Source organism: Pteropus medius, unplaced genomic scaffold (genome assembly GCF_902729225.1).
Source record: "Pteropus medius unplaced genomic scaffold, Ma_sr-lr_union100, whole genome shotgun sequence".
NCBI lineage: Eukaryota > Metazoa > Chordata > Mammalia > Chiroptera > Pteropodidae > Pteropus > Pteropus medius.
Window position 1 is genome coordinate 1,394,269 of NW_024341894.1, and position 144,179 is coordinate 1,538,447.

General features: G+C 38.1%; 3 protein-coding genes and 3 pseudogenes across 4 annotated transcripts in view; 2 read left to right on the top strand and 4 right to left on the bottom strand.

The window, feature by feature from the left end:
* Positions 1 to 19,895: 19,895 nt before the first annotated feature.
* Positions 19,896 to 29,351, bottom strand: CAVIN4 (caveolae associated protein 4). Its single transcript, XM_039855709.1, has 2 exons — positions 28,586 to 29,351; positions 19,896 to 22,341 (listed from the first exon to the last, which is right to left on the bottom strand). Exons 1-2 carry the CDS (start codon positions 28,991 to 28,993, stop codon positions 21,568 to 21,570), a joined length of 1,182 nt encoding a protein of 393 aa, XP_039711643.1. The 5' UTR covers positions 28,994 to 29,351; the 3' UTR covers positions 19,896 to 21,567.
* A 148-nt stretch (positions 29,352 to 29,499) lies between these two features.
* TMEFF1 (transmembrane protein with EGF like and two follistatin like domains 1) lies at positions 29,500 to 107,963 on the bottom strand. 2 transcript variants are annotated; one of them, XM_039855720.1, is made up of 10 exons: positions 107,374 to 107,963; positions 85,106 to 85,215; positions 76,895 to 77,024; positions 73,914 to 73,940; positions 71,504 to 71,600; positions 56,596 to 56,744; positions 54,742 to 54,807; positions 43,972 to 44,095; positions 34,078 to 34,236; positions 29,500 to 30,611 (listed from the first exon to the last, which is right to left on the bottom strand). In XM_039855720.1, the coding sequence occupies exons 1-10, from the start codon at positions 107,567 to 107,569 to the stop codon at positions 30,527 to 30,529; spliced, it is 1,143 nt and encodes a 380-aa protein (XP_039711654.1). In that variant the 5' UTR covers positions 107,570 to 107,963; the 3' UTR covers positions 29,500 to 30,526. The 2 variants fall into 2 exon arrangements, with proteins under 2 accessions (XP_039711654.1, XP_039711662.1); XM_039855728.1 differs by lacking the exon at positions 34,078 to 34,236 and having other exon boundaries at positions 107,374 to 107,734.
* Positions 34,258 to 37,808, bottom strand: LOC120597038 (RNA-binding protein EWS-like; annotated as a pseudogene).
* On the top strand, positions 57,358 to 57,476 carry LOC120598416 (uncharacterized; annotated as a pseudogene).
* On the top strand, positions 85,858 to 85,966 carry LOC120598331 (uncharacterized; annotated as a pseudogene).
* A 17,804-nt stretch (positions 107,964 to 125,767) lies between the features above and the next one.
* The window catches only part of MSANTD3 (Myb/SANT DNA binding domain containing 3), a 22,113-nt gene continuing 3,701 nt past the window's right edge, over positions 125,768 to 144,179 (bottom strand). Inside the window, 3 exon segments of the mRNA XM_039855742.1 lie at positions 125,768 to 126,930; positions 133,968 to 133,985; positions 133,988 to 134,417. Coding sequence (XP_039711676.1) covers positions 126,521 to 126,930; positions 133,968 to 133,985; positions 133,988 to 134,384 — 825 coding nt within the window. The 5' untranslated portion in view covers positions 134,385 to 134,417 and the 3' untranslated portion in view covers positions 125,768 to 126,520.

Sequence of the window (144,179 nt, forward strand, 5' to 3'; positions counted from 1 at the left end):
TATATATGCCCTGCAAACACTAACCCAAAGAAAGCTAGTGTATCGTCACCATTATAAGACAAAGTAGACTTTAAGACAAGAAGCATTACTAGACAGATGTAAAGAAGGACATTTTGTGATGATAGAAGAGTAGATCTAAAAATAAAATACAATAAGTCTAAATTTGTATGAATCTAAGAACATTATCTCAAAACATAGACAGCAAAAAGCTGACAGAAATAAAAAAAGAAATGGAAAAATCCACACCATACTTAGAGACTTTAAACCATCCTTCTCAGTAACTGAGAGAAACAGCTAATACACTATCAGTAAAGATATAGATTTCAACAAGATTAACAAATGACCTACGGACAGACATAGAACAGTACGCCCAACTAGTGCCAAATACAAATTCTTTTCAAATATCACAGAATATTACCAAATTATCCATAATCTGAGACAGAAATCAAGTTTCAACAAATTTTAGATTTAAATAATATAGATTATGTCCTGACTAACCACAGTAGAATTAAGCTAATGATTAATACCAAAAAGATAACAAGAAAAAAGCCTCATGTATTTGTAAATTAACCAGTACCCTAAGAAGATAATGAAAGGGAGAAATATTTTAAATGAATGACAATATATTTTTAAAACTACATAATTATTTTTAATGATGAAGAATTAAAGCCATGCTTATAAGAGCATTTATGGCTTAAATGTGCACATTAGAAAAATGAGAGACTAAAAATCAATTATCTCAGCACTCATCCTAAGAAGTTAAAAAGAGAAAAGGGCATCAAATTAAACCCAAAGAAAGCTGAAGAGAGCAAAAAATAAAGATAAGATCAGAAATTAATTTTTTAAAAACCATATGAGTTAACAAAGCAAAAAGTTGCTTCCTTGAAAGAAAGCAATAAAATTAACAACATCCTCCAAGACCAAGAAAAAAGGCCAAAACACAAATAAAAAAGAACATCAACTACAGTATCTACAGATATTAAAATATAAGTGGATATTATTAACAACTTCATGCCAATAAATTTGAAATGATAAATCAACTGGACTAATTCCTAGAAAAACATAACAGCAAAAGTATCACAAAATCTGAATAGTCCTATATTCTTGGAGAAATTGAACATAGCCTGAAATTTTTTCACATAGCAATTTTTTACAAACATTTCCTTATATCATTAAATATACTTGTTTGGTGATGGAGGACATTTATTACAGTAGTTAAGATTTGGGTTTCATTTAAGCTTTACTAATTCTTAACCATGTGACCTTTGATATATTATATAACGTCTTTATGTCTCAATTCTTTTTTTAAATACCAACCTCATTGGTGGGATATCACATTTACTAAGTACAATGCCTTGGCTCTAGTAAACATTTGGTAAGGAAACAATGAGTATGTTTCATGACTGCTTAATAGCCCATTTTCCCCTCGTATAAACACTACAAGATAATTCTTATTTATCTACCTTTACACATATTCCTCAAGATAAAATCCTGGAAGTAGAATTGATGGATCAAAAGAGAGTCATGCACAGGGCCCAACTGTCCTTCAGAAAAGTTGAATCAACTTAGGCTTCTACAAACAGTATAAAAATGTTCATTTTCTACACTCTCATCCACCTGGATATTCACCTTTTACATTTTTGCCAGCTTGGTAGGACAAAGTGGCAGATCGGTATTACATTTATTTTGCATTTTACTTATTTAGCAAGTGTAAACATTTATTAGATTTCTTGATATCTTTAGTTGTCCTTTCATAAATCACTTTTCACATCTTTATCAGAGTAGAAGGGTAGGAGGAAAACAAATCACAAAGTCCTGGTGGTTAAGGGATCCCAAGGCAAATACCTGTTGATTCTCAAATTGGCCTATTTACGTGGAGGTCAAGGAAAGAAGAAGAAAAAGGCAGACCATTCCAGATTGGCATGGGACAGGTTTAAAAAGCAAGGGACTATATTCCCCTTCCTCTTATAGTCAATAATATTGTAATAAGTTTGCACAGTGACAGATGATTTACTAAAATTAGTGGAGTGATCACACTGTAAGGTATAAAAATACCAAATCACTATATTGTACTCCTGAAACTAATATAATCAATATAAGATTATATACCAACTATACTTACATACTTAAATTTTTAAAAAAGGAAAAAGCAAGGGAATTTATATACAAGGCTTGTCTTCTGCAGCCCCTCCTGCCAACCAGAATCTTAAAAGATTGTAGAAAGGTCTTAACGGGGTTCAGTCACTATTCAGTCCAGATGGTTTCAACACACATGGTTCTCTCAAGGCTGCGTCCTTGAAAATGGCTCCCACTGTGGGAACTGTGGGCCGAAGTTACATTCCAGAGACAGGAGAGGAAGTGAGGAAGCTCCAGTTTTAGCTCTGGGGTCAATGGGAGGTCACATCCTCTCAATTACCTTCTCCACGATACCATCTGAAAATATTTTAGCTAGCCTTTCCCTTTCTGGAGACCCAAAAATTGTTTGCACATGGACAGCCCTTCTTTCATCCATTTTTCTTCTGAGATACTTTTTTTTCATATTGATTTATAAGAGCTCTTTATAGAGTTACCTTTTAATTCTGCTTAGGTTTATTTATTTTCATCCTCATTTAATAATGAAAAGTATTAAGGCGATGCATTTGTCTCTGATCACAGTTTTGGTCATAGCCCCATGGGTCCTTCTAAGGAGTTTTCTCATTATCGTTATCTTCTCAAGTTTTCATCCGCAATCTGTTTTTCATAGTATCTGGATTTAGTACATAAAAAAGAAAAGAAAAAAAAAGAAAATCAGGACAGCACAAATACCAACTCACATTATTTGTTAGGTTTAGCTTCTTTAATGGATATGAAACAAAGTACATAAAAACCATACCATGAGGATATTCACATCTAGAGTAGTTGGGTTTTTTCCAAACTCAAAGGTTAAAGAAAAAACATGAGAGAAAGGAGAGAATATAAATTCTGAAGGGCAAAAATTACACATATTCACTGTCAGAAGTCGTATGTAGTTGAAATGACATTGTATCTATTATGAAATAATGTTTTAACATACCAGATGTGATCTATATTGCTTAGGTCTCACAAAACGAGAGAACTCGAATGCCAGGCTGTGGACAGGCACCAGTTGTAGTTGAGTCTAGTGATCTAGAGCAAAAAAAAACATGTTACCACAACAAACTGCCCTGAGGTCTGTTTTACTGGGAATAGAAATTACTTCCACGACTAACAATGTATGTAGCATTGTTTATACTGTTGTGTTGACAGTTTAGAAATTGTTGACATTTCCGAAAGAGCCATCTGATAAGAGATTTTGAAATTGGAGACAGCCCATGGCTCCTTGTCAAATTAAGCTCCTGTTAAGTGCCTAGAGAAAGAGGGCATGAGGAAGCCTAGAACAAGGCCTGAAGGAATGCAAAATTTAGTGAACTGATTCTGAGGCACCGACTGAAAAGAGGTATTTCCTAAACATTTATGTTTCACCTTTTCAGATGAAAACTACATATAAAATCTGCAATATTTGAAAAAAAAATGGGCAACCCTAATTTTGCTTAATCATGTTTACATAAAATTAATAGTTAATACCCTCCCTGATGAACAGATATATAATCATATCAAAAAGTTCAAATTGTGCCCCATCCAATGAGATACAATAATATGAGCCATGAGAGCTTGGAAAAGCAAAGTAAAACAAGATGGGCAAAATATATAATTGCAAAAGGGACATTGAGTCTAGCCTCTATTTTGGTATAAATGATCCCGTTCCCGTTAAAGCATAACTATAGGAATCTGGCTTTTTTCAGAGGCCACAGAGAGGATTTCTTTACATCAGCATTTTCCACATTGACTTCCCATTGAATCCTTATAACCCAGCACAGATTTAACACTGGTCTGGGAAACACCATTTGGAACATATTTTGTAAAAGATGTTTATTGACATGCATATAATATATTGCCAAGTAGCGTAATACTATATATGCACAATTAGTAACAATTATGTTATTACACATTTTTATATGTATATGTAAAATATAAATATGGGTAAAATGTACTTACATAGTATATATTTTGTTATTATAGAGACATATCCAGTTGATCTTCACTAATCTTGGATTCCGTATTTGCATATTTGCCTGTTTGCTGAAATTTATTTGTAATCTCAAAATCAATACTCATGGCACTTTCACGGTCATTTGCTGACATGAGAAAAGTGGGGGAAATTTTGAGTTGCCCAATGCTCATGTTCTCAGTTGAGGTTGAACAAGGTGAATTCTGCCTTCTTGTTGTAGCTCTCGCACTGTAAACAAATAGGGGTTTATTTTTTGTGGTTTATTTAGTAGTTTGGCTCTATCTCTTTAAGATTCATTCTGTCAGAAAAAAATATACTTGGCATAAATCAACATTTAAAACTCTAGAATAGCAAAGACCTGAAGTTAAACACTGAAACTCCTTAAATATAAATCATATGAATAATTATGGCTAGAGGTCACATATAGGGGACTAGAATGTTTTGAAAAAAAAACATAATATTTTTAAAAGAAATTTATTTTCAATACCCTGGAGAGGATTCTGAGACGTGATGCATGTATATGACTCTAAGAGACTCCCATGCCCAATTCCCTTCTTAGGTAGATTGGAAAATCCTATTCTACAATTACCTTGGAATATAAAAAAAGATTTCCTCTATATGCAAAAAACTTTCTGCAAAAGGAACATTGAAGAAAAGGGTGGACAGTCTAGCTGCTTTTTTCTCCACCAATAGTCACAAGCTGAGAATTTTCCTTCCTGGCATCTCCTTTCTGCACTCCTTGCCAAAAGCAGACCTTCCCATTCCATGCCACAGCAATCGACTGCCTAAACTAAAGGGATCTAACAGGGGCCAGCTAATCTCTTATTTGGGTATGCAAAAAAAATAATTAGCTTAGTTCTGATTTGCCTGGTTTTTTTAAGAACATGAGGAAACTGTAAGGAATATCCACTATCTTTACCCGAAATGTTTCGTCAGAAAGAGGATCTGTAGAAAATGTACAGACTCATAAATAAGCCAAACCACCCATGTCAAGACTCTTTCTTGAATCGAAAGGTAAATAGCTACAGGGCCTTTGGTTGGTATCATGACGAATGAAGTAATTAGTATAACAGTGACTTAATAGTCTAACAGTGACTTAATAGTCGTGCTGTGGGAAAACATGCTAAGAAACTACAAGTAATTTACATCCTGTATGCCTATATTTTCCACTTAAAAAAGAATAGATATGACATTCTTAAATGTGTTATTCCTGAAATGAGTTAATGAGTTATGTGGGTACAATCTCCAAAACACTTCATGTCATTTTGCCCAGCATGTTTGGTTCTTGGAAAGACAGGCCTTTCCAAAGGTCAAATCACAACTTTTTATGAGAAGTCAGCTGAATGCTAACCAGATATTAAGCCTTCTAAAGAGTTTATATCCCACTAGACCAGATAGCCCCCAATTTTGTCTTAAAGGGCCAGATAGTAAATTTGGGGGGCTTTGCAGAACCTAAGGTCTATGTCACAACTAAAGGTTGATAATGTGTCAACAAATGGATGTAACTGTTTCAATTAAATTCATTTACAAAAACAGGCAGAGTGCCAGATTTGGCACTAGGTCCATAGCTTGGTAACCCCTCCTCTAAACCTGTCCTCTAGAACTCACAGTTAATGCAAAACAAAGTGTGAAGAGAAGGACAATAAACATTGCCCTCCACCCCACAAAGTCCCTGAATCAGAGCTCAGAGTTCCTGTGGTTTTCTAAAGAGTATAAAAGCCAGCCCCTTAGGCAAGCTGATAAGAATCTCTCCTTTGTTCTTGCCAGTTGGTATCCCAGGTTGTTCCTCAGAGTCAGTGAAGAAGCTAAAATGCAGAGGACATTTTCAAAAAATCTTTTGTAGTGTGTGACTCAATCTCACTTCTAAGGAATCCTCTTCTGCCTCAGAGGGCATTTTAATCTGAATGAAGTACAACTTCTCAAAGAAAATGAAAAACCAGAGTGTCTTAGCCTGCCATCTTGTGGCAAATTGGAGTATGGAAAGGGAAATCGCTGGACCAAAACAACTGGAACAAGCTAGAATGTCTCTGCTTTGTAACAGGCGCTCTCTGTAAGAAGTGCTTAACACTGTGCTATGCAAGGAGCCAAAAGAGCAACAGTCTCTTTCTCTCAAGGAGTTTACAATCTGTAGGGGAGGAGACAGATGTTAATCCAAAACAATTACAAAAACATTATGTAAAATTACAGCCATGAAACAATGCTCTGTGGTGCTCTGAAAGTGAATAAAAGTGATTCAACCTAAGCAGGGAAGGTGAAGCAAGCATCCATGAGAATGAGATTAAACTGAGGCCTGAAGGTGAGTAGGGGTTTACCAGGTGAATGTGAGAAGATGATTTCAGAAAGAGATCGGTGTCTGTAAAGACTCTGCAGGTGGAGGAAAACATGGAGGAGTCTGGTATGGGACAAAGGTGGGGAGATCAACAGGAGCCGGATTGTGCAGGACCTCAGAAACCATGTGTTTTTTTTCCTTTATCTTATAAGCAGAGTGAAGCCATAAAAAGGTTTTAAGGAGGAGAGGCAAAATCAGATTTACATGTCAAAAAGATCACACTGTGTAACGGTCAGGGTCCAATCAGGAGACAGAAACTACACAGCAATTTGGGATGTTTAATATCAGGAATTATTAACTACTTAAAAGAAGATTGGAGTAACAGGAGACAGCCCTGTAAAAAAATAGAGAACTCTAAAAATATAAGCATAGCGAATATAAAGAGCAACCACTCCCCAAGGAAAAGCCTCCCATTCCCAGAGCTGAGACCCAGAGGGAATCACGTGGCTCCCTGATGGCAGAGATGTCTCAGTGGTGGACCTTCCTGAATATCCCCTCTCTAGGGTACTGGGGAAAGCCATTCATTCAAAGGGAGGTGACTCTCTGGGGTCATTCTGCTGTGAAACCACACAAGAGAGGCATTATGAGAAGCTGCTGACCACACTGCATGCACTGCAGGAGCTGTGCTGAGGAGAAGCCAGGCCCTGGAAAAGCCATGCACACAGAGGAGCCTGGGCAGAGGAGTACATCTCAACTAGAAAACTCTCCTCCAGTGTCTCTCCAGTGCCCTCTACTGACAAAGTTATCATCATGCAGCTGGCAAAGGAAGCATATTTAAAGGACCCAGCAATGCACAGTGGACTTGAAGCTGAGCGGTCATAAATTGATAACTAGTACACATTGGCCTCTATGTGGAGAGCCTTCTAAGAAGATGAAGAGTGGATGCAAATAGACCAGATAGGAGGTACTTAAGTAATTCAGGAGAGAGAGGGGAAAGTAATAATCTATAAGATGCTACACAAAATACACTAGCAAGTTCCCTGTGGGCTATGGGAAGAACACCAAATAGCATGGTTTATGCCCCTGTGCTCACTGGACTTGCACAAGAGCTGCCTCAGAAGCCATGGCTAAGAGAGCAAGGAGTGTCAGCGGTCACGGATCGTAAGACCAGAGATTGGTAACACCAGCTGTACTGAGTCAATTCTTTGTATACAAAAGGCACAGGAATGGTATTGCTCCCAAGAGACAGACTTAACAAGCATATCCTATGCAGTCAAGGCTACACTCGATCCATGCAAACACTATCACAGCCAGACTTGCAGGAGCAGGCCTTTGGGTCTAAAAAGTTACTAGAGAAAAGTTAGCATAACTTGAGACAAACCATCACCCCTATTTTCAAAAAGATTTGAATGAATGTCCTTTAATTAAAATCCAGCAAACTTGAACTTATGATGCTTCATACAGGCCTTCAACTTGAGACCTGCTGTCTCAAGATCGTCAGAGGGGCAAGGTCCAGGTGAAGGGGGTAAAGTGTTCCAGCTTGACCATAAAAAAAAGAGTCACCCTTCTAGCTCCAAAACATTAACATCATGAGGTGGTAGAACCTGAGTACCACCTGAGAAGGCAAGGTTAAAGTAAAGTTGTCAACAGCTAAAAGTGGATGAGAAAAACTGCTATATTATTATGCCCCGGGCTGAAATTTTAATTCCTCAAAGATCACTCGAGTCTGAAAGTGATACGAGAATTTTTTATTACCCGAGAATGACTAAAGACGTTTTAGGATCCGCCTCAGATAGTCAGTAGGGAAAGAACGTAGTTCCCCTCTGCGGACACCCCTTTAAATCCGGCTTTCTCAATATAATGTCATGCATAAGAAGTGAGCTGAGAAAGAACTACTTAGAGTTGAGCTCAGCGTGTTTGGTGGAACCAGGAGTTGGATACGTCTGAATCTAGAGGTTACTTTGGTTTCTGACGTAGAATTGAGCAAGCTCTTCTATTCTACGAAAGTTTTGCTTGTTTCTTGCAGATTGATTTCGATAATGCCGCAGCATCAAACCAAAACTCTTCCTGTTTGAGGCATGAATCAATATATCAAAATGAGTAGCGAAACAGACAATCCTGGTGGATTTGCAAAGAAGGACTTGGCCGAAAATACCTTGAATCCATCATCCTGACTATAAAGAAGATATGAAAGGGTAACAATAGAGATGGGAAGGGGTGGGGTGGAGGATTTCTTTGGAAAGCCTGCTAATCCTCCAACCAGAAGATAGTGGGTATAAGAGGCCTGCCTCTGGCTTCAAGCTTAGTGAAGGGGACTTCTACAGGACCACTCGGCTTACAGTTCAGGAGTCACAGTGGATTGCTATCTGGCTCCCACCTAGGAAATCTGAACAACAGTGGTAACTTCCAAGTGTGGCATATTTTGGGGGCTGATTCTTCTTCTTGTGGAGCATTTTCAGAGGTTCTTCCTGCAACGCCTCTCCTCCAGCAAGCCCCTGACAACAACCCCCCTCAACTTCTGTATCTAACAGCGCAGCTCTTCTGTTTGAGTCTCCTCGCCTCTGGGAGAGGGCCTTTTTAAGGGGAGTTATTTTCCAAGTTCTTGTCCAGCTCCCTACCACAGGACCCACTTGACCCAGAGAAAACTCACTCATCTTTGCCCTTCTCTCATTATAACAACTTGTTCCTAAATTTAATTTGACCCAAGAGAAAAAAATCAAACCTCACTTGTCCCATCTGCAAATCTTTGATTAACACTTTCACTGCCAGCCACAAATAACAGTTCAAGGAAAGAATATTGGTATTTTGACTGTAAAAAGACAAAAATTTTTTAAAAATGATTTTCAGTTTGTGTGGGTGGGGCTGCAAAATATTCCATCATATGTACATAAACATACTTTAACAAATTCCTTATTGATAGTTAGACTTCAAGTTCTTTTTATTAGCACAAAGTCCTAGAAATTAAATAGCAGAGTGTCAACGGACGTCTTTGGTGCCACTTCAACACCAATGGGAATCCCCAATTTGGGGTGCGGCTAAAAAGGAAACTTTATTCAGTGCAAACAGCTCAATTGTGAAACAGCATGGCTGTGGAAAACTTCAAGTGTTACAGCTTCATTATGAGACAGCACAGCTGTGAAACAGCATGGCTGCCATGGCCCTAAAGTGAGGCCCTTCTCCAACTAGGCAGCTCTGCTCTGGTCTAGCTAGATGTCTTTGGTGTTTCAACTTCAACCAAGGAAATGCAATCTTCAGTTGAATGGGAAAGTGTGATCTCTGAACTAGAGGGGAGCTGATTTAAATATAAAGAAGTCCCTGCCCTTGATCCCTGATTGGCCAATCCCCATGCAAATGAGAACTCCAAGTCCTTACATTTTGATTGATCCAAAAAGCACTGTCCCGATTGGTCAGAGCGCAGCTGCTCTTGGTTGAAGATGTTAATGGTGATATAGCTGCACAGCTCTGATTGGATGGGGGAAGTCTCAGTCCTATTGATTGAAATACTATTCCAGGAACACCTTTATAAGGGTTGACTCAGCTGGCAAGAACACAGTGCAGGCAGGCAATTCAGTGCAGGCCTCTCCCTGAAGTGTAGCTTACATGAGAAGCACTTGTTTGACATCAGCTGCTAGGCTCTGTTTGTAAATTTGAGTCCAGTTAGCTTCAGGAGCCCTTCTTGATGGTATCTTCTTGGGGTCAACAGGAGTTACATGGAACTCCAGTCAAGCACACAACTGGGACTGTAAGGGAACGGGGGACCATGCCAGGTAGGCCTTGGAGCCCACACACTGGAGCCAGCTCTGCCACAATCATGTCTGCAACGAGCATGCATCACTCAGTCAGCTTTTCATGACCATCTTACCTGTTCTCATACACCTCCTCTGGGAAATACAGTCTTCACTGTTCCTCCTTCCTTTCAGAACCTGTTTCTAGGTGGTTGAGGGTTCTTCTGGAAACTTCTCGCACTGGAGAGCACGCCCCACCACAGCCACCCACCTACCCTGATGCTTGCCTGCATTCACTCCCCACCTGGGTACTGGGAGGGACTCCAAGGAGGGAGGGAGCCTATCAGAGCCTAGGCTCTGCCCGCTTCGCACCACTAGCTCTGGGCAGGTAGGGTGGTATTCTACTTGAAGATTTGTTGTTATAAAAAGTACTTAAAGTTCTTGATGATTAAAGAGCATAAAGAAATTGCAGCTATTGTTACCCGCCTCCATGTCCGTTCATCTTTCTTCTGGTGTCAGTAGCGGTTGGGCTCCGCCTCTCCAAGGCTCACTCTGTGCGCTCAATCATCTTTCACCTCAAGATCTAACCAGTTGCCACTACTGTGGCCTTCACTTCGTCCCGCTCTAACTGGACATTCTCTTTCACCCCGTCTCCCCCATTGTTTACACACTAACATCCTCCTGGCTCCTCACAGCTCTATCTACCTCTCCTTGTCTCTCCTCCTACCCCATGAAAAGTATAAAAGGTTATCACATCTGTCTCTTCTCCTTCCCTCCAAGCCCATCCTCTTCACTGGACTCTGGCTTCTTCCATCCGCTCCACTAGAACTGCTCCCAGCAAAGCCTTTGGTGCCCGTGACATTAAATCTACTGAACACTTCCCATGCTGTTCTCTACAGCACCTGATATGTCTGCCTATACCGGCTGTAAACCCCTCTGCTGCTCCTTCGGGTAGCCACAATGCTCGCACTCCTGGCACCCCTGCCTCTCAGGTCACACTTCACCTGCTGTGAGTGTCTTCCTTGCCCTGCCTCCCTCCCTCTACAGGTTCCCAGGTCACACTAGTCCTGTTTCTTTCATTCTCCACATTTTCATGGGTGAGCTCTTTCATGTCACTGTCTTGGTGTACCAAGGACTCCACACCTCTACCTCTAGCCCAGACCTTTCTTCTGAGCTTCGACTCCTGGCTATCACACAGGAACTTCAGACTTAGCACCTCCAAAACTTATCTTTTCCAGCCTGCTTTGACTGTACACTGTCTTTCTCCTGTGTTCATCTCAATGGATGACATCATGTGCTGTCTCAAACCAGAAATCAAGGAGCTACCTCAGCCTCCTCCTTCTCCATTATGCCCAGTTGTGGGCAGGGTTCCCTAAGAAACAGACTCAGACTTGTTTGCAGGTGGTTTATGGGGTGGGGGTGCTCTCAGGAACAGCACCCGTGAGGGGTGGAGGAGAGAGGATAGGGTGGAGGAAGAAGTTGAACAGTTAGTGGATGCATTTCTAACAGTGGCCTCAGCCATTCCTATGGTGAGCTCTGGACTTGGGATGGCCCTTTAGAATTGTCTCACATTGAGGCAAGGGGTGAGACACATAACCTCCAATCAATCTGGCACTGGATGTGGACTTCTCTTAGGAGGCGGCATATCCTTGGATGACGTAGTTCTCTTTGCTGATGGCAATTCCTGTAGAGGAACCAGACTGAGAAGCATCAGCCATCAAAACTCCCAACAACTCAAGGGATGACTACCTGGTCTGAAAGAGTGAACCTGGGCGTCCCATTGTGGTACCCACTACATCCTTCAAACTCAGAGTTAGTCACTAAGTGTTTTACCTATTTCTACATTTCAATTTTCAAGTAAGATCCCTCTCTCTTCAGACTACTCTATTTACTATTCGAGAAATACCTGAAAGTCTAAATGCATCAGACACTGTGACAGGGACAGAGCACTGGGTCAGACAGCCAGTTCCAGCTTTCAAAATGCTTGCAACCTAATTGGGGAGTGAATCAGCATCCAAATATACACTCTGAAACTATAAATGTTTCAAAGTATATGTTTGGATGCAGAAAAATTATAAGTGCAGAACGCTCTGAGATCATGTTACGAGGGAGGCTTGCCCCGTGGGGAGTGGGGTAGAGACAGAGAAAGCTTCCCTGAAGATGTGGGGAGCCGCAGCCAGAACTGCTGCAGGATGTCAGGGGTTAAAAACCAAGTGTACTTAAGGAGGTTGTCCGGGAGGCAACTGTTCACATAGCAATCCCTGCAAATTCTTTGCTACAGTTTAGCAGAGAGTTCTGAGTTGTGAGAACTTCATTGTTTTGCAGGATAAGTAATTTGGCTGACCTTGGGTCTTGACTGCTGTTTTCTCATTGTGATGCTATAAGTAGTGTGTTCTAAATAAACTCGAGGCCACAGTCCATAATCTGTGTGCCCTCCTGCAACTTTGTCTTCTTTCTTTTCTTAGTCCCCGCTCCCCCATTCAGGGAACTGGTTCACCTTGCACGGCTGGCTCCGGCATGAAGAAATGCCATTTGAGCCTGAATCTGAAAGATACACGGGCATTAACTACGTGTGAGCTTGGTTGTTGGGATGGGGTGGGGTGAGAATGGGAGAGGTGTGGACAGACTAAGGGAACTACCTATCCCAAGGTCCTGAGGCAGGTGCAACAAGATATTGGAGAACCGGAAAGAAGGCCAACAAGTCTGGGATGCAGAAACTGAGGGGAAAGAGTAATAAGTGATGAGGATCAAGAGGCAGGCAGGAGCCAGATCCTGCAGAACTAAATATTTGGGTCTTTTTTCCTAAAAGTAATGCAAGCCACTAAATAGTTTTAATATTTATGCAATATGAATGATATATCTTAGTTAAGCAGAATATTTAACTACCCCTAACCAATGCAGATAAAATGGATTATAGAGATATACAAAATAGTTAAAAGATAAATTCTGTTAAGTGCTGGGGGCAAAAAAAAAAGTGTGTGTGTGTGTGTTATTGTGTGTGTGTGTGTGTGAAGTAGGTTTTAAATGCAGATATTATTATTACTACATAGCCTGTTTCTCTACCTCCAATGGCTACTTGCAGTCCAAACAATAATATCTAGCTATTACAGACTGCTTCTAAATGCTCCTGTGCTAAGTGCTTTGCATAAATTATCTGACTTAGTAACACATCTATTTAAAAACAACTTGCCCAAGTCCTCACAGTCAGTAAATGGCAGAATAAGACACAGAGCCAGATGTCCAATTACAAAGCTGAAGCTCTTGACTCCACATTGAAATACCCCCACCTAGGTTTTGGGAAACACCCAACCTCACCTGAGTTTGAACATTTCCACACTGCCTTGCACTTCCTCCCACCATGCCCTTATTTACCAGATCACACTCCTTTTATAAATCAGTGCTAATCTGACTTAAGCCAGGTTTAGAACACACACACCCTTAGACACCACACAACCAACCACTGGCTACCTTTGGAGGGCCACTCCTAGAGTAACATCACTTCCTCCTGGTTGATCCCACCTGGTCCTGACTTATTATCCCCTTACCAACCCATCACTTTGTCGCCCCAATCTTCTGGCAGCTAAACTCACCAGTTTTAATGGATATACACCAAAGAAATGCAAACTTACCTGAATTTGAGCCAAAGCAAAACAAGGAGGCAAATCTACTTTAATATTCTAATAACATTGTTATTGTTCTGTCATCCTGTTTGTGATGTTAAAGTTCGCCCTCTATTCTTAAGAGCTGGTATGTTCCAAACTTTATGTTCATAAACAATTATGAAAGTGTCCACTAGATATCAGCCTTGAGCCGCAGTAGGTTTTCCTGGGGCAAGGAGTAAGCATTAAGCAGCAAACATTTGAAGTCTGGGTGACTTCCTTTGCAATATGAGCTAAGACAGGAACTGTAGTTAGCTTTTTGTATGAACACTTTGATATTTTTCCAATGAACATAACTAATTAGGTCAATAAATTAGATCATGTCCCTGCTTGACAAGCTCCGTGTCCTCATTCAGAGTATAAAAACTTAATATAATTTACTAAATACCTAATATAAATAAGATGTCGAATTATGAGAGGTACGAGACACTACACTATCTTATCAATGAGAAACACAGTAAGACACTCATCTTAACTTACAGAATCTCAGAGAGAATGCATGCACATTATAGAACGGTTTACAAAAAGAATGATGTGAATATGACACTCATGACTGCCCACTGTAAACAGACTTTATCAAAAGAGCTATATGAATATGATGTTCATGGCTGCCCATTATGAAAAACTACAAACAAAACTGATTCAGGCATTTAACTCTAGGTACTTAATTTACTACGCTGCTTCCAAAATAGAAAATTGTTCCATTTTTAAGCCCTCTCTGGAAGGAAGTGCTTCTGCAGAGTAGAAAGAAGCTTTTCTTTGTGGAGAACCCAATTCCCTTCCCCTACATTTGAAACTCATTTTCTTTTGCTTTCTCTTCAGTGACAACGATACCACCAGTTACCCTTCTCCTGATGCCTCAATAGCACTATTTAAAGATTTTCCTGGCTTTGAGCTTTAATTCTTTTGCCTCAGAAGACTGTGATTAAGTTTCATGATTTCCATGTTCCTTCTCCCTATTTGTACACCTCATGCCCCTGGGGGAGAAAAATGTAATTATCATATCTGTTCTGCATAAAATGTTGAGAGAAAGTTAAGAAAAATAATCTACTTTATGCATATGGCCTGGTTTTCATCAAACCTAAGAGGACATTACAGGCTCCTTTGGATCCTAACCACTTATTTAGCCTCTTTCCAGCCTTGCTCCCTTCATAGATGCTGTCATTCTGGAGAGAGGGGGAAAAAAGAGAGATGTTTAAAGATTATCATTGGAGGGTGATAACGTTTTAAGAATTTGGGAGGATAAATAGTAAATCTTAGGTGATTTTACTCTCCAACATAGGTCTTCCTATAATGCCAATGTTCTCTTTATATTTAAGAAAGATGCATGAATTTCAAGTAGAGAATATTTTGTGCACCTTCCTCATGAATCTATAACCTGTGATTTGAAAATTTTCTCTCCTGTTTCTTTATAGTTAACGAGCATATGCATGTTTCCCGGTAAAATATTCTGCATTGCTTTGAACTAGAGCCAAGCACATCCCATGCATAATCCTGTTCATTTATTTCTTCTCCTTATGGAAACATTGCAAATAAACGTGGCCACTTGAAAGGTGCTAATACAATTAAAGTGACAAACTCATTTCAATGGATGTTATTTTACCCTAAAGCAACATATCTAGTAGCCAGTTTGAGGATTTAAAGCTTATTCAGATAAAAGGCCTAATGAGACTCTGATATCAAAGTTATGAATATCAGCCCATGAGATTATCAGGGTAACTTGGCTGCTTTACAAGATTACGCTATGGGCAAACTTCAGCCAGGAGTAAATACCTCAGTGAACTCACAGCAAGAAACTGAACCCGACCTTCCAGATTATAATGTAGTTCTAAATTTAAGCTTAGAACAATCTATAATGTTTCTCTATCTTAAAGTGAAGTGTATCAGGGAAGTCTGGAAAAGTGTCTGAGGATAGAGAATTCTTACCCTTTCAAAGATAATGATAGTCGCAGAGTTATCAGGAGAAAATTCTTGAAATGTGAGCCCAAGAAAAACCGTTCAGAATTACGGCTTAATTTAGAAGTTAGCCAACTTCTTTATCGATTCCTACCTTCAAAGTCAAACTGCCTGAACTGTCTCATAAAAACCCACGATTTCACTTATCTGAACTTCATCTAACAAGTGTTTCTCCAGCCCTCTCAGGTGGGATGTGAGCTGTAATATCCAACTTGCCCACCCCCCACCTGGTGTTCACTGAAGATTAGCACAAGTCAAGGTGTTCAAACCAGGCCACAGAGGAGCAGCAGCTACCTTCGCTGGGCTACATTTAACTGTCCCTTAGGCCATAACAGCGTGAAGCAGGCTGTGGCTTCAAATTAGACCCTCCATTCTGGTGTGGTGGGTTTTCTGGCTCATGGCCTCTCTGCCTCCCTTCTCTTGCTACCTGCCCATCTATCTGGGTTACTCAGAGGAGAGGCCTCCATTCCCACTGTTCCTCCTGGATGAGTATGTGGGATGGGCCAGTGGGCTTCACTGTTAGCTGAGAAAATGGACTCTGCTTCTGCTCCACAAACCTTGCTCTCCCTACTGCCACATCAGAACATGCAGGTCCCCAGGGGTGACAAGAGGATCTATCTCCTATCTTAAGTCTAAGCCACATCCTCCAAGAGAATTCACCAGAGGGATTTATTGGATATTTGCCTACCCAGTAATAAAGATGACACTTCGGTTTTCATTTTGCTGGCGATCCTTATGTGAACTCTTCCATCAAGAACCCTGGAGCAGAAGAATGGGTTTCATCAAACCCTAACTCGTTTGTGATGCCATGCCTCAGATCTAACACAACAGACACCAAGAGATGAGATTTGAAACCAAAGTACCCTGAGGAGATCGAGGCTCCTGCTGTAACCATGGCAGCTGATATGAGTCACTACATGAACATGGGAAATTGGCCTCAGACAATGTACCACGTTACATCAGCTTTTACTGTAGTGTCAGCTGCAAAATCAAGCACAGCTTTGGCTGGAATCCTCAGGTGCCAAACAAAAGCTGAGCTTAGAGTGGGTAAAATCCATTCTAAGAATCGGGAATAGCTCCTTTGGAGCATGTGATGAGCAAGCAGACATCTGGCCTTGAGCAACACCAGAGATGGGAAAGAAGCTGTCACAAAGGCCTTAGACCTAAAAGCCAATTCTGCTTCTAAAGGACTTTGGAATCCTGGCGGAGAAGGCAAGGCGCTTGCTAGAGCCAAGAAAGAATCACTCCAAGTCAGGCTTTTCTTCAGGCACAGGTGAGAGTCACGATGGCTAGACTAGCAGGCCCCTAATGTGGGAGCTTCTGAAATATAGTCATGGCTCCTCTTTTGTCTCTCAGATATAGTGAGGGACTGAGCAACCAAGGCCGTTGAGAGCAGAAAGTAAAAGGAGCATTGGGAGAGTGGTATTCTAGAATCCCCAGACAGAATATTGTTATTTTCTGTCTCAGTGAATGACATAGCCATTTGCCCAAGTCAGAAATTGGCTATCATTTGCTTCCCATCACAATCCACATCCAAGTTTACCCTATCAATAGCTCCGTTAACACTTTAGGTCAGGTACTGATCTCTTACCTGGAAATGCAAGAGCCTGAAGAACTGGTCTCTCTGCCACTGTTGTGTTAAATGGAGCGACCTTTCAAAAAAAAAAGTAAACCATGGCACTCCTTGGCTTAAAATTCCTCAATGACTATTGTCTTTGATTTAAAACCCAAAATACCTTCACAGAACCTTTCTAGCTACATCTTGCCTTGAATTCTACATTACTTAGCTGACTCTTGATTGGTCTTCAAATGCCAACTTTAGCATCATTTTCTCTAGTTATCGCTGACAACCCTTCCCTAGTTTATTAGATGCTCTTCCTCTATGCGTCCACCATCCTTTCTTAAATCTGAAGCTCATCACATTGCACAATGATGCTGAGTTACATATCTATCTCCTCCGCTAGTGGAAAAGCTCCTTAAGTGTTAAGGACTATGTCCTCCTCTGGATTCATAGTACCTAATGATGGCTCTCCAAGTGCTGGTGACCCAAAGATGAATAAAATACAGTTCCTGCCCTTGAGAAGCAAAGTCTAGTATAGAAGACAGTTACACAAACTAGAATATGAGGCAAATGCTATGACAGATGAAATGATCAAAATTCTACATAACCATCTTCTATCTCTACAGTTCCATCATCTTATACACAGCACTAGTCACGTTGAGTTTTTGCTTGACTGTCTGCCAGAACACTGAGAGCCCGAGACTGGGGTTGGGAGCGGGTAAAGGGTCAGGGAGAGGGGTGAAAAAGACAGTGTTCTATTCATCTTTGAATCTTCAGTGCCTCACATAGAATCTGGCATATAAAGGTGCAATATACATTGAATATATGGAGTAATTAATCATGCCCCTTCATAGAAGGTGGGAGGTGACCAAAGAAAGTGAAATATGACATTATCACTGAACTTGCAAGTCAACTTCCAGAATAAAAGAAACAAATGGCATGAGCAAAGGCATCAAGTAGCAGGACAGTCTGGCAAGGGCCCTGGACAAGCACACCTGATTTTAGGAAGACGCACAAAGTACATTCAAAACCTGAGGATATCTGCTACTCCATTCTATGCTCTCGGGGATCCGTGGAAGTCCTAAGAGACTCACAGTGAAGGGGTAGTTATCCTAGATCGCCTATCCACTTACAAAACACACTGAGGGATTCTGACCTGGTAAGGACAGCTATAAATCCTCAGAAGTAGTCACAAGAACAACACACCTAACTCGGGAATGGTCACAAGAACACCACAAAATTCAGTACTGAGGTTCCTTCATTTTTCATTCACTACAAACCAAGTACTAGCATGCCCCAAATTCAAACAGAATTGAGGATGAGACCAATAGTGATCCTCCTCCTAATCTTGGCTCAAATATGCCAGAGTAATTTATTTTGGAATCATAATCTAATTTTTTAGCAGGTTTCAATAAAAGCAGCTATAGAAAACATGTCTCATAAGGAAAAAAAGGCCCAATTATTTCATGTAATGGAATTAAATGTACAGTTAACAAAGATTCTGTGGAATATTTTATATGAGATGACCCATGCTTTCTAGCCAAGAGAATCACAGTGACCCTCAGGCCTTGTTCTAAAGCAAACCCTTAAATGTGCCTGAAGGCAAAGAATGAAGTCAAAATGAAAATACTTTATTTTGGTTTGTGTTTTTAATTTACGAAAACTTGTTCAAAGGAGTTCACACACCACAGCCTCAGCAAGCTGAATTTCCATGCACCTCTTATCACTGCTTCACATTTGGCCTTGTTTCTCTAAACTATGAGCCAGAACCAGGCCACCATAAACTCCCAGAGGAAAGCTCTGCGTCATCATGTGCAGGACACAGAGCTGCACTTCCCCACTCCACTCTGTCCACTCAGTGGAAGAGCTCAGCTTGGGAGTGGGCTCCATGCCCTCACTGTCTGTGGATGTCACATTGTTCTGCCTCATACAAAGAAAAGAGAATAAATCCTGCCAATGGTTTTATTTGAATAAATTGTTTAAAATCTAACGTACAATTTCAAAAGCAGAGAAGAGTAAAATAAGCAGAGAATCTGTTCTATGTCTGAAACTTTAAAAATAAGCAATATTTAGAATATTTCTTGCATTAAGTGGAGATGGGTTGATTTTGCAGCCCACTATATTTACATCGAGAAAATGGGGGAAAAGAGAAAAAGTATGAATCCAGAACTAAGAAATGGCCTAAATATGAGGAGAAATGTCAAGAGATAGAAATGACATGGAGGGAAAAATCCTAGTCCAAGAGAGCAGTACAAGGTCACAATGAATCTTTGGGGGCATGACATTATTTTAGAGTTTCTGGGTTTGCACAAAGTCTGCCATGAAGGGATGACCAGGTTATAACTCTTTCCTTATCAAAACTCAAATATTTCTATATCAGAAACGTTCCATAACATGTCAAGTCCAATTATATATGAACCAGGAAGCAAACAGATATTACAAAAATTCCTTGACAGGAATATTTGCAGAAAAATATTTCAGCCCAATTGACATTTACTCTTCATAGGGCTAGAATAAAGAAAAAGCTTATAACTTCTTCACATTCTTCTTAACCTAAAAACATATCTATTATTAAAAGGGTTACTATATCAAATTCACACCATGCTATTTGTATTCTTTATTAGTAACAACATTTACAAACAGGACACTGACATCAAACTTTGTAATAATGTTTTTAAATTTAAATTTATTATGGCTTTAAGGAACTATGGAATTAGGCATCCAAGCTCTTTTTAAATGACATTTTTTAAATTATCCATTTCAAAGTACTGTTCAATGTTGTATACACTTTCATTTTCAATATAAAAACATGAGAACAATTTGTGATTTTATGTATTCTCACAGAGTGAAAAAGAAATGGCAAATCAAACTCCCAACCCCAATATCTGGGTAATCGAATCAAATATTTTAAAGTTGATTTGTTGTGTGTCTGTCTCTGTGTCTGTGTGTGCATACCTTTATTATAATTAACTACTATGTGAGCATCTAAAACTGATCTGAGCTCTTATTGTTGCCCGAACCCTTCAAATTTCACAATTTTATCATTTCTTCTCTATTACCAAACCTTCTGATTTAAACGTTACCAGAAGTGCTGAACCAGTATGACTGTTTCTTTCTTCAGTAATATCTACTTCGGATTAGCTAGATCTAAAGCTAAGAGTGGAATCTGGCTTCCTCCCAAAGAAGCTACGATGAACTCCTATGAACACTATTTTGGATAGATGCACCCTGAGGAGTTCATTCTGTAAAACAGAAATATCTGAGGTTATCCCCAAACCCACTCCACTAGGGCTGACTTTAGAAAGGCCTCTTGAACATATAATTACAGTTTTATGCTTCACAGCAGTACATTTTGAATTTAGATAGGTCTAAATCCAAAGAAAATTAAAAAAGGATTTTCCAGGAAGCCTTTAATATTAAACCCAACTTAAATCTAAGGTGTGGTTTTAGTCTTTGACAAAAAAAAGATGTCTCCCAAACATGTATTTTTTATTCCTGATTCTGTGAAAAGGCTTCTGAAGACCAACTTTCGCTTCCATCCAACCGAGGCCCTCACCACTTGGTGCTCGGGGCTGTGTAATTATTTTGATTTTAGTGTTAAAGAACGAGTGGGGCGTGTTTTCTCTGGATGCGTTTTATGTTCCCCCAGAATATACAGCGCTTCCTTCAACCCTCACAAGAGTCCCGAGATGGGCGGCACAGGCAAACCTCTCCATGCTGCTGATGAGCTTCTTAGCCGACCACTTGCCAAGTTGGCTGGTTGTAAGTAAAGCTATTGATACCAGAACCAAATGCTCAAGTCCAGAACTTCCATATTTTTATGCAAAAGCATCAAAAAGGTGTGTGGGTCCTCACTGATTAACAAACCTGTTGATTTTGAACATATGAATGGAATAATCCACACATGAGTTTTTACCGCTGGAGGTCGGCCACATTAATCTCTACCGAAATTGAGAGATCACTTGCAAATGATGACCATAAATTGGCCCTCCACTTGTTTTAGACGACTAAGCACCTAACTGGCCCTCACTGGGCAACTATTTTTCTGGTGGGCAAGAGAAAGGAACTTAAAAACCCACAGTTGCCATGAGAGTGACGTGAGAGAAAGCTGGTAGATTCCCGTAAGTCTGGGGGAGAAAAAAAGAATTCCCAAGGAAATTACTAGGAGATGTAGGTAATATTTGTATTACTGTTTAGATTTTAAACTAAGAAATGAAAAGGTCATACCATTTATTATTCCTATATGGCATATAAATGTAAATGTACTATACTATTTAAACTAGAATCGTGTAATTAAAGAAGTTTACACTTAAAACATACTTCATTTCTCTTTAGGATGACTGCTTTAAATCTAGCAAAAGAGATTCGTCATCATCTACTTTCACGTGGGGTTTAAAAGTAACTTTTAAAGGCTCAGGGGTTGGGATCTCCCCTCCTTCTTGGGGAGGATACACTGCCCTGGCCTCCTTGGGGTCTGTCTCACTGAGCTCCTCAGTGTAGAGCTCACCGACAGGGCCCAGAGACTCGCTCCTGGAAATGATGTCCACACCCATCTCCCTGACCTCTTCAGGACCTTCAGCCACAGTTCCGTCCTTAGCTTTCCGAAGGCCAGGCATCTTAAAAGCTTCCCTCGAGGGAGCGGCATTAGAGATAGATTTCTTAAATCTCTCCCCTGACTGTTTGAGCCTCTCCCCTGACTGTTTGAGCCTCTCCCCAGACTGTTTGAGCCTCTCTCCCCCCGTCTGCCTCAACCTCTCTCCTGACTGCCTCAACCTCTCTCCTGACTGCCTCAACCTCTCTCCTGACTGCCTTAGCCTCTCTCTCCTCTCCGGGGTCACTATTCTAGTTCTAATTCTGTTGACTTTCTTGTCAAAATTCTGCCGAGTCTTCTGCATGTTTTCTTTGGAAAATGCCTTTTTGATATTATCAATGCGCTCCTTGCCTGACTTTCTAAGCCTGGAAGATTTGCTTTCTTCAACGTAATATTCTTCATCCGAAGACAGATCTATTGGGGGATCAAAGATCTCCTCCTCTTCCTCCTCTTGATTCTCAGTTAAGTTTTTGTCTTTAACAATAGACAGGGATGTCGGACACCGAATCTCCTCCTGAAGGAGAAAAAAAGAAAGCATGGTAGAGATCAGTTCTTTTACTTTCTGCAACACCTTTTAAATCTCCTCTGCAGGCTGTGTATCCTCTGTCCTCTCCTTAAAAGTCAGTATTTCATTGTGTTTCTCTCTCCTTGGCCCGTTTTTCTTCTTCATCTCCCAAGCTCACCTCCCGAGCAACCGTATCCGCTCCTCTGCCTTCAGATCCAACTGTTAGCAAACTTACAAATATTTTCTCTTCACCTCTGCCCTTCTCCTAAGATAAAGACACATTTTTAAATAATGGACAGACTTCTCCATGTAGATGTAACACAGGCATTTCAAACTTACCATGTCCAAACCTCAAGGCCCATCATCATTCTCTCCACAGCGACTTCTTTACTTCTTCAATACCCATCCAGGTGCCACTCAGCTAGAAACCTCAGAATCATCATCCCAGATATTTCCTCTCCTCCTCAGGCCATATCCAACTGCTCACTGAGTACTGTCTATAATACCGCTTAATATTCCTGTTCCCTCCTTCTTTCTCTTGGCCTCTACCAATGTCTTAATTCAGGCCCTTGTCACCTGGGCCCTGAAATTGTGCAGTCTCTCTACCTCCAAAACATCACTTAAGCATTTCCTGAGGAACACTTCTAAAACACAGTTCTAATCACATCCTTTCTCTACTTTAAAACTTTGGGGGAGCTCATCAATACTCAAAAGGATAGCGTTCGAATTCTTTAGTATGATTAGAAGGCTCTTCAGTTTGAGCTAAACCACTTTCCCGCACCTCCAGTCCAGCAACACATGGCTGCTCTCAAGTCCTCAGACATACAACAAAAACACTATATACACGGTTCTTGCTACTGTAAATGCCCCTTCGTCTCTTTTCAGCTTTGCAAAAAATATATATATATATATCTTTCTTCAAGAATGGATTCAATGTCCCCAACTTCCCCCAAGAGGACAATTGTCTCCAATTTACACCAAAATGTCATGTACATACCTCTATTTATAGCATTTATCACAGTTTGAATTGAACTGGAACTCTGCTTATTTATAAATGTCTCCCTGAGGCTTTCGCTCAATGGTAAGTTCCATAAAAGCAGAGATGTGTCTTATTTATGTTTTACACCCAGAATGACTGTTGGATCAAGTAAAGAGGCTTAAGCCTTCATCCAGCAAATAGTTACTAAGCACCTACCATGGCACCAGTTAATGTTCTAGGAACTGAGACTCTCCTATGAAAAACAGAGGAAAAAGAGCTTATAGTCTTGGAGAGAGAAACATTAACGAGTTAAATATATAGTATGTTGGATGATGCTAAGTGCTAAGGTGAAAAAAAAAAGCAGGGGAGAGGGATATACAGTGACTGGGAAGGATGCTCAGAAAGGCCTCACTAAAAAGGTGACATCCCAGCCTAGACCTGAAGGTAATGCATATATCTGGGAAGGAAGGAGAAACAGCAAGGAAGGCAGTGTGGCTGGAGCAGTGATCAAGGGGCAAGAAGAGGAGGAGAGAGGACAAGAGAGGTGGCAGGAGGGCCAGACCATGTAAAGGCTCTGTAACCGATATCAAAGACTATGGCTCTTATTTTGAGTGGGAGAAGAAGCCTTTAAAAGAGTTTTGAGGAGAGTAGTGACATGACTTGACCTCTGTTGTAAAAGGCTCACTCTGTTGAAAATAGGCAAGATAAGAAGCAAGGAGAACAGCTGGAGACCACTGGGATTAATCAGATGAGAGATGGATCAGGGTGTTGGCAGAAGTGGTGCTGAGAAGTGGTCTGATTCTCCATCCACTCTGAAGTTAGGAGTCAGCAGGATTTGCTGTTAGATTTGGATGTGGAGTGTTAGAGGGTGTCAGGGATAATTCTCAAGCACGTGGCCTAAGCAAGTGAAGGGCAGATTTGCCATTAAATGACAAAGAAAGCAAGAGGAAGAGACTGGAGGGGGAGCATGTGATGTGAACATGATGATTGTGAGATGCCCAATGACATCCAAGCAGAGATGTCAAGTAGGCAGCTGAGTATATAAGTCTGGAATTCAGAAGGGAGGTCTGTACCAGAGAGAAAAATTTAGGAGTCATTAGCATAAAGATGAAATTAAAAATCATGAGAATAGATGAAAGACGTCTCCAAAATATTGAGTGAATAGGTCTATACGTTGCTATTCAAAACTTGTATATTTTCAAGCAATGCCTCCGATAAGAGCCTAATATCCAAAATATACAAAGAACTTATATAACTCAATAACAACAAAAAACCAAACGATCCAATCAAAAAATGGACAGAGGACCTGAACAAAATTCTTGAGACTAAGGTGTGTTTCAGAATTCAGAATATTTCAGATTTGGAGAAAATGTCATATATAACATTCTCAGTGAGATCTTGGGAACAAACATTTTTGTGGCAGGAAATATGAATATTAACTCTAAGGGGGAATTAAAGACTGTAAATGTCTTTATGCTAATTCGGGGCAGATTTTGCCACCAAATGAGTTCAGGTCAAGCTAGGTCTTGCTGCCAAGTAAGTTACGAATTATTTTTTACTTTTAGAAATGTTTGGATTTTGGTGTTATAAATATATTTTGGACTGGTAAATAAGAAGAAAGATGAGAAAGAACCAAAAGGAGAAATATCAGCCAGTGAGGTTGGAGAAATCTGAGAGAGAAGGACCTCCCAGAAGCCAAAAGAAAACAAGTTTCAAGAAGAGAGAAAGGACCAACTGTCAAGTGTGTCAAAAGGATAAGGATGAGAACTGAACTTGGGAACATGGCAGACACTTGTCACTTTGAGAACCAGCACAGAAACATAGCTGCTAAAGGAACTCAAATCACTATTTAGTGATTATTTCTAAAACTAAACGTTTAAAGATCATGAGACTTTTAACTAAGCCCATGAGTTGAAATTTCTAAAAGAAACTGTGCTCTTAAGATCCAGATTAAATTTGTTCAAAAAACAAAAAATGAGTAACTATGTAAGAAATACACTTACATGTATTTTGAAACCTATCAGCCTGATAGTCAAGAAGGTACCCCTGGAACCTTATTTCTTTGGATACTTATTTAAAATTAAATTATTTGGCTATAGGATTGGAAAGTTTAGGACCTTAAAAAAAAAAAAAAAAAAAGAGGAAGGTGGGTGTCTCATAGCTCTCTGATGAATCAGAAACAGCAAAATTATTCCTCTCCTTTCCTGACACCTGCTGCAGGGCATAGCTTTAACAATGCTAAGTGGGCTGGTATGGCCCAAGAAGGTATAATTAGAAAAAGAAAGAGCCATAGAATAATTACTGCTTGGTAGTGGGGAAAACCCTCAAGATCCTGCTGTGAGATCAGATATAGGTTAACTCAGGAATCACATACACTGTTTCAATTGCACGACAAATTATATAAAAGCAGTCTTTAAAACAAAACAAAAGAGGCAGAGTCAGAGAAAGTACTTGTTATGTGGATGTTTTTGTTGCAACCCTTGTGAGTCAGAGATGCCATGAGTCAATGATGAATATACTGTAATAATAATTGAAGAGTACAAGGTTGAATCCCAGTTGATTTCCGAATATAATTATTACATGTAAAATGATGATTTTTCATAACAAAATGAGTACTTTCGGTCAGAGTAAAGTGGCTGTGATTGAACATCATAGTAATATAGTTAGGGGAACTTGGAATATATAGATGTTTGGAACTTATTATTAGGGAATGGCCAAATATCTCATTTGGCAACCACGGTCATGTGGTTAGTAAGCTAAATCATTAGAAGATATGGCGAGACTCTGGGCTTACATGATGAGAAGGTCATCAAGGTGAAAGTGTTCAAAGAGAAATGATAACTGTATGAGAAATAATAAATAGTTTTTTAATGCTGATGTCCAGGAGTAAGTGAGAGCTCAGCGATACACAACAGTGGGAGATAAAATGCCAAGAAAGATTGCCACCAAAAGATATATCCAGGGAAATCTTTTTGAGGAAAGACCCAAATGTAAATGAACATACACTATAGCTGAATTGCTCAGCTTCAAGTTAATTTTAGTTAAAAGGGGCATTCTCAATATAACTACTTATACATATTAACTATGAGAATGAATTATAAGAATTAACTTTAACTCTAAGAATAACCATGTGAATACTGTATGGTGTTCTAACATCTCGTGAATCATCAAATCCGAGTTCTATATCCATTGTAATTTCCTTTATTTTTTCTCTACAAGCTCTCCCAGTTATCACAGACAGCAAGTGCTTACTGATGAACTGGGCTTTCTCTGAGCAACTTAATGTTACAGAATGCTCAAAGCATTCTATCTTACAAGAAAAGAGATCTGACCTAAACTAGAGCCTTTCAGTTGCTTTTTTATACTATCTTCTACTGGATCAAGTAATTATGGGAGTTCAAAGAAAGGAGAGAAATAGCAAGTTTCAGAGAATTAATAGGTGAATATAGAACTTTACAAACAAGAATTATGTCAATAGACAAACAAGAGTTAATTAGAACTTTTCAGAAACTTCTTTGCTCTAGCCTCTCTAAATCTTGATGGGAACCTAGTCCGCTCCTGGCACAAAGATTCTCAGGAAAAATGCTGGATACCAAGAATGTTTGCTAGTATGTCCCATGCAAGTGCAGGGTGACATATACCCATTACTGTTAAGGCCCCTGGATACTGCATTCTCCAATACCAAATCTAGATCCCCAGGACACACACTAACACTGAGACTGGCCTCTAGAGTAAGGTGACTGATTTCTTTCAAATTTTTAAGTCTGAAGTAGGGCTTCCAGGGACCTGGAAGGAAAGGGAAATGGTAAAGGACTTCAAATAGCATAGTCCAACCCATCTACTTTTGAAATAAGCAATACTTCTCTCTCTTCCCTATTCTTCCTCCTAAATAACCCATAGCCTCTTTAAAAGAAAAAAGTCCAAAATACCACTCACTATCAGTCAACAGAGGGCTATGGAGAATTGACTAATGTGTAAAGAATTGCTGTGGGGAGTTATCGCCCACATCCCTAGTGTCTTACAAATATCTGCCTACATAATCCAGCTGTGTTCCTATTGCATTTCGTATTTATTCTTCTAGGTTTATTTCCTATGCATATGGATAGCAATCCATTTTAAAAATACAGTGTGATAACACTGTATATGTACACCAGCAAACATCCCTGAATACATTACCGATTTTATATTTAGAACAAATTCTTTGACATGAAATTTTGGGGCCAAAAGGTTTGTGAAGTTTTAAGGTTTTTAATACACACTCACAAAACCACCCTCCAGAAATGTTGTACCAATTAATACTCCTATCAGCAGAACACTGAAGTGCTATGTTTTCTCACCCTTAACCTTCAAGTGTATATTTTAGTAATTACAAATATTTAAAGAAGTGAAAGTGAAATTCTGCTCATTTATTTTGTCTTTTGTGAGCTGTCTGATCATGACTTTCTCATTTTTCTACCATGACAGGAGAGTTTAACTTTTTCCTTTTGATTTGTAAGTGTTTTAAAATATATTATAGATATTATGCATTTCCCATGAATATGCTATTTCAAAAAATATGAGTGTCAATGGTACAGTAATATAGCAACTTAGCTCAATATACAATGCCACACAAAAACCGTTAAATCAGCTAAGTAAAATGACTTTGTAATCAAAATAAGGAATCACTTATGTGACTCTGTATAACTATAATAAGAAAAATAACAATTGCCTGATTCACTATGAAATAGTTTATTATTGTGACGCATATCTAAAAATTCCAATACACAGATTATATTGTGAAAAGCTTATATATTACTGTTTAGGGCTTTCCTGGCTCTCCATAATAATAATAAAAAACACAAACTGTGAAGCTACTAGTCCTCAGTTTCCTTCTTTATACAGTTCAAAGGTGTTTTAAACTAGAGGCTTCTCAGGTCTCTTCTAGTTCTAACATTCCAAAGTCTCTGAGAGGGCATCACACTAATATGGCTGATATGCTGAAAAAAACCTTACCAATATTAAGTTTCGAAAGCAAGAAATAGCCTCAGCCATGACCCACAGAGTTCATATTACACAAAATGGTTCAGAGGTTCAAAATGCTGATGATAGTATGTTAACATAGAAATGGTTTTACACTGAGGTCTCTGCTGATACAGAATTCCACTACACGAATACATACCTATACATATACATAGTTTAAGATGCAACGCTGGAAACCTCGGATAGGACTCGTTGGCAATTAAAAGAGCTGAAGGATTGCAGGAGCAATTAGGGTAAACTCAAATGCAGGCTTACCTGGAAGATCACCACACGAAATTTGTTCTTCTTCATTATCTCCTCTTGCTTCGTTTCAACTTTTTGAACGTGAACTTGCTGCTTCTCCACCCGGGCCTTCACGTCTTTGATGTGAGCGCTGACTTTTCGGGTTTTTTCAAACAACTTGTTAATGACATAGCTTGTATTGCTGTGTGACTGGGAAAACTTCAACAGGTCGATCTGGACAGATTTGATGGCATTTTCCATTCCCCTGTGTCTCTCCTCTATTCTCTTCTGGCTCGCCTGCACGCTGTCCACAATGGCGGCAACTTTGTCCAACACAGTCACAATGGTAAGGGCAGCGTCTTGGTCTTCATCATCTGTTACACTTGACAGGCGATTCTGGTGGATCTTATCAGCACTTGAAGCAGACCCGTTATGTTCCATTTTATTTATTTCTCAGTGAAAGGTGGCCTACCACGATCAATGCTGGCACTTGGAGCAAAAAGTTAGCTTAAACAGGTGACAGGGTTGTTTAAAGAGCTGGAAGCCCCACCCCTGGAGACTGGTCAAGTATTTATAACTACAAATACCCATACGTGACTGTTCTGCAACATGAACCCTTGCAAAGCACTGGGGACTGTTCCAAACATGCTTATCGACTGACTAAGGGACTCAAATAAGACTGCGTGTATGGAAGAGGAAAGCTTTTTTCAAAAAAGTTCACTAAAGCCACCATGTTACTAACATTAAGCATAGAAGCCAAATGACCAAAACTGCAAACTCCAAATGTTGGGTGAAGTTTCTGTCTTTAGATAATTTCCAGCAGTATTTGTAAAAGCAAAGGGGAATTCTGAACTAAAATCTGCTTTTTCTATTAATTTCATATATTAAATGCACTGACATATCAATATCAAAGAATGTAGTAAATAAACACACCAAAAGAGACCATGTAGTGAAAACATTATATTATAACATGCTTTTCCAAATCAAATATTAAAATTAATATTTAATTTTGAACATATTAAATTCTACATGCATACTTCTGAATATCTAAACTACATGTTAAACAGCTGAATACACTCTACTCACACTGCAGATCTTTAAACATCACTATCTATTAGTATAGCTATTACTACAGGATGAATTTAGATAGAGGTCTTAGGTAATTTTTAAGCTCACTTCAAGAGCACCAATCATTAACAATCATTTTTGCATTTTATTCACAAACACTGATACAATTTATTTATGTTAAAGCAAGTATTTTCTTTAAAAATTACTGTGTATTAAAGTGGTTTAACTGAAAGAATAGGCTTTATTCCCATCTGTTTGTTATACTATTTCCACAATATCTAAATCTACTTTTCAGTGATCTCTGTTCCATCATTACTACCAGATACTTTTTTGAATTATCAGAATTACTTTTCAAAGAGAGGAATAATCAAATTCCAGTCCATACATCTTATAAATATTTTACATCTAACACACACAGCTTTACAGTTCATGCGATAGGCAGTGTCTAAAAAATCAGTTACTAAATCTCGAAAACATTTAAATGTTTATTTAAACACAGTGCCTTCTAAATTTTGTTTTGTAAGAAAAGTAATCTGTAAACATCTTTACCTTTAGTTCATGCTTGGTCATTTGCTGTGGTCATTGTGGAAGAAGTGGGTATGACTTTGTAACCATTTGTGAAGTGGTCCATCTTTGCAAAAATATTACATTCCATGGGTAAAGAACAAGTCTTAGAATTACCATGTGGTACAAATTTGTGAAATCAATTTTTGTATTTAAAAACAGAAAACAAACTCTACTAAACAGTCCAAAACTGTCGTAGCTGAATATTCTAAATACGAGCCAACAGTACTACACTAAAAAAATGTCCAAAAATAAGGCCTCTGAAATAAATATTTCCATTCTTTAAAAAAAGACATAATAAATGTACATCACATGGTCAGTGTAAATATAAAAGTCATCATTTTAAACCATTCTGGATGACGTATCTGAAGTAAAATGACCTAGGTTTTGCTTCTGTCGTCGTCCTCTATTATTTTTAGGGCATTTTCTGTTGAGTTAAAAAAGAAGATAAGAAAATGTCATTTTGTTGAGGATATTTCAAATGTTTCCAAAGTAGTGTACATTTCACACATAAAGCCATATAGCATATCATCACATGAAAAGGAAACAGGATGCTATTTGATGCAAGACAAGACGAGGCCCGACACATCAGACGGCCATCCTCCGGACAAAGCTGGGAGATGAGAGGGTTAGATACATGATGCAGGTATGGACACAAACGAAATTCATTCCTGGGGTCTCTACTACTGACTTGCATCCCAAGAGGAATCCTCATCCTGCCTCTGGCCCAGCAAACTCCCTGCCACAGTGACTGATAACATATAAACCCGTGACAGTAGAAAAGATCATGGCCTACATACTTTCCTCCCGAGATGACAAGAACAGTTTAGATGAAAGGAGAAATCAGGAAGAAATATGCTTATTTAACTTCCGATGTGAATACATAGGAAATACCTAAAGATTGTAGACAATGACTCAAAAGAAGTCCTTCTATACCCTGCTTGGGCAAACCACAAAACCCAATAAAGAACAGCCGTGCTGGGGATAAGGGGTATTCCTGGACTCTGTTCTCACTTTACCATACATGCTTCTCTACCGTGGTATAAATCTCATTGTGTTGTGGCTACACTTGTGCCTGCCCACTAGAATGGAAACATATGAGCTCTTACTATGCACAAAGCGCTGTGCTACACTATGTGGAGAGATGACGCCTGACAATTCTGAGCTTGAGCTCTGCTAAAAACTAGCTGTGCAACCTCCTTTTCCTACATATAAAATATTAAGAGTTGGACCAACCTCGCCAGCAAGGAATTTATAAACTAATGCAATAAAATCTTGAGATGGTGAGTACTCCTAAAGTTCCATGGTTTTATTCAAAGAACACTGCTTTGCCTTGATTTAAAAGCGTCGATGGTAATAGCTCCGTTTTATACACTGTTTCTCACAAATTTTACCTAATTCTCATAAAAATACTCTGAGGGAAAAGTGCTGGAATCATGTCTATTTCATAAATGGAGAAACTGGTTGAGAGGTCAAGCGACCTCTTTAACTGTCACTAATTCGCCATGACCTTGGAAAAGTCCCAACTTCCTGGGGCTATGGTTTTTTCATCCATAAATTAAGGGCTAGGATGGTATTCAAGGTCCCTGCCAATCTGTTATTCTGAGTCTAAAAACATGAAAGAAGATTCCAAACCTAAAAGATGAAAAGTTTACTCATGCGGCCTTGGTAAGTGGGTCAGGGGAACATCCTTTTAAAGGAAGATTCCTCACATGTAACAGCTACCATGGGATAAGTGAACAGCTGTTCCGTAATGGACTGCGTGGGAGAGGCACTCCTTAAAAATTCATAATTATCATATTCTAAATTCAAGACAGCAAGATAGTCTAGGGGAGAAAATACCACAATAAAAAGGCAGGCCTCAAGGAAAGATCTATGATAAACTCAATGAAATGACCCTTCAGTCACGGAGATGGTGGGCAGTGAAAATACCATAACACAGTTAATAATACCCTGTGATGTCTAAGTGTCTGTGAAGACAGCAAATGGGTTTGGGGTACAAACTGCAGAGTACTAACTTGAAGACTTCCCATCAGGTCATTTTAATTTAATACTTGAAGATTATAGCACACTGAGAACAGAAGCTCAGAGCTGGATAAAAGGCTGGGTTGGGATTCGTAAAAGGGCTTAACCATCTCTACGGTCTTGGGTAAGGTACCTCCCATCCCAGGGCTTGTCTCCTCACTCCTCTAGAATGAAGCTGAACTCATAAGTTGCATCTCACTGACTCTAACATCCTTGGACCTTCTTAAAGACGACACTACCATGTGGCCTCAAAATCTTCCCTTACCTTTACCTTATTTCTTTCACCTTCCAAATCATTTATTACCCAACTTCTGCTTTACTCTAAGTATGTCCTAAATGGTCTCCCCGACCTCACATTTCCTTTCCTCCAATGATTTTTGCAAATGACCCTCAGATTAATGCTGAAAAAAATGTTTCGTATGAAATTCCTCCCCTGTTCAAAATCCTGAACTGCTACAAAACCAAGTGTGAACCTTGCTCTCCATGCAGTGGTCACACTTGGCAAATCTATTTCCCAAAGTGACACAACATGGACCTTCCACTAGATGGTTCAGTGAAAAGAAAAATGGTTTGGGAATCAGGCAGCACTGCATTCAAGTCCAGGCATTTCCACTTACTGGTTTGGATGAGCACACACAAACGACCATACACAAATTCCTTAACCTCTGAGCCTATATTAAACAGCCATGGACAGGCCTGCTGTTGCATGTTTTTTCCATCTCCTCTTTCTGCTGTCATTACTTTTTATATCATTACGTCCCTACTTTTAATCAACTGCCCAATTTTATACTCAATAGTCTTGCCTAAGGGCACATCTTCTGTTCTATAAAGTCCACTGACTTTAGTGCCTAAATTTTATAACAAATATCTGTTACTCAGATAACAATTTTTTTTATCATTTCTAGATTTATCATTTCAGCTCCAGATGGCTGAGACTACTGGAGGTCTGGCCTCTATCCAGCCTTGGAGAGAAGAGCCATAAATCCATTATGGCCTGCCAATATCTGCGCTTGATGTACTCCAATCCCCTGCCCAGAATAATGCAGAAGAGTATACAGATGTTGTTTATGGGATTTCTAAACCATACCTCAAAGGAGGTAAGGAAGAGGTAAGCAAGAAGAGACATGAGGCTGGAAAGAATAAAGACAATATGAACTCAATTTGCTTTGACTTTTCTCAGGTCCAGTTCAGTTCTGACTTAGATATTTCTACTCAGTATGGAAAATACCTGTTTTCTGCCAACTGCACTCTAAGTAACCTAATTTGGTGTTTTAGTTATGAGAAACTCCAATAGTTTTAGTTTAGACAGATAATTTTAAAGCTTAATAGTTATGACTGTATTCCAGAAAATGAAATAACATTAAGACAATGACATAATAAGAAAAGTAGTTTTCTTTAACCTCTGGTTTCTTCCTTTCTTATTGTATTTACTATGAATAAAGTATATTCTTAGGGCATAAAACATCTTGCAGGGCTTAAAAACTTTCAATGTGGCTCTTTGGTGCATGTGTAGACCATTCTAAAAATTCTGCTACTAGCATTATTGTCCCTGAATGCAGTTCTCAGAACTGCCACACAGTTCTAAGATCCCTAAATTCTTTTATGCCACTGAATATTCTCATGCTCTCTCTGCCTGCAGCCTAGATAGACCTGTAACCCTGGGAATGAGTTCTTGTCCATCTTCTAAAGAAGCAAGATATGGAGAGGGCAGATCCACATGGAATGTCAATGAACTGATACTAGGATTTTTAAATAGACTGGTGGACTTAAAGCCCCTACCATTTTGAGTGTGCTTCAAGGTTCTTCTTTAATTTAAGAGCTACCCACACCTCTGATTTAAAGATATTATTTCTTAGGTCATCACCTACCTTGTTATGCACATGACAATTGCTACTATAATGGCAATCTGTACAGCTCCAATAATTGCTGCAATAAGAACATGAGTGAGCTTTTGCCTACTTGGCACTACATAGAGAATACTAAAGTCTGTCTTTTCACAGTGCTGTCCAGTGTAACCAGATTCACATCTGAAAAGGAGAAAAAAAAAGATTCCTGTGAGAATTACAACTTTCAATAATTCTAGATTTTAAAATTAAAAGATACAAAAGAATAATAATTTTAAACAGGAATAAAAAATCAGGCACTCTCTCACCATCTGAAAAAAATTGCCATTTCTGTTATTGCCTTTTATTCTTTTTGATATGTCTATTTTACACAGTGCTTCTTTCCTCTATCATTATATCACATTAAAGTTGCTCAATAGTCTTTATTACCTTCATTCAAAAATAGATGCATAATCTATTATTCAGTGGCTAAAATAGAGCTAACTTATTTATTCCTTGTTCTAAATCTAGGAATAAATTATTTTTCATTTTTCACAATTATAAATTAGGTGTGGTGAATGTGTAGTTTTTTCTTTCTTTTTTTTTTTTTTAACCATTTAACTTGCTTTAATGTTTCTTCACAAATGGTGAAAAATACTGAAGTACAGACAAGGAATAATCATAATGTTGTGGCCAACATTATAAATACAGAATTATAAATTTAAAATATTTTCTGGTTTAAGAAACAAATCTGGTAGTCAGTGCAGCTCTGCGGGGTCTCTGCATCTAGTAGGGCCGGCCTCTGTGTTCCTGACGGTGCTCGCCTTTATCCATTTTTCCAGGTCCTCCATGCCCGCCTCTTCCTCCTGTCTGTTCCATTAAAGGTCCAGGGGTACCCCTAGGGCCACTTCATCTTCCTCCACCAAAGCCATATCGGTCCATGCCCTGGCCACCACAGAAGCCACCTCTGTCTCCACCATGGTCACTTCTGAACATTCCACCAGGACCACCTTGGTCCATGAGGCCACCTCTGCCTCGGTCACCACCTGGGGGTAGAAAGGGTGGCGGGAGGAAGCCTTCAGGCTTTGGGGCCTTACACTGGTTGCATTTTGTTCTCCAGGCGAAGATCTGGTTTCCACACCCAGATTGGGGCACTGCCAGGCTCCAGGTCGGTGCTGGAGTTTTCTCCTGCAGAAGGGTTGCCCTAGGAGCCTCGAAGCCCTCTTGTGGGGAAGCCATCTCTCTCCTCCATGGCCTCCCATGCGACCCATGGGTCCCCCAGGACATCTTGGGGCCCTGGACTCCACAGAGCAGGGGTGGCATCTCCCTGCCCTCACAGGGCAGCATATCCCCCCACATGCTGTTCATTGGCGGCTTCTTCTGAGCAAGAGAAACTTTAAGTTTGCTCCCTTGAAAATCTTTCCCAGCAAACCACTCCACAGCAGCCTTGGCAGTCGGTGGGTCTTCAAAGGACACCGTAGCATCACCTTTGGGCTTTCCTGTTTCCTTGTCCAAGTAGATATGGATCGTGGAGTGTCTAGTTCTCTTGTTCATCTTAACAACTCCGCACTGCTTAAAGAAGTCTGCCAGATCATCTAGAGTCACAATGTCATTTAATCCTTGTACATAAATTGCACTGTTGTCAGAGTCTTCATCTGGATCGACAGATGGGCTAGATCAAGATCTGGTCCTTCGTCCATGGGTCCTCCAGGCTTCTTGAAGCCACCTCACTCTCCAGTGCTGCCCATTGCACCGTGTCCTCCTTCCCGCCCACCTCGGCTCACACTTCCACCATCAAATCCTCCTCTGCCCCTGCCCCAGTTATCAGGGTCACTCACACTCCAGGTTCTCTCCTAGTCCGGAAAATCCTCCAGACTCCTGCCCATAAACACCCATGCTACTGGGGGTGGTCCTGTCCATATGAATTCTGCTGCCTGTAGCTGCTGCTCTGTTGGCTATATTGACTTGGAGCCTGGCTGTAGGATTACTAACTAGTGGGCAGCTGCTGCCCATAGCCACTTTGCTGTCCATAGCTGCTAGGCTTCCCATAGGTGTTCTGCTGCGAGAAACTGCACTGGTCATACCTAGTCAGCTGTGCAGAGGAACAGCTGGTAGGAGGATAGGATGGTGGTGCCGTGACTGGCTGCATGCAATAACTCCCAGGTACCTGCGTATAACCGTAGTTACTCTGTCCATACCCCAGGCTGGGCTGGTTATAATCCTCTGTGCTAGATTGAGGCTGACTAGTCTCAGCAGATTTGTTACCATCCTATGGTCTTGCAGGAGCAGAGGCTGCTGGCTGTTGCCCATAAGCCAGGCAAGCAGGCTGAGTGCCATATGCAGACTGAGCTGCATAGGAAACCTGAGTGGTAGTTACCACAGTGGTAGTGGTATCATAAGCACCAGTGCCAGACCCCTGAACAGGCTGACTGTATGCTTGGGGGGCAGTTGAAGTAGTATAATCTGTAGGAGGCTGTCCATAAGACATTGCACAGGCTGTGTGCTCTTACATCACAGTGGTCTGAGCCTGGGTACAGCTGACATCAGTGGGCTGTCCAGAGGTTCCATAACTTTGTTGCCCATATGCCTGGCTGGTCTGTGCATATCCTTGAGTGGGTTGGGCAGTAAGAGCACTGTAGCCCCACTGGGCTGCAGCCTGACTGTAGGTACTGCAATCCATGGACGCCACTTTCTCTCCTTATGCTTTTCAATATTTAGTGTTATTCCTTAGGCTAGATACTTGGAAATGAGATTACTGAATAAATAGGTATAAACATTTACAGTTCTTTGAACATAGCACCAAATTATATTCAAGACACCTTTCACTGTACATAATGTAATCATTTAAGATGCAGGAGGGAGATGAAAATAAGTTATTAATAACAGAAATGGAGACAAGCAGTCAAGTAGGTGTTAATCTTAGAAATTATCTAATTCCAATTAAAAGTAAATTAAAAGGCAACAACATAAGCTGATAATAATAATATGATAGGGGAAAACATTTAAGATGTTTAATAGAAAATTTACAATTTCAACTGACAGAAGTGCAATGTATAAATTAGCTAGCTTTCAAATGGAACTGATCAACAGAAGTGTAAGGATAGTGTATTTACTGATGTCCCACACTTCATTACCCACCCCCCTCAAAAAAAGCTTTTTAATAAAGTACATGTAACAACAAAAAAACTTGCAGGCAGGGATGAAAGAGGGGAAGCCAGGGATAATGAGTACACCAATCTCATCTCTGAGGTTCCTACACACCTGCCAGAAGGTTTCACATTGAGCTCTAAGTTTCCCAGCAGACCAAAAAAAAAAAAAAAGTAGTAAAGTAGATATATACACCATAGACTAGAATTGAGAACCCAGAAATACACTCGTCCATCTACAGTCAACTGATTTTTGACAACGGTGCTAAGATAAAACGATGGGAAAAAAAGAGTCTCTTCAACAAATAGTACTGGGACAACTAGACATCCACATGCAAATAAATGAAGTTGGACCTCTTCTTCACAACATAGGCAAAAATTAACTCAAGTGGATCATAGATCTAAATGTAAGAGCTAAAACCATAAAACTGAGAAAACGAAAGAAGTTTTCATAACTCTAGGCAATGATTTCTTAGATGTGAAAACCATAAGCAGCAAAAACAAAAACCTTAAATTGAACTAAATTAAAATCTTTTGTACGTAAGGGCACTATCAAGAAGGTGAAAAGATAACACACAGAATGGGAGAAAAATCTTGCAAATTATATATCTGATAAGAGACATATCTAGAATACATAAAAAACTAACAACTCATTAACAAAAGACCAAAAAAATTATAAAATGGGCAAAAGATCTGAACAGACATTTCTCCAAATTAAGATATACAAATGGCAAATAAGCACACAAAAAGATAGCAGCGTGATTAGTCATCATGGAAATACAAATCAAAACCACAGTAAGATACCACTTCATACTCACTAGAATGGCCAGAATCAATAAGTCGGAGAATAACAAACGTTGGCAAGGATACTGTAAGAAATGTAAAATGGTGTAGCCGCTTTTGAAAATAACCTGGAATTTCCTCAAAAAGTTAAATATACAGGTACCATTTGGCCCAGCAATTCCATTCTTAGGAATTTACCCAAGTGAAATTAAAAGATATATCCATACAAAACCTGCAACCAATTATTCAGGGCAGCATTAATATTATTAGCCAAAAAGTAGAAACAATCCAAATATTCATTAACTGGTAAGTGAATTAAAAAATGTGGTATAAATACTTGAAACTAATTGAAATAAATTTTTTCTAAAAAAATGTGGTATACAATCCATTCAATGGAATGTTATTCAGCCATAAAAAAGAACAAAGTACTGATACATGCCACAACATGGATAAACCTTGAAAACATGCTAAGTGAAAGAAGCCAAACACAGAAGACTACATATTATATGAATCCACTTCAATGAAATGTCTAGAATAGGTAAATCTAGAGGAAAAAAAAAAACAGATCAGTGGCTGTCTAAAACTGAGGAGAATGGGGAAATTTGAGAGGAACAGCTAAAGGGAATGGAGCTTGTTCTTGGGGTGATGAAATGTTCTAAAATTGAGTGTGGTGATTGCAGCACTTTGCGAATATACTAAAAACCATTGGATTGTTAAAAAAAAAAAAAAGAATGAAAGAAAAGAAAGTGGTAAGATCACTGACACAAAATACAATCTCCACGAAATAAAAATCAAACCAGTTGTTCAAAGGAACCACAGTTACTATTGTTATTAAATTAAAGGGAACTTTATCTCACTGGTCCTCATTAAAAGGGCACTTTCTGATATAGAGAACATCATCCTCAACAACACAGTTACATTAAAGTCCCATAGAAGTTTTAAAATAATGTCTTTCATGGTAGGCTAATGGCCAAAAGTCAAAGCTCAGTAAAATAAAAACAGTTCCACAGGGAGTTATAACAATGTCCTAGATTTGCAGCTCTCTGAGTTAAGCTTAATCCAAAGATTAAAATCAGAATATTGAAAAGAATGGATAAGCCTTATATCATTCAGGCAATCCTCCCTGGATATTATTTTCTGCAACTGAATTTGGGTTATACTCTCTAAATATCTGGAGTATTAACTTACAAGTTATTACTTCTTCATCTGCTATTTATTAAAGGCAGATTCAAGCATTTGGTACCCTACCCTCTATCCTTCATCCCACATATCCTCCACAGTAATCTCATTCACTCCCATGGCCTCAAGTGCCAATTCATTCACTTATCCATTTAACACATTTATTGAGTACCTGGCATGTGCCTGGTACTGTAGGGAGCATTTGGAATACATCAGTGAGCAAAATAGATACTGATCCCTGCCTGTTTACCCTCTAGCTGGAAGAAAGAAGATCAATAAACATGACAAGTCGATACGTATTATTCACAGAGAGAGAATGAAAGGAAATTACGAGTGTCAGGTATGAGCCAGGAAAGGAGAATTGCAATTTTAAATAAGACAGTCAGGGTCGCCTCACTAAGAAGGTAACATGTGAGTAAAGATGTGAAGGCGGTGAGGGAGTCTGCCATGTAGAAAACTGGGAGGAATGCATATCAGGCAAAGGAAGTTAGTGCAAAGGCCCTGAGGTAGAAGCATGAGTACGTGGTGTCTCCAAGGAACAGCAAGTGTGTCTGAGTGGGCTAGACAATGGGGAGGGAAGCAGGGGACCAAGACAGAGGTGAAGGGGCCAAACTGTGTTGGAGTTCTGCACTCAGTGAGATGGAGGAGCCACTGAAAGGGTTTTAGCAGAGGAATGACATGAATTGACCTTTATTTTTAAATAAAGGCCAGCTGCTGTGCTGAATATTGACCGTGGGATACAATCAGGGAGGTTACTGCAATAATTCCAGAGAGAAAAAATGGTGGCCTGGACTAAGAAGAGGAGTGGCATTGGTGAGAAGTAATCAAGTTCTGGATATATTCTGGAACAGAGCCAGTAGGATTTCCCAACTGACTGGATATGGGGCATGAGAGAAGTCAAAGATGTATCAGAGGTATTTTGTCTGAGCAAATGAAAAGATGGATTTGGCATGAACTGAGATGGAAAAGGCTGAAGGTGGAGCAGGTTTAGGGGAGGGGATTCAGATCAGGAGATCAGCTTAGGACCTGCTGAACCTGAGGTGTTAGACATCCATGTGAAAATGTTAAGGAGGGAGAGGGATCAATAAGTCACATTGAAGAGAGGTCTGGGACTTAATTTAAATTAGAAATCAGCAGCATTTGTCATGTAAAACCCTGAGACTGGATGGAATCACTACAGAAGAGGAGCAGGACTGCAGCCTGGCGCACGCCAACAATAAATGGTCAGGGAGCAAAAGAGGAACCAGCCCAGAAGACCAAAAGGAATGGCCAGAAGCCAAGTGAAGAATGTGTATTGCACAGGAGGGATCCATCATGTCAAATGCTACTGGATCATTCAAAAGTAATTTAAGACTAGGAACTGACCACTGAATTTAGCAACAAAAACACTCTCAGTGAAGTGCTGAGGACAAAAGCTTACTTACTGGGTAGCTTCAAGAGAGCTAAGAAATGAGGAACTAAAGAAGAGTAGACAACTCACTTGAGTTCTTCTACGAAGGAAAGAAATGGACAGTAACTGGTGGGAATAAGAATGTGGGGTTTTTTTGCAAGATAGAAGAAATAAAAATATATTTATAAATATATGTAAAAATATATTTATACATTTATATATATATATATATATATATATATATATATATGAAGAAAAGGGGAAGAATTGACAGTAGATGATAGTGAAAAGTATGTGGAAGTTCTCTTCATATTGCTTCAGTTTTCTCAGGGAACTCAGAAACGAGATCGTCGCCAAGACTGAGGATGAGAGAGGAGGTATTGACAATCAGAAGAGAAGCGGGTGAAGGTATAAAGCAGACATCTAGGCAAGGAGGAGAACGAATGGACCACAGTTACAGAATGACTGCCGGGCAGCATGTAGGTTCCACTTTGAATATAAACATCAGTGACACGAGTTAAGCTGGTGGTTTGCTTTTCAACAATAGCCATGTTCAGCTGTACGGGTAGAGGAACACAGTAGGTGGGAGGCTGGCATAGACCAAGATTATAGTTTTGTCAAGTAAGTATGATGAAGCAAGGGAGTATAATGATTGACCATGGAATTTAAGCTGAACAAGGCAGGGATGAGGCCATGCAGGGGGTGAGGGATGCTAAAAGGTGATAGGATCAATAAATTGGAGGCCTAGAGGGGTGGAAGGATCGCAGGGTAGGAACTAGAATAAATATGCTAGAGATGAAGTGATTCCTGAATGTATGTCTTCAACCTACATCCGTCTCATGAGTCCTAAAACCAATATATAACCAGTAGTCTACTAGACAGCCATAAGTGGATACCCTACAGGCACCTGAAATCAAGCATATTAAACTGAATACATCATCTTCCACCAAAATCTCTTCTTTCTTCCCATTGTATTTGCTCACTCGATTTTTCCTTAGTCCAGGAAACTCACTTGATTCTTCCTCCCCACTACCCTCCACCAACCCCCACATCCTCATCCTCATAGGTCACCAAAACCTATGGATTCCACCGCCTTATTGTCTCTCTGTAATGTATCTACTTATCTTGGTCCCACTACGACTCCTTCACTGAGTTCAGGCTCTCACTTCTTACTAATACATAGTTTCATAACTTTCAGTCTCCTAATCCATTTTCCACAAAGCCACCAGAGTGGCTTTCGGATCTGATCACATCTTTCTTACTAAAATCCTTAAATGGCTCCTCACTGCCTTTAAAATAAAGGACAAGCTCCTGGGTTCGCACAAATGTTCCTGTAAGACCTGCCCCTCCTCCCAAAATGTCCCCCATCCCCTTCAGCAGCCCCAAATCATCTCCTGTATATCTATATAATAGCATGTTTCATATTAAATTTAATTGCTTATTACTCGCCAATCTCTTCTACCAGCCTGCATGTTTTTTTCAAAGCAGTTTCCCTGGATCCCTGACATATTCAAATTTGAAACCCCAGTGCCAGACAAAATTTGTTACGAAGCAAGCAATAACAAACCAACAAATGAGATAATGCTAGAAGATTTTAACCAAATAATAGGGCTGCGGCTAAGTTTGTCCATCCCTGCCCGTTTACTGTTGCCCAGATACACCCACCTACTAGTAAAAATGCATGTAATGTTATTTATTCTTGGAGACACTGTAAATACTTAAATGAAAGAAAAAGGTCAAGTGCTTTTTAGGGGTTGTAAGTGTGCAGAAAGAGATTTTTTAAGAAACACCTCTGGTCTGGAAAAAAGGGAGAAGTTGATTATTATCATATGTCACTCAAAAAAAATGTTACTGAGTAGCTGCTGGGCTAGGTTCTATGCTAGGCATGGGGCAGAGTCCCTAACCTAATGTACAGTCTAATATCATCACTATTTATTAAATACATACTGTGTTTCAGGCATCATGCTAAGCACCTGACATATTATCTCATTTAATTTTAACAATAGTAGGAGGTGCTATTATTATTATAATTTTAGAAATGAGGAAAACGAGGCTTAGCAATTTTAAGTAACTTCCAAAGAGTATAGCCAATAATTGGCCCATCTGATTCTAATGCTTTTAACCACTATACTATTCAATCTTCTTTCTGTCAATTACTAAAATACTACAAAGTGACCTGGTTATCACTTCATTATCAGGACATCAAGCTCTCTTATTCCTCACTTAGGTATCTTGAAAGCTGTCCCATCCTAACAGGACAATACAATCTGAACTATCAAGATATGTATGCCACAGTGAGACACACAAGGAATCCATTGTAAGATTTTGTTTTAAAATTGGTCTAATGTTATATATCAATTATATCTCAATATTAAGTAATTAATTTTTAAAACTGGCCTGTTCTTGTCTGCGTAGCTGTATTTTTTAAATTTCAGGGACGTGGTGGGGGTAGCTAGTCTCCTTCAAAGACCAGGAGAACTTTCAATCAGAAAAAATCCCAAAAGCTTACATTTAATAAACAACTATTTAATAGTTTTTTGGTGTTTTGTTTTGTTTTTTCATCAAGAGGAAAATGAAAGAGTCAGAAAGGAGCTAGAGAAGTAGAGGGAAGGCAACCTGATTGCAAACAGCCTCTTCTACTTCTCAGAGAGAAAGATTCACTGGCTTCTAAGTTGATAGAACAAAATAAAGGGTATAATATTTCTCCATGTTTTGATGTTTTAACTAAGAAAGGAAAAAAGGATTCTGGCCAAACTGCAAGAGGCAGGAGTGGGCAGAATAACAGCAATCTCCCCTTGTCTATGGAAACTGTACCTCCCTAACTAGACCAATCTGAGAGAGAGGAGTTGTACTATCAGTAAGAAGTATAATTGGTAGACAGAACAGCAAAAAGCACTAAGGTCATTAGGTTGAGTATCAGGAAATCTGAGCTCTAGTTTTGTCCCTGCTCTATTTCCAACTCGTTCCTGACCCTAAACAAGTCACATAAACTCTCTGGAATCAGACAGGTTTACACCTTTTCCATTTCTATCTCGCACATCACACCTGGTTCTACATCCTTATCCTCTTATTTTTAGAAATCTATTCTAGTATATAATTTGAGTTACATGTTCTCTGTTCTTAACACATTCTTTAGTCCCTCAACCACTCTGTAACAGATTGCCCAAAAACCAAAATAGTGTTGGAATATGGCATATTTATTTTTATATTTAAAAATATGTTCTATTAAAAATGTAAATTCCATATTCTCAAATCCCCAATACATGGTTTTTACAGATTATTTGCCAATTTTTTCCAAATGATGCTAATTAATTTTTTTACCTCTCTACTGCAAATAAACACTACTTTTCGTAACATTTCGTCCACATTTCATTGCCTTCTAAAGAGCAGTGACCACTGATGGAAAAATGTATCACCTCTGTTCTGGAGGTACTGACTTACCTGCAAGAAGCCTTCTGAGTAGCATAGATAAATTCGCATTTTCCATGGATGCAGTAACCATTGAGGTTTTCAGGGCAAGGCATGTGGTTTCCAATATAAACATCTTCTCTTTGATCACTAGCATCTTAAAAGAATATAAACCAGGTCAGTAAGTAGTGAAATGCAAATTAAGAAAGAAATATGGACTTTTTCAAAGGTTCTGAGACAACAAATAAATTTACTACTCTGCTGGGTAATTTGGAAAGGAAATTTATCAGATAGGGGCCTGAATAAGAAAGAATCAAGGTCCCATTATGCTACAAACAAAGCAGGTAGATTGTTTAGACTCTAAGCATCTGAAAATAATTGCAGGATGTGACCACTATGAGCTACTGCTGTTTAAAAACAATCTGCCAAAAATTAAAAAAAAAAAAAAACTGAACATTTTTGTTAAAGAAATAAATGCTAGTTTCTAAAAGAAAGCTCACCTCTGTGACAGAGAGATGATATATACAACATTGGCGTTTGGAGGATTGACTTACTCTCATCGTTTACCTGGAGGCTATGAAATTGAGGCCAAAAAACGCTGGAATGGTAGAGAGCAAGTTATGGTATTCTGAAATTTTAGGATGAAAGGATTATTTTTGGAATGAAAACTAACAAACATACTGATTTTTTTCCAAATAGAATAGCTTTGCTATTCTTTTTACATAGTTTTTCTTAGTATACACTAATGTAAAAAAATTCAAATAATATAGAGGACAGAAAAAAAATTTAAATCACCTGAGATCCCTTTATCCAAAGAAAACCACTGTAAACATACTGATGAACATCTGTTCAGACTTAGGTACACTGATTTGAACTGAACTGAGTTGAAGTGAAGAAAATGCAAGTGTAGTGAATAATTCCACTGTCAGAAATGGGAAGAGGGTCAGGAAGGAAAGACAGAAAGGGACAGGAAAGATGAAGAAGACATAGGGACCCAGTCTTCAAAATAGGTCAAAATCATTCATTCATTCTCTCTCTATCCTTCTCTGGCTCTCTCTCTCACATACTCACACATACTCGTTCACACACTTTGGAATGGATTTTTGGCCTGTTCTTTCTGGCAATGTACACGAATACATTAATCCTCAACTGTACGGACCCAGAGCTCCCCAATGTTTACACGCCTGTCCATGTGTAGGAAAAATTCCCAGGCTTCCTGCTGTTTCTATCTACAGTTCCACTTACAGATTCTGTGCATTATTAGCTGTGTGACCTTGAGCATACCACTCTCTCAGCCTGAGATTTCATAACTGTAAAATTAGGTGGTTTTGAGAGGATTATGTGAGATAATGAATGCACAATAACACTAAAACAACCAGCTAACACATCATGTAACAGCAAAGGTTTATCTCCCCAAAATACAAATAAATTGTGCTAATATAATCTGAAGAATGTTAATGGAAACAAAGGAATGAAACAGAAGGCTCTGTTTGTGTGTGTGTATGTGATGTACGTACATATGTAAGTGTGTATGTAAACACATACATGTATGTAAAAGGAGAAGAGCAAAGGAGAAGTGGGTACAAAGGTGTCAAGTGGGGGGTGGGGACTGAGAAGTAAAAATGCAGATTTTCCGGAGATTAAAATTTACATATAAAAAGGAAAAATTTTAATAATTATTAACCTCATTGATAGGATAACTAAAGCAGAGATTATGTCATCCCTAACAAGACCAAACTGATGCCATTTTACTTTATAATTTATGTATTTATTGTACTAACTTATGCCTAGGAAAAAAAAACTGTACTAGAATTTAAGAACTCCAACATGTAAATTCTCAATTTTAAGGATATCTCTATTTTGTGACCTTGCTCAAATCACTTCTAACAGAGTTAAATGAGATCAGCATTATCCAACAGAAGTATAATATGAGACACATATGTAATTTTTACCTTTTCTAGTAACCATATTTTATAAGTAAAAATAGGTAAATTAATTTTAATCATATATTTTATTTAACCCAATATATCAAATAAAGATCATTTCAACATATAATCAATATTAATTTAAAAATTGGTATTTTATACTTTTTTCCTAAATAAGTCTTCAAAATCCAGTGAGCACTTTATACTCACAACAGATCTCAATTCAGACTCACCACATTTCAAGTATTCAATATCCACGGGTAGCTAGTCACTACCACACTGGGCAACACAGAATAGCTGACTTATTCATTTATCATTTATTGATCATCTTCCATATAATATATAAGGTGCTCTGCTAGGTGCTGGGGATAGAAAAATAATTAAGACGTATCCTGTCATCGAAGGGCTTAGAAGGCCTCCTCCAGCTCCCAAACTGTAATTCTGCCATGACAAAAGAAATCCAGCCCTCCTTTGGGCTGCTATGCTCCTGAACACCTACTAGTCTATTACAATATTCATAATATTGTCTTACAACTATTTAGGTTTTTTAAACAGTATCTACCATGAGACTATGAGCTCCTTTGAGAATCTAGACATTTGTATTATTCATTTCTGTATGACTCCTAACACTTAGAACACAGTACTTTTCTTGCTATGGTTTCAAGCTCAAAGTGCTATTCAATGTTTGCAATTAAGCCATAGTGACTTAAGGAACGCAACTGTCTCCCACAGCACTCATCATCCTGCAACTTCTCAGAACATAGTACTTTCATGGTGTGATACACGATGAAGTATATAATTATGGGACTACAGAGACTGAGGTTATGTACCAACCTATAAAAATAAAGTCCTATAATGTGCTTAACAATAGGATTGTATAGGTCTCTAGAGGCTGTGATAAAGTACTAATCTAACATAAAAAAGTTGTATAAACAGCAGGAAATTTCAAGAATAATGCAAAGCTAAAAGCTATCAGAGAATTCAGCTATATGACAGCAATGAAGAAAAGGTAACTAATTGAAGAACAGGATTTTGAGAAATTAAGAGACAAAGTACGGCACCAACAGCTCTTACTGAATGAATCAATAAAAGAATGTGGCATCAAGCTCTAAACAAAGCAAAGCCATATAAAACATGGACATGTCAAAAAAGACTATGAAGTCTGTGGCTGTCACAGAATCCAAATGCAGTATTCTTCTCAATGCCAACACTATTCATCCCATTATACTTGCTTACTATTTTCTGTGCACAGCCATATGCTCGGCAAAGCTACAGAAGAAATATTTTTTAAAAAGTATACATGCTATCTGCCCTTAAGAGGCTTATAATCAATTTAGGGAACTAACGTACACATGAAAAGCTTAACAATACAAGAAAAGGGGTCCCCCATAGCAGTTTATAATTAAATGCCAAAAGGTTTTACAATATTAGGTGCTATGAAATTCCAGTTGAAAGGATAACTCACCTTATTTTATTTATTTATTTATTTACTTACTTACTTACTTACTCATTTATTTGGACAACTCACTTTAGAGGACATTAAGAAAGGATTCATAGATAGGGTAGGACTTACATTAGGTCTCAAAGCATAGATAGATTTAGATAGAGGAACAACAGAAATCAAAGGGAAGGTATAACAGACAGAATTCTCAAGAACAGGTAGTGGATGAACCTACAAAGAGCTGTACATTCAGATGGGGGAGTAGTATGAGTTAAAGTTGGAAAAAATAAGGTGAAATAAGATTATGGAAAAACTTTAACTCCAAGTGAGAAATGTTCTCTTAATCATATGGGCAAGAAAGACACTAGAGGCTTTCTAGCTGGAGAGCATCACAATGACCACCACGTTTTACATAAAAAATTGAGAGTGGTTTGCCTATCACTGGTGATTAGGGGGATGGGGAGTGACTGCTAATGGGTGTGAGGTTTCTTTTGGAGTTAACAAAAACAATCTAAAATTAGATTATGGTGATGCTTGTACAACTCTGTAAATGTACTAAAAACATTGAATTGCATACCTTAACATAATGGTATGTAAAGACTCAAAAAGCTGTTGAAAAAATTGGATACCAACATGTAAGATATAGGGGCAGGAGAACTAGAAAGACCAGGTGACAATTAGGTTACTACATAATCCAAACTTGTGACAAAGAAAAGCTAAGGTCAGAGCTCAGCAGTAGGAATAGATATTAGAAATGCGGACAAAATTAACATGGCTTGAAGATACTTTTGAAAAGCACTCAAAAACTCGGATCTGGAAGGGTCCTTAGAGGCCACCTGGTCTGATAAAGGAATCCTTGTAGTATTAACCCCTAAATCCTCTTTCTCCACTTCCAGAGGTAAGAAACTCAACATAATACAGTTAATTCCAATATTGTCAAACTTTCCATATGTTAAATGAAATATCTTTCTTCGACTTTGCAGATATTTCCCCATGTCTGTTCACCCCCTGACTCACTGCCCATCCATTTTTTTCTTAAGATCATACTTCCCCAGGCCCATCCTTTAGATAGTTTGCAACAACTATCTTTAAGAGTAGTGCCCACTCTTAAATGTACTAACCCCAGTACATTTAAGCACTTAGTAGAAGAGAACTGCCCCCTTTATTGAAGATGCTCTTAATACAGAATTATATAAAATGATTCTGCTCCAAAGATATACATATGGTCAATAAACACATGAAAAGATGTTGAACATCACTAATTATTAGAAAAATGCAAATCAAAACTACAAGATAGCACCTCACCCATTAGGTGCTATCCAAAAACCGGAAAATAACAAGTGTTGGCAAGGATGCGGAGAAATCAGGAGTCTTGTGCACCACTGGCAAGAATGTGTAATGATACAGTCACTGTGGAAAACAGTATGGTATTTCCTCAAAAAATTAAAAATAGAATTTCCATATGACTGAGCAATTCCACTTCTGGGCATATACTCAAAAGAACTGAAAGCAGGGTCTCAAAGAAATAGCTATAAACCCACATTCGTAGCAGCATTATTCACAGTAGCAAAATCGTGGAAGCAACCCAAGAATCCATCAACAGATGAATGGATAAACAAAATGTGGCATATACAATGGAATATTATTCAGCCTTAAAAAGGAAGGAAATTCTGACATAAGCTACAAGATGGAGAAACCTTGAAGGCATTATGGTAATTGAAATAAGTTATAAAAAGACAAACACTGCATGATTCCACTTACATGAGGTACTTAGAGTAGTGAAAATCATAGAAACAAAAAGTAGAATGGTGGTCGCCAGGGCTGAGGGTTAGGGAAAATGGGAGTTATTGTTTTATGGGTATAGATCCACTTTTACAAAATGAAGAGTACTAGAGATGGATGGTGCCGACAATTACACAACATCATGAATATATTTAATACCACTGAGCTGTACACTCAAAAATGGTTAAGATGGTACATTTTACGCCTATTTCACCACAATTTTAAAAACTGGGGGGGGGGAACGCTAAATGTGAGCCTAATATCAGGAGGTTCAGTAGAGAGAATGTAGTAAGTTGAGATCAAATTTAGACGTATGGTCATCCAAAAAGTATTTTCTTAGCACCTGTTCTGTTCTAGGCACTGTTGTAGTTCTTGGAGTTTCAGGCAAAGGCAATACAAACAAAATGTAAATGAAAAAGACCCACTGAAAATATAAAACTAGCACTTAAAGAAAGATCAAGGCTAGAGAACAAATTTTCGCCAAGGTGATAGCTGAGAGAAGATTAAATATTCTCAAGAAAATTAAGAAAGGAATGGAAGGGAGCAGAACAGAATTCTGGAAGAGTTACAAGAGAAAGAGCACCAGGGCTTAGAAGTCAGAAAGTCTGAATTCTAGTCCTTGCCCTGCCATTATATACAAGAGCCACAAAATCTCAGTTTCAGCTTCTTCATCTGTGATGAATATTAAATAACACAAATATGTGAAAGCACCCGGCACATAGTAGGGTGCTCAACTGATAACTGTCAAATGAGTCAATATCCTACTGAAGTAACTCATGAATCATATTAAACATGCTATAGACAGAAAGACTTTTGAACACAGCCAGGCTATCAACAAAAGTATTAACAATCACCATAATAACGTCAATAAGGAATTCGGCATCATAGCGTTTAATATTCAGAGAAATCCTAGGTAGTAGATATCACGGCCCCACTTTATAGATGCGATGATTGAGCCTCAGAGAAGTCAGACCACCCAGCCTTTAAGTGTAAACCAAGTGTGACTCCAGAACACATGCTCTTACCCATCACACTATTATTCCACCAAGCTTCCCTGGGAGGTACGTACAGAAAAGACAAAGGCAGAATGTCCAAGCACCTGCTCTCGAGGCCAAGTAAATTAATCACTTCAAAAGAAAAAATGAAAAGGCTTTAAAAATACCATAAAGCAAGGTTTCAGAAACCACAGCAGAACTGGGCACAGAATGGTCCCATCTAAACAATGCCCTCAGGCAAGTGGTGACAGGCTCCGGGAACAACAGCTGCAAATGCTAGTCTCTGAACAGTGTTTGTGTGTGTGCAATACACAGAGTGTACTTGGTCACCCAGTGGCTCCTTCCACCCACAGAAGTATTCAGAAACAAATCCACCACCAGCCGCAGTGTTTTCAAATACAAAGGAGAGTACAGTCTAAATGATGATGTTATAAGAAAACCGAGCACCAGATGGCTTATTTGCAAAGGCATGTTCCACTGGCTATCCGTCCTGGTCTATCAGTGTATGACTCAAATAAAGCAAGAGGAGGTATATTAACAACCAAGACATGTACCTAGAAAATCAAATGTTGAGGCCACAACAACTATATTATTACTGCATCAGTAACTCTCTAGGGTTCATTATTTGTACAAATCCCTACAGTTAAAAAATTCAATATACTCTTTCTTGCTTCCACTATACTACACTGCATCCCACCCAAGATTCATCACTAACATATCCCTCCATACTTCCTTCCCTAACCCAAATCATCTCAGACCCCGTCAAAGAATTAACTACCTAGGTATAAACTCCTACCTACCCTTCAAACACCTCCCACTCTATCATTTCTAAATCCTGTCTTCCACACCAACCCTAACTCTTCCTTTCCTAGCCCTTCCACTCTGTTTATGAAACATTTTTGATGTGAATACACTCATCCACCTCAGCTATTCCCTTAGAAATTCTCCTCTCTGATATACGAAGATTACTTCCTACATCCCCTTTCCTTCCCCTGCTGTGCTTACCACCTGTCACCTCCAGATCAGCGTTCCACTCTCTCCCCCAAAAACCCTCCTTTCTTAGGGGTCTGTGCCATCCACCTACAGCCTTATAATCATCCTCATCATGATGCTCCACCGTGCTCCACAACACACACCTTCAGACTTCCTTCAATGATGTTAGCAAATGGCTCAGTCTTACCTTTGGATGGGGCAAAATTCATCAATACCATTTTTAAAAGGGCATATTTAAAGAGCTGTATTAAGATATATAAACAACAGTCACCAACTAATGGAAATAGCAATATAGATATCTCGGTATCTCTGGTATCCCTGGTCAGCAGGAGTAGGGATTATTGAGAGAATGAGGACATAGGTGGGGTGAATTGGAGCTCAGGAAAGAAGCAAAAATATATTGATAATAAAAAGGTATTATGGCTGTATGGAAATATCTTTAGATAAAAATGCCACATTAAAATGTCATATGCCACAAAGGAACTTCCTGGGTAGATGGAAATATTAGAGATTGTGATAAGGTATAGTGTCAAAGCTGATAGCTAACATTTGTGCATTTCGGTATATGTAAATTATACCTCAAAAAAAATGCCCGTAAAATAAGAATAATGATAATCAAGTGGGTGAAGTCATACAGACAAAACAAGAATGAGTGCTGATTAACTGCTGAAGGTGGGTATCGGTTACACGAAAGTTCATTACACTATTCTGGTCTTAGATGTTGGAAATTTTCTATAAATCAAGGTTTCTAAATGTCACATAACCCCGTCTCCCACACACCCCATGCTCAACCTCATATCCTTTATGACTTCAGCATCAACAACAAAGCTTCGAACACTACAATTTCAATATTTACCAACGGTTTTTTCCTATGGCCCAAGAAAAGCACTAATTCAGCCATCGTGCTAGACATTCAAATGCTCCATTTCACAAGCACTCTTCCCCAAGGGCTCAACTTTAAAAGACCTTTCTTGCTGAGCACTATCTTAAAATAGGTCCAGCGACTTGCCGATGCTGTGCTCCTGCTTTTCACTTTGTAGCCTCCATCCCTAGATCCTTGCCTGGATACCTAGTCTTGGCTGTGTACTGGGGACACGAATATTTACTGAGGGCCTCCTTCAAACGCGTATGAGAACAAAAAGATAAAATAAAAGTAAATGGGTTAAAGATACAAAATAGAATTAGTTACCTTTTGATCTCATTCCTTAATATGAGAACATTTCTTAACTCTCACAATTTGGGTTTCGCCTTTGTTACTCTACAGAAACTCCTTGGTCCAAGACTACCAATGACCCCCTTGTATTCATATTCAATGCTCATCCTCTAATACCTGTATGCAGCATTATAAACCACTAGCCAAGCTTTCCTTTGGCTTCTGTGCGACTCTATTTTTCTTGGTTTCTTCCTCTGGATTCTCTTTCTGCTTCATCCTAAGTTAGGCCTCCCTGACTTTCTAAATGACAGTGCTGTCTGACAGAACTTTCTGCAACTCTGTATTTGTGCTGCCCAATATTGTGGCTACTGAATACATGAAATAGGACCAGTATTATTGAAAAACAAAACATTTCATTTTATTTCATTTTAATTAATTTAAATAGCCACATTTGGCCAGTAGCTACTATACTAGACAATAGAGTTCTATCGTCTCTCTCACTCATTCTCGGGACTTCAGTTATCACCTCTATATCCAAGAACTGCCTTGTAAATTTATTCTGAATAAAGTTACCTCTTAAGCACCCTAATTTCCAGCCAAAAAAGGATTCCTTACCATTCTCCAATACATCCTATCATGTTTATATCCAAACTTCTATTCATGATGTTTCATACTCCTTAAAATATCCTTTTGACCTCTGTTTAAATCTTAACCATCCTTCAAGGTTCAGCTCAAATTCCACGTCTTCCATAAGGTTTCTCAGATGCTCACTACCTCCCCGCCTCCACCACCAAAAAGTAATCTCTTCTGAATCTCCTTTACACTTTTAACCACACATTTATGACAATAGCCAATTTCTACTTTGACAGAAGTAGGTAATACTCATTTCTTATTATATCACAAGCTCTTTAAAGATGGATGTCATGTATAAGAGGGTATCACACTAATTAAGATATCTTTCTATCCACCAATAGTGTTGGGTAAAATGACCAGTATAAAGTAGGCACATAATAAATTATATCTGCTGATTATGATAATTTCACTTGAGTTATAGATCAATTCTTACGTGTTAAGAATTTTTAGTATCTCAAGTGTCCTAGGCACTAAATTATCCCTGTGATTTTATCAAAGGCAGATGAGTATTTTAGGCATACGTAATTCTCCAAATTGCCTAAAATATGAGCTTTTACCTACTGAAAAATAGCCTTCCTATTACCTGTGTACTATCAGTGTAGAAAATAAAACCAGGGCTGATCTATTATGTCTCCTATAGGGAATACAGGAGATTTCTCATCTTAAATATAATACTTTGTATCAACATAGGAAACTGATACTTTAGGGGCTCATGGGATATAACTGATTCAGGTTTGATATGATTCAAATGAGGGAAATAACAAATTATTCAATGATAATAATAGCCACCATTTATTGAGCACTTAGGAGTATATCAGATAATCTTTATAAAACTCCATGAGATAGGTACTATGATTATTACCATTTTACATATTTTTTTAGAAAGTAGGCTTACGAGGTAGATCAGACATCTAAAGAAATATGTGCATTAGTATAACCAAACAAATGAGTAAAAGATGCCTTTTGGGAAGTGCAATTATATAGAAGCCCGGTCTAGGAGCCCCAAAATCTAGACTTGTTCTGGTTCACAAGATATGACCTCACTGAGCCTCGATGTTCCCATCAGCAATCCTTATCCCTCAGAGTGGTTATAAGAATCAAATAAAATAATGGATATGAAAAAGAAAAGTGATAAAGCACTAGACTGAGGTCAAGGGACATGGAATCTAATCTCCGCTCTGACCTTTACTACATGTAAGACTTTGTACAAATACATCCTACAGCTTCTTTGAGCTGCATCCATTCTGTTGACGAGTATGGGGCATCTACGTATTTGCCAGACATTCTGCTACGAGTTAGGAATATAGAAGTAACCAAGAAAGATACAGTTTCCTGTCCTCACAGAACTCACAGCCCAGAGAGGGATACAAATGAGTGTAAAAAGACGATTAGAGTGCTTAAGTGCTTGGATACGGAGGCACACAAGAGGGGTACTTAATCTAGATTTAAGGGTCAAGGAGTACCTCCTAAAAGGAAATGACTTCTAAGCTGAGACTAAAAGGATGAATATTAGGCAAAGAGTTCAAGCAGAGAGGGCAAGTGTAGTTTCTGGAGAAATAAACAGTAGGTTCTAGAGAAGTAAAGAAGATTTTAAAAGCAAACATGAGGGTACTTTCTATAGACTTCCTTAGAACTGCATGTGAATCTACAATTATCTCAATAAAAATTTTAATTTAAAAAAGCATATGTGAGAGCACTCTGTAAAATGAGAAGTACCTTAGCTATTTCAGTTAATATTATTCCTAATAATCAACTGTATAGCATATATTGCTACACAGAGCAAAGTTGGAAGGGTAGTTATAATAGAAATAGAACTACTAAGGACAGCTAGTGACCATATTTCAATAGTAAGTCAAAATTTTGAAAATCATGATTCAGTACCTTTCACATCTGGTCGATATTGTAGTCCATCTTCTTTCTTTCCCAACAAACTAGTGTTATCTGTGTCTATAAGAGAAAAGTTTTCAAATTAAGATACAGATGGTGTTAAAAGTCACACTATGAAACTCCCAAATATTCCAAACATTCCAGGTCCTTCCACTTATCCTGCTCACATTTTCCACCATTCTCTTGATCTATTGTGCAATTTCTATCTCAGGCCTCAGGGCATCCCAGATGTGCACATGCTTTGCATGATAAACAGTCTAATTCCATTTAGACTTCAGCTCAAATGTCATCTCTTTAAAGCCTTCCCTGTATAAACTAAAATAACACATACCCTGAAGAGAAAGGATTAATCATTTCTCCAAGTGACAAAGGTCTCAAGATTTACCTTCTACCACTGTTTCCTTGGAAACATAACAGATTAAGATAAATGTGGAATCTCGGCTGTGTTGTCAGACAAATTTACTATAAAAATGACTCCCCACTGGTGAATCGTATTTGGACTGAGAAAAGTGTAAATGAAGTATAAATACCTGTTGGGATGCACAAGCTTCACCTTTCCAATACACAGTGGGGTAGGAAAGGGAAGGTATAGTTAGGTATGGATGGAAATATTATAGAAAGGACCAAGCAAGATAAAAGTTAAGGCCCAATAATTCCAAAGAATTCTAAATCTGTATACATTTCAATTAACAAAATTCTCAAGCTTAGTCAACTGTTCTGAATTTGAAATTCCAGGTAGTACCATTGAACGACATACCAGCTCCTTTGAAAAAATATTCTTTCTCTAAGCTACTCTTTAAACCTAGGTTCTAAATGCCACTCCATGAAAGAAAACAACCATGCTACTTCTTTAAGATCAAAGCTAAGTGGACTGTCTATTTACAAGGGGCCTATATCAACAAATGGTTTCCTCTACTTTACCCTCCCCTGACCCCCACTTGGAAATCCTCAGATGAGTTTCTTAGGTATTCTTTGGTAGATTAGACCAGAAGTATTGCAATCTGTTGTGCAGTATTTCACAAATAATTTGTTACCAGTGTAAAGTACCATACTTTGGCTTACAACTTTATTCCTTTAGCGTAGATAAAAACATATCCCTTTAATAAGTCCAAAAGAGGGAGGGCCTGAGGGGAGGGTTATTAGACCTAGTACACAAGAACGATGTACAATCCTAGTCCAGGAGAACATGCCTGGACCTTGTGTGTTACTAGGAAATGATACATTATCCCAGCCCATGTGCATATTACTGAGGAAAGGAGGTTTGAGAACCCCTGACTTTAGTGACTGAATATTTCTAGGAGAGATGGAAAAAAATGCATTTAGTTGGTATCATGGTTTCTAAACTATAGCAAAAAGCAAAAATGAAAAGAACTTTTAACTAAAGGTAATAATTTTCCCTTACATTCTATGATTTCGCACCAAAAGCTCTAATAAACAATATGGAGGGGCAAAAAACTACAGAGAGAAAATAAACTATTATGCTCTAGAAAAAAAGATGAAGAAATATATGGCAATATTTATAGTTTTGCTATAATTAAAATAAGTTGACTAATTCTTAAACAGCTATAATCATTACAAATTTGAGACAATCTTTAAGAACTATAAATGCATCTACAAATCTAGTAACTAAATAAACAACCAAAAAGCATGGTTTCTGCCTTGAAAAGATGAAAAAAAACCCCAAAACTCTAAATTAGTAACAACACAGAAATTCTAAAGAGTAATAAAAGAAAATAAAGCATCAAAGATTTCTCGTTTTACAAATGTGGAACACTACCAAAGTGTACAATAAGATTACACACATATAATATTAAGGACAGGTCTATGAATAAGTAAAATGGATTTTACCTGTGCAATGACCAAGGTGCCTTATGTCAATTTGCTCTTGCTTTATACAAGATGCTTCTCGAACAAAGCAGGGATTGTTATAGGAACTCCCATCAGAAGCACACACAGGATTAAAACTATATCCACTGCAATCTATATTACATACACACCTGTAGCAAAAGACAAAAATTAGCTATATTTTACAACAAATGTATTTCACAATGCTACAACAGCAAAGGAGAGAAATTCTTTTTTTTCTGCTTTCTGTAACAGAAGTCAACATATTGTTTTAAGTCACTGATGAAAGTTTAAGCAAAGTGAAGGGTTGGCTAACAATTTCTTTCAAGTGAGAATTTATAGATAAATTCATCCAGATATTATTAACCCAGGAATTGCTCTAGAATTTTCATATCTATGTACAATAATCAGGAAATACCAAATGTCAACATTAATTAAAAAGCAACACAGATGAAAGTCATGAATCTAAATCCTAGACTAATTACCAGATTTGTGTCCAGAGTCTTCCTCTAAGTCTTAGCTAATGATCTGTGAAAAAAGAGGTGATAATAATATACTAAACTCACCAAATAATTGGAAAGATTAAAAATATAATAGATATAAAACATGTAAAATGGAAGCCCGCAAAAGCTGTACATCTACCTATATAAGTGAGTGTCCACCGAACACTGAGACTGCATTACAGAGAAGGCCAAGGGAGTCCCAGGCACAGTCTCTCCTCTTAAGAACAGTAAAATCTAGTTAGGAATATAAAAATAATAAACACACTACGGCCATGCTACTCTGAACAAGCCCGATCCCGTCTGATCTCAGAAGCTAAGCAGGGTCGGGCCTGGTTAGTACCTGGATGGGAGACCAACTAGGAAAACCAGATGCTATAGGCGTAAAAAATAAAAAAAATAAAAAATCAAGGATTGTAAACTGACAAGGTCCTTGCAATCTGTGACATCAACCAAGGGTTGCCTAAAAACATAATAATAAACACAGAGACACTTTTGTTTCTAGAAACATGGTAGACTAAGAGTCTAAACTAACTCTCTTGCTGAAACAAAAAATACTGGATAAAGTATTTTTAAACATTTTCTCCAATGCATTCATAAGTTGGCAAGAAAGCAAGAAATATGCATGACCAAAGTTAAATGAAGACAGGAAGAGAGAAAGGTCAACTGAAGTTTGCTAAAGCTGATTTTCACCTTGAAGGTATTTGTCAAACTGGGTAAATTCAATTACCAACTTTTTTGGCTTTGCAGGCCCCTGGAAACAGAAGACAAAGAATACTGACACACATAAGGTGGAAAGTCTAGAGATCCTAGAAAAACTGGTATCTCAAAAAGCTACAGCCTTCAGCATGAGAGTATAAAATAAAAATGAGTTGCCACAGTTCATGGGGACTTTTTAAAGGGGGTGGAAAAAGCACTGCCCTGTGCCAAGGCATTGAAGAATGGGAAGAAAAACATATCCCTTAAGAATTCAAAACCATTAGCCAGCCTTCACATGGGTAAACTACAATTTAAAATACTACTTGGGTGTTCTAAAAAACCTCAAGCCCAGAATTTATTTTAAGAGTCAAAGAGTGCAAGGGGCCCTAGGCAACTGACAGAAGCAAATGCAATCTCTGGAGAAATTCAATTTTATTATCCTAGACCACAAACATTTTCCAAGATACAGTTCTGAGAAAAATATGCAGCTCACACACAAAATCACTCACATACCCACAAAAAAAACAAGGAATTACAACACTAGGAGGAAAGCAAGCCAATTTAAATAAGAACCAAAAGAACTTCTAATAAATAACGTGATTAGTAGAAATTTTAAAAAATTGAATGGGCAGATTTAACAGCAGATTAGATAAAGTAAAGGTAGATTAGTGAACTATAAGATAGATCAGAGGAAATTACCTGGATCACAGCAGTGAGTCAAAGAGACAGAACATTTGGGGAAAAAAAAAAAAAAGATTAAGAGACATAGAAGATAAAGTCACAAGATCTAATAAAAATCTGATTGGAGTTCCAAGAGTGAAAGGAATGAAGCAAGGGCAATAGTCTCAGCAATTTCTCCTCAAACTTTCTAAAACTAAAAAAAGATCATCTAAATATCCAAGAATCCTATTAAATCCAAATGAGATTATTAAAAAAGAACCTAGACACTGAAAGATCACAGTGAAAGTTTATAACAACAAAAAAAGAATATCTTAAAAGCAGCCTAAAAGAGAAAGATTGCCTTCAAAGAAGCAAGAATAAGAGGGACAAGTCTCTTCAAAAACAATACTGAAGCCAGATTGCCAAAAAGACAGTGAAATATATCTACAATGTTCTGAGATAAAACAAAGTTCTATATAAAAGGAAATGCCTTTCATGAATGAGGGTAAAATAAAAGCAATTTGGAAGAATTAAAAACTTGAGTTTGTCACCCGCTGTCAGTAAAAAAAAAAATTCTGAAGGCAGTAGAAAAATGATCCCATAAGGAAAGTTTGAAATGCAAACACAAATGAAAGACAAAAATATAAATATGTAATATTAAAAAAAGAACTGACTATATAAGACAACAACAATGCTCTGTATGGTTAAATATTTTTAAAATAGGAAATTAAAATACATTATAATGATAGCCTCCAAATTGAGGGACTGAAATTATAGTGTTTTCAGAAAAACAAAGATATTGATGAACTTTAGACTGTGATAAGTTGAATATGCATGTTAAAATTGCTAAGGTTACCACTGAAAGAAGGAACACCCATAATACTGAAAGTAAGAGAGAGAAAAAATCCAATAGAGGGCAAGAAAGGAGAAAGGAACAAAGAGCAAGACGAAAGCATAAAATAATAGAAAAAAATACATCAGTATCTATAACATATTTAAGTGAACTAAATTTATGAGTTAAAAAAGAAAGGCTGGATAAAAATACAAAAGCCAGCTATATGCTGCTTATAAGATACATGTTAAAACGTAAAGATATGGGAAGTTGCCATGGGCTACGGTAAAGGGTAAATGGCGGGGTTTTTTTTAATAGGTAGAGTTTCAGTTTCATAAGAGGAAAAGAGTTTTGGAGGTAAATGGTAGTACGGTAACACATTATGAATGTATTTAACACCACTGAGCTGTACACTTAAAAAATAGTTAACATGGTAAATTTTGTTATATTTATTTTACCACAGTAAAAAAAAAAATGGAAAGAAATTTAATGATACAAAAAGTTGAAAATAAAAGGATAATGAGAGATATACCATACCTGGAATAGAAAAAACCTGATATACCTAATATCAGACATAAGAGACTACAGAGCAAAAAGAATTGAGGAAAAAAGGTCCCCTCATAACAATAAAAAATTCCATTGTCAAGGAAGATGGAGTAATTCTAAACATTTTAAGATAGCCTCAAAATCTATAAAGCAAAAACTGATAAAACTACAATGAAAAATAGCTAAATGCACCATAGTAGATTTTAACATGCCTTTCTGCAGTCATAAATCAAGCAGATATAATATCAGTAAAACTGAAATATTTACAATAGAAAAGACATAATGCTGATAGTTTGCTTTAAAATATTTCCCCAAAAAATGTGGGGAGGGAAGAACAGGTGAAACAAAATTAGATATTTTGAAGCTGAGTGATGGATATGTGGGAAGGGGGTCCATTTTATTTATTTATTTTTTCTTTTCCGTATGTTTGAAGATTTCCATAATCCCTGGTGAATTAAAGACCTACATTTGAAAGGTAAAATTACAAAAGGCTTAGAGGATCAAACATAAGAGACCGATAAATTTAACTTTGAAATAAAGAATGTCAGAATAAAAGCTACAAACAAAAAAATAAGTATAATCCAATAACCAACAAATAATCAGTATCTAGACTCTATAAATAAAAATTAATTTTTAAAAAAGGTATATAACTTAATGGGTACGGGGAGGAAGCCATAAATAGGAAATAAACAGATATAAATATGAATAAAAGAGGAAGCTTATAAGGACAACATGTGAAAAGATGTTTGCTCAATTGTTCAATAGTCAGGAAAATGCAAATTAAAACCACAATGAGATACTAAATATTCACTAAAAAAAAAAAAAAAAAAAACTGAGAATAAGGTCAATACCAAGTATTGGCAAGGATAAGGACCAAAAGTAATTCTCTTCCTCTGCTGAGAGGAGAGCTTACTGGTACAACCACTTTGGAAAACAGGTCTTACGATGAAAAGCTAGACTTGCACATCCCAACAATTTCATTACTAAGTAAGGCCCTTGAAAATCTCTTACACATGTGCACCAGGAGACATGAATAGGAATGTTCATAGCAGCATTATTTGTGAGAATAAAATACTGGAAAAAACACAAATGTCCATCAACAGTAAAAAAATAGACTATAAATATATCTGGTATAGTCAAACAACTGAATTCAATAAGCCGCAAAGTTGAATGAACTACTGCTATGTGCACTGATATGAACGAATCTCAAAAACATAACGATGAGCAAAAGAAGATGCATACAGTATGATTCCACTTACATAAAGTTCAAAATCAATCAAAAGCCAGTAATATATTATTATGAGATTTACCTCATGTGCTAAAACTATAAAGAAAACAAACAAATGATTTCCACAAAATGCAGTATAGCAGGTGGGTGGCAGAGATGCAACTGGAAAAGGAAATTGGGGCGACATCTCTGAAGAACTGATAATATTCTATTTCTGGCTTGGGAGACAGGATTCGCTAGAGTTTGTTTCATTTTTGTGCATTAAACCAAATGTGTACATTTTTCATAAACTTTTGAAAATATGCTCTATTTCATGATTTAAAAATTAAGGCACCAAAAGAATTAAAAATTCATAAGAAGAATATTTACTAGCTTAAGTCAAAAATGGCTTTTACATTTTTAAAGAGTTGGTGGTGGCAGAGGAATATGTCACAGAGACCACATGTGGACTGCAAAGCATAAAATATTTCATCTGGTCCTTTATAGAAAAACTTTGCCAACCCCAGGTTTAAGGGATAAAAGTGGACAAAACTGGAATGACAATAAAACAGATGTGGTGGCTAATGGATAAAGCTATTACGAAACTGTTTCAGAAATAAGAAAAGACTCAGGAACAAAAGCAAGATGCCATTCCAATTCAATGAGGAGAAAGAAGTGATTCAGCAGTGGGCAATGCGGCTCAAACAGGAACTGCCCTGATCAAGCGTATGGAAAAAGTCGCCACTCCTCAGTGGGGTGGCGCGCTGCACAGAAGACCAGGAACTGTGAGAACTAACTGTCACTACGTTTTCAATGGCACATGAGGAAAGAAAATGAAGTTAGCACCTCAAGGAAAGTCTAGCTTAGTGACACAATGAGCAGAGAACAACAACATCAGACTCCAGAGGCCACTGATACCGCTGATGACAGCAATTACAGGCTTTTGCAGACTCTCAACAGTTAGTCGAGAGCAGGTGCCCAAAGCTCAGGAGTGTGCACTAAAGTGGAAGGAAACCACTTCAGTAAATATGACAAATTCTAAACATTTAACAACCATTTACTCTGCACCTGCTGTGCGGGAATAGTCACATTTGCCACATTTAATCCTGACAGAAACAAACTATGAATAGGGAAACTGAATGTGAAGGAACTTAAAAAGCCCAAAACCACAAAACCAGTGAGTGGCTGAGACAGTGTTCTCTCTTCCTCTATGGCTGCTACATAAAATAGGTATCTCGGCATAGAAAGTGACAAATGAAAGTAGTAGTTATTTTTCACAAATTTATATCATGAAAGACTTTTTCACTAAACTGGCCTCACTTTTCTCTCAAACATTCCAGGGAAACACCCGCCTCAAGGCTTCTGCTCCTTCTAGAACACTTTTCCCTTAAATATCCACCTGGCTCCATCCCTCACTTCCTTCATGTTTTTTCTCAAATCTTAAAAGAATGGCTGGAAATTAAATCACTGAGCATTCATTTAATAAAGCATTCGATGGAATAAATCCAGTGAAAAAAAGGGGGAGGGGAATAACATAGATGATACAGATATGAACATGAATATAAATATAAATATATACAGATATAGCTCAGCAAAAATAGAAAACAAAGTTGCAGTGAAGACCAATAAAGCCAAAAGTTGGTCCTTTGAAAAAGACTTTTAAATTGACAAAGCAGGATGAGAAAAAAAAGAAAAAAACCATTACCAGGAATGAAAAAAACTTGAGGTTCAATGGGAATTATGGATTAAAAGATAATAGTGATTATAAACAACCTTATGCCAGGCAAGTCTGAAAACAGGTAAAATAAGTAACTTTTTAAAAATATTAACTATCAAATTTTACCAAAAAAGAAATAGAAGCTGAATGGTACTATAATTATTAAAGAAATGAAACCAGTTGTTTAAAAAAAAAAAATCCCTCAAAGATAGCATCAGATCCAGGTGTTTTTTTAAAAGAAAATTTATGAACCCATTCATTCCAATCATTCGAGAAACATAATTCTATTATTACATAATATCATCCAGAGGATAGAAAAGAACACTCCTTAATTTATTTTATAAGGCCACATAACCTTAAATAAACAAAAGTACAGATTATAACTTACTGAATAAAAATGAATAAGAGAAAAATCTCATCCTCACAGCAGACAGAATACCAACTAATAATGCACAGGCACAAAAAAAGATATTGCAATCATAAAACAACAATAGGGTGCTTATAAAAAAGGATCACTATGAGAACAAAAATGAGCTCTTGGAAATTAAAAATTACAGCAGATATGAAAAACCCAAAAGAGTACTAAAAGATAAAGATGAAGAAATCTCTCAAAAAGCACAGCAGAAAAACAATTTTTAAAAGAAAACAGGAGAGAAAAGCAAATTAAAGAACTAATCTAGGATGCCCAACATCCAAGTAACAGAAGTACCAGAAATAAAAAGAGAGGAAAGGAAATCATCAAAGAACTAACTGGAGATTTTCTCAAATCAGAAGTCAGCAAGTTTTTAGAAAAGGGTGTAACACTTTGAACTTTCATGACACTGGGGACCAAAAGATGCTGCTGCAATAGACAAATCACATACAAAGGGTCAGAAAATGGAATGGCTTCAGACTTCAGCAGTAACTCGGGAAGCTAGAGGACAACAGAGCAATGCTTTCACAATCCTGAGGGGAAACACACTCTCACCTGGAAATACGTACTTGCCAAGCTATAGTATTAAGTGTAGGATAAAAACACTTTCAAACAAATAGACTCAAAATTTTTTTACATCTTGTACTCTTTCTCAACAAGCTACTAAAAGATATGCTAAAATAGGAGAGTAAAACCAAAAAGTTAAAGGCAAAAAAAATACAAGAAACAGTATGTCCTATACAGGAGAAAGGTAAAGGAATTTACAGGGTATTTGTGGTATAACGGAATATATATTTGGTCTTTGTCCTCTGTTCCTGGCACAGAGCTCCTAAATACTTGGAACTTTGAGTTCCCTCAATAGGAAAGAGTCTTCTGTATGCTATTAAGATAACTCACGGCTCTTTCCTCAGTTCTGTAAGGAACCTCCTGAGGGGAGGTTGGGAGAACCTCCAAATTAGTAGTACGCTGGGCAGAAGTGCAAGGGGCCTCATTCGCAGCTAATGTCTAAAGTGGAGACAGTCTTGTGGGTCTGAGCCCTTAACCTGTGGGGTCTAATGTTAACTCCAAGTAGAATGAACTGAATCGAATTGAAATGAACTGTAGGCCATCCAGTTGGTATAGAATTGGAGAATCAATTGTTGTTAGAAAACACAAAACACTTAAGGAAGATCCCGGGGAGACAGCGATAAGGGCAAACCAGTCCACAATGAAATCGTTTCACTCTGTAGACAGTCGTGTTGCTGGCTGCCATTATCAAAACATCTAGTGTAACTCTGCCATCTTTTTAGCCAAGGCACAGAATGCCCAGGTAAGCCTGGTCTAGATTCTGATCTGTATTCGGTTTATCTTGACCAGATGGTGATGAAGTTCCTACTTTCTCCTCTGTGTCCTACTGCCAGAACCAAATGAGCACACTCATTTAACTGGCATCCTCCTGAGCACTAGCTGGAAGTCAGCTATGGTGAGATTAGAAGTAGAAAACACTAAACAGTCCACTCTGAGATTAGAAGTAGAAAACACTAAACAGTCCATTTCTGTCAGTCATCCACACCTGGTGACACTGGAATCCTTACAGGTGTCTCGACTATAGTGAGCCCTATGTTTCCCATGAGTCACTCATGGTCTCGCCCACTGACTATCCCAAAAAGGAATCTTGAAACTCTCTGGAAAGCCAAAGGCCAGGTTCTGACTGTTCAATGTATCATCTTCTATAAACCTTCATGTAACAGTGGCACCCCTGCCCTTTCTTTCCATGGCTGGTACTGGTAATATGGCAATACTCTACTTTGTACCCCAGGTGTTAGGTACATAGATGTAGTATTCTTTAAATTACATGTGTATGTGTTAAACACTTCTGTATGCAATGTACATTTTATAATAAAAGTTTTAGTTCAAGAGCAGACCAATATGTATAGTGTGCTGTCATTAGCTTAAAAAAGGCAAAGAAAGAAAATATATTTACATATTTGCTTGCTCTTAACATAAAATATCTCTGGGAAATTAAATAAGAAACAGATCACAGTAACTGCCTCTGGCAAAGACAACTGGGTGGCTGGGGAACAGAGTGGAAAACGGATCTTTTTAGTGTAATGCCTTTTAAAGTTTTTGAATTTCTAATACTGTGAATTTCAAAGGCATGAATGCATACATAAATAAATGATTCAATGACTGCTATGATTTAACTCTAAGATTTTGGCAAATCACAAGTCTGAGTCTTTAAAACAGGGATAATACCTTGTAACACTGGTGAAAGAATCAAATAAGCTTTTGTAAAAAGCCCTTTGAAGTCCTCAAATACTATGCACATCTGAAGGTATTATTATTATTATTATTATTATTATTATTGAAAAATACCTATCTTTTCCCTTCCCTTTCTCCTTGCCCTACATAGAAAGTGCTAATCCTCTCAATATGGTAAGTTTAGCAGTATGAAAAACACTGGCTTAAAATAATTCATGTGAAGTTATTCAGATTTAACAAACATTGAACGAAGCCTGCAACAAGTTCAGTACAATACTAGTCTTTTTTCACTCATATCAAATCCTCAAAATGATCCAGTGTGCAGCTCTAAGTGAATAATAAACCCATAGTGTGAACTACCATGAGTTCACCAAAGACCCTAATATACCCAACTTTATGGCAAATTCATCCAACATAGAAATCAGCAGGACGAAGTTCCTGTCCTCAGGGAACCCACAATCTACTAGTGATCTCAACGGTATAATAAGTGCTATGCAGAGATTGTTTCTCAAGACCAAGGACAGACGCAGAATAAGGCCACCTAACTCATAGGGGCTGCAGAAGAGAGTAAGGGAGGCTTCCAAGAAGGGTGCTGACTTCTGACGTAAGTCATGCTTCATCCAAGTCTAGAAGGAAGAATAGGAATTAAACAAGTAGATAAACAGGGCTGGGACTCCAGGAAAAAAAAAAATTAACAGAGGCAAAGTATCAAAGAATAACAGAGCATTCAGAAAAAAGCAAGAGGTTAGGGGATACTGCATTTTAAAAACAAATGTCTCAAAGGAAATCTTTACTGACAGCTAACTGTGTAGAGCTATAGGAAGATAATTCTAGACAAAGGAGTCTGTCATTGCTAACATTCAATTTATCCTTTATATAAAATAAAATCTGATAGCATTTATTTCCTGTTAACAAAAGGAAAAAAACAGCATACAATTATTTTTCCGTTATAATTTAGGGGCCACGGTAGGAGTTTATTAAACTTAGTTTTAAAAGTCTACTATTCTATATACCCAGAGTAAGGCAGTTAAATGACAAAAATTACTGTCATCTCTGATTAGGAAGAAATAAGAATAGAAGAGTAGATAATGGTAGAAAAAGTACTTCTTTGGTTCTTTTTTTTTTTTAAAGTATATGTAGCTTCCAGAAAATAGGACATAATGGAGGATGGAGATATAGAACCTAATTCTCTGTTTAAACATGGGAAAAGACTACATTGCACCTTCTGAGGGACAGACTCATCGGACTGTGATACTGACCAGCAATCTGCGTCAAAACAGACAATTGTACTAAAAAATGGCAGAGATGCCCAACTGGTGGATTAACTGCTTATCAGTGTTGTCTGTCATATTGCACATCTACATGATTCTCTGAGTGACTCTGAGATCTTACATCACTCAGGGGAAAAAAACAGAAAAAGCACCTCCGAAGAGACTGACATCAAAGAGGCAAAAAAGCAGAAGCTATTTCCATAAAGTGAACTGCAGACAAAGTTCAAAAGAAAGAATGTGAGGATTTTTAGAACTCACCTGCACTGACATTATGCCTGATGATTCTACAGACTCCTCAAACCAGGAGAGTAGGCAGGGGAGTTAGGTCAGATATTTAAGATACTGATGTGAAGGAGTTCTATGATTATTTGGCCCCACTGTCCAGACAAATGGCTGATGGCTATCTTGCAGCAATAACTTCAGCACTGGACAGATTAGAAATACCGCTTAGTAAATAAGGAGATGTGATTGCTAAGAACATATAGTTTAAGAAATATAACTTCTTGTAAAGCAGGTTCTGTTTCCAACTTTTAAAACTAAGTAGAAAGTCTAACCACTGTATTCCACAATGGTCATAATGGAATCCTGAAACCTCACCTATTTGGGAGTCAATTTCTTGAAACTCCACCCTACATGTAAATTGAAAAGGTAAAGCTAATGAGGGTAGCCATCACAAACCCATGCAAAGCCAATAATGTCACTGGAGAGACACAGTGTGGTTCAAGAAGGAAGAGAAAAAGCCTCTCAGATGCCCAAATAATTCAAATTATAAAAAATTTAAAATAGCCACTGAGCAGATGAGAAAATACATATAATTAATAAAGTTCAAGTACTTCGCTCAGAAGAACCTATTTATTCTGATAGTACATTTGGAACTTCTTGTTACATTAGATATAGTTCCTACAAGCATTTTATTTCCTGTTCCATGAAGCAGAAAAGCACATTAAAAGTTGAGGTCATCTACAGTCAGGCTCACTGACAAGGCACACTGGCAGCACCCAGAAGCTGCAGCTTAGAGCCTGACTTGGAAGAAGAAAAATTATTTTTAAAAACCAGATATAAGAGCCCAAAACACAAAGCAGAATGGAGCCTTACATGTAGGGGTGAAACAACCACCAGTAAGAATGTCAGTGGCCTCTGAGATCATCATGGTATTACTACACCTGAGTGCACAACATAATGGATAAATTCCTGGTTGTAAGACCTGTGTACTCTGGTTCTGCTGCCATTCGGCCTCTCTGACCTCAGCTTCCCCTGTAAAACCAGGGTAACACTTCCTTGCCCTACCCATCAAACAGAACTGCCATAAATAGCTGAAAAAATAATTTATGTAACTATGTCTGAAAACTGTAACACATAATAAGTAACAATAATATTGCTAAAATATGTTCTGTATACTCTGTACAGGAAGACTATATTTAAATCAATTTCCAATTAAGTAGCTAAATAAAAACTCAGCACTTCTCATATCAGCAGGAAATTAACCTACATGGTACCACGTATCTCTTCCCCAGAAATGCCAGATTTTTAAAAACTATTAGTAAGAAAAGAAGTTTTTTAAAGTGAGAGAAAGAGTTTAACTGCCCTTTGGGAACCAGATAGGTTATAACATTTCTTCTGACAGGAAAGACATTTCAAAATGAGGAAAGACAAAATACTTTGAAACGAATACTCATAGCTAAAAGAATAACATGAAATATCATATCTATTATAGTTATGTTACAGAGCAGTATTTTTCAAACCAGCAGATTATGACGTCAATTTGGTGAATAACTACCAGCACTTTTAAGAAAACAGGATAGAAAATATTAGAGTATACCGCATTTAATAAAGGTAAATATTATTTCACAGAATATTGTTTTACTTAATATGTATTATGACCATGTGAATCTGTACATGAGTGCTAGGTCACAATGTAAATGTATTTCTTTGATGAAGTTGTGGTCAAAAAAGTCTGAAAGTCACTAATAAAACCGATAAACTGGCATGTGGTAGTCAAGATTAAAAAAACTAAACAAAGAATTTAAAAGCACCCAGTACTCGGAGTGACCAAAAGATGATAAAGAAGTAAAGAATTCAAAGCTGGGACCAAGCTGCAGAAGAGGGAACTGTTTTTCAAAAAGTCATCAAGCAGTCCATGACATAGGAAAAAGATAACAGCTTTCCTTCTAGGTATAAAAAAGAAATACAGAGAGGCAGATGGTAAGAAAAACGGTACTAGAACTTAGGAGAATCCACCTCATAAAACCCTCTGACTTTAGTCCTCAGTTTTCTCATATGTAAAGGGAGAGGATTAGACTAGAAGATAAAGTTTAAGATCTTATTAAACCTAACATTCTCCGATTCCTGTAGAGTTTATAATAATTAAGTCATACTATGAGTACTTGGTTTATAAGTAAGACCTTTTGTATTTTTGAAATTTAATAACTAAAATTTTATCTTTTAATAAAAATACTATATACCTTCTTAATAAATAATAGGCTTTTCTATAAAAATCAAGGCTTAGTAACTGATGCCACATTTTAGCATCTCTCACTTTTCTCTACATAAAGATCTAACTAGCGGGGTCAAAATTACCCTTAGACAAGCATGGTACTATTTACCTGGTGACAACCATAGAGAGTACACAGAAGGCGCCTTGAAGGAGATACATATCTTTCATATAGCTTTCTTGGTACTATGGCCCATTTAAAAAAATTTTTTTAATTACAAGAACCATTGAGATACATTTAAATTGTTAAACCCAACCCGCACTCAGTAATAAACGTCTTATAGACTAAAAGATCGGATGTTCCTAATATTTCCTTTTATCTCCTTCCACAATAGGATCAGCCATTTTAGCTTACACACTGATTGTCTAGGTAAAGGTACTAACTGCTTCCTTAATGTTTTCCTGTTATTGCATTAATTTCCTGGCCTGGATATGGCTGCCAGCCCCAGTCCCTGTGCTCCTTAGCCTGCATGCTCTTTACTACTGGTAAGCCCTCCCCTGGTCTGTGCCTGTATCTGCAAGAACAATGGAGCTGTTCTGCAAGAACAGTGGCTACAAGCTCTCAAATAAAGAGACACTTGGAGCCTATATCTGCAAGAACAGTGGCTACAAGCTCTCAAATAAAGAGACAAACACACACACACAAAATGATTTTAGTACATAGGCTGCCAATTATTTCATGAGGAGGTGTTCATAGAAAGATGTGTATTTTACACATACAGATGTCATATTTGGGGCTGCCTCTGAGACTAAGTGAGATCTATTCTACTTCTAAACAACAGATCTCTTTCAATTTAGGGATAAAAAAATGACAGCAGAGAAATGTATAAAATAGGGCTGAATAGAGGTACTGTCAAAGGAATAAAAACAGATCAATAGACCAAGCCAATCAATCCTGACTGCTATTTCGACTCTGAGCACTACTATAAAACAGTCCTGAGAAAAACACTGAAAAGAACTAAATCTTGACAAACACACACTCACATACATACACACACACAATAAGAGAGAAATGAACACAACAACGTCTATTACCTGTTCTCTGCAAGTCCATATTGCTCATTTCTCTCTTGTCCTACACACTAATATCTACTTTGGAAGACATGTTTTTCCAAATCAAACCACTCTGATGAAAATGCATGGACACAGTCAACCCAAGGACCACCATGCAAAAACAGAGCAAATTTAGGTTGTGCTGAAATCATTTTTTACTGAATTACTGGTCTTTTGCCAATTATCACCTAATTTGAAATATATAACAAGTAAATTATCAAACATTAATTTTACCAAGTGCCATCCAAGTAGCTAATTTTGAACATTACTTAATACTAAAAATGGTGTGATCTCTTTGGGCATGAATGCTAATTAAAGCACATACTGTTCAGTGAAAGGCTCAGATATGCATTTAAGGCTGAATAAAACATAAGACTGGAAAATACAAAGTGGAAATATGTATGAGTAAAGAAGAGCAAATCTCTATAAAATAAGTGTTTTAAAATAGGCACTAGGGGGAAATTCAGAAAGTGAAGATCCATTTGTGCTATACGGTCCTGAAGTCAGCATTTAAAGCTTTTGGAATCAACTATGTAAAAGGCAAGCACCATAGGGAGATGAAAGAAGGTTGAGACTGGGAATAAACAAGAACCTGATGAAAGGAAGAAAAAACATGAATGTGTTGATATTATTGTTACTATTACACCAAGCATCACCATTTCTTATAGGGAATGGATGGAAAATTGGACAGACAGACAATGCTGTCCAGCTACAAAACCTACCTTAGTTAAAGGCTGGACTTGAATGAGAATATAAAAGAACATAAAGTCAGTCTGTGCACGTGGGATTTCTAGAAAAAAGTTTTACTTAGTATATAATAGGTATTTACTATGATCTAAAATTTTGAAACAGTTTTGGATTTTTTAGTATATTGAAATATAAGAAGCTTTTGTGTAAAAAGAAACTTTACTACTGAAACTAGTTGAAAGTATAATAGTAGGATAATGCAGAATAAGAGTATTTCTGGTGAATAAAATTAGCCCTTGGTATGAAATATATAAAATTATCAATGAAAAAACAGGCAGAAGTATAACCAAAAAAATTATAAATGGGCTCTCATTCTAAATTATAACACTTAAAAAAGTAAATATAAAACACTTAAACTGACTTAAATGACTACATTATTATATTAATCTTAAGAGATAAATCAACAGGCTAGCGTTAAACAAAAAAATTTAGAAGGCAAACACAAAATATACAGAAGCAGGTTAAATACTTTTCTGCAATATAATAAAGCTGATGATTAACCTCCAAGTTTATCCCTTGTCCTCAATCAACTCACCCAACATTTTCTGCATCTTCATCACATTCAGCTTTATATTTGCAAGGTCCACACTTGGAGTGTTTTCTGTGAACTTCTGCCCCTGACCCTTCCTCTTCTGTTTAAAAAGAAAAATTAAATTTTCAACCAAAAGTTGGGATCCTTTCCCAGTATGCTTCATGTTTTCAGCAGCTATTATTTTATTTCTGGGGAAAATGTACCCGAGCTCTTGAAAATAATCACTTTCCAAATCTATTCAAAAATGTTGCCAATACTGAGTACAGCATATTCTGTGAGGTAAAAAATTATTGATGCTAACAAAAAAACATCCCTTAACCTATGCACAAAGAAACAACATGGTAAGTTTTAATAATTAACTGCCTTAAAGAGAATTATCATATAACATTATTTAAGAGGAGAAGGGGAAACATGAGCAATAATTCAGTCCACTACTAAATTTCAATTACTCTATGAAATAGCCTATGCAAGGCTGGTTAGCAAATAAGTGATTAAACACAGTAGAGTACAACCATCACCTTTTCCTCACATCTGTTTCACACCTGCCTTTCTAACTGCATAAAAATGATAATTCCAGAGATTTCATTTTTGTTTTTTTAATTTCCAAAAGGGGTCTCTTTACAAAAGATTTGCCCCCTTTTTCTGCTTTGCCACTTAGCACAGCGAAAAATCCCCTCAATGCAGAAGTGTGTGGCACTCCTATGATCTAGCACAAAAAACAGTACTTACCACCAGCCCCCAGCTTAGCTCATGTCCCACATTTTAGGGAACCCTTCCTTTGTGGGTCTCTCCTAGAGTGAACCCTAACCTGACAATTTCAAACTGAGCAGGGACATCAGTTCTGAGGCCAGTTAAGGGATTATAGTTTACTCAAGAAATTTCTCAGTCTGGTTTGGGAAAGAATACCTTATTCAGGGGGCATCAATCAGTAGGAGAAAGTGTTAAAAGGCAAGTACACAGATCTAATACGCCTGTTTGGTAATACTTCCAAACGTGCAATTTTTGGTGTCCGCCTACACTTTAAGTAGAAATCCTCCCCAAATTCTTATGAACTCCCAAATAGATTCCAGGGATCATAATCCTAAGTAATTCTACCAAAGGCCTCAGAAACATCACGAGATCTAGAAATTATACAGCCACCATTAGCTCACTAATATTTGTGTATTAATCTGAGCACACCAGCCTTTCTAACTCATACTCCCTAAAAAAAAAATTGTCAACCTACATCTGTAGGGCAAGACATCCAGTGTTTGTACTATGTGAGCTAATTTTGAGAACAACTTCCACTTCTTGAACGACAGTTTCCTAAGTGAATATCTAACCACAGGGGCTAGACCACATTATCTCAAAATCCTTTACAGCTCTAAGATCTAAAACTTGTGATCTGATCCTTCACATATGACGTTTCTGCTTGAACATGTCCATTTAAATCAAATTGTATTGTTGGACAGCTTTAATCATTTTTTTAAAGCTGAAACTGTCATCCTTGAACTTCTTCAGGGCAGTTATTCTACTCTCTAGGTGACCGTTAAAGTCCCCAACAACTCTGAAATTCTAGGATTCCATGAAATGTGGAAGTATGGAGTAAGGTTTCAGATAGTGCTGAAAAAATCATAACTGTAGTTTTAATTTGTATAAGTAGGCTTTTACCAAGTAAGTTTTCTTTTAGTGTACTCCCATAGTACCTCAAAGGTTATTCCGTATACAGTACATACCCATTAAGAATTACGGCCTCATTAAACTATGAAATAGATTAGTCATTCTTAATTCTGGTAACTTAGAGTAAACTTTGTTAGATGCTATTGCCAAATATTAGTTTTTCAAACAGCAGAAATAATTCATATACTTGTAAAATAAAACAGAAAACAAACAGCAAAATTTCAATGGTTCAAATTAAACTCTAGATTCCACTAGAGTTGCTCTAAAAGTCTTCTCTTTGCTATGCACAACTCATTCAAGAGTTTTTCTAATATGGTACCCTGAAAATTCCTTATGAACAAAAATTTGTAAACAAGGGGTGGGAGAGAGTTATAAATACTCTGGTCCAAGCTAACATCACCTGTGGGGATGATTCTAAGGAGAGGGCACTTTAGTGCAAGTTCAATTTATTTCCTCTTCGTCTGACTGCAAATTTTTGGTGAAAAATAACTGCATCAAACAAAGAAGGCCAGGGCTAAGGGGGGCCGAGGGGTTGGGGTGATGGCTAAGGGATGCAGAGTTGCTTTCTAGGGTAATGAAAATATTCTGAAATTGACCACAGTCATGAATGTACAACTCTGTGAATGTACTAAAAGCCACTGAATTATACACTTTAAATGGGCAAAGTGTATGGTATGTGAATTTCATCTCAATAAAGCTATTTTTTAAAAAGTGAAAGAAAAGAAATGTCCTTTAAGGAGTACTTCAAACTTACCTCCTTCTCCAGATCCGGAGCCATTATCTAAGAAGAAAAACAAAAAGTAAATAAATATGAACACTTTTCCTGGAAATTTTGTCTTATCAAATAGTAAAATTTTTTATCAAAAATCAAACTGGGATAGCCATTCTCATGTAGCCCTTTTCTCATTTTTCTTGGATAGCTAACAGTTTATTCTTCTATATCTATTTTGTGCCTTTTTCCAAATGTAAATTCCTTGGATACATAATCATCTACACCTCATACATTGTTGTAGCCCATTCAAAAAATATTCAAGCGCCTTGCACAGAGTAAAGACCAATAAATATTGTAAAGTAAATGGCTAAATAGAAAATATTTTAATTAACTCACTTAAAAGGTAGAAGAAAAATTTAATTTTGTTAAAGCTTGAGAGGAATAATGTATAACCTGCTTTTATTAGAAAGGGAAGAAAAAGAGCTTTGGGTCTTGCTCTAAAAATCTTCTTAATGAAAAATGTGGATAAAAACCCAAAGCCAAAAGTTAAGAAAGGCCCCAAGGTTCAGAAGCAAAAAAGCTCGGGGGTGAGGTTTTCTACTATGGATGAAATTAACATCCTCCAGGAAACCTAACCAGAAGGAATCTTATCAAGATGTAGGTGGGAGACATGTTATGAGTGAAATTAAAGAGCCTCCCTCAAAGTTACCAACAAGGAGCCAGCCTAAAATATAAAGAATGTAAAATATTTATTTTATCATCTTAAAAGAACCAACATATGGCACAGAGCATACTGAAAAGAGAATACTGCCACAATACCGTCAGCACACAGCAGTAAAAAAAGCAGAGATGGCAAGCGAAGAACTTGATGCTTTATCCAGCACTTCCCAGGGAGAGGATATCCTAGAGAACCCACTCCAGTTCTTCAAATAGTTCTCTAGAGTGGGGGACAATGCCCATAACAATGCTGGTCCCTTCCCTTCAAGCTCCTTCAGACAATCATTCAATTTCCAGATATGGCAGAAATAGGAGGAATTGGAAAAATATCTATTTTATGTAGTACCCATTGCAAAATCTTCTCGGAATTTTATAGAAAGTCTTAAAATTACATTCAAGTTTGGTTAATCGATCATAAAAAAAAAATTATATCTTCTCTGAGTAGTAAGATAGAGAGTGAAAAAATAGAAAAAAAAAAGAGAAGATGGGAACTCCATTGAAATTGTTTTGATGACCAAAATTTTCTTAGAAAACACTCTCTTTTTCCTTCTATTCTGCATACACTGACTGGTACATATTATGTGCTAGACAACATGGTAAATGCCAGGAATAAATTTTTTTCAACCTACGTCCAGTTTTTAAAAACATAATATTTCACACCTTCCTATAATGTCATTTAAAATTCCAAAATAAATTAAATGTTGTTGTAACCACAGAACCAACTCGGACTAGTCTTATCCTGCTTCTAACCAAATGCTGAATTGTTATTCAGAAACGACAGAACAAAACTGTATGTCATGCAGCTGAAGCACGTGCAGAGGAGAGAATTTTGACCTTCAATAACACTGGAAGCAACATTTCACACTCTCCCAAGGTACCAAAGTGCTGGGACTCGACAGGAACTCCAGCACCGGAATCTTTTCAGAAGCAAAGGGTCTGTTATCCAGGAAAATCCAATGCTGAAGCCTGCCAGCCAGAACTTCCACATACCACCTGCCCGTTCTTCCCTGACCCTAAACCCTTGATCAGGAAGAGAGATTTGAGCCTTGTCTCCTGTCTCCTTGCCAGTCCACCTCACAATAAAGCTCTGTCTTTTCTCAAAAGCTGATGTCATAGTACTGGCTTCTCTGCAGGTCGAGCAGAGAGCCTTTGCTGGATAACTGTGTGAATACTCTGATAATGAGGTTGAGTTCTTCATGTATATTCTATTTTCCGTGTGCACACACACCTCTCTCTCCCACACAACCCCACCCCAAACCTGGGATTATGATGTACCTCCCTAAGCAGGGCATACTGCCCTCCTGTTGAGAAAAGACTGATCTGGCTGGAAACAGATATGTCGGAGAAGTGAAATACAGGAGGATATATATACATAGAGATATGCGCAAAGTATGAACAAACTTTGCCAGGAGATGCCATGAAAGAAAGATATCACAGAAGAAAAAAGGCTTAAACTCAATCTTAAAGCATACAGTGAATAAGAGCTGGAGTTAAAGGCAGGTCTTTTAACCCTGGTACAAGCACTTTTTCCAGTCTACCACTCTGCCTTGTAATGTGGTGGCTTTGAGTCAGGTGATATTAGTGAACCTGGAGTTTGAGATCAACTGCATGGACAATCAATCACTTATGTATTGGAGCGCCCAATAAAATCTGTGAACACGGTCAATGCAATACAAAGAAAGGAAATGGGAGTGCATCATATGAGAAGAGTCTTGACCTATACTATTAACCTTCAAATAATTATTTTAAATACCACACCCTCATCACTGCCCCCAAACACAAATGCAAGTAAAAAACTGACATTAATGACTTCCAAATTTAATCACTACCAACTCAAAAAGGAAAAGAGAAGAACGTAAATTCAAACAACTGGGAGAAGATGGGTGACAAGGGTTGGCTGACAGAAAAGAGAAGATATAAAAAGAGAAGAGCTGGGGAAGAGACAGATCCTGGGATGCCACCCGTTCCCCTTAACCAAAAAATAAAAATCAACAAAATGGGTCCCAGATCATTTCCCACCCCAAATCTTACTCTAATAGTCAAACCATAGGCAAAAGAAATGCAAAGTCCCCACAAAAAAAGGCATTAAACATTAAAACTATACTGAGAAATAACATGTCAATACGAGACCACCAAGGGTTAAAAAAACAACATGAAATGGGGACGAAAAAGAGTTCTCCATTCTCCACACAACCACTGCCGATCCAGAAAGCTATTCTTGGATTACACCTCTGACTGGTTAACTTCCTTTTAGATGTTATGGCACAACCACTTCTAACATTTATTCAGAAGAATATCACACGTACCAGAGTAGCACGGCCCTCTTGCTACTACTGTTATCTCTTTCTGGTGCTTACAAGCAGCCCTTCTGAGAAAGCATTCGTTTTGATAAGTGTCCCCATTTGATCCACAGACAGGAATGTAATTTGTATGGCACTGCGAAAGAAACAAAAATAAATTCTCAGAACTAGGCATGAATATTAAGAGTTTTATTTCATATTCATGAATGCACTACCACAGTATTATGACATACTTCTACTACAGAAGAGTTTGTTCTTTTATTTGGTTTTAAAAAAGGAGAGTTATACTGTTTTTTCACACCTTTTTCCACATTCACAATGAAAATAACTATCAAGTAGCCATAAAAATGAGAATGAAAATCCCTATCCTAGCTACTTCATTTGCTTGCTATAGAGATCCAGTGAGATAACATAAGAGGAAATTCTTGAAAATGTTTGTAAAAAGTACTAATTATGAAATGTCATTTTATTAGGATCAAAATCCACTTATTCAATACCTCTAGCACACAAAGTCCCAAGGTAAATGCTATAGAAGACACAAAGAAATACAAGATCTCTGTTCTCAGAGACCTTACAATCTTGTTAGAGAGCCATACAAATAGAAAAAAAATTAAAATATATTTAGTAAAGTTAGATTGAGTACTAAATCAAAAGTATAAGACGATAAGGATAATATCTAATACCTATTACTGTAAGCTGGAGTATTCAAGGAAAGCCTTCTCAGAGAAAACAAAATTGTGAACTGGGCCTTGAAGGATGAGCAGAAATAAGACAGAAGAGCAAAAAAAGGTGACACAGGTTTGAGAAATGACACTGGATCTGTAGGTTTAAAACTTTAAAACTTCTATATATCAAAAAGATCATAAACAACTAGTTCTAAAACGTGCAGAAAACATTATAATATGCCACGAGTTATCATTACTAAAAAAAGATAATACAAATTAACTTTAAAAATGGACAAAAGGCAAATTTACAAATGGCCAATGAATATATTAAAAATGCTGACCTTCACAAGTAATCAGAGTTGTACACTAAAATGAGATGCTACTTTTAGTTTATAAAATTGGCTATTAAACAAACAAAAATTTCAATTTGGTGGGCATATACACTTGTTCAACCATTAAAAAATTTTTTTTAATTACAGCTGACATTCGATATTATATTAGTTTCATGTGTACAACATAGAGGTTAGACATTTATATACCTTACAAAGTGACCCCCCCATAAGTCTAGTACCCACCTGACAACCATACATAGTTATTACAATATTATTGACTGTATTCTTTATGCTGTACTTTTACATCGCTGTGACAATTATGAGACTGCCAATTTGTACTTCTTAATCCCTTTACCTTTTTTCACCCAGCCTCAAACCCCTGTCCCATCTGGCAACCATCAGTTTCTTTTCTGTATCTACGAGTTTGTTTGTTTTGTTTGCTCATTTACTTTGTTTTTTAGATTCCACATACAAGTGAAATCATATGGTATTTGCCTTTGTCTTATTTCACTTAGCATAATAACTTCTAGGTTCAACCATGGTTTAGCCTTTCAAGAACATAATTTAGCAGTAGATTTCAAGAGTCCTGAAAAGGAAAGTAGTTTTTGATTCAGAATTACTTATTTAGGGATCTATTTGAAAGAAATTATTGTAGACAAAAATTTACTACAACCATTTCAAGCAGAAATGTATTAATATCAAAAATATAGAAACGAGTAAATATCCAACAAGCATGTTCTATCTGTTCAAGAAATTAATATTGCAGCCATTGAGAATTACCTTGTCAAAGAACACTGTGTGACAGGAAAAGATAACGTGATATTAGGTGAAAATCAGACAATAATACCACATATATAACTTTTGAGAATTTTGTGCCATTTTTAAAAGTATTATTTAGTCCACAAAACTGAATGCAAATTAAAATACATACATATATATAAAAATACAGCAAAAATAAATTACATATAAAATCTCAATTATTTAGAAAAAATAAATATTCATAAATTAAATCGTGGACTAAAACATCAATTAATTTTTCACATTACTTGTCATGGTTTTTAGTTCCATGATTTTCTGTATTTCTCAATTTTTCTCCAATGAATAAGATTTACTCTTATCATTTAAGTGGTTGATTTACTTTCTGAACCATAAATATGACATGTTACCACAGGTCAAGCACTGGTAAAAACAATTTCTAATAGAATATTTCATAACCAAGTTAACTTGCTATACATTATTAGCACGCCTACATCAACTTTAATTAAAATTTTACTTTGGGAAAGCGTTTCTATATTGCTCCAATTTTTCATGGATCACATTCCTTGATTCTCTTTCTCTAAAATGTATACAATAACTTGTATTATGTCTGCATGAGTCAATATGTTACTTTGTAATTACACAATGCATAATTAGCAAAGGAGACCATAAGCTCCAAGACATCAAGCGCTAAGTCTATGGGCTATTCAACCGAACCCTGGTCAACTAATGCTTAATGATGTTCTTAATGGAGTGCTCTCGAAGGTGCAAATATCATCCCTGAGACGTGGGTGCCCCATGAGGATTTTCCGGTTGTCATAATGATAAAAGAACATTACTGTCATTTAGCAGATGGATTCCAAGGATGCTAGATGTTCTACAAAGGGAAGGACAGTTCTACACAACAAAGACATACCACACAATTTTTAAATGCTTCTCTAGCCATTCATGTAGGAACTATGGTAACACTTACCACATACAAATAAGCCTGCTCTGTTATAACACATCCTAATATTCGTTTTTATTCTAGCATCCACCATACCTCTACTTTCTTGTTTTCAAGTATTTCTGGTATGAAATTGTGCCGATCTTTATTAAATCCAAACATTCATTATAAGTAAGCATCTACCATATTGTCTTCTAGTGTAATCATCCCTAAGCATTTATATTTTGAATAATTTATGGTAAAATGATTTATTTTATTTATAGAAAAATGATTTATTTTACTATATATTATTTTTATTTCTCCTTTACGTTGCAATTATACATCATATTTTTTAAATTATATGTTTACGTAGGTTACATATTCTACAAATTTCATTAAAGAATAGTAAAAACTATGAATATTAATTGTTGGTTATAAAAAAGGGTCATTAAGTCTAGTATGGCTGAGAATCTCTAAGGTAATAGCGAACATTATTCAAGAGTTTCTGTCTAGTAAACAGGAGCTACGACTTCCAATGTCCTACATAACTTAAATATAACAATCTCGTGAGGCACATGACTTAGTGCTGAGACTTGGGCTCGGAAGTGAATGTTGGGTTCAAGTCCTGGGTCCACCACCCATATGACTCTGGGTTAGTATCAGTGCCATTTTCTCAATCTGTAAAATGGGAATTATAATAGTATCGACTAATAAAGTTATGAGGATTAAGTAAGAGAAATTCACCATTAGCATTTATATCTAGCCATGGTAAATTCTCAGTAAACATTAGCTGGTTTTGCTAATTGCTGTGATCATTTCTAAGTTTTAAGTAGTTGTCTCGGGGTCATAGCTAACAAGTAGAAGAGCCACAATCCATTACAAGTGAGTACTCTAACCACGACACACTCAAGTCATGTGCCACTTGGTGGTAGTGAGCAGGAAGCTTAAAATAGTCCAGGCGATGTCCCTGAAATCCTACCTAACAAGCACATACCTGGGAGTGAGCATGAGATGGGAGAAGTAGACCTGCTGTTCCTTGGTCAGTCTGTTTCCAGGGGGTCTCTCTTAGGAACCTCTCATTATACTATGGGCAAATTAAGGGATTTGGGCAATTTTAACAACATGCAACTCCTGATTTAGGCACTGACTTTAACCTAAGGTACTGACTCTAATTTAAGGTCTCCTTCCTCTATAGTTCTACCCTTGCTGGGCGAAAGAACTCCTCTGTATCTTCTCTTTAGCTGGAAGAATGTAATTTGAAGTAGTTTTTAAAGGTGCAGCAGTGTACAACTCTGGAGATACTTACTGTGTACCTACTATGTATCAGGAACTTTGCTGAATACACGAAATAAGAAAAAGAGGCTAGGATGGATAACTTAATGTGTCAACTTGACTGGATCCCAGAGTGCCCAGATTAAACATTATTTCTAGATGTGTCTCTGAGGGTGTTTCTGGATGAGATTAGCATTGGAATCAGTAAACTAACTAAGTAACCTCCCCAATGTGGCTAGGACCATCCAATCCCTTGAGAGTCTGAATAGAATGAAAAGGTGGAGAAGGGAAAAATTAATTCACTCTCGGCCTAACTGTTGAACTGAAACAATGCTCTTCTCCTAGTTCACTGGCCTTCAGACTCAGACTGGGACTTAACATCATCAGCTCACCTGATTCTCAGACCTTCAGACTTGAACTGGAACTACACCACCAACTCTCCTGGGCCTCCAGCTTGCAGACAGCAGACTGTGGGACTTCTCAGCCTCCATAATCAATCAATCAATCAATCAATCAAGCAATCAACCAATCAAGCAACGAACCAACCAACCAATTTCTCTCTCTCTCTCTCTCTCTCTCTCTCTCTCTCTTTCTCTCTCTTCACATGCACACACACCTAGTGAGAGTAGACACTGATAAATTCAAGAAGAAAGACATATAGTCCAGAGGACTCCAGATAAAAGAACAAAGAGAAAGAAAGAAAACAGGAAAAAAGTTATAGGTACTCCTCTTTGTGTATTACCCACGTTTTAATGGAAAGATGCAATATTGATCATTTTTCTTTGTAAAAAATTAACAAAAGTAGCTTTGTTTATAGAATGTGGCAAGATATAATAGCTCTTATTCACAGACTGAAAAAAAAATAATTTTAGACTGTATGTAAAATCTTGTTATTTGTTAAAATATGTTAAAATTACATCCCAGAAAGCTTATATTAACACTGATAGCATGCTGAATCATAAGTAAAATTTTAAAATGAATTGAAAGATATTGCTAAAGCGTCCTGATGTTTAATGGGCTTATGATGAGGCCATTGTTCTTAAACTGGCAAAAACCTTTATAAGCTTATAAGAAAGCAAAGTAGTCAAAAGAAGCTTCACTCAGCAATAGGATCAAATCATGCCGTAAGCACTTAGGCAGTTGCTCCTACAAGGCAAAGGACTTACCTTTAAACATCTTTATATCCTTGGCAGCTAGCCGAGCAACTAGCACCAAATAAGCGCTGGAGAAATGTCTACTGATCTCAACTCCTCTAACTTTTATTTCCCTTTCCTGCTTTGCCACAAGGTAAGAATGCAAGGGAGTCAGATCATGACAGGGTTTCTAGCTGTTCAAGTATGTTTAAAAGGTCAAAATGCAATTTCTTTGTAATCTTAAGAGTCGCAGGGAAAGACTTTCAAAGAATAAAAAGCAGAATCATAAGGACAAAGACATAAATATGATGTGAAAATTTTAAGCTTTATATCAAAAAAATTAAAATGACACTAGGATAATTTCTTTAAAATACAAATTTTTTTTTGTAATCTATATAAACTGAAAAGGAACCATCTCTAAGGTAAATTCTATTATATGACTTAGTACTTAAAAGGGAAATTAAACAGATATATGTCTGTATAAGATGCAGAATATTTCTAGAAGTAAATATAAGAAATAACAGATGTTGCCTCTAAAAAAGAGCAATTGGTAGTATGGAGTGCAAGGAAGACATTTTTTCATTATATTATATATATTCTTATAATATTGTTCAAGTTGTTTACTATGGGCATATATTATTCTTTTAAAAATATCAAAATAGTATATATATCATAGATTCTCATGAGATTTTATGAATTATATAAACTTATATATAGTATATATAAAATGTTTAGAACAGTTAATGAATATATATAGTATATATAAAATGTTTAGAACAGTTAATGAATATCAAATGCTCAGCACAGTAAACAATACAGGTACTCAAATAATGTACTGTATATCATGTACAACACATACATGTACACATACATACATACATCTCTACAAATCAACATAAGGAAAAAGAAAATACTCCAATAACAGGCAAAGAATATGAAATATTAATTCATAAAAATGTAGCCAATAATGTATGAAACATTTTCAATATCTCTGGTAATCAAATGCAAATTAAAAAAATATTTTTGCTTTTCAGATTTACAGAATTTAAAAGGACTGACAAAATCCATTACCAATAGGCTGAGAGGAAACAAACAGTCTAATATATTAATATAGTGTTACTGGTGAGAACATTAATCTGCACATGAGCATCCCACTGACCCAACAATTCCACATCAAGAAATTTAACCTAAAGAAATATAAGACAGTTGGAAGAGGGGAACAGTCCCAGGCTTCCTGGCACGGGGTGGCCAAAATACTAATAAAAAACCTATAAGTTTTCTGGGTTGAAGAACCAGAGGGAGGAGTTCAGGGCCACCAGGTCCATTGGAAAGTGAGAGAGAAAATCCCAAAAAGGAGAGTCTCAGTGGGAACTTCCAGATTCTGGGTATAAATTCGGACCAAATTTATGGCTAACTTCCGAACCACTCATGGGCAGACGCCAAACAGCCCAGCTAATGCTAAAAGAAATGAACTGATATTTGTGTTGCTGCCACAAAAAGGAAGACAGTTTGCCATTGAGTTCAGCCAAATTAACTGTTTTGAAAATAACAATACTCTCCAGAGTAACAAAACAGAATTCAAACACTCTAAAACATATCTATCACTCACAACGTGTAGGATAAATTCAAAATAACTCTAATATCAAAAGTTATAAAAAAGAAAACAGAAAACACAATCTATTCTAAAATGAAAAGACCAACAGAGATGATCCCTGAGATGTCCCAGATGTTTAAATTAGCTAACAATGATTTTAAAGCAACAATAACATCTGTGCTCATGGAAAACATACTTGCAATGAATGAAAAGACTATAATATCAGATGAATAGTAACTATAAACTCTAGCAATAAAATATTTGAAGGTAAAAACTCACTGGATGAGAAGAATGGACATGACAGAAGAAAAGATTTACTGATGTAACCTGAAGATAGTTCAATAAGAATTATCTAACGTAAAAAAACAGAAAGTAAAAGTTGATGAGGGCTTGGTATACCCTGCATAACAACACCTTTTAAGGAAAGAAGCCCACTTTAGTTACAATCTCTGTTAAGAGAGTTTGGGGGAGGAAACAGGGCAGCCAGACACAACGTACTGGCCAGACTATTGCATGAGTAACCACGTAGGGGTGAGCACAAGATCAGCTAGCCACATCAAAGTTGGCTTTGTGAATAAATAATGGATTGTAAAGCCCATTTTGACCATAGAGAACCTCTCTGACTGGACAATAACATACCTACACTCTCCATTTCCTTTAATAAAAATAAACAATATGATAGTTCATATTTCTCGGAGGTTTCATATATAAGCTCTCTTTCTGATTTTGATTCTCATTACAATATCATAAGAAAGGGTAGGAAATATGCCTTCTGTTTTCAGATCGACCATACAGAAACTTGCCTGAAGTTACAGTTACTGACTCTCCTATGTTTTATCCCTGATCTCTGTATCCTTTCCTTCCCTTAAAATTCAAATGGCGGGTATGATTACAATAAGATCATGAGTGGAAAAAATTTCTAGTTCTTTTTTTGTCTCATCTCAAATCCTGAATCAGGGACCACCTTGTGAGCAACATTCTGAAACCAGACTATAATTCAATCACAGATAATGAACAAAAAGAAAGAACTGAATGCAGCACACATTCTGCTTCCCTTCTTTTGACTTCATTTTAGACAACAGAATCACAACTAAAACAATACCTGAAAAGCAAAGGGCACCAAGTCAGTCACGTTCTTTGGCCTAAAAAGATGAGACAGCAGCAAATAACAATGGAAGGGAAAGAGACTTTTAAAAAGAGAAGGGGGAAAAAAGTCAACATTTTAAATAAGACCATCTACTGCACCTTGCACCTTATTTCTTTTTAGTGGATATTATACCTTACATTTGAATAAGAACTTTAATATGTTTTTCAAAGTATTTTCACATCTATTATTGCTAGACTGACCTCTAAGTTCAAGCAAAGAAGCATGGAAAAAGGTACAAATAACAGTACTTCACCAGACAGAAAAAGGACTAGTGGGCTGTGAACTCAACTTCTTTATGGGATTCGAGGTGTTTTAAGTTTTTTAATTTGAAAAATGTAGAATTATAAAATATGAGAAATGTAAAATTTTTCAAAATAGGTTGGGTTTCCTCACCTGAAATTGACATGCACATTTCAACCCATCTCCTTCTTCTTTACAGACTCCTCCATATTTACATGATGATTCATCACAAACTCTTACATCAGACTCCCTCACATTTAATTCTGTAAAAGAGGAAAAATTGTTTCATATATATATATATATATATGTCTGTATCCAAATATACATGTATAAATAATTTTTAAAAAATCCTTAAAATGTTAAGCATCTCATTCACAAGTATAATAAGACATAATACACAAAACACAAGTTCAGGATTCCCCAATGAGAATATGCTTAAAAGTAACCCAAACCAAAATAAAACTCAAAATATCAGGACTTCAAGTAATTTCAAAAGGTAAATCTACAGAATTTTTCTATTTCAGCCCCCCAAGATCTTAAGATAATCTTCTTACTACTGTTTTACTTAACCTTTTAGATTATTTTTCTAGTGATTGCTACTTTTAAGGATAACAAATAAGAATAACTATACAATGTATACAAATATTGAATCATTATGTTGTATACCTGAAACCAATAGAATGTTATATATCAATTAAACCTCAATAAAAAAAGAAATAAAGAAAAGGCAAGTCACATCCAGAATGATACTATTCATACAGAAGCTCAAAACCATGAAAAAACAAACAATATTTTGTTTAGGAGTATTATTTTGTTTATATAAAATATTATATGATAAAAAGTTTTAAGCACTTTCAATTATCACTTCAGAAGTCAAAAAAGATATTTAAAAAAAAGAATAACTAGTCTACGGCCATGCCACCCTTAACACGCCTGATCTCAGAAACTAAGCAGGGTCGGGCCTGGTTAGTACTTGGATGGGAGACCACCTAGGAAGACCAGGTGCTGTAGGCATCAAAAAAAGAAAAGGGAAGAAGAACTAAAAAGAATCTTAATTCTTTTGGTACCCAGAATAAAGTCTGGGTGATCAGTATTCACTCTATAGACAAACTCTTTTAATTATAAAAGAATTACAAAGTGAATATAAATTTCATACAATAAATATATATGGAGCATGTATGTGTACAAAATTAAAGAGATTCAAAATCTTACTAGACTTAAAATTTTTAAATGACCAGTTTAATTTTATCCTACCACAGGAAGCAGAGCCAATCAACAATGCTGGCATTCTGTGGTCATTTGCTCCTGCTCCAAGACTGTCTTGCTCTTGAAGCACCAAATTAAGTTTTCTAAGAAACCTAATAAATTGCTTCAAGATAACACTAAGTAAAACTGCCAATCATGTGGAATTGGGTAAGAACCACTACAAAGCAATTTTCACATCTTCTGTATGGAGAATGAAAGCTACAACAAATGTCTTTAAGCAAACAAAAATCAAATGATTGTTTTAAAAACCCATCCCAGTGTAGTGGTGAACACAGGAGTCTGAGAGCAGAGAGAGCTAAGTTAGCTTCTGACTGCTACTCAACACCTGAGAGACTGGGAAGACCATATGGTTTCCTGCAGCTCTAGATCAAGATGAGGTCTTGGCAAGCAGATCTCAGGAGCATTTCTCTAGTGATCTCTCATCCCTGTTTGTCTATCACCTTTAGATTTTAAAGCAGGACTCCTCAGTAAACTGGGTCAAGGAAGTTCTGTATCTAGTGACATCTGTCCTAGCGACATTTCATTGCCTCTCTCTTCCCCGTTTGTTCTCACTGCTCTGCGATGATGTTTTGGGTCTCCTACTCTTAGCTTACCCTCCAAAGAGCTAGCCGTCAAGTACCTAAATATCCACGGAGCTGACAGTCAACAGTGCTTATTTGAGTAACCTCTCTGAACCAAACACTACACTAGAGCTGGTAGACATACTTTATATACCTAGAGGTTACAAAAATTTGTTTTCTCTTTTCTTAAATGGATCTCAGGTACACAGAATTGGATTACTCTAAAGTTTAAGCATACACGACAAAACAGACATGAGCAGAAACTCAAAACAACAGGAAACCAATACCCCTCCCCTGTTTTGTTGTTCTCACTGCTTTACAAACTTTTCCAGGCACAGATGACCATCTTTTAGTTCCTTTCACCTTGGCAATGCAGGCTTTATGTTCTTGGTTCTGCTCGTCTCCCAATTTTTGCTCAGTCATCCCTCTTTCCCTTTACCACTTGAATTAGTTCTTGAGGCTCAATCTAAAGTGTAAGGTTTGCTTTTTTTCTATCTACCTTCAGTCCTACTGGGAACTTACACAGGTTTGCTTCTAATTATTGTCTAATGTACTTCTTGAAACCCAAGGAAGATAACTAAATGTTAATAAAGAACCACTCTGGAAAAGAGGATAGGAATGTATAATACCTTTGCTCAACTACAGGCTTAACCAATTGTAAGAAGTGCATAATTTCAGAAATAAAACAGTGCATTTCTCTCTTTTCTTTGTAGCCTTAAGTTCGCACTGGGTTTCAAAACAGACATATTAAGCAAGAATAAGCAAAGTTTTCATTTTGTCTGTGGGTCAAGATCATGCTCTAAGTTACAACTTGCTACCTTGGCTTGAGATTCTTTGAGTTACAATATGCTTTAATCTGTTGTATTTTAAAAATAAAATGGGATTCAATCTAGAACCTAAGCCATCCCCACCACTAGGATTCACCTGTGTCTGGAGGCCTAGGGTTGCTCAACTACTTGTTTGCATGTGGGAGAATACCTGTCTTTACTAAAGTGAGGCAGAGAAGCTTGGCCCAAAAAGCAAAGCCTTGTGTGGGAGGAGTGTCCTAAGCATTGGGAAGTGTCTATCACTTGGGCTGCTCCCACAGCCCAGCCCCAAAGGCCTATCTTGACAGAGACAGGGGCTACAAAGAAACTAAAGAATGATTTTCACTAAAAGATTTGAAGCAACAAGATATAAAGAGCTCTGCTTTGATGCCCACATAACAAAATATAACAACAGGAGAGAAAAGGGGCTGGAACACCTCAATGGCCCCAGCATATCAGCCGCACACCTGGAGCACAAGGCCAAGGTGATAGTATCAGGCACAGAGGTATTTCTGATATCTAAAGGAAGGTACAACTATGCAACTACAAGGCAGCAAACATCACAAGAAGAAAAAGATGTGCCATGTGGTAGTGGCCAAAATATATTAGTGAGCCCACACATGAAACGCCCTTTGATGAATGCAAGAATAAAACCGAGAGGGAGGTATTCTCGGGGAGCTAGAGGTCCTATATTAATAGGAAAGGGTGAAAGTCATGAAATTCTGATTACACTGATTAGTCATGTTTTACTTTATGCATATCTCGCTATCAAATCCATGTTATTTTCATGTGTTAATGTGTTAAATATGATTAGTTGATCAGAAGCAGTTAAGTATCTATGTATCTAATCCTATGCCAATAATCTGGGACACACAGAAAAATACGTAAGAAGGAGCTTATGGTCTTGCTAACATATGGAACAATTAGTGGTGAATTCAATATAGTCCATAATTAAGAGAAGAATTGTGTTGTACAGGCTATAATCACTCTAGGAATTTCAAGAAGAAGATAAAAATAGATTTGAAGCATAGGGTACAGTGTCAAAGATGGCAAGACTTGCACTGACCTTGAAAAATTAAAAGACCCTTTTTTCTGATTTAATAAGACTAATATAGGAACATTATGCAAAATTCAGAAAATACATTTTAAAATAAAGAATGTTTTAATTGCCCACAACATGCGAATCATATCAAGAATGACAGGAGAAAAGAGAATGTTCTTATCTAAGGAAAGTAGAGACACACGTCATTTAATGGTACATACAAATATTATAATCAGTGATTCCTAAATCACATTCCATAGAGAAACTGGGGTCCTAGACTAGAGTGTGCTTTCATTAAAATAAGAGTTTCATTTTCTCATTTGCAAAGGGAAGTCAATGGAAAGAATTTTCTCATTTTAAGAGTTTTCTTCACTTACATGTCTTAAACTTTCAATATCTGAGATTACTTCCTTGCTAGCTATCAACAAAACTTTTCAGTGAATGTAAAGAATATGAACAGAAAAATTCCAACAGTATTTTATAAAAACACACAATCATGAATGCCACATGCTCATGACTGTATATTTTTAAATGTTTCATTATTGTGGCAGTCACTACAAACAACCTACTTTGAATCTATTCTCTCCTTCTTACTTAGTAAGGGAACCACGATTTCATTCAGGAAAACAAGGTATTCAGCTAAATAATCCGTATTTCCCTAACTTCCTCACTCCATGCCATAGTTCATATAGCACTGTCCCTTCCTCCTTCATTCTTCCATTCTTTTCTTGCCTGGAGAGAAAACCCATACCCGAGGTTATAGCAGCTATCTTACATGCATGAACACGAAAGTTACAAGCTAAAGATGGTAAAAAAACCAAGCCTGAAGAGGTTCACTGAAGACTGAAAGACACATACAGACTGAAAGTAAAGGAATGAAAAAATATATTTCATGAAAATGGAAAGGAAAAAAAAAAGCTGGGGTAGTAATACTTATACCAGACAAAATAGACTTTAAAACAAAGGCTATAACAAGAAACAAAGAAGAACCCAGCAATTCCACTTCCAGTTACTTAACCAAAGAACCTCAAAACACTAATTCAAAAAGACGTATGCATCCTTATGTTCATTGCAGCATTATTTACAATAGCCAAGATATGGAAACAACCTAAGTGTCCATGAATACATGACTGGATAAAGAAGTGGCATATACATATATACCATGGCCTATTCCTTATCCATAAAAAAGAATGAAATCTTGCTACCTGCAAAACATAAATGGACCTAGAGGGTATTATGGTAAGTGAAATAAGCCAGACAAAGAAAGACAAATACCACATGATTTCACTCACTGGAATCTAAAAATCAAAATAAAGGAACAAACAAAACAGAAACAAACTCACAGATACAGAGAGCACTTTGATGGTTGCCAGATGGGAGGGGGTTCGGACTGGGGTGGGTGAAAAGGGGGAAAGGATTAAGAAGTACAAATTGGTAGTTATAAAATAATCACAGGGATGTAAAGCATAGCATAGAGAATACAGTGGATAATATTGTAATAACTATGCCTGGGTACTAGACTTATCAGGGTGATCACTTTGTAAGTTTTATAAATACCTAATCACTATGTTGTACACCTTAAACTAATATGATATTGTACACCAATTGTAATTAAAAATAAAAAAATTATTTAAAAAAATTAAAAATAAAAATAAATAAATAAAAATAAAGATGGCAGACCAAAAAGACAGGAGTAAGAATCTAGAAAGAGACAAGAATTATGGAATCACCATACCTATCATGGATTTCATTCCCTCCAGACTTACTATTATAATAAACAAACACATAAAGAAAGCTCTTATCATTTAAGCCACTACTGCCAGATCATTGACACATGTAATTAAACACAATCCTGATATAATGATTGCATGTAAATTTAAGTATTTCTAAGCAAAAGCTGAAATAATTTTGTGCTACATCATAGTCCACGTGATAAAATTAATTTCTCAAGAGCATCATGACTTCCTGGTGCTCTGACTCCTCACAAATTTGAGAACCACTGTCTTAGCTCAAACTCAGTACAGAGGAATTCTATTTTGGGATCATCTTCTGAATGTTATTTCTTTTCAAGTATTCTATACAGTACCAGGCGTCAAGAGGGTACTCTACTACCTGTCAATGATGATGATGATTACACACCTGCCTTCCTGAGCCCAAGATGGAAGTTCAGCAAAATGGATGAGCCATTACTGAGGCTCTCAAAAAACAGTTTTCCAAATAGAAATATTTTACACAAAGAAGCATTCAGGAGAGTGGCTCAAACAGAAAATATTTTGCTCTAGTTGCAAATCTGCCCATTACACAATTCTCTAAATGTAAAATTTGTCTCAATTTTCATTAACATTTCAAAGCTGGGAAACAATACATACTAGGAAAAGGAACCCTACATACTATGAACCTGAGATGCCAAAATCTCCAATTTTTGGCAGCGCTAACTAGGGTCAAGCTGCAGTTCAAAGTGAGACCTATTAGCCCTCCAGAATGATAACGACTTTTCTACTTTCCCTTCCATTAAACAGAAGGTAGTTCTGAGGATCTTACAACTTAGCTAACATTTATGGCAAGCCAAGAGTGAATAAACTTTGCAAGATGTTAAGATCCAACTCAGGGCTTCTCAACCTTGGCACTACTGACATTCTAGGTTAAATAATTCTTTGCTGTAGAGATCTACCCTGTACACAGGAGGATGTTTAGCAAACATCTCTGGCCTCTACCCACTAGATGTCGGTAGGTAGCACTGCTAGAGCAACAGACGTCTTCAGACATTACCAAATGTCCCCTGAAGAGTGAAATCAAACCCCTGCCCCCATTGAGAGCCACTATAAAAGAAACCAAGGACTTTACATTTAATTCTCTAACACAAACACTATAAAGAAAATGAGTCTCTGCACATTATCACAGCTATTTTTCATTTCAACAGAATGACCTAAATATATTGCCTCCAAGTTTACGTCTAGTCCTTGCTCTGAGTGAGTGCCCCACCTTTAATAATGACTTAACCTCCAGCAATCCTGACTTTCCCCTCTTCCTAACAAAACTCTTTTCTAAAGATCTGATAGCTTTTTTTCTCATTCTTCCAAATCTTTTCTTGACCCTTCTACAGCAGTTGATACTCCTGGCTTCATCTTCCAATCTAATCATCTTGATTATATCCCCAACTCTTCGACATCTCATTTACTCACTCTTTTTCCCTTTTTTGTTTTTTTTCCTACAATTTTGAAAGCCATTTCCAGGCTTAAATGAATTTTACTGGTTTCAAGGTTTTTTTAAAATTACAATAAGATACAATGAAAACATCATCTTTGAGAAAAGAAATTAAATTTAAATGTACCACTTAGCAATTATTTTCAAAAGCCAGATGATTTTGAATAAAACCACCAGCACAGCACTCTTAGAACTTATCTCCAACTTAACTCTCCAGATTAAACAAAGTGTGCCGCTTTCTGTAAAACATATCAGCCAATGTCCACGATACAATGAATCCTCAAGGTCACTCTCTAGAACAGTCTTGAGTTTCTGAGCTGCAACCAGGAAAGTTGCTCTTGTGCTTCAAGAGTCAGTCATAGATGTTATCTAGCCTGTGCGTGCCAAATGTATTTGTTACTATATGTGGTTTCAACATTTCATAAAATGAATGCTATGAAAGAAAACATAGGTACAAGAAAACATAGGTACTAAACTCATGGACCTTGGAGTTAGAGAGGATTTTATGAATTTGACCTCAAAGGCAAGGGAAATAAAAGCAAAAATAAAAACTAGGACTATATTAAACTCAAAAGTTTCTACACAGCAAAAGAACCATCAACAAAACAAAGAGGCAACCAAATGAATGGGAGAAGATATTTGCAAACGAAATCTCCAATAAGGGGCTAATATCCAAAATATATGAAGAATTCAAACCTAATTATCATACCTAAGAATTCTATGAAAGAATGCTATGAAAGACTTAAGAAATGCAAGTTGCTTTTAAAAATCGCTGTTGCATTAGATGCAAAAATCTAGAATTCTGAATCCACAAGACTGTCAGTTCCTTTTTAAAGATATTAAAACCGAATTTGTAATCAATGTATTAGAAATGTGATTTATTCAAGAAAGGAGAAATTCCAACTATTTTCAAAGAAAAATTGGGGGCCTTCATTCAAAATGTTGTTTAATAAATTTATGGTTTTAAGTTAAAACGCTACATGCATTTATGAATCATTTTTGTGACTCCCCACTTTAAATAACTTTCTTGATTAACCAACCAACTACCAGAATCTTATAGGCATCAAGACAAGGAGGCTCCTACTGTGTATAAAAATGTTCTGCCTTCAGCCATCCCAATAGCATTTCGTCTTATTTCTTCTCTCTCAGCAGTCTCATCCACTCCTACCACTGCCAGCCTTCAAACTGGGTTTTCCCCAACCTTCTTAAAAACATCTCATCTGCTTTTGCCAGTGCCATTCCAGTCTTCAGAGCACACTGGGCAAAGTCCTATAAATTAATGCTTACCAACAATACTTACCAACATGTAAAATCTTTAGTTTATCTCTAGATAATTTCTTATTGACTCCCCATAAGACATGTTCGAACTTTTCACCTTGTTCTTAAGAATAACCCAGTTTCAATGGGTTTATACTCATTGTCTACAGGTTAACAGTATTTGGGAAACCTTCCCTTTTTTAGAAAAGCACACCAATCCAACCTGGCAGGACCTCTGCTGGATGGTTTCACCTCCAAAACAAGCCCAGCTTGTCCCTGATTCTGCATCCAAAATTGTCTATGAAACAGTTCTACAATCTCTACACTGAAAGTATATTTAAAATATTTAAACATTTAAAATATCCCACACCAGGAAATGATGCGGTACAGTCATGGAATATTATACAGCTACTTAAAAGGCTGTGTATATTTTATGTGGCAATAAGGAAATAGACTGATGAATGTCAAGTGGAAAAATAAGACAAAATCTAACACACACACTATGATTGTATATAAAAAGCACATATAAGAAAATTCAGAAAGGGAAAAACAAAAATAGTAAGAGGGACTGTGTTTACATCAGTTGAACAAGGGATGATTTCTTCCTATTTGTATATGGTTATATTTAATTGGGGGGAAAAACTCAAATGTGATTTCTAACACAACTCCAGAAACAGTTTAGAACATGATGGACAACAAAGCGTTAGTATGGGGGTCAGTCAGGGCCAGGTTCACAGACATGTTAGTTCTTCGCCTTTTAGAATAATAGTACCCTCCCTAGATATTGTAAAGATTAGATATGTACTAAAAAGCAACAGTGCCTAGAACGAACAAGTATGCAACAAAGATTTATTTATTTTCTTTCTCCAGGCCAATCTGAGGGACACCCTTAATGACACAAATCACTGAAAAGACATTTCAGGGTAAAGTCAAATGATAGATTTAGTAAATGTTGACTTCAGTCCCAGCAAATGAGATGAATTAGAAATCAAATTCCCTTCAACTTGTTTACTAAATTAACCACAATATATTAGTTATCTCCTATTATAAAGATATGAGGGGGAAATAAACTATATTTGATATTTCATGACACACAACCAAAGGGAGTTTACATTAATGTTAAAAAGCACTAACAGCAGAGATGACTAAAACTTCTCTAAGCTATATTTAACTAGAGAAATTTCACATATGCCACACACTTGTCTGACTCCAATACTTTTCATCCCATTCTAGATACTACTGCCAAACTAACCTCTGTTAAACGCCACTTTGATGCTGTCAAATTCTCCATCCCAACACCCACTCCAGTTCTAAATGCCACTGTGTTGAGACACTCATCCCATCTACTGCAGGGTCAGAAAGAAAAAGACCTAGATCCCTAGCTGGGTATTAAATGTACTCAGGTTCTTTCTAGCCCTATCCAGCCCTAACCAAAGGTCTTGAACTGCAATACCCATTTCCTTACTCCTATTTCTGACAACCTGGTTAACCTGTGTGTTTCCTTCTCACAGACCCATACACGAAATCTGCTATATTGCCGTTATTTAAAAAAATGATGAATCTCCACATTTCCTGATATGATACATTAAGTATTTTTTAAAAGGCAGATTTTCAAAAATGTATAACACACTTTATTTTTTTTTAATACTTATCAAAAAAATCTAGAAGGTATATATACCAAAATATGAACCACAGTTATCTCTTGGTAGAATTTAACTTTTCTTCCTTAATTCTGTATTTTTCTGAATTCTTTGAGTTTTTATGCACTCAGAGCTGTGCATTAACACATTATAAATGCTATATTAAGGATCAGTTATTATTTTTTTACTTTTAAAATCAGATAAAATAATTACACACTATATATAACACATAAGAATCTTGAAAGTATATGTTAAGTGGAAGAAGCCAGACACAAAAGGCCACATACTATATGAGTCCATTTATATAAAATGCCAGAATAGGTAAGTCCGTAAAGACACAAAGTCTGTATGTGGTTGCCAGAGTATTGGGACTGACTGTAAATAGGTATGGAAATTTCTTTTCGGGTAAAGAAAATGCTCTGTAATTACACAGCAGATAGTGATGATAGTTGCACGACATACTGAATATATTTAAAACGACTGAATTACTTTAAAATATACTTTAAAATGATAAATTTTATGTTGTGACTACCTCAATAAAACTTAAAAATAATTTTAAATATCAGATAAATCATATTAAATTTTTTAAAAATGAAATAAAAAAACAAACAGGCATTATAATTTGGTGTTTAAGGAGCAAACCCTAGAACCAGACCACCGAGATCAGTATCCTGGCTCTGTCATTTATCAGCTTTGTGACCTTAGTAATTTACCACTCTCTCCATGCCTCCATTCCCCTACCTGTAAAATGGGGATAACAACAGTTATCTATCTCATACTATTGACGGAGCATTAAATAAAGATATGGAAAGCACTCAGAGCTGTGCATAACACATTATAAGTGCTATCTTAAGGATCAGCTATTTTTTTTTTAATTAACACAGTCCTGGAGAAGGTGTGGAAAAATGAGTGCCCAACCCAACTCTGAGACTATAAATTGGCAGAACTTCTCATGGAATAATTAGCAGTACATACTGAAATTTTAATTGTCTTTATCCTTTAACCCAACAATTCTATTTCTAGGAAATGATGACAGGGATAGAAGAAAAACACATAAAAATATATGTACCAGATTGTTAACATCAAAATTTTTTATAACAATGAAATGGAAAACGAGCTGTTTTGGAAATTAAATAAATTACTGATGAAATACCATGCAGCCATTAAAATTAAAGTATATGGTAGAAACACATACTGATATGGAAAGATCATGATCCATTGTAAAGCAAAAAAATAATACTGAGAGATATAATCTAGTTTATATTTTACAACATATACATGTTTACATATGTATTTTAAGATTTTGTAAGTACATTCAACATATTTCCTAAATCAAAATTTTTTAAATATCAATAAATAAATCTAAACACAAGAATATCGTCCTCTGGCTCTATTTCTAACAACTTCTCCTTAGTGTCTGCAACACTAAGTGGAATAGGAGGTAGCCAGAATTCAGGGAAGTCACTCACAAAGACAAAGATCTACAAAACCACTTGCAAGTTAGCACTAGAGAACCTGATACTTATTCTTTTTAAAGAGAACCTAAAACAGACTTCACAAAACTCTGGTGAATTAGAATAAGCTCAGACTTGAAGAACTTCCAATTATTTGATTAAGTAACTATATGACCTTGGCAAAGCACTAAATGTCTCTGAGAAATCCCAGTTCTCTAGAGTAAAAATGGGTATAATAATCCCTCCTAGGATTGCAAAGACCAAGTGAGAGCTTTACAAAAGAGCAATGGGAACCATAAAAAATACTTATAGCTTTGGTTGAAACAACTAAAACCAAAACTTTAAAATGACAATCTTAAACCTCAGCAGATAGTTGTAAAGCAGTGAAGAATTAAAAAGAAAAGAAGCTCAGGTCTAATCATATGGTACTAGGATTCACTTATGGTCTGAACTGGAAGAAGGAAACAATAATGGTTAACAAAACTGCACTACCCAAAAATTATCTCAAATCATTTTAAAGAGAAAAAATACTATGAAAAATTAACACTGAACACTAAAAGACTGAGATGACTAGTGAACAACAGAAATTCCAAATACATCAATTACAATCCAGCAATCCTTCTACTGGGTATTTATCCCAAAGACTTGAAAACTCATATCTATAAAAATATTTGCACACCAATGTTCATAGCAGCATTATTCACAGAAGCCAGGACATGGAAGCAACCAAAGTGCTCTACGATAGATGATTGGCTAAAGAAGCTGTGGTACATATATACAATGGAATATTACTCTGTCATAAGAAGAGATGAAATACTGCCATTTGCGACATGGTTGGACCTCATGATAATCATGCTAAGCGAAATAAGCCAGACAGAAAAAGTTGAAAATCACATAATATCACTTATATGTCGGATATAAACCTAAAAGCAACAAATGAGTAGGACAAACAAACAGAGACTCATGGACATGGACAACAGACTAGTGGTTACTAGTGGGGCGGGGGAGGAAGAGGGAAGTAGACAGGATAAAGGGGGTCAAATATAGGGGGGTAGGGGAAGGGTAAAGTGGGTAAAGGGGATCAAATATATGGTAGCTGAAGGAAAATGGACTTTGGGTGGTGAATACACAATAGAATATACAGATGTCAAATGATAATGTACACCTGAAAATTATACAATTGTATTAGCCAATATTACCCTAATAAACTTAATTTAAAAAATAAATAAATACATACAGACATACATCAATTACACTATAAAAAAAACAGAACCAATACAGAAATATCGGCAGTTCAGATTCACTTGCAAACAATATTAGATGAAAGCTGACAAGGTGAAATAAATATACATACATCAATTACACTATAAAAAAACAGAACCATACAGAAGTATCAGCAGTTCAGATTCACTTGCAAACAATATTAGATGAAAGCTGACAAGGTGAAATAAACTGAACTTAAAAATTCCAAAAAGAGATCTGATCTGTGAAAACCAATGTCTCCAGGTTAAACAAAAAAGCTAAAGCAAACACTAATATCAAGAAAATAGTTCAAAATTTTTCTGGTATAAAATGAAATAATCAGCATAAATGTTAAGTATCACAGAGGAGAGTGGCGTTTATATTTTCCTATATTCTTCAAGTTTTTTATATCCATCACGTTTATATTTTCCTATATTCTTCAAGTTTTTTATATCCAACAAATAGTGCTTTTATAACAAAGAAAAAAGATGTGTTTTCTTTCTTTTTTTAAACTATGGAAAAGAAAGACTCAGATTACTTGCACAAAAATGAGAGAAATAGAGCTGTGACTGAAAACATAATACCTGCCAAAGTTTTTGAAGGCAGAATATGTTAAGAACTTTGGAACCCGAAATGACTTTTCAAAAAATGATGAAACAACTCAGCCATGAAAAATACATGACACTTGTAAAAAAGAAATATATTATATTCAAATAGTGACAAAGGATTAAAATCATCTAATAAACTAAAAGCAAATACTGAGGAAATGTTAAGATTTAAACATAGAATTTCAAAGTGCATGAGAAGTAGGCCAACTCCTAAATGCCTCATTTCTCCCATGAGAAATGCTAATAATGGAATAATAGCAGAAATAATGAAAATTGTTCTGTTAAAATAATGTTTCTAACAATGGAAAAAAGAGAGAGAAGGAGAAAGGGAGTAAATGGGTTGACATTATCTTCCAACCCGGCTTAAAAGAAATTGAGAATTCAAATCCCATTAAAGAAACCACATACGTATACAGGGAAAATGAGAGATAAACAGTATGAACTTAGAAAAACAAAGTTGGTTATAATTTTTAAAAGACAGCAAATAATAGCTAAGATGTAGAGAAACTGGAAGCCTCAGACATTGCTAATGAAAATATAAAATGGTACAGCCACTCTGGAAAACAGTTTGGCAGTTTCTCAAAATGTTAAACACAGAGTTACCATGTGACCCAGTAATTCTACTCCTAGATATAAACCCAAGAGAACTGAAAACATGTCAAAACACAAAAACCTGTATGGAATGTTCATAGCCTTATTCATAGTAGCCAAAAAATGGAAACATCACAAATGTCCATCAGCTGATGAATGAATAACCAATATGAGGGCGTGTGTGTGTGTGTGTGTGTGTGTATGCAATGGAATATTACTGGGACATAAAAAGGAATGAAATTCTGATACATGCTACAACATGGATAAAACCTGAAAACATGATGCTAAGTGAAAGAAGCCAATCACAGTAAGCCACATTTTCTATGACTCCATTGATATGAAATGTCCAGAATAGGCAAATATACAGCAAAAGATTGATCACTGATTGCCTAGGGCTGGGGAAGTGGGGTTTGGGGAGTGACTGCTAAACAACATGAAGTTTCTTTGAGGGAGGAAGAAAATGTTATAAAATTGTGGCAATGCACGCACAATCTATGGCTATACTAAAAAATACTGGATTGTACACCCTAAAGAATGATGACAATGATGGACAGTAGCAGATAAATCAAAATTACTTCATTTAAAATAAACAGTTAAAAGCAGAATAGTCTATAGCTATGTTGGGAAACAAATCCTAACACTTAAAAACTAAAAGACAAATACAAATCCAGAAAGGATGGGTATCCTTATGACTTCAGGAGATACTTTAAATCTACCCTACACAAAAATAAAAAGTACGACAAAAAAAATGGAACAAAATAAAATTCAATGTTTATGTCCCAAATAGAGTAACAAAAATAGAAGATATACTGAAAAACTGAAAAATAAACCTAATCATTGTAACTGGAGATGACGAAACAAAGAAGAGACTGACATAAAGCATAAATTAAACCATTCCCCTTGGTAGGGGCCAACTGGGCAGTTGGGCTTAGGAAAAAAATAGACAGACAGATAGAGAAAGAAGACTATAAGGTAAATCTGGTAAAATCTTAACAACTGGGAAATCTGGGTACACTATTGTAACTTTTCTCTAAGTTTGAAATTAATTCAAAATAAGAAATTTTAAGTAAAATTAATAGTTATATAATAGAAGACCGAGAAGCCACGGAAATAACGCTTTCTCTTCTGGAGTACAAGGATCTGTCACCTAATTTGTTCTCATACTAGGACCCAGAGACACATCTAGTTTTAACACAAAAACCTAGAAATTCCACAACACATTCTTAGACCATAATACAGAAGCACAAAACAAACTATCTAAACCTATCTAAATCCATATGTTTTATAACAATGATGAAAGGAATTTTATCAAAAATGCCTGTAGTGGAAAGGAAAAAGAAACATAATGACCTATTGCCACCTAAAGAATTTAGAAAGAGAAAGATAATGAAAGCTGAAAAAGGGTAAGTAATAAAACTAAGATATAAAATAAAGGAAAATTGACATAAAAACATCATTAGAGAGTATTTCGAGGAAATGAGATAATCAGAAATAGCAAGGTAGCTTTCAGATACGAAGAGGTAGGAGGTGGATTCAAGGAAAAGGTTGAAAAGAACAGTACAGAAGAAGTTGCAAGGAGTACAGACAGGAGAGGTGTTCAGACAGGAAGGGCTGGGCACTGCAGAAATAAGGATTTGCATCCAACTTGATGACTATGAATAATAGGCATACAGGAAGAAACATACACCAATTTGACTCTCTTCCAAACAGGCTCTCTACCCCAAATTAGCCCCGCCTCCTATAGCAGGAGCTCCAGAAATGAAGAGAGAAAAAGTTCAATGAAAGGCTAGCTGCGTGAGGACAGGCAAAGAGCTCATGCCCCACTGGACCGTTCTAGCTAACTTAAGCGATGCAGAGACAAGAGCCCAATGTTGCCAATGCCTCTAAGTTTAGAAGGAAAGACTGAAATCCAGATTTTTAAGTGAAACCTCCAGATTTTTAATGGTTAATAACCAATGCAATTTTTTAAAACACCGTGCAGGCCAAATAAGTCCTCCCATTTCTGCAGTTATCTTGCACCATGCTCCCTGTCTCTTTCCTTCTTTTCATCTTCACCAATTTCAGACTTTGCTATCTAAAACCCCACTGTCATTCAAATCCTTTTAAAAGTCTCACTCTGTCTTCAGAGTGAGTGTCAAATCTTCAGCTCAGCCTTCAAGGCCTTCCACTATATGGTGGCAAAGTGTGACTCTCCTGCCTTAACCCCATATCCCAGTATCTCGTAATAGTCTTTTCACTGTCCCATCTTTGTGACTTTTCTACCGCATTCCCTCAGCCTAGAATACCCTTCTCAACTCTCCTCAGCTTCTGTGTTCATTCAGTCATTAATTCATTCCATGAACATGAAATATGTAACCTAACTTTGTGCCAGACACCATTCAAGGCACAGTGGATATAGCAGTGAACACACAGACAAAACCCCTGCCCTCACGTTGCTATATGGAGGAGGCATCACACGTCACACAGGAGAAGTTGCTCTAGAGCAGGAAAAAAAGCATAAATGAAGAACAGGGTTGGAGAGAGGCAGAGGGGGTGAAAGGTGGAAAAGGCTTCAATTTAAAGGCATCTTTTGAAAGTGACCTTAAAAACTGAAAGAGCTGAGGGGTCAGTAACTGGGACAAGAAGTTTCCAGGAAAAAGGTACATCAACAGCAAAGGCCTCGGTAAGTATGTCTGGTGTCTCAAGCTCGCATTACACTCTGCCTGTAAAGCTCTGTTCAAGTGCCACTTACTCAGGAAAACTGTTTTTGATTACTACAAATGAGAATTACTCATTGTCTTAGCACCATATCGTATCTTCCTTAGGGCACATGTACAGGGGAAACCCTCTTTTCAAACATATACAAAAGTAATCACTGATCAATTAATCAAAAAAGTCAGGTAACGCAGGATATCATTTTGAAATGATATGTACATATTTTACCATTTTTAACTCCAAACATATAAATATACACTCATTTCCCCCATGCAGCACCTAGACCTTTTCTTTGAGTGAGGGTCTGCAAAATGCAGTTAAGGCACACCCATAATCCATTATCTACAATGTCTATTTTCCTTTCCTTTAAAGTGAACTGGGGACTGTAAAAAAAAAAAATACTTGTAAAATTTTCTAGGAGCAGAATCCTTCCAGATATTTACAAGGTTTCTCCACCTTCTTTCAGTTGTCTTGACCACAATCTAATTCACTGAAAGGCAATTCTTTTAGTCTCTTGCCTTTATCAAGTCCTTACAAAGTAGTTCATAAGAACGACTCTCTCTACATTCATATTTAATCAATTTGAGTAATACTTATCAATTTATACTCACAAGTATCCCTGGTATAAATAACTTTAAGAAGCAATACAATTGACTCTTTCTTGATAAGCAGAGAAATCAAATGAGACACAGGCAAACCAGAGATAAGCTACCAATTTGAGCATGTGTGCTGTGGGAATTGGTTAACAGAGTTTACTAAAGGCATATTTAATTTAGAATGTTAAAATCACACCCAATAAAGGATGTGAGTTGACATTTCTCCAAATAAGGCATTCATTCATACATCCATTTATATGGTTTATAAGTACATGAAAATGTGCTCAACATCAATAGTAATTAGGGAAATGAAAATCAAAACCACACTGATATACAACTTCACATCCACTAGGATGACTATAAATGAAAAGACAATAACAAGTGTTGGAGAGGATGTAGAGAAACTGGAACCCTCAAACATTGCTAGTAAAAATGTAAACCAGTGCAACCACTTTGGGAAAGAGTTTGGCAGTTCCTCAAAATGTTAAACAGAGTTACCATGTGACCCAGCATTTCTACTCCTAGGTATAAACCCAAGAGAACTGAAAACGTATGTCCACACAAAAACTTGCACATGAATGTTCATAGCAGCATTACTCATAATAGCCAAAACATGGAAACAACTCAAATGTCCATAAACTGATGGATAAACAAAATGTGGTATTATCCATACAATGAAATATTACTCAGCCATAAAAAGGAATACAGTTTTAATACTTGCTGCAACATGATAAACCTTGAAAACATTATACTAAGTAAAAGAAGCCAATCACAAAAGGCCACAGATTATATGACTCCACTTATACGTAATGTCCAAAAGAGACAAATCCATAGAGACAGAAAGCAGATAGGAGTTTTCAGGGGTTGGGAGGGAGAGAGACATAGAATGACTATTAATAGGTATGGAGGGTTTCTTTTTGGGGTGACGTAAGTATTCTGAATTAGTAGTAGTGATGATTGTACAACTTGGTGAATATACTAAAAACCACTTAATGATACACCTTAAAAATTTTCAGTACTGTCTGTTGTTCAATAAATGTTTACCGATGGCGGGGGTGGGGGGCGTGGGGAAGGAGATAAAAGCCCAGATGGGCTAAACAGAAATTTCCACTGTATATATCTACAAAAGGCTAATAACCACATCCGTTAGAAATATAAGGCCCTTAGATATAGGGATGGCTTTTCATATACAAAATTTCCCTTAGCATCTAGTATATTAGATTACACTAAATAGGCATTCAATCAAGGTTGACTAAATAAATTAATAAATACCTACATGTTACAAACCAAGGATCTAGTAGTGCCCTGACCAAGATTCCATGCTAATGAGGGAAAACTTGCTTTTTATTCTCCATAATCCTGAATTGCCACTAACAAGGCACTTCTCTTAATCTAAAGTATATACTATCCATTTATACTAGCCTTACTACCATGTCACAAACCAGAAGACACACTTCTAACTTCCATGACATTTTAGAAACCTAGTTCAAATTCACCTTATCTCTATCACCAAATGAAACTTACTGGTCTCTCAGTATGTTTTTCTACCTCTTTAACCATATTCCCTAAGATAGTAATATCTCACATACTTAGCTTCCTCCTTCTTCTCAAATACCCTAGAGCAGGGGTCGCCAATGCTGGGGCAGAAGTGAGGCGGCGGGCACAAGCAAGCAAAGAAGCTTCATCTGTATTTGCAGCCACTCCCCAGCACTAGCATCACTACCTCAGCTTCACCTCAGATCATTGGGCATTAGATTCTCATAGGAGCTCTGGACCCTGATGCCAAAACGGTTGGAGGACCACTGCCCTAGAGCCAAAAGGAACAATTATCATTACCTTCATGTTACAAATGAGAAAAAATGTCAATGTCTAAGGTGATCTCTCTTCAAAGTTCATCTTTCGTCACGTGAACCATGTATTTCCAAACTCTTCTCTCTTTAAATGAACAGGGAACTTTCTAATAAGTCAGATATTAAAAGAATAAATATGAATAAGATAAACAAGCAAAGCAATAAGTACAAAGTCCAGAATGACTGAAGGACTGAGGCAAGAGGACAAGAAAAAAAAGAAAAAAAAAAGCTGGTTTAGAACAATAAGAGCTAAACAAAGGGCCTGCTGCTTAGGGGAAGATGTAATATCAAGAGATGACAGAGACAAATGCAGACTCATTTAGCTTCTTTGCTCTGATTATCTTCATCATGGAGCATGATCTTCACACCGGGAAAGGTAGAACTCTTAGAAAAGGGAGCTAACATTTAAGGTAAGTGGCATGGAGAGTGGACAGTAACAGAATACAGAGCTAGCTCAAAGGATTTGTTTGATTCAAACAAATCACACTCCATGATACTGAAGAAACTTTTAGTTCTGACTGCTGATTATCTAAGCTATCTTGACAAGATGCCAAAAAGACCAAAATGAAAGAATGCATTCTCAATTTTCAGTAAAGAAGAAATGCGAATCCAGAAAAACATCTACGGGCAAACTTGGCACATATTCCCTGAAAATTTCTAGAATAGGTAAATACATTTCTGGACATAATAAAAAGAAAAAGCCACTGTGATGTCTTTATTAAGGCAGGCTATGCTACCTTTGCTGCTACATAGGATTACTAAAATGGAAAAAGGGAGAATAACACAGACATATACATATTTGATTCTAACAAGGCAATCTGACAGAATCTTTTGACAACAAGCTAGTGAAAAAAATGGGAAAATATTGACTAGCAGAATCAAAAATCTGTTAAACTCTACTAAGAGGATGCGTAGCTTGTTGAATATCTGGTTGGTTAATGCATCAACATCAACCTATTTGGAAGGAAGTCTCCAATAACATCACAGAATTCCATCCTTTCCCATGATCTACACAACTTCTAATAATTTAATAAAGCCATAGACCTGCTCTTCACATTTGCAAGGGCCACAAAGCTGTGAGTGACCTTACAGAATCAGGCTCCAGAAAGGTTAGAGTAGGCTGAAATGAGGGTCCAAAGCCAAAAATGAAAATCGACAGGGAATCAAGGCCAGCATTTAGGTTTTAAAACTCAATTATGCAAAGGAGTAAACTCTAGTTTATGTGGGAAATACCTGGGTATTAAAAGCTACAAAAAATCTACATACAGTCTCAAAATGTTAATAGATGCATATGTCCAGACCAGATTACTAGTTCTTAATTAACCAATTCAAAAAAAATACTTTTTCCGTATGAATCATTCCCAGATCTTCATCCTAAAACCAGTTATAACAAAAATCTACAACTGTCATTTAGTTAAAACTCTAGCTTTAGACTCAGTTATTCAAGTGTATCTTAGCGTTAGAAAACATTTTATTTGATGATCCTAATTTGCTGACATTTGTATCGATATATCAATATATCCTTGAAAGAAGGCTAAGATATTAAGTCCAAGTCCTTGTTTTAGAGAAGAAGAAACTAAAAAAATTAAGTAACTTGATCCAAATAACACAGCGGCTTAGCAAGGTCCATGATCCCCAAATCAGTCACCTTTTCCCATACCACATGGGTTTCCAACCCTCTTTGTCCTTTCTTAAAATGTGTACTATTCACTAAAGAGTCAGAAGACATACACAAAAACATCCATCAACATTATTATTTTGCTAAGGTAAAATCAGCTTAGCAAGAAGAGATAACCACAGCACATTAGCCAGTAAAATATTTTGACATGGTATAATCACAAGTTTGATAACCAATATTTGTTACCATAAAGCACTCTAAAATACAAATGGTTTTTATTCTCAGCCACTACTGTGTGATTACTTATTAAAGATTATCCTATATCCCATTTAACATTAAAAAAATAAAGTAAAAGTTATTACATGAATGGAAAAGCTTTTAATGGACATGCCATTGTTCAATGTGCTCAAAATAAATCCCTTCCCCATCATAAAACATACCACTATGAAAATTATTAAGGTTTTAGACCTTCAAACCTAAACAGCAAGCCAAAGGTCTTCTTCATTTAGGGTAACATAAGAGTCTGTGTTGAGGCCTTCTTGATCCCTCCACTCCCCCAGAAACAATGCCCCTTCAATATCCCAAAGGTACAAAGGTTGTCTGGCAGGCAGGCCAGAGGATCCTCTGTGGCCTAAAGTCCATCCTCCTCTTTCCCCTCCCATGCCTCTTCTCCCACCTCCTTAAAGAAGACAAATAGAGAACTGAGAATTCATAAAAAGGGAAGTTTGCAAGGCTGTGGCTTAAGATTACTAGTATCTGCTAGGCCAGCTCCAAGAGGACCCACCCACCCCTAAAAGAGACCAGGATGCCTCTCCTAGCCTCAGGGCTCCACTGAGACCCTTTCTGAATGGCAGAGGGAACTTAACTGCCCGAATACCCTCCTCCCCAGTCTCATCCATTAGAGCCCCAGCAGGCTCTTTGTTTCCAACAGCTGGGGCGGGGAAGGGGGGTCAGGCCTTAGACTGAGGGGAGAGGTCACTCCCTTGCTCCCTTTGCTGCCAATCTTCCGGCCATCCAACAAAACCTAAAAACACACATACGAGATCATTCCCCCGGAACTGGTCTCCTCTTTCCACACACCTTAATAACCCAGGATTACACTTCGCTAAACAGAGGCAATGCTCGAGATCTAATTATCTCTTTCTACTACCCAAACCCTACACAGGATGACTCTAGTTCGCTCCTTCTGAATCGACACAAACAGGGCTCATTCTAGGACCGCCCCCCATCCTTCCTCCTCAATGCATATCCCAGGGCATATCCCTGAGCTCCAGGCTTCACCCACGCACAACAAACAAAAACATAGGGTCATTTCCTGGGCCCCAGGACTATTCGCTGCTCACATCCACAGTCCCGAGGTCACTCCGAGCCCCCAGCGTGCCCACCTCTACACCCAAAATATATATATACACGTACGTACACATAAACACGCACAGCGACTCTACATCGCCAATCCGTCCCTCTGAATCTCCGGTTCCCTTTACTCACACGACCCCTCCGAGTCACCAGTGCCCTCCCCAGCACATGGTCACTCCCCTGGCCCTCAGCCTGGCCCTTCACCGTCACTCACTCACTCACTCACTCACACACACACACACGCACACACACACACACGCACAATCCCGGCCTGGGGCAGCATTCCCTCCCATGAGCCTTCACAACACGAACACGCGCTCCCGCGTACACACCCACGATCACACCGGAGCCTTGGCCGCCTGTCTACGCCTCGCTGGGTCCCGGCCTCACCACCTCTCAACACGCCGGGCCACCCTCGCTCAGCTACTCGACACACACGGACGCACGCACGGCCACTCCCCATCCCCAGCGCCGGTCCCCAAGCCCGCACCGCGCGCTCGCACCCTGCCCTCCGCCCTCGCTCGCCCTCGGGCCCAGCTCCCCGGGACCCCCGCGCCGGGGCCTTCCCTAGCCTGGCCGCAGTAACCGGGAGGAAGGAGGGGCCGTAGGGGCAGGGGCAGGCTCCGGCCGGTCCTACCTGAGCAGTTGATGCTCTTGCCTTTGCCGCCGGGACACTCCCCGCCGCCGCCGCTGCCGCCACCCGCGGGCTGGTTGGACGCGCGGCTCCCGGGCAGAGAGAAGGCGAAGAGCAGAAGCACCGACGTGTAGCAGCAGAAGGCGAGCGGGGGCGCGGCAGGCAGCCGGAGCGGCGCCTCAGCGGCCGCGGCACCCATGACTAGCTCCCCTGGACGGCGGGAAGCGCAGGGGGCCGTAGGCCCGGGGCATCCAGCCGCGCTCACAGCCCCGCCGCTGCCTCGGCGCCTCCTAGAAGCCGCGCCGCTGCGCCCGGGAGCAGACCCTCAGCATCCCCGCCCCATCCGCAGCGCCCGCCAGGCCACCGCCAGCCGGGACGGAGTCGGAGGGTCTGGGCGCGTGCGAGGGTCGCGGGCGCGCGAGGATGCGCGAGAGGGTGCGAGCCACGTAGGGGAGACCGAGGCTGGGGGAGCGAGCGGGTGCGCGCGCGGTGGGCGGGGGTCGCGGGGCGGGGGCGGAGGCGGAGGCGGTCCCAGCCCCTCACTCGCCTTCTCGCCTTCCCTTTGTGTCCGCGGCCGTAGCCACCGCGTCACAAAGACCCCAGCCCGCCCGGTGAGGGGCGCGTGACAGAGCCGCCGGCGGGAGGGGTGGCTACGACCCCGCCCCGCTCACACCCCCAGCGCCCACGCAGACAGCTCCGCCTCCGCCCGTGGCCAGCACCGCCTCCAGGGGAGCTATTGTTCCTGCGGCGGGGCAGGAGCACGGAGGGCGGGGGTCGCGACCGCCCCTTGGTGCGGCCTCGGTGGGCCGGCCGGCGCCAAGGATGCTCTGGAGGCATTACTCTAACAGACATTTTGCTGTCCTTTGAAAGCATTTCTGAAGGGTTTCCTTCGCCCAGCAGCTGGCTGGGAAAGAAGGGCAGGTGGTCTATTATCTATTCTCTAGGTGAAGAAACTGAGCTGTGGAGAGGTGAAGGTGACTTGTCCAAGGTCACATGCCAAGAAACGGGCAAGAACAAAATTGGAACCCAAGTTCTGACTCTAGCTATGTTATTTTTAGAAACGGGGGTAAATGGCTAAATTTCTAGGATCTCCACTCCTACCCTATTTACACAAATACCAACTGAATTTAAAATCCTGTTTTAAAGTAAGGACTAGAGTGCAGAAATAAAAGGGAGTCACTATAATCAAACTACTGAATTACTAGAATCGAGTAAATTGAAGTAGGAGAAAAAGATTCTATTCTTGTGTTAACTAGTCTGGGAACAAACTTTTGAACTTTCCAGTCCTGGGTAGGGATTTATGTCAAACCTACAGATTACCCTTTGATTACCACCTGAGAGACTAAGGAAAGAATGTTTACGTATCCAGAATGTCACATAACCTTACATCTATTATTCAGACTACTGGTCATCTAAAGGATTAGCGTCTAAAACCAATCCAGGGCTGATTCTCCTCAAGAACGTACTTTTTACTATAAGAACCCTCGATTTTTCTTTCTTCTTTGGATCACTGTTAGTATTGCCTAGTCGTTGTTCTGGTTTGCAAATCCTGAGACCCTTGAATAAGTCTTTATCTTTCATTTCTACCCAAAGCCTTCTGATTTCATTTGTGCTGTCAACAAATGATTCTATATTTCCCTCTCCCGCTAACAATAGCTAATACAGAGAAAAGATTTGCTACATAGGACCTGAATAAAGCTCTTTACCTGCATTCTTTCCCATTCTTTTTTGCAGCGCTACAGGGGAGTTTTCATTCTCATCCCATTCTACAGTTGAAGAAGTTAAGACCCAGACAGGTAAAGTGATCTGACTCCCTGTGCAGTGCTGTTCCTAGCACATCATGATAAGTGAGACCCAGCCATAGGCAGTAAAATTATGGATCGAATTGTTTAAAAGTCCTCTGCCTTTTTTGTTCTATTAATCTGCCACTCGCCTCAGATGGAATTTTTAAATCTCATTGAAAACATAAATTTAATTCATAAAATTTTTTAAAGATGTGAAAAGCCACCACAAGCAAAGCCTCATTAGAGAAAATATTTTCAGTGTAAATAAGAGACAATATACTTAATATAAAGAAGTACTATAAATCAAGAAGAAAATGTTAACATAGTAAATAAATGGGAAACTGACTTGTTTTAGCACATAAAATACAGACAATATATAAAATAAATTTAGACCCACTAGTAATAAAAACCACATTTTTTTCCTGTAGATGATTAACCATAGTGAAAAGAATTGGCAAAACCTAGAACAATTAATTACACATTTTGGAAAAGCAATTCAACCGTGTATCAAAAAATTTTTAAATAGGTTGACCCCTTACTCTAACAATTCCACATATTGGAATTTACCCTAAAGAAATAATTGGACAAGCACACAAAAATGTATATATGGATGTTCAGCACAACCTTTCATAATAGTAAATATAATCTATATGTCCATCTATGGGAAAAAAAGTATGGTGCCTCTTTGTACAATGGACTATTATGCAGCTTTAACAATGATGACTGAGTTCGTGTTTACGGTCATGGAGAAAAGCAGGATACTAATGAATGGGTATAAGAAAATCCTATTTTCCTAAAATATCCATATGTGTGTACATATCCATGGGAAAAAAAGTCAAGAAGAATAATACAGCAATATATTAACACTGATTACTCCGAAATGTGGGCTTATGAGTAATAGATACTTGTCCTTTATATTTTTCTATAGTGTCTGAATTTTTTGCAATGAAAATTTTTATTGTTATATTTTAAAAAGTCATTTCCTTTTAAATTATACTTTCATGATGCTTTTATATAAAGTCACATTTTTAACATTTTATTAAGATTTGCTTCAAACCTCAAAACTGTTAGCAGTGACATGGCAGTTATTAAAACCAAAATTCAACTTCTGGGTTCTGAATCAGGTGTGATCCCAGGTTCCTGACTGCTAAGCCACAGCTGAGGGCTTCTTCTCAGACCACTCTTTCAGCAGCTTCTCTGGTCAGCTTGACCTCCCCTGTGCTTCTTTCCTACCCTGTGTCTTGGCTCTCCCAGCCCCAGTTGTCTGCCTTTAATTTTCATTTGACTAACCATAGCCCAAGCAGAAATACTAAGAGGAGACAACTCTTGAATAAAAAGCAAAAACTCTTGTGGCCATAAATCAAAAAATAATTTATATCTGCATCTTTCTCCAAATTAGGTAAGAAAAATTCAACACAGATTTCTCAAAAGTTTTCAAATTGAAAAAGACTGTACTTCAGAAACAAGATTTCTCTGATTTCAATCATCCAATGTCAGAGAGGAAAAAAATCTTAGTGGTCATCCAGTACAATCCCCATCACATGCTCTAATATTGGTAACCCCCAATGTCAGATAGCAAAGAGCGTGAGGCTTGCTACATAAAACCACCCAGAGTATTTTAAAGAATGTAGAGTTCTGAACACCACTCTAGACATTCTGGGGGAAACTCAAGTATCCCTTATTTATATTAAAGTTCTCCAAGTAACTCAAATGTGTTGCTGATTTAGAAACCTCTGGCCTAACCTTGATCAGTTGGTCATTGCTCCTTAATAAACAACCACAAAATGTCAGCTGAGTGCCAGAATAAACATTCATTTCTTATAGATCTGGGGTTGACTGATCTAGGCTCGGGCTTAACTGAACAGCTGTGCTTCAAGCTGTAGATTCTGCTGGGCTTGGCTCCTGTATGCAGGTTGAGCTTTGATCTTCTTCAGTATTATTCATTTTAGGGCTTGGCTGAAGTGGGGGACAGCTACCCAGGGGGGAACTCTTCTTATGGAGATGGCAGTGGTGCAAGGGGACATGCCCAACTGTGTAAGCACTTTTCCCACCCTTGCTTGTACATGTCTGCTTACATCCCACTGGCTAAAGCAAGTCTCATAGCTGGGCTCAAAGACAAGGAGTAGGGAAGTCTACTTGAGATGAGTGAGAAGGAGTGAATACAGAATGAATATTTTTGAACGATAACCTATCAGAAATCCTATACTTGAACACCATTATTTATGCTCTGTCAGAATGTTTTCAGTTCCAAGTAACAGAAAACTCAACTCAAATTAAACAAAAAGAGATTGGCCCAGATGTTTTTTAAAAGCCAGAGGTAGTGCCCTTTCCTATGAGTTAGTTTTTGTCCTAAATAAAGCTCTGTTCATGGAAAATGCTGCATCCCTTCAAGAAAGCTTCGTGAGCATCTACGGCATGCTGAACACCACAGTATCCTCTGGGGACAAGAGAGAATCCCGCCTTGATGACTAGAAGGGAGGGATATCTGAAAATTAACAATTACAACTCAGTGTGATGAACACTAAATAGAAATGGAGCATGTATGTGTATGTGTGTTTGGGGGGTGTGAGGGAGGAGTAAATGGCAAATCCTACACCACACTCCCAGCCCAGACAAAATTATGGCTTTTCAGAACCTCCTGCTGGAGGGTCTAGCTGCATAATGAAGCCCCAATAAATGATAATGAGACAATTTGGGACTGACAAATTGGCCTTGGTTGGAGAAAGTCATAGAACTTGAGCTCAGTTCCGAAATACTGAGATGATTTATGGTGCAGCAATGGTGCAAACCTGGGGTTGACTCGTGGCCCAGCTTGAGATATTGGACCCCATTTCCTAGAGAGAGAGGTCTTTTAAAAAAAAAAAAAGAAAGAAAGCATGGATAAAGACATTCATTCATTCATTCAGTAAGTTTGTACTGAAGGTCTACTCTTAGTCCCTGAGAATACATTGGTGAGTATAACAGACCTGGTCCCTGTCCTACTGATGTTTACAGTCAAATATTAAATAATTATATAAATAAAAGTAAAATTGCAGCAATGTTGTTAAATGCTCTGAAGGGGAAGGTCGGAGGTTTACCTGTTAGAGTGACACCTGTGCTGAGAGCAGAAGGGTGAGTAGAAGTTAACCGAGTGAAGAGGGTGTGTTCCAGGCAGAGGGAACACCATGAACAAAAGGCCTGCGAGGAGAAGGGTCTGCATTTTGTCCAGTGTTGTAGGGACAGAGGGCGAGGTCAACTTGTTTTAAACTTCATTCATTGATTCGACAAATACTTAATGAGCACCTACTATGACCTAGGCACTGTTCTAGATGCAGAGAAACAGCAGTGAACAAAACAAAGTTCCAGCTTCGCACAGGACTTATAGTCTAGTAGGGGAGAGACCCCATGATAATAATATTGATGGGAGAAACTAAATGTTGGATCAAGCCATTGCAATAGTAACTAATTCACTGAAGACCTGCTACATCCCAGGTACTGCCAGGCGCTTCATATTTTTTGTTGATAATCTTTCCACCCACCCTGTTGGTAGGTATTATTTCCATTTTATAGATGAAGTTCATGAGGTTAAGTGACTACCCAAACTTCAAAGCCAAGAAGTTGGAGTCACCTGGCTCCATCTAATTCCAAAGCTCCACCACATCACTGACATGAGCAGGTGAAGAAACATCATCACCTGATACAAGATAGAGCAAAGATTGGCACCACTAAGACCACAGCCACCAAGGAGTGTGCACAAGCCATCCTGAGCTCCCTACCAACATGGCAGGAGATTTTTATGGAGGCTTCTTTTGATTGCATGCATGGATTATTGTGATCACATTGCTACCCACATCCCCTTAATGGTCCTCAATTGCATACTTAGGCAGAGGCCAAGGAGGCAAGGATTCCCGATATCTGAACAAAAAGTGCCATGGAATCCAGAGAGGTAGCCTCCCTCTGCCTGGAGGAGAACAGGTATCACCACTGTAATTCTGTCAATCTGAAAGACTTCTCACCCAAACAGTCCCTGTGAGTGGGTAGAGAGACCAAGGAGGCATCTCTGGGTTTTTCCTGCAGGCCTTCTTGTCATTCAATTGTTCAGTATCGCTCTGAATAAAAATTAAGGTATTTCTCCATCTTTCAGCAAATGGAAATTTTCAGCTGCAATTCAAAAATTTCTTCAAGGGCTTAACTTATAGAGGATTGTACCAAAGAAATAGCTTCTCTGACAAAGACAATCACACATAAATGGGAAGAGGTAGAGCATAGTAATTAAGAGCATAGTAATTAAGGCTCTGGAACTGAACCATCTGGTTGTGCATCTTAACTCTGCCACTTGCTAGTTCTATGACCTTGGTCAGGTTACTTAACTTCTCTATGCTTTAGCTTCATAATCTGTAACATGGAGATAAAAATTTTATCTACTTAATAGGGTTATTGTAAAGATAAAAGGGGTTTGTATAGGTAAAGTGCTTAAAACCATGTTTAGTACATTGTAAGTACTCAATAAATAATTGCCTAGAAGTAACCGTGGATTAGTAAGCACATAATGTTAGCTATTATTAGTAGCAGTAGTCATTAACTGCATGTATATACTAGGCTAAGAGCTCCACATGTATTACCTAATTAATGCTCCCAAAAACCTAATGGAAAAGGTTCAACTACCATCTTAATTCTGTAGATGAGAAAACTGAGGTTTAGAGAGGTTAAGTAATTTGTCCAAAGTTACACAGCAAATGGGCAGCAGGTCTGGAATTCGAACTGAGAAGTCTGTCTGACTACAAAGCCTATAGTCCAAAACAAAACCCAAGCAGTTAAAGTCAGCTGGCAAAAGGGCTCATCTGAACTGGCTGGCTGCTAGATGCCTGCAAGACGCCAGCCTGGTGCTGGCAGAGGCAGCCAAACTACTGGGAGGAAAAGTTGCAGCAAACTGCCTGGTAGGTCAAAGGGAAGGATGCGAGGTTAGAGCCAAGAGCCTGGCACCCACTGAGCTAAGGATCATGAAAGCGGATAAAGCAAAGAGTTAAGTACATGGAGGATTTAGAGTGAGTCAAATGGAGCTAAATAATTACATTTTACCACTGTGTGTATTTAAGTATGTCAGCTTGCCTCTGTATGTATACATATGTATTGAGCATATGTCATTTGCCTGCATGTGTACATATGTAATGAGTATATCAGCTTGCCTCTGTACATATGCATAAGTGCCAAGCATATGTCATTTTACACTCTGCGTACATATGTAAGGAATGAGTATATATCAGGTTGCCTCTGAAAGTATGTGTGCATGCATATTTGAGTGTGACAGCTGAGCCCTGTGTTTGTACATGCACGCTTACATGTGTGTATCCATCCACACATTACTGTATATAGCAACTCATCTCTACAGTACATGTGAACTTGAATTATGTCAGTTGTTTTCTAACTTTTCTCCCTGGGCTCCCAGTTAAAAATTATTCCCTACAGTCTGACAGCCCCAGGACTCAGCACCAGAGTCAATACAGTTAGACTCAGCACTTAGTCTGGGTTCCTGATGAAGGGAGTTGTAACGATGAAACAGCAAGACCATGTTCTGAAAGCTGTTCCTCTCAACACAGAACAGTCGTGGTTAAGACTTAGGGCAGCTCTGGCAGTTAAGGCTTCAACAACAATGGGAACAGGGATAAGGGCAGGGTGTGGAGAGCAGTGACAGTAGCACTATTCATCCAACATTCATTCAGCAGTGTTTACGTTACGTGTGCCAGGCGACCATGTGAGGCAGTGAGGATGCAGAGGTCAACAAGATAGACACAGTCCCTGTCCTATAGTCTAACAGGAAGTCAGACTTTAAACAATCATAATTGCGAAGGATGTGCAAAAGCGTCAGACAGGGACCCCCTAATGTACCAGTGGTTGGAGGTATTAAGGAAACTTCCCCAAAGAAGTGACATTTAAGCTAAGGTGAGAAGACTAATGAAGGAGGTTAAGGGAAAACAGTATTCCATGAAGAAAGTTCCATACTCAAAAATGAAATAAAGAATATGGCAAGAAACAGAAAAGGCAGCTGTGGCTGAACCCTGGAGAGTGAGGAGGAGAATGACACAAAATAATGAAGTTGAAGACTCCAGGAAGCAAAAGCTGATCATACATGGACCTTTTAAGCCAGAATACAGATTTAGACTTGATCCTTACTTTATAAACAGGAAATAACCTGCTCAGAATTGTGTTTTTAAAATATCATTCGGTTACATGCATGAACTGTAAGGTATGTTAATTATATCTCAATAAAGCTGTTAAAAAAATAGCTTGGGCTGCAGTGTGCAGAATGTACTGGAAAGGCAAAACATACCTAAGAAAATCATGTGAGAGCAATTTAGCAGTCGAGGTGATGATTGTGGCTTAGACCAGGGAAGATGGGGACAAGTAAATTAATTAAATTAAGTAGTTAAAATCAACAGAATTTGGTGACTAACTAGATGTGGGAGGTGAAAGAGAGAAAGTGTCAAGCCAGAGTCATCCCCAGGTTCAGTGGCATTTACTAAAATATTCACTCTGGAGAAAAAGTAGGTTTGAGCAGAGGATGATGAGTTCAGTTGTAGGCATATTGAGTTTGAGGGGCCATTGATGCAGCAGAACCGAGCTGTCCAGTAGCAGCTCGATTTCTAAGTCTGGTACTCATAAGAGTTTACACTAGACATAAAAGTGTGGGAATCACCAGAGGATGAATTCATTGAAGTCATGGAAGTGGGTGTGATGACTTCATGAGATACTATAAAATTAGAAGAGAAGAGGGCCTACGCTGAAGCCCTGAGGAACTGCAATGGAAGGAACTATGAAAGAACTGCCAGAAAATAGGAGGAAAACCAGGGAAAAAGTGTCACAGCGACCAGGGAACAAAACATGTTTCAAAAAGCAGGTCAAATGCTAGTCGAATGCTGCTGAGAGGTCAGGCGAGATGATTACTGAATAGCGTTCAATGGAACAGTCACTTGAAGTCATAGGGGATCCTAGCAAGAGCCATTTGGTAAAATGGCAGGGGCAGAATCCAGAGTTTGAGACATGAGTAAGAGTAGGAAGTAGAGACAGAATATTTAGACAGCTTGGCTGGAAAGAAAAGAAACAAAGCTAGAGGTGACTGTGGGATGAGGATGGACGTTTTAAGATGAGACTTATATTTAAATGCTGATGATAAAGATCTAGTGGGGTGGGGGGAGTTGAATACGCAACACAGGAAAAATGGTAATCAGTAGTATAAGATTCTTGAGAAGACAGGTAGGGGTGGAATTTAAAGCATAGATGGAGGGATGAATTTTTAAGTGAAGACATTTTCTTTGTAACAAGATGGAAGGTAGAGAGAATGGAGGCAGATGAAGGTGGGTTTGTAGATATAATATTGAGATACTGAGGAAATTACTGGATTCTGTCTTCTGTGATCTCTGAAGAGAAAGGAAGGGAGGGTGGATTGGGAATAGTGGGTGTGGATAGTGGCTGCATCAAAAGATAACTTAAAGCAGCTTTGATGCCACCATAATCTCCATTGGTTCCCTCTTAGCCTTTCCACCCCACTCTTCATCATTGTCTTTGATGTGGGCAAATGCTTTCTCTCATTCTTATATAAAAAGTTACTTTTTTGAAAAAAACTGATTTAGAACATGCAACATATATAACAGATACCACATCAAGTACCCCAGCCCCTCCCTTTCAACCAGATTACTGCCCCCCACATCTCTACTACACAGAAATTTGGGGTCAGATTTAAGAAAGGTAGAAAAAATTTGAAGTGGTCATTGGTGATAAGGAGAGAGAAAGCATGGGATTTTCCACAGCAGAGCTCAGTAGAGATAGACCAGAGACAGACACCAGAGAAGCACAGGTGCTGAGGAGATAGGAGCCTTTTCTCTCAGGTGGGCATTTATCAGCATTGCAGAAAAAACTACCCTTCCTATTACTCACCTCCAGCAAAAGAGTTCTAAGGGAGAAGGCTTCTCAAGAAAGTTGGGCCAAGTGGAGACTTTGCTTTTCAGCACATCTTCTTTCTATATGAATGCTGGCAAGTGGTAAAAATTGATTTAATCACCATTTTGCAATCCCCATGAAATGACAATTATGAATAATCATCAATGGATGCTAAAACCATTGAGTGAAAGGTTGTTGGAGACAGGATATTCATGGAGTCTTCAAGTATTCCCGCACGGGTAACTTATTAACTATGAGTAAAAAAAAAATAACTTTATAATGGAGAGAGCTAGCAGCTATCGCCTTTGCCAGGTGATCAAATTTAACCTCACCAATATGGTAGAACAGCTTTCGACCACTTGGCTCCTGAAATGATGCAATGACAGGCATATGACATTATCTATCTGATAGTCTTGCCAAAGGACTTTAACCTGAATCTAATCACAAGGAAGTAATCAAATAAATCCAGAATGTAGGGCATATTGACAAGGCCTGGACTAAAAGAAACAATGTCATGAAAAACAAAATATGAGAGGTTTGTTCTAGATTAAATTAGACTTAAGAGCCAAAACAACCAAATGCAATAAACCTTGATTGGAACCAAGAAAATAAAGGGCAATAAAGGCATTCTGGACAACTGGAGAAATTTGAATATAGGCTACATATAGATGGTATTGAGTTAATATTAATTTTCTTAGGTGTGATAATGGCATTGTGGGTAGTGTAAGAGAATGTTCTTAGTATATACATGCTGAAGAATTTAGAGGGGTCATAATGTCTGCAACTTTCAAATAGTTAAAAGAGAAAAGCAAACCGTTAGCAAGTGATATATATCCAGGTGAAAAAAATGATTAAAAAAACCCAATGCAGTCTATTTCTTCATTATTTCAAACATTTATTTTGCCATGGCCTTGGATAACTTTATGTTTATAAGCATAAACTGTGCTTCTTAATGTGCTAAATTAGATGGAGATTATTAAAAGCATCATAGCAAGAAAATTGTTCTGCAAAGCTTTTTAACACAAAAGAACTTCTAATTTGTGTAGAAGTATAAGTGGAGACATGGTAAAGTGGAAGAGAGAGCCATGAAATAATACAAAGAACTTTCCTGAGAGTCGGGAGGTCTTTGGGTCCAGCACTTAGCCACTGGAGGAGATGTCAATTTCTTCATCTGCAAAGTGAAGCTAATGGTATCCCCTTCATTAGCCTGCTGTACAAGTATAGGAGAAACAGGATGTAAAAGGCTTTATAAACTGGATATTTGGGGATGCAAGTGAATTGATTTTGTCACCAGGCCACGGTGATGTCCTATTAGCAGTGATTCTCGGACTTTAGTATACCTGACAAGGAACTGGGAAGCTTGGTAGAAGTATAGATTCCCATCCTGCCCTCAGTTTCTGATTTGGTAGGTCTGGGTTGGGGCTCAGGATTTGCTTTGTGAAAGCACCCCCAACTCTCCCGTGCAAGAGATCTGAAAACGACACTTGGAGAGCTGCCACGGGGGTTACTGTTATCTAAAACACTTGCTACTCAATGTTTGGTCCATGAACAGGCAACACCATGAGTACCTGGGAACTTGTTAAATGCAAAATCTAACCCCATCCCACATTGAATCTGAATCTGCATTTTTTAAACAAGCTACCCAGGTGATTCCTATACACATTATTATTTGAGAAACACTAATTTAAATGGCAAGACTGATTGGTGACCTCTCTTTTTTACCTTGGTCACTGATTCTCTACCTGCTGTCAGATGGAACTCGGATGCCACCTTTGCCGTTGCTGATGCCTTTAACCTCACTTAGCTCTTCTCTCTGCTTCTCCTTGTTTCTGGCTCCACAGTCCCAGCAGATCTTGATGAACATAACCAGCCCATCAAAGTGCTTATTTTCTCCCATGCCATGAAGAGACGAACCAAAGCACACTGACTCAGGATCCAAATCTAATTAAGCTAAATATGTGACTTTTTTTCTTTCTTATTGTGATAAAATAACATAAATTTTACCATTCTACCTATTTTTAAGTGTACGGTTCAGTGACATTATGTACATTCACATTGCTGTGCAACCATCTCCAGAACTAGGTATGTGATTTTGAGTAAGTCACTTAACCTCTTTAAGTTTCATTTCCTTATCTTTAAAATATGGACAATATTACCTACTCCTGCAGAGTATTTTAAGAATTAAATGAAAGAATAAACAAATATGCCTAGGACCCACAGACGATGTTAAATAAATGCTAACCTATTTTTTTCTTTCCTTCCATTTGAAGTAGGTTTTTAGACAGCCCCAGATGTTTAAAACAAATATCATCTATTAAAATCAATGGATAAGAATTTTAAAAGGATATACAAAAATCTACATATTCTGGGCATATTATTGCCTTAGAGCAGGGCAATTTGTAAAAAAAGAAGTATTCTATATTCTATAGAACTGGGCAATTTGAAACAGCTAAACAGCAGCCAATTACTTTCTGTTTGGAAAATTATATTTTAAAAAACAACAACCCTTTTGTGCCCATTATATAGAAATTCTTGTATTGACTATATTTAGATTGTTTTATAAACTGTTTTAAGTACAATCATTATGGTAATATCAATAACTTGTGCAAATGGTGCTTTCAACATTGGGGCTGATGCACTTGGATGAAGCATTTGAATTCTATTTATGTACACATTATCTTTTAAGGAGAATGCTAAATTGAAAACTTGGGTTACATGAGGTAAATTGAAAAGATTAGTTTAACTTCGGAATTGGACTATTTAGAGCAGGGGAAGGGAATTTAGAGATCCTCTCCTCCAAAAAGGAAATTAATATCCAGAGAGACCTAGTAACTTGCCCTCAATCACATGGTGAGTTATCAGCAAAGCTGGGACCAGAACCCACGTTCCAGGAGTGTGTCCTGGTGTCACTTGACCTTGAACAATAGGTGATGCTTCATCAGCGTAGGTGATGGGAAGGGGTTGTAGAGAGTATTACAGGTGGAGGGATCAACAGAAGTAATTTCACAGAGCCTGGCTCTGAAACCCAGAGACTGCAAAGTGTGTTCAGGGAGTGTCAGCGTGCGGAGGCTAGAAGGAGAGATTTAGATGAAGTTTTGTGGTGGGAGAAGAGAGTCTTGGATTCTCTCGTAATAGAATATCAGAAGAGAGGTTTAGGGTTGGGGGGGTGATTTTATAGTTTATATGACTTCCATATTTGTATTCTCACGTAGTCATTATAGCAATCACGGAAAGTGGGTATTTTACAGATGACGGTCTAACATTCATCAGGTCATGTTCTTTGCAAAGCAAAGATTTTAATTCGGGATATGAACAGAAAGGCTGTGTATTCTGATTCTTAAAAGCATGGATTTTTAATCCAGAGCCAGGCCACTTGGGTTCAAATCACTCTGGCCCCATTTAGAAGCCAACATGACTTGAGAGAAAAAAAAAACAACTTAAGTGTTTATGTGTTAGGCACTGTTCTAAGTATACAGAACTAAATATATTTCACTCATTTAATCCAACATCCCTATGACATATATTCTATTATTATAACTATTTTAAAGCCCCCCTCTCCCCACCAAAAGAGAAAAAGTAAAGAAGGGGTATTTCAGTAAAAGATAAGAAACAGGGATACATTAACACCCTCACCCCAGATTCCCTGTTCCTTGATTTATAATCCCACTAGTATCCTACTAGTTCCCTTCCTACTTGTGATACTGTGATAGATTCAATTGTTGTGCAAAAATATTCATGTCCTTACCTCACCTTTTCAGGAGAAATCTACTTCCTTCCCCTTGACTTTGGCCTCAGCCATGAGACTTGCATTGGCCAAGAAGATATAACACTGAAATTTGAAATGTGCAGTTGGGCTTGCCTTCCTGCACTTCTGCAGTCGCAATGAGATCTTCCCTTGGATAGTTCCCACCCCTTTAGCCTGGGGCTCAGAATGACTTTACAGGAAAGTACATGTGCCCCAGCTACCTTCCAGATTTCCCAGTGGCTGAGTGACTAGAGCACCACCCTTCAGGCCTCTAGAAAGTATAACACCAGCCCACCTAGAGACACTCTTTGAGACTCAAGGATAAGAATCTACATCCACATGCACCTCACCAGCAGAGCACCAGCCTGAGTTTTCTTCTTGGTTACTCTGGAAGCTGAACCAGATGATGGAACAGAAAAGGATCTAGAATCTTACCTTCTCCTGCTACTGATAGCATTTCCACTATAACAAATATCCTTTTGATTAAAACTAACCAATTTCTTAAATAATAGGATTTGGAATTTTCCCCCCAACAAACCCGTTCCAATCAACGGCAACAGTGAGAGAAAATTCACACACAATCTGGGCATCTGGATAATGTAGAAATTGAAGTTTCCCATCTATTGATGATAAACTTTACCATTAGATTAATACTCAGCTTGCAAATCCAATAATTATATTGGGTAATACAAGTTCAATAGATGTGTTCTTTAAAAATTATGTAAATTACTCTTCTATAAATCGAATCTCTAAAGGCACCAAAGGGCTATTTAAAGAAATGCCATATTGAAATTTTTCACAAAGAAAATAATCACACTTTGTATCTGTTATGGAAGTTTTCCATACTGGGGGTTCCTAAACTATGGTACACCTAAGTAATTCCCCCACAGGGCAGCATCTCTACAGGAGGACATCCATATCACAATGACAACAATAATGTTAAAATGCTTTACATCACTCTTTATTTCAAAAGTGCTTTGCTAACATAGACTACTCTTCACAACATTCAGGGGAGGTAGATAAGTATTACACCACTTTCACAGATGCAGAAACTGAGGCAGAGATTAGTGAATTGTGTTGAAGGGCATAACATATGGCACGATTAGGAAAAGAATGTGTTGTAGTCACAGATCACTGATGACCTTTCCCACAGCTTCTGAGTCCCACCAACACAAAAGTAGCGAATGCAGCATTGAAGCAAGTCATTGATAGTCTGGCCAATCTAAGGCTACACATCACCTTGTTGATACCAGATGTTGAATATACTGTCCTTTGGCAAATATTTCCCTCACATGACCATACCTCTGAAACAGGGAAGACTGGGGTTGTTGTAGGTACAGAAGGAGAGGTTAGAGAAACAGGGCTGGGAAGGAGGAAGACAAAAGAAAACACATGAAGGAGGAAGACAGAAGAAAACACATGAGCTAATTATCAAAATGAGGGTGAGGAACAGGAGGCTCGCTGGGAAGCAGCCCAACAGAAAGGAAAGCCACAGCAGAAAAGAAGTGTCATTCCATTTGAAAAGCTCAGACATCCAGAAATGCTATTAAAAGGGTAATTCTTAGCAATGACATTACAGAGCCACTCTTCATGACTTTACCAAATGTAATTATCAGGTCCTTCTGACATTCCCAGGAGGCAGTGCCATTCCTTTCCCCTGGTCCAGGCCAAGGGCTGATGTGATTGACCTGACACTGCAGAGGCTGTTGATAACTCAAATGCACTCTCTTACCATACCATCTCTCTCCATCTATTCTCTTTCTTCTTCTAAAAAAAAAAAAAAAAAAAAAAAAAAGCCAATGCATATTAAGATTCTGCCTGAAAAATTCCTAAAATATTCCTAAATTTTTGATGCATAATAGGGTAGGAGTCCATGTTTGATTTTTGTAAAGGGGCTGCAATAAGCAGACATAGAAGTTAACAGCCCCTCTCAGCCAGTGCTCCTTTATACAATATGGGACATTTCAAAAAAACAAAAAACAAAAAACTAAAATTCATAGATGCCAACTGTCTAGAAAAGAATTGAAGCTAAAAGTAAAGAAATAATATTTTCTGATCTTTCTAGTGCAAAGCCATTGTAAGAGCTGGTGACTGATGTGCCACCAGCTGCCATGGAGGTACTGATGGCAGAGGCAGTACCAAATGAGTGGGGTGACAAGGACCCAGCAGGGAGGGGCTACAGTGTCAGATGAACAGGTGGAAGAGGCACCAGCAGCTGAAGAGACAGAAGTCAGAGCAAAGAGGCGACAGCCAAAAAGGAGATGAGAGGAGGTGCTGGCGTTTGAGGCTGAGTGTGAGGCAATCGCACTAGTTTGGGTCTAGGCCTCTCTTCAGACAGGTCAGAGCCAGAAATGCACCCTTTTCTTCCTTTATTTCAAGTGGCAGCATCATTCTTTCAGGCATCTAGCTTTAAAACTTCACCCCTCCTCTCCAACAAAAGCAATCCACTGCCAAGCCTGATTCCACTTCTGCATTGCCCTTCACATTGGTCTCCCTCGTTTTTACTACAGCCTCCTCAGGTTCCTCCTACATCTCATCCCAACCAGGGCCAAACCCTCCTACCTTGTCTCTCAGACTCCAGATTTATCTGAACTTGGTTCCATCCTCTAATCTTTCTGGAGCGGTTTTGACCACATTACTGCTCCATGTTCTCATTTAGGTCTCACATCTTGAATGGTCAACGGGTCCTTGCATCTAGCGAAGTTCCTCTCCTTTCCAAATCTCCACCTGCCAAAATGCCAACTCTAAAGACTTAGCTCAAATGCCACCTCCTCCAGGAGGCCTTCCTTCGAGTTTCTTAGCTCTCTGCTCCGAGAGACATGCACTGATCAAGTACATGACGACTGTGTGCAAGCCTTACCTCTCCTATTGGGCTACAGTGTGATGATTTGGCAGGGTGTGGGGGATGGTGAACTGTGTCTTAATATTTATCTGTCAATTCTCTACATCAGCTACCAAGAAATGGTTATTGCAATTCCATCTCAGGTAAAAAACTGCTCAAAAGTGAAATGAATTGGGATGTATCTGTGCATGAATGGAGGCAGTACAAGTACCCTGTAGGTGTGATCCGACTCTAGGACAACACAAATCCACAATATAGCTTTGAGGGATGGAGTAGGGGCAGGCAGATGGGACTATTTGTTTTTGAGTCAAGAGACCTGGGACAGAGGTTCTGCTTTGCCATTCACTAGCTAAGGGCCTGGTGCCAGGTGGTTCTTCTCTGAGCACTATTTCCTCACTTCTGCATGACCTCACAGGAGTAAGGATCAAATGAGACACATCTGTGAACTCTACACAGTGGTTCTCAATCTCAATTATGTATCATAATCCCCTAAGAAGCTGCTGACAACCATAGCAGACCAGGCCCCAACCCAAGTCAAATGAATCAGAATCCTCTGGTAGCTGGACCCACTGAGATTAATTATTCATAAAATACTGTTTCTAATGCATAGCCAAGGTTGAAAACTACTGTTAGAAACTCATAAATACCACTAACAGTAGAACAAGGTACTTTAGGCTGCTGGCTTAATTATCCTTGATTTGTTCAGTTAGGATTAGTTTGATGCTTTTATAGTTCCATTATATGTGTGAGCATTTTTTGTTTTGTTCTATATTGTTGTTTATGTGCTTAAGTGGTCAGTTCTGAGAGAATAACACCCAACACTCTGCTGTACTCAAAAATGTGCCTAACTCCTCAATGGTTTTTTTTTGTTGTTTTGTTTTGTTTTGTTTTGTTTCAGAATAAGTAAAAACAGCATTGGGTCCTCTAAAATCTTGCTACACAGAAGCGTGGTGACCAGACAAGCGGAACTGGCACAACCTGGCACTTGTTAAAAATGCAGAATCTCAGACCCCTCTCCAGAATCTGCATAGTAACAAGATTTGCAGATGAACCAACAGGTGAAGCAAAGGCAAACTTTTCAGTTCACACCTGTGTTCCCAAGGAGGTAAGGGCATGGAGAATCACATTCTGTCTCCCATTAACCACTGAAGCTTGGGACTTTATCCAGATGCTTCTTCACTAAAACATCCATTTGGTAAAAACTAAGAACACAAATCCTTACAAAAGTATCCTTTCTTTCAAAGAAGACCAGTCTTCACAGGGTTTCTCTAAATAACCAGTTCCTCTAAGGTATTTAAAATATGATCAATGTCTAAAAATAAATCGATAGCCATTTAACTTTATACAGTGCATAAATAACAAGTATTTGTGTATCTGACTGAACTTACAGTCCCTAAAACCCAAATTCCAAAATTATGAAGGACAGAAGCTTAGCCAACACAGGAAATAATCGCTCCCTGTTGCTCCAAGCCCTCAGACAACTATGCTGTTAGCAGGACCCAAGACTATGCAAACCACGCTGTAGTCAAGGAGTTGTAGCAGATTCTGAACATTCTCTAGACCAACTCCCTCGTTTTATGAAGAAGAAAGACCACAGCCACAGATTAAAAGGAGTTACCCAAGGTTACTGAGCACTTGAGGCAGAACCAAGCTCAGAACTCAGACCCTGACTCCTAGTCCTACACTTCTTGTAGAGCTTCTGCTACATGTACTCCTCCTTCCCCGCTGCATGGCCTGAAATTTCATTCTCAGAAATTGCCTTGGCCTTTATGTGTCACCTTGCTTCTGCCAGCTATTGTTGTGCTAAAACCCCGGGGCTGTTCTTAACAGTACGCTACAGGAGAAGCTATATCACAGCCTAACCAGAATATCCATTTATCAATCTGTATTTCCAAAATACGTTGGTAATAGAGTCTGTAAAAGCCCAATGCTAACTGCATAATGTAAACTACACAGCATTACTATTAGTCAGCACCAGGAGCATGGTGAGGGAAGGGCCTTTCCTTGGGTGACTAAAGATTAAAAACGAGGGCAACCATTAACTCAAAGGGAAGACAAACCATTAACAGAGGGAAGGCAGCACCTTTAAAAAACATACACAGTATGACTATAAAATTACACGTCTTTCGTTTTAATGAAACAAACATGACAGAATGTAGAAATCTAGATGAACATTTCTCCCTCAAAAAGCTACATCCCTAGTTCCAACAGAGCTACCTTTGTCGGTGAGATATTTGAACTCCTCTTTGGGGAAAGTACTTAAAAGGCAGTTATTGAGCCACATTAGAAAATATCCTTTTGAATACTGGGCTGTTAAAAATCAGAAAATCCACACTGAGAGGATGCCACTGAAAAAAAAAAAGAACAAGGTGCTGCAGCTCTCATGGAGGGTCTCTAAAGACCTCTAGCAAGTTCGGAGCAACCGCTTCACCACCGGAGAAACACGTGTCCTCCTGGGACAGCCACTTCCAATGGGAAGGCTTTCGTTTGAATAGAAAAGGTCTGCTATTAAAAAAAAAAAAAAAAATCAGCCACTCCTGGATAGCCACACTTTGTTGCATTTGATTAAAAAAAAAATACAACAACAACACTCACACATGGTTCTTGTATGAATTCTAATTAAGAGACATTACATTCAGAATTATAGCACTCATCGTGATAATTTTCAGAAGACTGTAACAGCTTCTTTGCCACTTAAGGGGTACATAGGGTGCAGCTGTTTACCTGAATGTATTCTTAAATAAGTGACTACTACCATTCTAATTTTCCTAGTTGTAGCTCTGTAACAGGTTACTGACCGCAAGTTCATGTTCCAGACTTTCTTTGCCAACACAGATTAATTACAAGGGAGCCACCCCCACAGTCTTAGGGTGAATTGGGAAAGGGCCGGTTAAATGAGGAAACAGGCCATTCCTTGGTAAAAGTTTGTAGTTTTCTTTCCCAATACATCTTCTTTTTATTGAGAACTTCCATTTTTATCCTGTGTTCCTCCTCTGCCATCTCACACTCTCGCTCTATCTGCTGGATTTTGGCCACATGCACCTCATTCATTTGTATCAGCTGCAGTTGTAAGATGGACATTTGTTGATGGTGTTCTTCCTCATGCATCTTTTTTAAAGCACCTTCCTGAGAGGTTTTGCTCCTGTAGTTTTTATTGGCTGTTATTCTGACAGCTGAACACGAGGGTTCAGGTTGAGAGGTCCCCTCACATACTGGAAAATGTATGAACTCTTTCTCATCATCGCACAGTTCTCTATTTGAAACAGCAAATGATTCTGAAAAACAGTAGCAGAAAACATATGTTCAAAGATTTTACAGGCAGAGAGTAAATCATCCTATTTCAATGACAGGGTCCCCCAGTACAGGATGTATCTAAAATAGCACCTGGTTTGGCCTGCATGTCTACAGGTACCCTTGCCACACCTGACTTTTTTAAAACCCATAAATCCAAGGCAGTTTTCTCTTAAGAAGTAACGATAAAGTGTTTCATCATGTCATTTCTAGAACTGCGAAGTACGGGAACAGTGGATCGCGCTCATCGAGAATTGGAGAACCTTGTTATGTTGATATAAGTTCTGAACTGAAGTGTATAAAACTCCGAAAGAGCAGAAGACCACAGTGCAAGGCCAATGGTGGGTGTTCAGATTAAGTTCTCCCTTTCTCACTTTTTCACTCAGCCATGAATACTTATGTTGCATGTCCACAAGGGCACCACTGCTCTGTTTCCTGGTCACAGGTCTTAACCCTTCCCCTGGACAGTCACCTTATAAATGTTCTTTCTTGATGGATGAGTCTACACTTCCTGGCTTAATTTCCTCAGCACACCATTTCTCTTCAGTTCCCTACATCTGGCAACCACCTCTAACATGGCCATCTGGGGGTCAATATTCAGATCCTAAAGACACTTTTCAATGTCCCCCTTACATAACCTCTCCCTAGCACTTGACAATCCTAGAATTTTCTTTCCCTCTATTAGCTTATGAACCGTCACTCTCTCCTAAATTTTCTACAGCCTCCTCTCTGATTGCTCCCTCTCAAGTCTCCTTTCAGGGCTCAGACTCTTGTTCCACCCACCTCTTACCTTTTAATATTCCCCCGAGGTTAACTTTGGCTGTTTGCAATCCACCCTAAGTAACCCTCCTAATCTGGATCCAACCTTCCTTTATCTTTCTTGTCTTACTCTTCAAAATACCCTGTGCACTCTTCAGCTCTACCACAGATTACTCACAGTCCTAAAGGCCATGCTTGTTTCCATCATTCTGACTCACCGTTCCTTCAGCCTAGAATTGGGCTCACTATTTGGCACCCACCCCCTCACTCAGACACACACTCTTACTCCAGTCTCCCTTTTTCAAACTCCCCCCTAACTCCTACTTCATTCAGGATCAATGCCACTTGCTCTGTGAAACCTCAGCTCTCTCCTTTCTCTATACTTTTCTGTTGCAGCACTTAACACATACTAGTATTCTTTTGGGACTATACCTTATTCATTTCTTTTATCTTTGGGACCAATTACTTTGCTTTGTACACAGTGAATGCCTGATAAATATTTACTGGCTGAAGCCTGGAACAAAAGAGGAAAAGAACATATGGATACGAAAGAATGCTCCTTTCGATGGTGCCACGTTTACACTACTATTTTTATAGGGCAACGACATTAGTATCAATTAGGGAGTTTCAACAAGGAAACTACTAACTCCACTAACCCATGCAGTCTTCTAGCTGTGAAACCAAGGCTTTCTGGAGAAGCTTTACACTTCCAATAATGAGAATCAGCCCCTTGAAGAAAAATAATATCAATTTATACACAAGAGTTGATTACATTATTATGTCCACTCCATTATTGTAGAAGATGGGATGCTGGGAACCGTAATGGCTACTGGGGGAAACCTAACTCATAGTATTCTGTTAATAAAAGGAAAATGGCAACTGTTTTTATTATTTCACTCCAAGGGGTTAGGTAACAACCATAACTAGTCCTTAATCAAGGTTAAAGAAAAGGTAAAAATCTTACTTTTGAAAGAGAGAGTTAAAGAGTACTTCTGTGTCATCCAGAGACAATGGAAATATCTCCCTAGGACTCTTTCCCAACTACGATGGTTCTGGCTTCAATTACATGTCCTTCCTTCATGCTGCCACGGCCTCCTGGGCCTACCCTCTGGCAGAGAACTTGTTAAAAACTGGCAGTTTAACTACCTCCCTTTCAGGTCTCTGAATACTTTGAAGACAGAGACTACCTCTTATTCATCCTCACAGAGAACCCAGCACAGGGCCTGGTCCACTGCTGGGCATGTTAGAAAGGTGTGGGGGATGAATTGGCTGCATTGGGTCACATCCCTCCCAACACGGCACAACTGTGTAGACAGAACAATGTTTGGAGTGGATAGCCGAGGTATAGGACAAAGGAATGGGAAAGGTTTAATGCTTAAGAACAGGGTCCCTCAGACAGGAGCATTAACTGCAAATAGGGTTACCTCATCTTTCTCCTTTCTAGTCTCAGATCTGAAACTGCATTCTTTGAAGTCTAGACACAGATATTTTTTGGTACCTTTAGCCTCTTTTCTCTTTGATTTCATTCCAAAGGATACTCCTGAGTTCATGAGCTCACAGTTCTTCTCATCTCTCCCAATTTCTAAATGCTCATTTTTATCTCAACAATTCTAAGCTTCAGGGACCTGATGATGGGGTTGATGACAGCAGCTACTATTTTGGGGGTAGCTAGGCTACCCTAGGCTAGTGCTTTACAGGTATTACCTCATTTAGTTCTTACGACAACCCTCTGCAGGAGGTAGTATTTATAGAAAACAAACACAATATCCAAAGTCATTTGGCAAGTCAAAAGAACCAAGATTCTAACCCGTCTTCTTCATTCCAAAATCCAAGCTCAACTACACCAGCCTCTCTCTCACTCCTTTACTTGCTCAGCTGATCACTCATGTATCTTAAAATGCAGCCTCCAAGTTGTAGCCACTACGAGACCACCTATTATTAAGAATATGGGTGTATATTCCAAATTTTGATCTCCATACTTCTCTCTAGAGCTATGAACATGAAGACATTATGTCCTTGTCTGGGAGCAGAGAAATGACTGTACTTTAAAAATGATTCTTTTTAGTTTAAATGTGTGCTAACACAGAGATTTTAAAGAAAAATAGCCAGGCCTCTTAAGAAGACTGGCAGAAGCTGGGGCTTAAAACTGGAGAAGCCTGATGGAGTTGTTAATTAACTTTTACACAAATATTAGCTCCAATGCATGGAAACTAGTGTTTAGATGGGTAGGATCTTCCCTTAATTGGAAAAAAGCTATCCTGGGAATGGCAACCTGCTGTAAACACACACCGTGTAATCTCTCTCCCAGGTAAAACAAAGCCACCCAGAGTAGAAAACAAAGTTAGTCTTGTGCAAAATGAATATGAAGGCCTAAGGGCTTTCCTGGGAAGGAAGAACACAGTCAAGGGGGTCATTTGAGTAATTCGAGTAAATTTAATCTCTGCAGGAAAAACCTAGCGTGGCAGTAAAATGGGAAGGAAGCTGCTCAGGCCAAACCCAACTCTTCTCAACAGAACAAAGGAAATAGGACTGACTGAGAGAATGGGTAAGTAAGATGTGGTAGAAGCATACTACAGAATATTACACACCAACTAAAACAAATTAGATTTACACACTGCAGTGGGGATAGATCTGAGAAAATTATTCTAAGTGCACAAAAGGCACACAAAAAAGAATGGTATATCGTTAACCAATGTCACCATAAATAAATAAATAAATAAAAGGAATGTAACTGATCAAAAAAAAGAATGGTATATAGCACAATTTTTAATCTATGTAAATTAAAATATATGCATACAAAAAAGCAACACATGCTTTCAAAAAGAACATATGAGAGAATACACAACCACATTAGGATGATTATGGTGTATGAGAAGATAATGAAAGAAAATAAACATATCAGTAACACAAAAAGGGGGCTTTTCACAGATCAATGATGCTAGTGTGCCATGACTGGAAATATTACTCAGTGCCCTGTACTCAAGTTGTCACCCCAAAAGAATAGGGTTGGAATGATTGTGTTGTTTAATTATAGCTTTGAGTACCCAAGTTTGCATTATTCAAGTACAGTTTTATAGTAAATAATGGCATATGAAATTAAATATAAATTCTCTTAAGATATTTGAGTACTACTTGAAAGATTAGTTTGCTTAAATATATTGACATTTAGTCATCCTACCCTCCTGACCACTTCCAGCAAATTTTGTTGGTTCCCTTAGTTTGTTCTGCAAACCTGTTCTCCAAAGATAATCCCACTTGTCTTAAAATGAAAGATAAGTGTGAAAATTATCACATATCATAAATCTATAGGCTATAAAGTGTTTTAATATATGTAAGGGGAAAATATGGGTTTTTTGCAAATACATTCCTAAGTGTTAAACTTAGGTTTTAAAACTACTGTGTTCAAATACATATGTACATTTCAAGAAAATCACTGACAAAGCTAACGATACCAGGGTACAGTGATCAAAGTGATTAAGTTGAAATCATCTCACACACACACAAAAAATAGTTGGAGGGAGGCCTCTAGTGGAATACTGTTAGGCTCTATCCTGGTTAGATGCCAACAAATTTCTGAGCACCTAATTTAGGTACTCTGTTAAAGGTACTCTGTAAGGTATTAGAACAGTGCTGTCCAAGAGAACTATAATACAAGCTACATATGTGAGTTTAAGTTTTCATATAGCCACATTAAAGAAGTAAAAAGAGGAGAAATTAATTGTAGCAATATATTTTTAAATCTAATATATCTAAAATATCATTTCAACATGTAATCAATATAAAAATATTAGTAAGATATTTTACATTCTTTTTTTGGTACTTAGTCTTCAAGAAATGGCATATATACTTATAGCACATCTCAATTTGGTCTACTCACATTTCAACGGCGTACTAGCTTCATGTGGCTTGTGGCTACCGTATTGGACAGTGCAGTGTTAGCGATACTAACTAAAGTAAAACACCACACACACACACACACACACACACACACACACACACACACACACACACACACACACACACTCCATGTGTCCGAATATACACAATGTAATGAGAGCTGTAACCCTATTGCAGGTTTTCAACCTTTTCTCCACCAAGACCCAGAAGGGATAATTGACAATTCCAGCTTTCTTTTCTTTCTTGAAAGTAAATTAAATACAAAATGAGTTGGGTAAACTCAAAGCTGTTTTAATATATAGAATGAGTTCCAGTACCTTATCTACCAGTGTTAACAAATTATTTTGGACACATTTACCAGCTGACGAAGCACCAAGATTCTCCAATGCACTCCAGGTTTGACCTGGAAAAAGGAACAGGCGGCCTCTGGCTATTCTTTAATAATCACCAGGAAAAAGGAAGCCTCATGTGTCATATATGTACAAACATCAAATTTAAACTAAACCTCTTTTACAAGTAAGTCTCTAGCAAATGTCACTACAAGGACTGAGAATCTATATTTATTCTCTTCTTGCTAGAAATTTATATTTTGTGTTTATGAATAAATGAATTACATCATTTCTTCTAAAAAGAAAAAAAAAGTGGAATGAACTTTCTAGATCTTACCTTAAAATTTCAAAATGGGGAAATAAGACTGTCCCTTTAGAATAACGCTACAAAATCAATACACAATAATCCAGATCAAAGATTTGCAAAGTGAACTGAAAGTGTTCCACACCAGCATCTTCCTCAGCAACATCTCCCAGGAAACAACAGCAATTTGAAAAGCAGCCCTGTTGATTCACCAGCCTCCCTCCCCCAGTTCCAGTCTCTTCACTGTCTCACAGAGACTGGATGGGTCTAAGGCAAGCAAGATGGAGAGTAACTGGCTGAAGCTATAAACATCTCCAGAGCAATCAGCAGTGGGCCCCATCTGCCACAGAAGCGGCAAGGAGGAGGAGTAAGAGAGAGAGTTAGCCGTGCCTATGAAACACTGTCTGCTGGGAGGTACCCTGACTTGGGAACTCATGAATCAAAACTCAGATACAGGCTCCCTACACTGGAAAATGATGGATGAGGTTTATGACATTAATTCCTATGGACGCCCAACTATTTTCCTGCACTGAACCTTGGTCAAATGATCAGCAAGCAAACTTGTGACCATAATTTAGATTCCCAGAATGATCTGCCTACAGGGGAAGAAATGTGGTCGTCAAAATGTGCATTCAGTTCACTTGGTTATCTTTTTCACTCCACATGGATAACATTCTTGGTTTTAGACAGTTTCTTGTGACTTTTAAGCCCATCCCTCTGAGTTCAATCTCTTCTGGGGACACTAATAAGTGAATGTCTCATCTTGAAGCCAAAAATCAGATTTTCCTAGACAAATGCTTGCTGAGTCCTTGGAGCCCCTTACGAGCAGCCCTCTGGCCTCCCCAGGAAAATTTCTCTGCTTCGAGGTGTATCTTCTAAAAACCATAGTGAATCTTTATATTAACTGGCCATTCTTATCTAACTGGCAATTTATCTGTATGCATTCCAACCCTCATTTGCCTGGAGACATTTCAACAGCTGCTTAATTCCAACCTTTTAAAGCTATGACACACTACCATGATATCCTTGATTATATGATAATCTTTTTCTTCTCTAAGAATTCTATATGATGTATTTTTCTCTTTTCAATGAAAGTATATTAAAACGAAAGTAAAATTTTTCCAGAATTTCTCAAGTTCCCTGGAGTGCCACAAACCAAAAAAACAGTGGATGACGGACGATATTGTAATGGGTAGAAATGCTAGTTCTTAATCTAGGTGAATGCCAAATGGGTGATTGCTCTGTTAGTCTCAGTACTTTTCTTAAGTTTGAAATAGTTCACTTTTTTAATGTGGCCTTTAGAATGACTTAATGCAATACTTTGCACATCATAGGTCCTCAAGAGAAACATTTTGTGAAAAAAATAAGACCGAGTGAATGAAATAAATCTTTAAAAAAATCTACTTTAATATATTTGAGATAAGCTGAGATGAGCAATTAAGGTACTTCATTAATAACAACTTATTAATATAGTCCTATTTTTCCTTATTCTTCAGTAATAATAGAGAAAAGAGAGCTTTAAGAGACAGCACAAGGATATAAACATGAACTTCTGTTTTATGTGCTATAGGATCTGAATGTTCTATGTAATCTGAAGATTTTCAGTTGGGAAAGTCAAGGTTATTATGAACAATTTCTTTTTAACAAAGTCCCTTAAAATTAAGGATTTTAAAATTAAAATGTCAAACAGGTACCCAGTGATAACAGGCAAGCCGGGCCCAGGAACCGATACCTTGGGCTGTGGCCTCGGGTGGTACTCTGGCTCTTCTTCCGGAGGGCTCTGCAGGAAGTAGAGCTGATCTGGCAGCATGTTGGCGATCTTCTCCTTCCCTAGGACGTGGGTGCTCAGGAGTGGGCTGACGCTCCGTTTCACTTTCTCTCTCCTTTCATGGGCCATAATTTTTTTGGTCCGGGCCTTGATGTTCTCCCAGCACTTCTTCAGCTGTTTGAAATCCCGCAGCGACACACTGGGCTGAGAGTTGTACTCGTGGGCAAGCGCCTGCCACGTACGTTGCTTGAGTGCAATAGTTCGCGCATCGCTTTTCTTACATTCCAGCACATATTTGTACTTTTCTACTAAAGCAAGCAGGATGCTCTTTTCCAATTCTGAGAAGTATTTGGCCGGTTTTATAATTTCGTTGTTTTGCATTTTCCACTGTATTTCTCCTGGCCCTTAGTTATCCTGTAAAAGGAAGTTTGAAACGATAATTACAAACTCCAGCAACAAAAATGCAAGCAAATTGCTTAAAAGTCATAATCCCCGGCTTGATTCCCTTGTCTGAAATACAGTAGTACTTTCTTTTCCATTAATGTTGACTTATGGTATTCTCAGGAAAACATTCAGAAGTTTACTAGGAATAGGGTTTTATTTCAAAGTAGATGTTCAAGTAGGTCCTTTGTTGTAGGTTCCTGGCCATTCTGTGAATATCTGGTATGTAACAGCAAAAAAAGCAAGTTGAGCATCTTTTGTGGAACTTCAATGTGTAATTCTAATTTGTTAATTTAGGTCTGCTTCGTGTTAGGGAACTGATTTTTCCCCAAATTCAGAATGTTAGGCAGCTCTTAAACAGCTTTCTCGGTTTGTCACAGCTGAAACCAGAGAAGCCACTGTATAACCAAATATAACAGATGATGTAGACACTATCGAGATATCAGAATCATCTAGAAATCACCCCAAAACATTTGACATTTCCATCACTATGTCTGTGACCTTGGATATGTCCATGTTCCTAGAGGAACCTCAGTTATTTTTTTTTTTTTATTAAAATTGTTGAGAGTGACAATGATCAAAATCCAATAAGTTTCAAGTGTACCATTCAACAGCACATTGTATACATATTGCGTTGTGTGTTCACCACCCAGAGTTAGATTTCCTTCCATCACCAAATATTTGACCCCCTTTTACCCCTATTTACCTGCCACTTCCTCCTCTGGTAACCACTAATTCACTGTCCATGTCCATGAGTCTCTGTTTGCTTGTCATGTTTGTTTGTTGCTTTTAGATTTATATCCTACATATGAGAGATATCATGTGGCTTTCAACTTTTTCTGACTTATTTTGCTTAGCATGATTATCTTCATCTTTAAAACGAAGGCTTGGGCCACTTTTAAAAGTGCAGTCCTACATAAATAATTTATATATGATTTCAGAAGTGAAAAGGCCTGGGCACTTAGAGATTAAATCCAACACCCCTCTTTTTTTTTCCTGGGCATTTCCTATAAATGGAATTATACAATATGAGGTCTTTTGTGACTGGCTTCTTTGACTTAACATTATGTTTTCAAGATGCAGCTACCTTGTAGCATGTATCAATACTTCATTCCTTTTCACTGCCAAATATTCCATTTTATGGACATAGCAATTCTATTTATCCATTCATGAATTTTTAATGAGATATAATTGATATATGACATTAGTTTCAGTTGTACAACATAATGATTCGATATACATGTGTGAGATCACCACAAGAAGTCCAGTTAACATCCATCACACCACATAGCAACAGTTTTTCTTGTGATGAGAATTTTTAAGATCCACTCTCTTAGCAACTTTCAAATAAACAATACAGTATTAATAACTCTAGTCACCATGCTGTACATTACATCCCCAGGACTTATCTTTATAACTAGAAGTTTGTACCTCTGGACCACCTTCACTCATTTGCCTACCTTCCACACCTCTGCCTCTGGCAACCACCAATCTGTCCTCTGGATAAATGAGTTAGTTAGCTTTTTTTTTTTTTTTAGATTCCACTTATAAGTGAGATCGTATTTGTCTTTCTCTGCCTATTTCGCTTAGCATAACACCCTTGAAATCCATTCATGTTGTTAAAAATGGCAAGATTTCTTTTTGAGTGTTTCTGAATAATACATGTACACATGTGATATGTATATAATATACATATCACATTTTCTTTATCCCTCATTTCAGTTGAGAGAACTAAGGGCCAGTTAAAGTGAAATGGATTGCCCAACATCACAAAGATGACAACTTGAGAAGGCAAGAACCTGGACTGTCCTGATAGTCTGGTATTTCTATTTTTTCCCCTTAACACAGCAACTAATAGCCATTTTTATTACGCATAGCCCTTTAAAGTCTTTGTTCATTTCGTTAACCAATGTCACCATAAAATACAAATTAATTTTTTAAAAACAAAGTCTTTGCTCATATATTATCATAAGAGTTATCAATTATATATTTAAAAATCCAAAATGACACTACATTTTCTCCATTATTAAAGTCTACATACCTTTTTATATTTTTAATAAAAATTGTATGTATTTAACATACATAAATTTGATTGGGTATATATATACATATGTATGAATACTAAAGTCAGGCTAATTAACATATCATATCCTTACATAATCACCTTTTTGTGTGTGATGAGAGCACCCGAAATGGACTCTCTTAGATTATTTCCAATATTCGATACAGAATTATTAACTACAGTCATTGTGGCTGCACATTAGATCTCTAGACTTATTCATCCTACATAATTTCAACTTTGTACCCTTTGTCCAATATCTCCCCATTTCTCCTACCCTCCACCTCAGGAGGTAAGCACCCTTCTACTCTGCTTCTGTGAGTTCAAATAGTCTGGTATTCTCAGAATCACGACTATCTCCTTGGGTGACTCAGCCATAACTCCCTTAGGTCATGTTGCCATTCACCCCATTGCAAAGCCAGCATCTTTCCCACAATAGGTATTTAGGAAATGTCTTATTCCACTGAACCTATGTGCTTTTCGTGACTCTACGCTTTTCTCACATCTTTTATTCACTAGAAGCTTCCTATCAAATCTCTCAAACACATTATGATCAGACTGTCCCTAAGTGACAATGAATACAGATATGAAGTAAGTGTTGCATGTTTCCATTTGTGAAAAGAACCAACATGCCCCAGTCCTTCTTATGTTCTCCAAGCCTCTGGTTTTTCAGAACAGGCAACCATCAAGATACTGATGATGTAGTTCATTTAAAACTGACCAACCCATATCAAAAGAATTAGAAACTTGAAAGGAGTCCCATCGGCCAAAAATGGGACACTTAAAGATCAACAAGAGTGAAGGATAGACAAAAATTCATCAAATTATTCTCCTGATCTTTTTGCATGTTTGAAAAGCTTCATAATAAAAAGCAGGAGAAGAAAAGGGCTGTGGCTTTTAAATGTATGGTATCCTAATTTAAAAATCATACTATTACAAGCCAGTTATTCACACACTGTGTCTGGGGAGGGGTTACTGAAGATGTGACCAGGTGAAATCAGTTAGGCCTGAGACCAGAGAGGACCAGGCCAAATCAAAGAGCCTTGAAATTGAGGTCAAGGAGTATGAGCTTTACATGAGGACAACAGAAGCTGATCAGGGTCTCCTACCATGCGCCCTCTCCTCCCAAAAGTTAAGATTAAAATGAACTGCTGTGATCACAGTGTGTCTACATACCAGATACCCTGCCTCACCTTCATCATGGGCATAGCCGGCATCAAAGCTCAAGATATTTAGATACATGTGAAAGGTGGTCTGGCCCTCAGGTCTTGGCCAAAGCTAAATGAGGGGAAATTTATCTTTGGAGACGTGTCCCTACGCCCCTAAATTCTCAGGGCTGTGCTTCAATCATATAGTTCTAATGTTCCTACAATGACCTAATCCATGCTCCTTCTTCCCCGAAGGTCCAAAATAAATTTTTTGCCTTCATCAATACTCTTATTTCCTATAAATCAATGTTCCCCAAACTGAAATTTACTAACACTCATCCCCTATATCTCTTCTGTATTATCTCTATCTTCTAAGATATCTGTGTCCAACTTTACTTTCTATCATTCTCATTATGAAATCAATAGATATAATGAATATTCTCTTAAACCACACAGCTCCCAGAGTAGATTCTGATCCCATCCCGCATCCCAACTCCTCTGCCTCCAGAGATGTCAATATGCCGACTGTGCCCCATCTCCCCACCCTTTTTAATAATTACTGCTATAAGGATTTAGTATCTGATTCACAAATGAAAAAGGGATTGTTCTCTGTTTTGTTCTATTATAGGTAATGCTATTTTATATATAATAAGATATATGATTTTCTTATATATAAAATATGTATTATATGTGTTTTCCTTCTAAATAAATCTTTTTTTCTATATTTGATTATTCCTTCCAGGTATATTCGCGGAAGAAGAATGGTTGCCACAAAAGATGAAAACACTTAAGACTTCTGTTACATCACCATCTGTCCTCCGGAAATCGTGTACCAATTTACATTCCTATTAATAGCACACAAGCCATGTCTATTTCCCCACTTCATTTACTCTTTTGCCATTAACATTTTTAAAAACTCATGCCAACTGTGGAGGTCAAAAATGTCACTTCATCGTTTAATGATATGTGAATTCCAGCTCTCAGGCAAGTAAGCCACACTCCGAACAAAGTTCCTGTTATACTTGTAGAATTCAAACTCCATGGAATTACTCACAAGCAATTTAATAATTCTTCTCACAATGTGTGCAGTACCAATAGTTGCCACCAGGTGGTGGTGAGCTCGTGGGGAGTCTACATTCACAAAGGATCTTGCCCTAAGTGTGGCCAGTTGAGTCTCTAATAACAGCAATAATAATAGCAGATAACTTTTATTGAGCCTTACATTGTGGGTTAAACACTATACTAGGTGCTTAATATGCACTATATTATTTAATCCTCCCCAAAATAGATCCTGAGAGTATCATTTGTTACACTACACTATTTTCTGTTAAAAAAAAAAAACGTTATTAAAGTACCAGATGAAATTATACAACTGCCCTTCAAAGGCAAACACTCAGAATTACCAACACCTAGGGACCATTAATAGCCTATTAACTAAACTGTTATTTAATCACTAGCTAAGTAAATCCGGAGTTACCAATTTACTTTGCTTCATTTTGTAGAGCAGCAGGCCTCCCTGGGCCATGTGGTTACACTCCACAGGGCTATAAAGGAATTCTGGTATGAGACAGTGTACCCTAAACATCCCCTATGGATTCCCAGAAGCCTAATGAAGTAGGCTGTTTATCCCCACTAACTAATTATTATTCCTATTTCCCAGATCAGAAAAGTGAGGCTCAGTGATTTGCCTGTGGTCACACAAACAACAAGCAGCAGAACCAGGATTCCAACCCAGGTCTTACGCCGATGCCCTTGCCGCTCTCTGCTCCGCTTAGCTCTCTTCTTTCAGACCTAGTGACAGCCTCTAGAACTCTGCTCAAAGTACGTGTCAAATAACGTAGCAATATGTCAACAGGGAAAGGTCCAAGAGGAGAGCAGCTTAGGGGGAGCAGTGCCTGCTTCTGTCTGGCTCCATTCAGGGGCTCATCCCCTCCCTTCCCTGCCCCATCACCTCTTCCCACTATGTCCCGAACCTAGAGCCCATAGCCCCGCTCCCAGGTGTACCTCTCTCACGCCAACCAGAGCTCTGAAAAAATTTCCACTGTTGATCTGATAAGAATATATGTTTGAAAAGTAACTGTGGAGATAATACGGAGCTTTAATATGGTCCATTCCTCAGGGGGACACTGACACTGTGCTTGAGCACCTGATTCGTAGTCCTAAGTAAACAAGCACATCTCAAAGGGGTCTCCAAGTGAAGCTTATTAACAGAAACTTCGAGGCTAGAAAGCATATTCTAGCTTAAAACTACTCAGCAATGTCCATAATTGTTTATAGATGACAATATAACAAGCCTTCCCTGCTGCATCAGCTTTTGTTAGAAAGAGACTGGCCTTCCCCACCCTGCAACTCTGCTCATATGGATCATCTTTTTTCTCCGCTGTTCTGCCAGGCGGAGTGCTACCCATTCTCATGCATGGTTGTAGTCCAATGAGCAGCCATGACCCTCACACAGTGGGCCTTCAGCAAACACTTAGCGAATGAATACATTCTGATATAGGCATAAAACTGCCCACTATGCACGGAATGAGTTATGATGCATGATAAAACAGTAGTACACTAAAAACTGCATTAAGGTAAAATGGTCAAATAAAATAGCAAAATCCAAATGCAATGGAAATTCCCCCTTGAGCTAGGTGAAGGCCCATGGACAGGGCTAAATAAAAGATCATGATTCCAATAGGATAAAAGAACAAAGAGGAAATAACCAGCACATTTTCTTAAATCGCTAACATTGACTAAACCACTAAAAGAATGTAATAAGTACATTTACTATCCAACTAGTATAAAAATCCATCTTTTGTAACTGAATGTTTGTATTCCTCAAAACTTAATGTTGAATACAGCCCATGGTGGCTGTATTTGGATATTAGGCCTCTAAGGAAGTAATTAAAGTTAAATGAGGTCATAAGGCTAGTTGGAGGAGATTAGTGCCCTCATAAGAAAAGACACCAGAGAGGTTGTTCTCCCCCAAGTCCCAGAGCTCACAAAGAGGTCAGGTGAGCACACAGAGAGATGGCACCACTTACAAGCCAAGAGAAGTGGCCTCAGAATAAAACCTACCTTGCCGGCACCTTGGTCTTGGACTTCCAGCCTCCAAAACTGTGAGAAATACATTTCTGTTCTTTAAGCCACCTAGTCTATGGTATTTTATTATGGCAGCCCATAATAAAATAATACACCAACTAATACACCATCTAATGATATTTTAAGTCCATGAAGGTTTAAACTAAGTCCCAAAGTTTGAGCAAAGACTAGAGAAACTTGGCCAGATTTTACTTCTCCCTCCCTTCCTGAAAGAGGGAGTTCTTTATAGTCAACATTCAGAATGGGAACCAGGACTGAAGATCTGTGGCACTGAGACTATATACAGATACCAGGACATTAACGAACTACCGCTCTTAAAGTGAAATGAAATGAACCGAGACACTGGATGAAGAAAACCTGGGCTCAAATCCCAACTTCGGCACCCACTTAACTGTGATTTTGGGCAAGTCAGTTAACCTGCAATTCTTCATCTGTAAAATGGGATTAATAGCCTCTACTGTGTCCTATTCTCTCTGCACAGCTGTCATGCAATAGGAGTAGGAAAGAAGCATAGACCAGAAGCTTCAATAAATTTAATTCTTTCCACCCCTCCCACCCATACTAAACTGCTTCCAGAAGTAGAATAGTGGACTATACACAATATATAGGTGCTCCTCGACTTAGGATGGGATTATAGTCCAATAAACTCACTGTAAGTTAAAATATCATTAGTCGAAAATGCATTTAATACACCTAACCTACCAAACATCATGGCTTAGCCTCGCCTACCTTAACATGCTCACAACACTTACATTAGCCTGCCATTGGGCAATTATCTTGAGTTTCATTTCAAGAGTAATTGCCTTCTTCTCATCAGCAGGAGACACAGATGGGTGTTTTGCAGACAGGATGGGATGTCGAAACACAAAATACAATATCCAAAAAACGCTGGTAACACAGTACGCTGTAGGGTATTGGTGATTTACCCTTTACCCTTGTGATTGAATGGCTGAGGGTAGCTGAGGCTCACTGCTGCCGTCCAGCATCAAGAGAGAGTATCGTATCACAGATCGCTAGCCCAGGAAAAGATCAAAATTCAAAGTACAGTTTCCACCGAATGCTTACTGCTTTCACACCATGGTAAAGTAAAATAAAAAAACATCATTAAATTGGAGACTGTCTCTATACTCAAATACTTACTGGATCTTTTATTTCTTAGTCACACAATTCAACAAACATGTAATAAACCCCTGATAGAGGCTCAGTACTGTCCTAAAATATGTGGGAGATACAAAGACAAGCCGAACCCTATGGCCCGGAAGAAGCGTTGCCATGCAGAAACTAATAACTAAAATGCCAGGTGCACTGAAACAGACACCATAATAGAGGGTGAAGGGCCTAGGGCATTCAAAGGAGGGAAGTTGCTTGCATTCTTCATAAACGAGAAGAATGTTGAACTAGATTGTTAAGAATGTGTAGGATACAAACAGAGAAGTAAAGGAGATCACTGAGATAAATAATTGATAAGAAAGGCCCTGGACTCTGAGTAGTTAGGATGATGACGCAAAAAAGGAGGTGCACACCAGAGGCTGTTTCAAAGCAAGAAATGACCGGGACATGTGCGTGTCCACACTAGGGTGGGAGATCAAGAGAAAGCAGAGACAAAGAGGACACGTGAGGATTAACCTAGCACCAAATGGGCAGGCACCAGAGGGGTATTCCTTAAGATCAAGGAGATCCTAGTGCAATGAAGACACAACACAACACAGCAGATTGTGGATGGCCTGGTGACAAGGCAGTGTGATAACCACAGTGGCAAAGATATGCCCAGGAACACTCCTCCAGGATTGAAGGGATCTAGGACAAGAATCTTATTCCCATTAGAATAGACTGGCATTAGAACAGAGCAGGACACAAAATAATGGCACCGATTCCCTGAAGGGAGACTTGGAAATGGGTTATGCGTGATCAACTTGCTCTAAAGAGATGAAAGGCTATTTCCTATCCTGATTTGTTGACTCTGTCTCCTGACTTAGCATCCGCCAAGCCACCTTTTGGGGGAGCAACATAGATCCTACCCTGCTATAACTAAAAAGAGAACTCAGTCCAATCCTCTAACTTTACAGATGAGGAAACAGAGAATCAGAGAAAAATAGGAGGATTCCTGGGGACCTAAAAGTGAAACTTCACTGTATGTTTTCATGCCCCCACATCTTCTCTTTGGAAGCCTCTCACTGTGAAGATGCCCCTTCGCTAGGGACCCGCGAGCCTTCCCCCACTATTCCATTTGAAAACTCAAGGGCACTGCTCTCAATCCTGACACTCATTTTGTGACGTTAGGCAAGTCCCCTTTCTTCCCTGTGGATCTGCCATCTCTCAGCACTGCTGCTACAATGGTTTTTCTGCAGCCTGATTTCCGCGGTTCTCTGCCAAATATGCGTAGAAGGTATTTCTGATTCTGGAGCTCCCAGCCAATGAAGGAGACCATTGCAACAGAATAAAGTGATCTCAGCACTTTACCAGCGGTCCCCAACCTTTTGGGAACCCAGGACCAGTGCCCTATGAGAATCTAATGCCTGATGATCTGAGGTGGAGCTGAGACAGTGATGCTAGCTCTGGGGAGTGGCTGCAAACACAGATGAAGCTTCGCTCGCATGCCTGCCGCTCACCTCATGCTGTGCGAAACAGGCCACAGACAGGTATCGACAGGTACTGGTCCGCAGCCCGGGGGTTGGGGACCCCTGCTTTAGTCGATTTAAGGCCCATACCCAGGTTTAACTCTGTAGGTTAAGCAGTTCCAGGTGAAATGTCTAAAGCAGGTGATCAGATCTCTTGTTCACTACTGTAGCCCCAGCTCCTTAAGGACGGCCTGGTACACAATAGGCACTCAATAAATTTTTGTGGAATATATGTTGAAACTAACCTGCTTGCCATTTGCATTTTTTACTAATTATATTTAGATGTTCTGCTATTTTAAATTTCTCCTTTCACACAGGATTTATCATAACAAAAATTATTTCCTGGCTTCTTCTTGTAAATACTATTGGACTGTGTTCCAGATTCTTAAGAGCCTTACTACAACTCTGATGCCTTCATGACTTCATGTTATCTACAGGTAAGAGTGATCAGACATGACTTGCTGTGCACACCTTCAGGTACCTGCTCTCGCATGTTCAGACCTGTCTACCCAGGATGGTCACCTATGCCTTCTCCCGTCATCTTTCTTTCCTTCGGAGGTGCTTTCCAGTCGAAAATCTAGCGTGGAACTTGCTTCCTCTAATGTGCTGCCTCCTCTTCCCCTTCACCACCCACTCCAGACGGTCCTGTAACTTGGAAGTGTTTATTTTTACCATCTGCGTCTAAGTGTGACTGTGAGCAGAACCAGCCTTGTGTTTAAGGCAAAAGTTCTCACCTCCCATCCTTCCACTCTCACAGTTTCCCTTATCAGCCAGATGATGGTTCTTAAATGCCCTGACCCCTTCCCTCCCCCTGACGGCTCCA

Bases quoted from the DNA above. Each gene is read 5' to 3' on its own strand.
- CAVIN4 (XM_039855709.1), bottom strand. From the start codon at position 28,993: ATGGAACATAACGGGTCTGCTTCAAGTGCTGATAAGATCCACCAGAAT. The intron at 22,342-28,585 runs GTAAGCCTGCAT...TTTCTCCTTCAG, and splicing joins TTCGTGTGGTGATCTTCCAG to GAGGAGATTCGGTGTCCGAC.
- TMEFF1 (XM_039855720.1), bottom strand. From the start codon at position 107,569: ATGGGTGCCGCGGCCGCTGAGGCGCCGCTCCGGCTGCCTGCCGCGCCC. The intron at 71,601-73,913 runs GTAAGTTTGAAG...CTTTTTAAACAG, and splicing joins CTCCGGATCTGGAGAAGGAG to AAGAGGAAGGGTCAGGGGCA. The intron at 44,096-54,741 runs GTACTGAATCAT...TATTCTTTTAAG, and splicing joins ATATCGACCAGATGTGAAAG to ATGCTAGTGATCAAAGAGAA.